At 46.3% G+C, this 131082-nt stretch overlaps 2 protein-coding genes across 3 annotated transcripts; both read left to right on the top strand.

The window, feature by feature from the left end:
- Positions 1-221: 221 nt before the first annotated feature.
- Positions 222-94429, top strand: XPO6 (exportin 6). Of its 2 annotated transcripts, none has more exons than XM_090023235.1 (24): positions 222-975; positions 27371-27461; positions 28961-29073; positions 33210-33407; positions 42174-42333; positions 42925-43002; positions 48649-49102; positions 54290-54416; positions 55124-55233; positions 62169-62277; positions 63338-63427; positions 66633-66702; positions 69538-69697; positions 70447-70539; positions 73189-73333; positions 74656-74802; positions 75602-75791; positions 76999-77154; positions 78847-78961; positions 80090-80261; positions 81951-82112; positions 87148-87246; positions 92273-92503; positions 93708-94429. In XM_090023235.1, exons 1-24 carry the CDS (start codon positions 973-975, stop codon positions 93807-93809), a joined length of 3375 nt encoding a protein of 1124 aa, XP_089879361.1. In that variant the 5' UTR covers positions 222-972; the 3' UTR covers positions 93810-94429. The 2 variants fall into 2 exon arrangements, with proteins under 2 accessions (XP_089879361.1, XP_089879360.1); XM_090023234.1 differs by having other exon boundaries at positions 223-975; positions 63335-63427.
- Positions 94430-104965: 10536 nt separating this feature from the next.
- On the top strand, positions 104966-120142 carry NME4 (NME/NM23 nucleoside diphosphate kinase 4). The gene is made up of 5 exons (XM_090024138.1): positions 104966-105183; positions 117361-117491; positions 118582-118683; positions 119485-119597; positions 119736-120142. Exons 1-5 carry the CDS (start codon positions 105096-105098, stop codon positions 119854-119856), a joined length of 555 nt encoding a protein of 184 aa, XP_089880264.1. The 5' UTR covers positions 104966-105095; the 3' UTR covers positions 119857-120142.
- Positions 120143-131082: the final 10940 nt, after the last annotated feature.

Genomic DNA, 131082 nt, shown 5'->3' on the forward strand with positions numbered 1-131082 from the left:
GGGCAGAGGGGCGGGGCCAGACTGGTCAGACTCCGCCCCCGCGCACTCCGCGCCTGCGCACTCCAGAGCAGCGCCCTCCCCTCTCCCCCCTTTTTCCCAAGCTCGCGGCCGTGGCCCGAAGCGTCATTTGCATACGCGTTGCGTTATGTGGCAGGTGGCCGCCTCTCGGCTTCTTGGATTGGCCCGCCTCCTCGCGGCTCCGGCACCGCCCTGTCGTGGGCGGGGCCGGCAGAGGTTGCTTCCGGCGGGAGGGGCGGTTGGAGGGGAGGGGTGGTGTCGCTCCCCTCCCCCATCGCGCGGAGCCCGAGAGGAAGCGGCGGGGAAGGATGCGTCCGTGGGGCCGGCGTTGACGGCGTGGGGCGAGGCGAGGGCAACCGCTCGTAGGGCAGGGCAGGGCAGGGCGCTGAGGGGGAAGCGCGGGCCGCCAGCGAGGGGCGCTGAGCCCCGCCGCGCAGTGTAGGCCTCTCCCCAGGTATATGCAGTGCTCTTTCGGGCCTCCCTTTCTCGCACCGCATTGCAGCCCCAGCCCCAGGGGCGCACAAGAGTTTCCCCCGCCCCCCCACACACAATAGAGGGCTCGGACACCAGGCTCCCCCACGACTCGGGCTCCCAACGCTTCCCCACCCCTGTCCCCTGGAGAGGGTGGCGTCTCTGGCCTGCTCTTTTGTCCCCCCTACCCCCCCAGCTCGTCCCCATTCCTCCCAGGGTCTGGGCACCATCTCTGGCCTTCCCCTCTTGCAGCCTTTGCAGGTGGTGCACTGTTAAGACTTGTCAAAGCTGAGGCAGAGCCGATGGGGTCCTTGAGGCTGGGCCTGGGAGGAGGCAGGACAGTTGTTCATAGAGGGGACCGATGGCAGGTTTTCTAGCTGGATGGGTGGGGAAGTCCCAGTAAAGCTGCCTCCGCCCATGATGTGAGCTGGGTGAGACGCCAGACCCAGGAAGGAAATCAGCGGAGACCCCTCCTAAGCCACCATGGTAAGCAACAGCCACACTGGCCTGTAGGCACCAGGGGAGGGTGTGACTGTTTCTCACCTTGTGAGTTGTGGGTGGGTTTGGTGGTGCTGCACAGTTTGCTGCATGTGGTAGTCGATATGGGCCATGTGGAGGATGGTATGTGTCTTTCTGTGGGGATGTACATTTGTCTGCCTGGGATATAACTGATGATTTGCTAGTAGATTGCTCGTTTTGCAAAGGGTGAGTATTAATATAACACACTTTCATTAAGGATGTTCTAGATATACAAAGTTGTGTGTTTAAAAAAAAATGCTTTTGATAACGTAGGGGTTTGTAATGGAAATCTAATGCAACCAAAGTGGTAACCTGTAACAAAGAGTGTTAAAGCAGTGACTGCTTTATACAGGAATGCCCCTCTTGTTACCGATCAGCTGGTGCTAATACATGTCAGTCCATGTCTGTGGAATGATGCTTCTTGAGTGATTGTGCCCTTAGATAAAAAATAATACTAGTTTCTCAAGTTCACCCACCAAAGAATTGGAATATACTGATTCCCAAATAAAAATCACTTCCTAAGCACAGAATATTTGGCTAGAATGTGCAGTGACATCCATGTTGGTGAATTAACATGACCTCCCAGAGGCTGGTTCTAGGAGTCCATCCATGAAGATCTTGTTGTAGGATGACGGCCTACAAAGTTTGCCTCCAGTTGTTTACAAAATTTAAAGCGTAGCTTTTACTTTCAAAAGCAATTCCGTAAAAATGGATTCTTCTTACTCAGCATATTTTCTTGTGTGTATGCAGAATCATGCACTTCCTCTAGTGACAACAGTGAATTTTCCCCATTCTTTGTACCAGTTAGCTCTAGAGTGTCAATAGAGCTCCTGAAGAATGATTGGATCCTGTTCTTTCTGAACATCATGACATTAACTAGTCTTCAATTAGTCTCTCTAGTCTTTGAGATTTGTTGTTGTTGTTGTTACATATATATAATTCAATACTGCTGCAAAGAGGTGATTTAATGTGGTCTATAGAACCTTTGTCCCTGGTGACAATGGACAAAAAGATGATAATCCAGATGGATTCTCAGTCCTCAATAGATTTGCAGGGCTTGCTGGGAAAAATAATGTATTCAAGTTTTAACATGACATCTGTCATTGTGATATTGGAATGTATTCCAAGAGTACATTAAATAGCATGACTATCAGCTCATGGGGTATAGGTTGTAGCCGTGTTGGTCTAATGACCTAGGCAGACAAGGTTCTTTAGGTAAATCTGATAACTTTTATTAGACCAACTTAAATAGCTGGATAAATTCTCCTTGGCAAGCTTTTGGGTATAAATACCCTTTGTCAGGCTGATGATTCCTTCTTCCTTCCTGTCCTTGAGGAAAAGTTACGTGTGGATTTTTTAAATACATGGCAAGGAAAAATTTCAGGTAGCCAGCTTAGATCAGCTCAGGACAGAAAGGAGGTTGTTAGTGTAACAGGGTTTGTTGAATCATCATAGTATTGTATTCTGTAATTTATGGGGGCTGATTTGCTCCATGCCCATGTGGATTGAATTCTGTAGATGAGTTGGGAAGTGGCCTTGCTAATATGTATCCTTTCTACTCATCCACAACCAGGGTGGAATGTAGTCTTCTAGTTGGCAATAAATAGATAGTAGTACCTTACATAGTTTGGTTAGAGCTTAGCATAAGTGAGGAAACCAGGAGCCCTTCTAAACTGCATATTGATTAGGCTAGTTGTGAGGGTGCATTTTCAGCCAACCACGCAATTCCAGGGCTGCACGCATCTGAGTTTTTTCCCGCCAGACACCACAATTTCAACTTTGATTGAGTTTAACTTCACTCAGCTAAACTCCACGCATGACCTGAACCTCAGCCAAACACAGGGTTAGCTGTATGACAATAACAAAATTATAGGGGTAGCACTTTCATATGCCTTGGACAGTGTAGCAGGGCACCAGGGTGCCTGCTACTAGCAGGAGAAATAGGGCTGCTGAAGCGCCCTGGAAACACAGATGGGGGTTGCTAGGGCAACCAGGCAGGTCATGTGGCCAGGAGGGGGCAGGGCTGGGCCCTTATAAACAGAGAGGACAAAGCCTAGCTAGCAGTTCCCTTCTGGCAGGAGCAGGAGTTCTGTGGCTGAGCTGAGCGGCCAGAGTTGGTGGTCGCAGCCGTAGCTTGCTGACCGGCCGCAATGATGCGAGGGAGGAGTGAACCCTGAAGAGAGGTAGGGTTGGGAGCCCTAGAGGGGACTCGGAGTTTGCATTACAAGCGGGTAGGCTCTTTGTTGGTTTTGTTACAGCTGTTTGGGCTTGGCTTGTGTTACAGTTACACCGGAGGACCGGGTGAGGCTGTAGGGGTGTGAGGAGGCCTCACGGGAGCTCCCCAATAATTTGGGGGGCCCCGCATGCCTAGTAGTGGCACACTGAGCGGTTCCAGCGGGGCACTGCTGTTTGCGCCGGAGAGGCGCGGTGTACAGGGTTTGGACCCCAGCCCACGAGGGCGGCAGTTTGCCCAGTGGGGCAAACGACCCAAGAAAGGGTCAAGGGGCCAGGCACAGCTACGGCCACCTGAGCCCCAAGCACGGGAAACGCGCGGCGCGAGGGGCGCGGTATAGGCCCCAGAGTGGGCGAAGCGCGAGGGGCGCGGTATAGGCCCCAGAGTGGGCGAAGCGCGAGGGGCGCGGTATAGGCCCCAGAGTGGGCGAAGCGCGAGGGGCGCGGTATAGGCCCCAGAGTGGGCGAAGCGCGAGGGGCGCGGTATAGGCCCCAGAGTGGGCGAAGCGCGAGGGGCGCGGTATAGGCCCCAGAGCGGGCGAAGACCCGGAGAGGGGCGGCAGGCGCTAGAGGCGCGGCAGAGACCCGGAGAGGGGCGAGAAAGCCCAGAGGTGGGCGAAAGGCCCTGAGGAGGCGAGGCATGGAAAGAGTACCTGGGCGAGGCAAGCCCAGGGGCGCCAGGCTAGGGGCGCTGGTGGGGAGACAGGCCCAGAGGCACCAGACAGGGCATAGGGACACAAGGACCGGATATCGTCCACAAACAACTGCGAGGCTTAGGCGTGCTAAAGGGGAGGTTTGGAGGCACGCATTGGCCCATAAGGCTGGGGTGAGAGTACCCCACTTTGGAACGGAGGTGATACCAGCAAGGTGTCATAGGTGTAAGTAGGCAGCCTCCCATTCTGAACCTCAACATCAAAGATGTGGCGGGCGAGTAGGGGGTGCCAGATCACCCTAATTGGCATGGCAAGGGGGCGCTAGCGAGCTCACGGCCCCCACCCCGTGACAGACAGTATTTCTCAACCAGGGTGATGCATCGCTCTGGGGTGTCTTGATCTCCTTTCAAGGGTGCCACAGGATGTCATGCTATGTCATGCACGTGAAAACAGTTTAACATGCAACACATGCAGTTTATGGCACTGGAAAGAGGTTTGTGGTGCCACAACGTGCCTGTATATCTGGATCCAGCATCTGTGTTTCCAGGAGGACTTATTCTGTTGCACGATTGGTCATAACTGGAAAAAACTTTTTCTTTACAGTCTCCCTTCCAAAAACAAGGTGTTTTATTTGGGGGGGGGGGGTTATATATGAGCAGATGCATGGGCGCAAAGATATTCTCCATTAAATTAGTAGCTAAATTAATCTAGAACAAAAAGTGACATTTCCTACTGTGGGTCCTTAACCTGATAGAATCACTGTTTCAGAAAGCCAAAGACGTATAGCTATATTTGAAAAGTTGTTTGACTTATGAATATTAGCAAACAGTCGAGAGAAATACTTGGGCTTTGTGCTCCTGGATATAAATTGATCACCCCAGATGCCAGGAATTTCCCCTTCCACATAGGTGTTATATGTAGTACAGATGTAGTACAACTTTTGTCTTCCTCCTTCTGAAGCCTCAAATGTTTGCTTTTGTTAGTAGCCAGAATACTGGCTGTAAGAGTCAAGGCACATCATACAATGGTAAATCCTATTTATAACAATAGACTCATTTCTTTCTTTGAATAACTTGAATAAAACTCCTGATTACAAGAAAAATCTTAATGGCTTCTGTGGTGACCCTTCAATTACTTGTGTGTCATCTCCCTCCTTCAGAAGATGTACTTGGGAGGAGCATGGGCAAGAGGATCTCTACAGTATGATAGAAATACAAATCGTATGATTCGACTTGTGAGAGCAAGCATTACTTAACTGGGTTTGAAACCAAAGAGGTTAAGCAACCGGGCCAGCAGTGGTCATTCTAGATCAGGTTTGGGAACACAAGTTTTTTTTTAAAAATTGGGAAGAATAATACTAGGTTTTAGTGCAAGTTTCTTTGTGTTGTTGCCTCTGAAGGATACTAAGGGAAACCATGCTCTTATGCAGTCTGTTCAGAAATGTCTTATCCAATCTCATGAAACAGACTTGGATGCAACCTACCTCAATTTTGTTTTTGTCTCTAATAATTAATAGTATCAATTTTAAAATTATTCTGCTGTTTCATAGTTAACTAAAGGCAGGAAATAGCCACACTGTCCTGTTTTGAGCTGCAAGCGATGTTCGAGCTTTCAATAGAGCTAGTTCTAAGGAAAAACAAGGTCAGCTCTTTCAGTCATAAGCATGCGTTTCTTTTTGTGAATTTGTCACATGATAAATAGCTAATATAAATCATACAACTAGTAAATAAGTCTTATCCTGTATCCATATCCCATGTTCTCCTCCCTGTATCTGAAGGGGCATGATGAAAATTGATAGAATTTTGATGTCTTTCAGAGATAGATACCATTCACCATATAAAATAAGTTAATTTGCCAGGGTCTAGAAAAATCTCTTAAGCACAGGGAAGCTCTCTTTCTTCCTACATGTTTAGATGGCAGTATCAAGCATTCTTCTTCTAGCACAGGCCTCAAAATATAGTGTAACATGTTAATGATACTTCAGTATCCTTCACTGATCTTGGGCAGAAGCTTTATATCTGTTTGGTTCAACCTATATAGGTTCAGTTCTTGAATGTTGAAAATGTTTCAGATCCTCTGCCATTCACACACAACTCTTTGATGCTGCCAGTTGATTGTGATAGTCTTTCCAGTTATGCTGGCACAGGGGCTGGCAAATATTTTGGGTGGAGGTCCACTTACTGAGTTTGGCAAGTCATTAAGCCCTGTACCTTGACAGGTGCCCTGCCCCTGGTTGCCATCTTGGGACCAGAAGTCCCGTCCCCAACCTCTGAGATTTGCCACCCATAAGTACTCCTTTCAGCAAGGGGGTTTGCCATCTTGGAACCAGAAAAACACCAAATTATATTCTAAAAATCAAACGTACTACAACATTCATTAATTTCATTTAAAAAAAAATGTTGTCCTGATTTACATGTCTTTGTGCTGTGTACATAGAGGTGATAGTATAGTACCTTAAAATGACTCTTGTATATTGTGGGAGTGTTGGTATAGGTATTTGGGGTGTGGGTGTCTGTGTAGGATTTGTGGGAGGTGGATAGGGATGTGGGTGTGTGGATTTTGTAGGGGGCTGTGAGTGTGCGGAGAGCCAGCTGGGGAGGCTTGTGGCTTTTATGGAGAGGGGAGGATTTGCCCACAGCCCACCCCCCACAGCAGGCAGAGCCCCCACCAAGTGTGCCTACAAGCCCAGGCTCCACATTCTTGCTGTTCCTGGTTCCAGGGCACCAGTGCAGGCCCTGTGTTCCTGCTTGCTGCCCCTTTCCCCCTGTTTGCCACCACTGCCCTTCTACCACTTCTACATCTGCCAGTGCCACAGCATCTGCACTGGACAGCTCACAAGCAGCAGTGAAGGAGCCACACTGCAGGCTAGCCTGGTGCGGGCTCCCGGGGGCTGCAGCAAAACCTGCCCAGCGACAGTAAGGGAGAGGGGCCACTTCCCCCCAGACTGAGCAGCAGTTTCCACCCAGCTGCTCCTGCTCAGCCCAGGTGGGTGAGCCCAGTACCAACGCGGGGCCCAGGCTCAGCAGTGGCAGCACGGGACAAACGAGGGCAGGCAGGAAAGCAGCAGTGGGGGTAGGGGAGGTGGAAGCGAGCAGCGTGTGGGAGTCCAGAGCCCACACTGGAGTCCTAGGGCCAGTGCCAGCAGGAGCGCAAGCTGGCAGGGGTGTATGGAGCCAGGCTGGGCTGCACCAGCAGGGAGAGGAGGTAGCTGGTCCAATTCTATAGATCCTCTCTCCCCCTCCCACTGCCACACTCACTGGTTCAGGTGCTCAGAGCCCACATGGGGTTGCCTGTGCCTGCTCTGTACTGCCACTGCTGCATTGCAGGGCAGCCCAGAGGCAATGGAGATGCAGGAAAGCCCCACATGGGCTCCAGGAGGCTGCATCAGGAAGCACTGGCCACAGCGGGGAGGAAGGGGAGCGCTTTTTGCCCATGCTGAACATCGGTTTGTTCCCTGCCATTACTGCTCAGCCTAGACGGGCGAGTATGGCATCGGGGCTGTGCACGCTGGTCCACACCTGTACCGGGGGGGTGGAGACTGGGAGCGAGCGGGAGCACAGGAGTCAGTGATAGCTGGACAGGCACACAGGGTTTGCATCAGTGTCCTGGAGCCAGTGCCAGTGGGGCCAAGGGTGGGGCAGCAGGAGTGCGGGGTCCCAGCTGGCAGGGGCTCTATGGAACTGGACCTGCTACCCCCTCTCCCTGCTGGTGCAGCCCAGCTTGGCTCCACACACCCCTGCCAGCCTGCACTCCTGCCAGCACTGGCCCTGGGACTCCAGCATAGGCCCTGCACTCCCACACTGCTTGCTTCCACCTCCCCTACCCCCACTGCCGCTTTCCTGCCTGCCCTCCAGCCGCTCTGTACCACGTGGCTCCTGGCTGCATGGCCAGAGCGCAGGACTCAGCCCCAAGGACCAGGGTAATCACCTACTTACCTGAATTTCCTGCTCCACTGTAAGCAGGCATAGACAGCCTCGTGGTCCCTGGCCAAAAGCCCCTGCTGGGAATGCGCTTCTGGCTGGGGTGTTGGTCCGGGCAGGCCTTGCTGTTCAGGTTCCTGCCGTGGCTTCCCTTGGGTGCTACTGCCCCTGGCTCTTGTCGTCTTTGACAGGCAACCTAGGTAGATAAAAAAAAATTGAGAAAATAAATATTTAGGGGCCCCACGGACTGGATAGAATGGCTTGGCGGGCCAAATCCAACCCTTGGGCCATGTTTTTGCTTACTCCTGTGCTAGCAGAATTAATTTGTCACTAAAACAACAGTTAAAGATCAGCTACATCAAAAGTGACTTGTATTCAACATTACACAACAGCCAGCTGAACTGAGACTAAAACCAGAATTAGATAATTTTTGACCCTGGATAATATAGCTTTAGCTCCCACAGAAGATTAGATTTGGCACAAGCTCTAAGTATACTTCTCTTAGTAAATATGCAAATGTTTTTGTAGGATTTATATATCTATCACTGTAGCACTTCACTGTGTTTCAGTATATTCTACTTGATTGGCTAAATGGTCTGGGCTAGTTACTATCCCAGAAAGTACTTAAGTCCCCTTCTTGGACCTCTATCTGTTTGTGTACAAGTGCAGAGCTGAAAGCAACTTTATGGTATAACTAGTGTTCCGTATTTTCATTTTTTTTTTTACTGAATTTCACCACTAAATTACCTGATTTTTTTTTTTTTTTTTTAAATTGAAGTTATTCGGGCTTTACTAACTTACATCCATTTTTCACATGCCCCCCATACCGCTGCCTCTAGGGCCCTCAGGTGGTGTGGGCTGGGGTCAGGGCTAGTGCAGGGAGGCAGCTGGGGCCAAGCTGCGGGATGGTGGGTTCCCCTCCCTGCAGACTTCTCTGCCCGGGGGGGCGTATGCATGCTCAGCTGCCGCGCCCCCTCCCCCCCCCCCTTTATTATTTTCTCTGATTTAAACCAATTTTCTTTCTTTTCTTCCTTTTATGCCAGTTTCAACCCGGTTTTTGTTTGGAAGATAAACCCTGAAAAATTCCCGGAACTTTGTAAAAATAAAAACTGAAAATGCGAAACACTAGGTATAACAGGGCGCTGACAGAAGTTACATTTTTATTGCATAATCGCCTCCCTGAACTCTACAGCCATGCCCTGGTAGAAGTGTACGTGCAGAATGCTTTAAAAGTGCCTGATTGCACAACATTAAATGAAGTTTCAGATAAAGGCCCTCCAAAGTGGAACACCTTCATTACATTCTGCCAGTCCCTGCTGGGAGCAGAGCAGGGCTGGGCTGATACAGCTAAGCCCTGACCCTGGGGCTGTCTTTGGGATGGGAGAGGAGGGAGCTAGCGCTGGGGTTTTCCCAGCCTGCACTGGAAGGTGGGGCAGGACACACTACACATTGGCTGGACAAACCCCAGCCTGAGCTCCCTCCCTTCTCTTCTCCCCCTTCTCATTCTGAAGACAGCACTGGAGCTGGGAGGGGAGAGTGACTGCAGACACGCAGCCGCTCCAAACTGGAGCAGGGTCCCTCAACCCCCTAGACCCAACAGTGAATGTGCTTTGGGTATAGGGGATTGCTGTAACTCGTGGCACTTCCTGTAAAGCACCCTGAATTACAGCAGGGAGCTGCACATCTGTTGGTACCCACACTGTCTTCTGTCCAAGAAGCAGTATAATTGAAATAAATGTTTTGAGAACAATACGGGGAAGGGGGTTTCCCTTAGGAAGGTTAATTTTTTCTTGCATCACCTCTTCCTTGAAAGACCGGCCTCTTCAGTCAAAGAGGGTGGGAAGCAGACTGTTCACAAATTCATTGGTGGAGACCTAGTTGGCCTGCCAGGCCATTCTATCTGGCCTGCGGGAGCCCCCCAAAATTAAGAAAATTAATATTTATCTGCCCCTGCCTGCCTGTCATGTGGCCCTCAATGGCTTGCCAAAACTCAGTAAGCGGCCCTCTGCCCAAAATAATTGCCCACCCCTGCTTTAGAGGGACAGGTGGTGCACCTTCCTCTGAGGAGAGAACTGGGTTCTAAACAAGGGGTCAACAACCTATGGCCTGCAGAGCCATTTGGTCCAGCTAGTACACATGAGACTTCTGTGGCATTTGCCAGAGGGGAGTCTCAGCTAGTGGCACTTTTCCTTCCCACTGCAGGGAAGATTGCTGGCAGTGCCAGGGTCCTAGTAACCATCCATCCACCATTGACCCAAACTGGGTCAGTCTGGTCCATGGCCCTAAAAGGCTGCCTACTGCAGCACTTTACAGTAACTAGGCCCCATCCAGTTAAGGAAGGTATACAATGCAAGTAGCAACTCTGTGCAGATTAACAAAAAAAGCCTGTTCATGCCTGTTTTATGTAGGCAAATATACCAGAGCTTGCAAAAATGGAATTAGAATAGTATTTGCATGTGGCGTTATGGATCTTTTTTTCCTAAGCTTTTTAAAACCGGATCAGTTCTTTTAGTAGTGGGAACTTAGAATCAGTCAAACTATTTTTGCAATGATAAAAAAGGGAAATGATAGCATTTAAGTGAAAAGCTTCCTGTGAAGAAATTGACTGGCTTAAGTCTGTCTCTCTTGACAACTGCCGAGGAAACAGATTGTTTCACTGTTGAGGTAGCATACAACTCTTACATAAGCAAAAGGGTTTGACTTTCTTACATTATTTCCTTAACTTTAGATGGTTTAAGACACTTTGACAAAAAAGATCTTTTGTAAAATCTTTCTGAAACTGCGGCCTAGTAGGTTGTGCAAGTAAAGACCTAAGAAGTTTACAGTTCTGGTGCAGTCCAAAATTTGGCTTCCTTTTTTCTTCTAACAAGTCATTTAACTTTTTCTCCCTCCATGGAATATCATCCTTGTTCTAACAGATTAGGAAGTGAAGATTGAGGTTTAATGGTTGTAAAGTTTTCTATAGGCAAGTGGAATTTGTAGAACTCTTATAATGCCAATTCAGTGCTGCAATAAGGTTTACTTGTAGTTGTGTCCCAGAATGCATCATTCTATGATGTTAGTAGAGCTGGCTAGCCTGGCTGTTTGCTATAAAACAGGCTTTGTCAAAATTCAACCCCGTAATAGGATAAGGCGCATAAATTTACTGGCTTACAAGTAAATTTTGGCAACATTTAAGGAAAAAGAGGATCAAAATTGATCTTACAGTAGAAAATAAGTTTCAGCCGTAACTACTGAGAAATTAGCATCTCTGATAAAGCCCAGGTTTCCAAAATAGGTGGCCATTTCTTCACCACGTATGCCTGTGGCACTGTTTTGCAGAATTTATATAAACATATACTCCATGTCTCTAAGAACCCAAATTAAACTTGTTATTTGTTTTCATCTGCTCCAAAAAGCCATTTTAGTGCAATTAAGTTGCCATTTAAGTTGCCTGTGTGCCAGTAAATTAGTGAACAGTGTTGAAAGTGGGTAAGGACTTTTCAAGATCGGGGTCCTTAGCTGATAGAGAACTTGGTTTATGTAGCTGGAAAACTTTGAGAGGCATCAAACTACTGTAGATAGAATCAATTTCAGTTCGCATGGAAGTTAAGGTTTGGTACACAGAGAAGGTGACATGGGCAAAAATTTGGGGGAAAATACTCTAAACTGAGAGTACATAATAAGGTGCTTAATGATCAAAGCCAATATGCTTTATAAACAAAATCCTTCAAGTCTTAATTTTTCATGTTAATTCATGAAAACTTATTTAAGCTTGGCATATTAGGGAGAAAGAAAGGTACACTTATTACATAATTAAAACAAAACATTCCTTATATTGAAAGAAACTTCAATTTTTACCTAAGAGTAATATCAAATTAAATTTCTTAAAGTCTCTGTCCTTGCTCAGCCAATAGATACCTTGTAATATCAGCACTGATCCCTGCAAATTAACCTAAACTTGATTCCTGGCCCTCTTGGGGCACCTGTACACGTTCCAACATGTCCTGAGTAGGACACGTTGGAGCAGATTCAATTAATCAGACTCTAATCAGAACGCTCCAGCATGTTGCAGGGTCTTGTGTATTCAGCATCCCCATGTTTCAAAATGGTGGCAGGGGCTCTTTAACTAAAGCTTATCAAATAATACATGAGAGTGCTGCCGGCATTTTAATTAGAGTGGCTCTTGAGAGCTGCTCTAATTAAAATGCCTCCCATCCCACCCCAGAGTATGTGTAAATATGCCCATGGTCTCTAATATATTTTGGGTGTTAATTCAGCATTGTTCTACTTTAGCAACATTAGTTCAACTGTTTATTATGTCATCCACTGACCTCATCTGCTGAACAAACTGAAATGTCAATTGCAGGTCTTGTGCTAAGGATTTTTTGCTTTATATGTTTTTATTAAACATTCAAGTTGATCAGTCCAACTACTGATATGTTTGGAGTTGGCAGTTGGACTAACGAGGGGGGTGGGGAAAAGAAACTGTCCTACAGGTGATATCATCGAAGAACTAACTTGATCTACTGAGCATTCTTTTATGTTTTTCTGGAACCTTGTAGTCAATGTGAGCAGTTCCTTCTGACAGGAGGCTCTGCCCTGTGAAAATAAATGCAGGGATGCAGATACTCTCCCCTTGGTTAGATAAACATGTTACATATCTTATGAAACTGGAGCCTACTTGTATGGCAGATTTATTTCCAACTATTTTCTCTTTCAGGTGCTGAGAAAGTAGCAGTGTTTTTCTTCCTTTTATTGCTTTATTAAATATGCAGGTTTGAATCCTGTTACCCATCCGTAAGAGACAGTGAGGAAGATTTTTTTTTTTCTTTTTTTCTTCTCTTCCCTGAACCAAGTCTCATTTATAACCAGTCTGAACAGATTCACCACACATCCGCGACTCTTTCCTGGGGTCATAGTAGACTTTTATTTTGGCCTCCGTTTCCAGCAGCTTTCCATGGCATCCAGTTAGTTGTCTTCCGTTTGTTTCTGCCTCTGTTTTATGACTGGGCAGATATAGCCACAAAGGCTGCAGGCATTCATTTTTTGGTAAGTTAATCAGCTATTTCTTTTTTAAGGATATTGGCTTTCGTGGCTTTCAGTTGAAGACCAACTTCTTTTGTGTTCTTTGTAATGGAAAGGACCTGCCTATGTGTGTTTCTGTTTTATATTTTTATTTTTGCCAGGGAACTGTATTCAATATTATAGGTGACTTCTGCCTTTTTAAAGGAAAAAGCTTTCAATGTTTTTGTCTTTAAGTAGTACTTGTTTTTAAGTCTTTCTCAAAATAATAGTTTAAACTGTAAAACAGAGGAAGCTTGTATTCATTGTTTTATGTCTTGTTACTTGTAGACTGAAGGCAATTCAAGACAAAATTCAGAGGAAATGGACTTTAAGTATTGGGCTCTGAGAAGGGACTTTAGATTAGCCTTTCCAGACCTTTAGAGTAGCTTCCTCCATAGTGGAAGTTTCTTTTCTTTTCTTTATTCAGCTTTACCCAAAGGCACTGGTTATGATTGTTGCATGGTTTGGAAAGGACCAGGTCGGGATGACCCTGGTCTAGTTATGTTGGCTCCTTTCATTCCTTCAGTTCCTGCAAGAGGTCAACCGTCTGCTGTTCACTGTAGTATACACATATGGGGTCCCATTTGTAGCTGCAAGATGGGAGGAACAAAGAGGCTTACTTGCATCCTGAAATGTGTGATGCCTTGACACTTCAAGGTGCATTCAAATGATAGCTTTTTTTCCCCACTCCCCATCCTCTGTAGATGAGGTATTTTATTCATAGTTTGCTGTTCCGTAAATTTTTGAAAAAGAGGAAAGGTTATTCATTTTCCTTGGTAGAATTCTTCATGTAAGTTTGAGGCTGTCTTTGGGTTTGGGAATAACCCTCTGGCACCCACATCTAGTTGTTGTATTTGGGTCAGGAGTTAAACAAAACAGTCCTCTGATGCTTTGTTTCCAACACCATTTTTTTTTCCCTCGCTTTTCCTGAACTAGCCACTGTAGAAAAAAATTACGTTCAGTCAGTGCATTTGCTCTACAACAGGGGTTTTCAACCTTTAATACCCCTTTGGACTCAGAGTTTCAGATCCTGTTCCCCATTATATTGTTTTCAAGGGTGGGGGGCAGATTGAGTCTCCCCTGGTGTGGGGGAGAGTGGGGCTGGGTCAGATACTGCACAGCAGGTGCGGGACAGAGCTGTGAGTGGTTCGTCTGGGGTGGGGGTGGTGGCTCCCACTGCTGCATGCACCCCAGGAGGGCATGGGGGCGGTTCTATGCAGGGTAGGGTGGACTGGGCTGCCCCAGTGGTGAGGGAGGCAGTAGGGCTGGGGCAGGGGTTACCCAGCCAGGCCAGGGCACAGGACTGAGCTGCAGGGGAGGGGCTCCTGCTGATGCACCCAACCCTGGGAGGGCATAGAGCAGGGGTGGGCAAAATGCGGCACAGGGGCCATATGCAACCCACCAGGCCATTCTATCTGGCCCATGGGACCCTTAAAAAATTTAGAAAATTACTATTTATCTGCCCCTGGCTGCCTAGCATGCGGCCCTCAATGGCTTGCCAAAACCCAAAATAATTGCCCGCCCCTGGCATAGGGGCATGTGCCCCTGGATCTGTGTGGGGAGGGCAGGCTGCTGCCAAGCTGGCACTGGGCTCTTCCCAGCAGGGGCTGGGCCGGGCTGCACTCAGGGTGGGTGGCAGCAGTGCTGGGCAGGGGGATGGGGGAGCAACAGTGAATTCTGGAGTGGCTGCAGCCCCCCCACCCCACCCCACAGCCCCGCTCCCGCGGTAAGGCGGGGAGTGGGACAGGGGTAGGTTCTATGCAGCTGGGCAGAGCCTGGGACTGAGCTGCTCGCACCCTGAGAGGGCATGGCGAGTATGTGCCCCTGGATCTGTGCACAGGGTGGGTTGAGGTTGGGGCAATGCTGGGCTCTTCCTAGTGGTGGGGTTTGGTGGGGCTGTGCTTGGGGAGGGTGATGGCGGCAGTGCTGGGAGAGGGCTACGGGTGGGCTGCAACCACTGTTGAATTTGCCCTGGCCCCCACAGTCCCTCTCCCAGCACCGCCACAGGCCGGCCCAGCCCCCTGTGGGGAAGAGCCTGGCACAGCCCCAGCCCTCCCCGCAAACAGATCTGAGGGCACGCACCCCACATGCCCTCCCAGGGTACGCGTAGCGGTGGTGCTGGGAGAGTGGGCCAAACAGGGAGAGAGCTTGCAAGCGGCAGAAGCTGCCGCCAGCGGCTATTGGCTGAGGGCAGCGACCCAGCTGCCAAACAGGAAAGCAAGCTGGGGTGGGGGGTTAGAGCGTGGGGAGGCGCTGCAATGTGTCATGTGGGCCTGGCGGTGCCCAGCGCTCCCCTCCCCCAGGTAAGAGGTGAATGCACCCTGTCCCTCCATCAACCGCCTGGGTATACCTCTGAAGAACTTTTTAAGTACCCCTAGGGGTACACATACTCCTGGTTGACAACCCCTGCTCTACAAGATACAGAGCTTGCAGTTTTTACCCTAAAGCTCTTTCAGTGTAAACGTTCCTGTGCTGATTAGTGTTTTACTAGGACAGTGTGGGAAGAACTTCTGCTCAAGACAGATGTGATTGTTAACAGGAGTGGATGCCAGAGAACTACCTAGAAAACCTGACACTGGGATTTCCCCAATGCAATTGCAGCTCCAGCATTGGCAGTCTCTGGCAGACAGTTAAGATACTAGATTATGCTTACAATAGCAGTTCTCTGGAGGGAAATATGCTGCACAGTCAGTTTTCTTCCATTCAGTTTCTTATTTAAATTAATGGTGAGTGTTATGATTAGCAAATAAGTGTATTTTTAGGGCTCCCTAGATTAGGATTACAATCTAATGCAAAATAGATGCTTGTTTGCATGTTACTTTGAGGACTGTTTATACAATTTGGATGATTTGCTTTCATCTGTAGCTCTGTTTTGTGTGTTTGCAGAACTGTAATCAGTAAAAGATTTTTCAAGAGCATGAGCTTCTTAAATACACTAAGGCAGATTGTACAGTTTGGCAGAGGTAGGTAAATATGACAGTTTTAGAGCTCTTCTGCCACCTCCAGATTATGACTGAGGGATGCAGCTACAACAGAGCACTGCATTAGGGAGTCATCTCCAAAGTACTTTCAAATACCATGCCTTTGTCCTAGGGAGCAAGAGGAGCACTGTTTTGTTTTGAAAGGTAAGTCAAAATCTCTCCACAAAAATCTCACTCCTAGTAAAAAGATGGAAGAGTTTAACCACTAATTCCTTTCTTAATTCATGTTGCATACTGCCACGAAACATTCTTCATGTCTTCTGTACCAGGTGAATACGGCTTCTACAAAATTGCATTTATATTGTGAGCTCAGGCTTCAAAATCCTAACACTTCTGTTGAAGTGTTTGAACAATTTCCACCGCTTTCTTTTAAACATGTTTTTCTTCCCTGATAACATTCCTTTATTCACCCAGAATGCCAGTGGAACTGGCAGCAAGAAATGGGGCACCAGGCTATGCACCTGTTCCCATGATCTTATTTGTGCAAGTTTTAGATGTGCTTATCTAGATAAAAGGCAAACAATTTTATGCTTTGGCTTCTGTATTGACGTGGTTTTACAAGACAAAGAGCCTTTTCTCAAAGGACAGTTGCTCAAAGGAAGTTTCTTGTGATTGAGTTAAGACCACAGTTCTAACCTTGGACATAACTACCTGTCTATAAAATGTTATGATGCAGTTTCTCATGTTCTTTGACTGTAGAAAGCATCTAAATACATTGTTTGGTTTTCTTTCTTTCACATTTGTGATTGCATAAAACCTGGTGATAGCTATCACATTTACTTCCCTGGATTTTTAATTCAGGTTGGCAGCTGGATTCAAGTCGATATCATTTGACAGCCAGCACCCCCGGATTGCCAGCAGCCTACAAATCAGTTTGAGAATGGCTGGTATAACATTCACTTAAGTGAGGAACTGCTTAGTGTTTGCAAGATGCTGTGGAAAAAGCTTATTCAGCTCATGTTGTAGCCATCTTCATTTGTCATTTCATTTGACTGTCTTCTGGAAGAGAATAGATGTGGGTTGTATCCACTAGGTTCAGGTGAAGGTGGAACATACACTACCTGCAAGCTGTCTGGGTTGGTTGTATTTGCTGCTTATCAGCTGAGATGGCTCCAGTGTTCATGGTCCAATTCTTGTTTATTAAAATACATCCTTAAGTTTAATTAGCCTTTCAAATTCTGCCTTTATGGGAACATTTGAAAAATTTGATTACTTAAGTATTCTAAAAACTTACCATCCTTGCCGATGTGTATCAGAGTACTTACGGGTTGGATGACTTTTTTTCTCATAAGTGACAACCTGATTTCTTGCATGTAAGTTGTTTCCTTTGCACATTCCACTCCAGTAGTGTCTAACCAGGAGTCATTCTTAGCCCTTGGGTGACTGCTAAGAAAAGTATATTTAATATTGTATAGGAAATATGCTCCCTGAGCTGCACTCTGGGAATCTTTAAACTGAAGAGCCATTTATAGGCAGAAGGTAGGAAATACAGCCTCTTACTGTTTTGCCTGCAGTTTTAAGTGCAGTTCTGATGTGATCTGGGAGCACTCTGAGCAACTGCTGGCCCTTCTCTTGTTTAACTGCTCAGTAGCCTACAGGCCTAACCATCTGTTGTATCACAGGGCAGGGAAGGATGAGAAAGTAGCTCTAGTTGCTTCATTACCTGCTTCTGGTCCTCACTTGATACATTTATGATCTCTGTTACTTTGAGACCTACAGTGAGTTTTGGCTTATTAGCAGGGCAGTAGATAAGGCAGTTAACAATTCACTGAGGTCTTATAAATTCACGTCTTATAAATCCATGGCTTTAACATGGGAATGAAGCAGATCACTTGATTTTTTTTTTTTTTTTTTTTTTTTTTTGCATTCAGGCAAAAACTCTTGAAATGGCACCAAGAAAATGATCTGTTTCTGAATGCAGAATGAAACGGCATCCAGTTTCATTTCATTAAACCACAAACTACGTGTTTTACGTGCAATAAGGAGATTGAGTGTGAAGCTTGAACTCCCTTGATTTGCCAGTAGTATATCAATATGTATAATATAGGGATTATTTGCTTCTTGGTGTGTGCACAGTTGCAGATACAGATTTTACCTTGAGCACTGCAGATAAGGAGATCCTTTAGTGCCAGATGTGCCAGCAGGAATCCCTCGATTCAAGGATGATCTCTGCCACAGCTCTTAATGGGCCTTAAGGTGACTTAGGAATGCAATCCTAGAGCCACAGATCCATCTGCAGAAGTTGCAGTTCTTTTTGTAGGGGAGAGTAGGCTGCGGGTTGGAACTGCTTTCCTTTTTCTTCCTTCTCTCTCTTCTCTGCTTCAAAGGAAAGATGCTTTACCTTTTAACAGGCTACTGCTTGCTTGAGGTTAGCAGTGGAGTTGGTTGGCAGCCAGTTTCTCCCAATTCTACATGTTGGCATCCATTTACTTGAAGTATGCCTTCAATGTGTCCTTGTTGCATTCCTGTGGCTGCCATGATATCTTATGCCATTACTAAGCGAGGAGCAGACCACTTGTTTTGGGAGTCAGCAGTTGAGCATCCACATACAGTGTCTAGTCCAGTAAAGTTGATGTTCGAGGATCACCAACTCAATGCTGGCAACACTGGCATCAGCAAGGATGATGGTGTTTATGTGGGGTTGCATAATAACTTTGCAGCATTTGGGGGGGAGGTTAATTAAAAGGACTAAAAGGTAGTGACTTAGATGGTTCTAATACTGGCCTGTGTCCTTTACAAATGCAGGTTGGCCTGCCTTTATTTCTCTAAGGCAGTGGTCACCAACCAGTCGATCTTGATCAACTGGTCGATTTGTGGAGCCTCTATCAGTCAGTCAGTCTGTCACTCTCCACGATTGGGAGTGGCAGGATGCATATGGCTGGGCTGAGCCACGTCCCCTGCTGCCTGGGCCGGGCTGGGTGAGTGGGATCAGACCCCGGGTGCCTTGTCTGGAATGCAGGAGGGAGACAGGGTGGAGGGGTGGCGGAGGCAGTAGATCCTGGGGTACCCTTTGCTTACAAAAAGTGATCTTCACCATAAAAAAAAGTTGGAGACCACTGCTCTAGGGGAGTGCTAATTAGGTGCTGTAGCATCTTGCATTTTTAGTTTCACAGCCCTACCTTAAATCATCAAATGGTGCATGGGTGAATGCTGTGCCACAACTGCTTCACAAGTTGCTCTTAAAATTACTACCATCAACCTCTATATATTGTGCATCTAAAAACAAAACTCTCTTGTAAGAGTTTAGATGGATTGATAACAAATCCTGACACTGTTGAAAGTCACCTGAGGAAAGTTTTTTTTTTTTTTCAAAAGACTTGCTTGAAATTATTATTTGCTCATTTTAATAATGTCTTTAGTTCATATCTTTGTGTTGCCTTCTGGTTCTGAAGAGTCCTTTTGAAGATTTGCTACAGATTCTTAGTATTAAACTGTTGTAAATAATTAATTTTCATAATATTTGAATAAATTCATACATTGTAATTTTTCCTTCAGCTGCATGTTCTAAATAATGATCTGCAAGGTTTAAAAGACCCTTAAGATTTGATAAAGAGAAACAAATGGGGCTGTTAATCTGGTAGTAATTACTCCCTAAAGCCCGGAGAGATCTGAGCTGGTCGTCTTTTTTTGGCCACTAGGTTGTGAGAGTGGAACTAGTATATCTACCTAAGAAGTCTACCCTATCTTCTACCCAAGAAGTTTTTTTAAGACTTGCAGCACCTGAATAGGTTTTGTTTCTAGAGAACAAAAGGAGTAACAGCATCCTAGATAAAGCAAGTTTCTCTAGCTGCTTTGCAAAGGATTTTGAGGGACATAGCTAGCATTTGAAGGAATACATTTCCACAGAAAGCAGAGACCAGCTCCTTAGACCCAGGGTTTAAAAAACTTAGAGCGGCCTGCAGTGGAAAAGAGCTTGGGCAGGAGAGGATAAAAGTTTCCTTGTAGCAGAGGTCCTTTTTTACCTGTAGGACTAGCAAGAAGAGGAGGAAACTCCCTACACTGGAGAGGGAGAGACTTCGGTATTCAGAGAAGCCATGTGCAGGAAGTGGCATACTGGACTTCATAGTGAACTCTTACTTGAGAAGTCAAGGAAAGCATATTGGATCCTGCTGTGACTTGGGATGCTTAATACACCCAGTGCTCAGAGGCCCATTGGATGAGGTCCAGGCACAACAGCCTAGCAAGCGTGTTTACTGGGTCTGTGACACACAAGCTTGGAATATATTGTTTGATAGTTCTGAGTAACTTTTAAAATATTGGCCATTCTTATTGGCAACTTTTCTTGTCTGCTGGCATTGCAGAAGTAGCTGTTGAAGGGATTTTGAAGAGGGGAGAGGGTAGTGGTTTACCAAACTGTTTTATAGAAAATCTATTTTATATACTTGAATGCATACGTAGCAGAAGAGCAGACGGACAGGCTGTTTCTGTTTGTCTGCAGAAACTGAAGAGGGGACATACCACAGTGGGCTTCTGGCCCATGACAGAGGCTTAAAAGTCCCTTCATTGGTATTATACTACTCCCCACTAGATGGTTGCCTTATATTTAGCATGTGTACAACTTGTGGGATATAGAAGCTATTCTTAAATGTCAGAGGAAACTGTTCTTGTGCTCTCTGAGGTACAGATGAGGTCACAGTTGGTGACTGCAGCTGCAGACAACATTTCATAAAAGCCTTTAGCTTTTAGTGGATTTATCTGTATTTTGTCTTAATAGGGGATGTGCATGTCTGCAAATGTATAACTTAAAGCATCAGGAGAAGCTAGCTCCCTCTTAAATGTTTTGGCATCAGCTTGTAGGCACCATATTTAGAGCATAGTTCTTGTTATGATCAATATTCTGTACTGAGCTGTTAATAGCAAACATTAAAAGGTTAACAGCTTGTGTTTGCATGGAAAATCAGTAGAGAAAAGCTTTTAAAGATCTTTCTTCCTTTTAGAAACATTTAATCTTAAGAGCAAAATTTAAATTATTCAATTAGTCGTATAGGAATTGCTGTTTTATAGGGAAAATTTGACAGTTCTAATATTTTGATTTAGGTAAGCTTTTTAGAATATGGAAGTAAAAAAGGTGATGTTGCACAAAGCAGCAGCAGTAACAACAACAAAAAATCCACAACTTTTAAAATGAGACTTCCCAGAAAGACATGAAGTATGCCCTATCTGAATTTTTTTCTGACCTGTTGTATATTCTCTGCTTGGGGAAATAGAAAAGGAAGCATCTGGGAAAGGGGTGTGGTTTGGTTTCTTTCTTTAAAAGTCCCCTTGCCCAAAAATGTATCTTACTATAAACATTTTAACTGATTCCTAATCCAGAATCAGGTGAGTTAGTCCATGCTAAGTAGCTTTTGTTTTAGCCTATAGTCGTTTATTTTATTATTAAAACTGTATTATAGGGCAACATGGAATTTTGCTTTTGCTAGTAAGAAAATACAAGGAACTTGCTCATTATAAGGTACAGTAAATAATAATTTATTTAAAAACACCCCAAAACCTAAGATAACAGCAGTATTGAAAACTTAATCTTCTTTTGATCTCAGAAATTGTTTAAACAATTACTTAGTGCTGTTTCTTTAAAGTATACAGTTCAAAGAATGAGAAGTCTGAAATCAGCCTACAGACTTGATTTATTTGGATGTATCCTGTTCTCTTGCAGACATTTTTATGGCAAGCCAGTATCTTAGAATGCACTTCTAGGTTGCTGCCAAGCACCTTTTGTATTTCTAAGTGATCAAGGGAGCTGTGCTATCATAACTGAAACGGTTATTTTCCAGTCACCTGTATGAGGGTTGAAGGTTTTTGATTAGCAGATCACTAAGAGTAAGTGTCTGCAAACTTTTTATTTTGAAAAGTCCCACATAAAAATGTCTAAGATCAGTAATTAAACAAATGGATTATAGTTGAGTTGTTGCTCGAATCTGGAGTCCGATTTTACTAACCCCTCCCAAAAGAAATCAGGACTATCTTGTGGTGGGCTAGATGTGATCCTTGCCAGGGGTCAGGGATCCTGATGGATGAGAACATTCTTATAGATGATAGGGCTGGATGTCCTGGTGGAACACACCACTGTCCATTACCAGCAGTACTCCAGTTCCTGCATACTTTTGCATCTATTAGCCTCATTTAACTGGTCAGCTTCCCTTTGTGGAGCAAGTGCAGGTGTTTTGGGTAAGAGGAATAGTGTCTTTGATAAAAAGTTTAGTGCTGAATCAGACTGCCTTGTATACATGACCAGATTAACCCCTGAGTGGGCCCTAGGCAAACAAACTTGTGGGCCCCTACTTAATACTGTATATTTATATTACTTTTTTCACTCAATTATATGTAAAATAATTACATCTGGGCCTCTTCTTCACTTAGGGCCCTAGGCATGTGCCTAGTTTGCCTGTGCGTTAATCCAGCCCTCCTTGTATAGAACTTTTATGATCTTATAATGTGTTGACTCACTCTGGTCACAGTGTCTGGGAAGTGTCAGTCAGTGAAACTACTCTCAGTTGTAGCATGTCAGCTTCACTGGGTTGCACAGTTGCATATTTATCAATGTAGAAAGATCTCTTTGCATCGGAAACACAATTGGTTTGAATTTTGACCCCCTTTTTCTGGAGTTGTGTTGGCAGGAGAGAGCAAAGAGTCTTTCCTGAAAGTTCTCACCAGCCTTTCAATTTGAAGTCTGTAAGTGGTCACTTGTCCAGCCTCCTTACTGAAGCGAGTCAGCTCCTTGGTCAGGTTTACAGGCTGGTTATTTTGACATGGCAACTTTGTTCCCACAATAAAAGAAAAGCAACAGAACAAGCAAGTAAGTGAACAGCAAACACATGAACAAACAGAACCCAAAACCCGTGGTCTTTTCTCAGACTCTGGGAGGAATAACCTGGGCTCAGTACTTCTCCCCAAGTACCACACCACCACTCCTCTGTTTCTACTCTGCTCTGCTTTTAAGCCTCTTTGTGGCGTGGCCTCAATTTCATCATCAGTTACAGCTGCTGTCGGCCTTCCAGTCAGGCAGACTGTTAGCTGCTGACTACCTGCAGCTGGATCTCAGGATAAACACCTCCTTACAAGGTCCTTCTTGTAGAGCTTTTGTACCTTTTGAGTTAGTGAAGATAATGGGAGTACTTTACACTTTTACTGATTAGAAATTTTTCATGCTACTCCCAGGACAGGGCACACTTCCATCCCGTGTTCAGTATATGTATAGTCTTGCCAAGCAGAGCCCAGTCTTAAATATTTGTAAGGAATGTCATAATAATGATGGCGTCTCATAGTTAGAGGTCTGTTGTTAAGGTCAAGAAAATACTAGTTTAAGCAGTCAGTCTCCTTTGGGCAATGCTCCAAATTCCATGTGAAATGACCAGAACAATCATCAGCTTTCTATACCATGTATAGGTCAAGAATCAGAGTGGTGGGCAGAATTGTTCCTGAAAGAGACTGCTGCTCGTCTCTGGACAGAGCAAGGGGTTGTTGGTTAAGCTTTGACATTTCCCAGGATTTACTCTTATCATTCTTCTTGTCTCTTTGTGAGGTCCTTTCTGAGACGGAGAGGCACTAAAAGCCTGTCATTTAATGTGTCATGGTGATGGGCACTTTAGAAACGTACTAATGTTAATACTTTCTTGTTCTGCTGACACCAGCTGTACTCCTTCTCTATCTCCACTTTACCACAATGTCTGAGAAGGGCTCTAAAAGGGAAAAAATATTACTTATTAATCAGATAACTAGAAGATAATGCTGGTTGACATCAGTAAGTGTGCATAACTGTCAGTCCAGGGTGTATTTTGGAAATATTTTGTGGTCTTGCTATGTTCATTTCTTCTCAAAGACCTCAATAGTCTGGAGTAACCTTTTACATAATGCTAATCATGTATGTACATCTGTTTCTCTGACATAGCGATCTAGCTGTGGGAATCTTACTGTTAATACACTCCCTTTGGAATTAACTTGGAGAATCTAAGAAGCATGAAGAATGCTTCTGCGCATCTTTTGAGTGAAGCTGATGGGCTACAAAGTAACTTTTTATTGTTTGCTGACTGACAATTTACCTTTTGGAGTAAACAGAGGAGGTTCTTTTCTGTCTCTAAAGACTGAACTAGAGTAGGTCAGGAGTGCTCAAGCTTTTGGCCCTGTGGGTCAGATGAATGGTATAGGGCCAGTCTACGGGCCAGATCAAGCCCTATTCACCATGGTTGGACTTGGGCTGAACACCATCCCACATGCCAGGATTGGACCCTGGGAGCCTGGCGTTTACCCTTCTGGGGATGTGGCACTGCCTATTCCTAACCCCCAACATCGAGATGGGGTCCTGGGGCTCAGCACTGCCCCTGCATACCCAGATGGGACCCAGGGGCCAAGTGCTGTCCTCACCCAGCCCTATGCACTGGGATCAGGTGCTTAATCCAATGTGCAGTGCCCAGGACTCCCCATGGGTCTAGAAATTTGGCAGCAAGGAAATGGTACCATCACTCCTTCAATGGACCTGTGGGGATCCCTGTAGGCCAGATGACACAGTGCTGCAGGTCAGATCTAGCCTGTGGGTTGAGTACCTCTGCTCTAGGTTCTAGTTAGTTCGGGCAATTTCTCCCCTGCCATCTTCATTTGGTACCAGCTATTGAGTTCTCTACATCTTGAAATGTGGGGAATATGATATTGTAGGGGTAGTATTTTGCTATTGCTCCCAATCTAACTTAGTTGAAGCCTAGCCAACTTCAGTGTGTACTTTCAAATGCATCTTTTAAGGTTTTTCCATTGGGTTTTCATGTCTCTGGCATTTGCAGGAAGGGAAGCTAAATGAGGATGTTGCAGTTCCCAACTTTAAAAAAAAGTTTTAAAAGCTTTATCTATGTTCTTGATCCATATCTATTTAATAATTGGCTGTGTGATCAGGACATAATAGCAATTTCTATTTTCTTTTTTTTCTATGTATTTTTTCAACTTAGGAGTCGAATCTTTGTTTGTGGTTGGTTGAGTTGGATTAGAAAAAGCAGGTTCGTGAAGAGAGTAAGTGACCTGGTTTTCAAAAATTTTAAACAGTGACTCCTGTGAAAGTTGTATGAGGAGCTGTCAAGGGCCTAACACTTCAGAAATTGGATCACTTATTAGTTCTATCATTTTGTCTTCTCCCCTCCCCCTTTTGTACTTTAACAGTTCTTTAGATAGGAAAAACATGGAAGCAGTTTTGAGAAGGGTAGAATTAGGGTTGGGTATTTGACTAATTAAATAAAGTTCAGTCAAATGACTGGTCAAAAATTGTATTTAAGAAAACAAAGAAAAAGGCATTGAGTCCAAATAATCCACAGGAAAAGCACAAATTTTCATTAAGAAATGTGTCAAAAGCAATGTAAAATCATACTTATGCCAAGAAAACGCCTATAAAGTTTTAGTAAAATTGCTATAATCTTGATCAAAAAATATCTGGTCAAAAAAATGCAAGTTCTAGTGCTACTGGATGAATAATATTTTTTTGTCAATGAATTATCATTTTTGTGAGGCCTTCCTTAGTCACATAAAGAATGGGGTTGAAAGAAAATGCTTTTATTACAGATTAAACTGGCTACTTTCCGAAGTTTGGCTACTTGCAATTCATTCTTCCGTTTCTGGCACCTGAAGCCAATGTTATGATTTAAAGTTTGCCCTTTGGCAGCGAGAGTATACACTAAAATGTTAGATTTGTACATTCAGGTCTAATTGGGTAGCTAATATTGTAGGAAAGAATTTGAAATGGTATGCATGCCACACTACAGAAAGGAGTGTGTGGATATATCATAATGGCTGTGTTATAGGTTTGGAAGTGATACGCTGAATTTTTTTAAAAGTTCTCAAAAATAACTGTATAATACTGCCGTCATCCAGGAAGGGGTGAACAAATTGGAAGAAATAGGCAGTAGTTGGGAGGAACAACTTGAGAACAAACTTTATTAGGCATGTGGCTACTTGTTTGCAAAGAAGTAGATCTATATCGATTTTAAAAAAAACTATAATAGACTTCTGGCAGTTCTTTAAGACAAAAGATGATCTAGGCCTCTATTGACTGTGGCTTTTTTTTAAATCCATTTTTAACTTCTATGGTGACATTCTCCAGAATTTCTCTTCTTCTTTCTTTCAAAAAAAAAAAAAAGCATGATGAAAATGGTGCATTCTCCTGCTAAGTAGCAGAAAATGCACCCAATCCTGTCAAGCATCCTCTTGGTTACTAGGAGAGCAGAGCTCTACTTATCTTCTCCCTCTCTGATGTTAAGATCTTGGTTCTCCTCAGGTATAAAATCGAAGTCCAAGTTAATTGGAGGAAGATAAAAATATCCTTCCTCAGTTGGCTCTGCAGCAGAGCTCTGGAAAACCTGGATACCAGTTTTTTTGGGATTAGTAGTAGTGGAGCTCATGCTGCTTCTGTGGGCAAGAAGAGCCTCATTTTCCAAAAAGGCTACCTGTTAATTCTAGTGTGCTTCATTTTAGATTTTTCTTTTTATGTCCAAGAGGACTGAGACTCCAGCCTTCCTATACAAATGCCTCCTTAGTGCAGAGGAAGGTCTGGGCTTCAAAGCTTAATGCACTTTATTCCTGAAAGAGCAATGCATTAGCTCAAAATACTGGAGGAATGACTAATGGCATATCTCTTCCATAACAAAGCCATTAATAATAAACAGACTAAAGGTATCCGTTACAGGCGTTAGATGAGAAAGGCAAGGACAATGCAGCCATAATAGTTGATTGGGTAGCATCCTAGCTGTAGCTCTACAAAATCATTCCATCTCCAGACAATAAAATGAAGGCATTAGTCTGATTTGCCATAAGCAGCAAAAATACTTTGGGGAGATATAAAACTGTTACTGTCTTGCAGCTGCTTCTTGCAGATCCTTGCTTTTTAAGGGCTTCTAAACCCCAAGTGACAGCTGATTTATGCTTGCAAAAAATTGAACTATTTTCAAAAGAATTAAATTACTAAGCATTTATTTAGCACTCTGTCATAGCTCCATACAGAAATTAATCCTTCAAACTACCCTCCCACCCTGAACCAAATGGTGTTGCTGATTGCTTTACAATACAGATAGCCACTCAGTGTATTAGAGGGAGGAATAGGTGCCAGGATTTGGGGCTTCCAGTCTTGTGCTCAATCTGCTATGCCTTGTTTCCTCTGAATTTCTGAGGTTTGTTAATCTTAATTCTCACACAAGACCAAGTTATTTCAAATGGAGGAACTAATTTGTATTGAGTACAAGTGTCTGTAACTGAAAGGGGATGAAACTTGCTTTATAAAGTGTTTGCTCCTATTATTTAAGGAGGCCGAACAAATTAGATTCTAAAACAACATTTGAAGCTTTTTCCTTGTTGTGGGCAAACTCTGTGTGTCTGTATCTGACTTTGTTCTGCAGTGTATAAACTCATGCTGCTCTTCTGTTATAGTGAGAGTGCATATCCAGTATGCAGTCTATTGACCTCTGAGCCTTTTGTCTTACGTGGAAATCAGTTCTACTTGCTGCTAAATGAGCCAGAGCTAAAGATGCAGTTCCTTACTGTTTTTCTTTTTAAATGTCATTGTCAGGCATCTGAAGAGGCCTCGCTGCGAGCTTTGGAGAGTCTAATGACAGAGTTTTTCCATAACTGCACAACCAACGAACGGAAGCGCGAGATAGGTAAGGAAAAGTCTTGTTTACTTTCCTGCTGTCTACAGTCATACATTATTGGTTAAACATAGGACCTCCAAACAGCAAGAACAAATTCCATAATTCAGTTGTTTTATCTGTGTGTGATGCGGGTATAACCTTTCAGTCCCAGAGAAAAACTAGAATAGCTTGCACACTTTGTATCTGTGGCTTCAAAGATCTTTGTACAGAAAGGGTGTTAAACTTGCTGGGCTTCTCAGGAGCCATGGACTAGGCCACATTAGGGAGAGGCAGGGGGTTTATGTTGCCATTGCTTACCTTACTGCTGGCTTTACGCATCCCTGGTGGGGCTTTATACTCTGGATTTTGGTGGTGGGCTCGACTCCTGAATTCCCAGCCCCTCTAGGAGCCCTGTGGGCCTGATGACACTGCTTCACAGGCTATGTGGTTGAAACTCCTGCTGTATAAAAATAATGCCTTGGGTTTTGCTGCAGCCCAGTGTAGCAGATGTGAGAATCAACTGGTTTCAAGGCTGGTGGAAAATTGGTCGTTTTTTAAGAAAATGCCCTCTTCCATACCTATGAACTGCTGTACTTGATAGAGAACCACTGTGCCAAGTGTCTCATGCCCCATGCTTACTTAGTACTAAGAAATAAAAGGGAAATGATATGGCCATGCAAATCCAAAAGAAGAGCTATTGCTGTACAGTCTGACTCATCTGGAGTATCTTGCTGTATCTGCGATTACAAGCAAACTTCAGTGTTCTGTACTTGTGCATCTGAGTAAAAAGACCAGTGGAGATCACTTGCAAGATATAAGTTGGTTCCCAGAATAATGGTTGATAGGCCTGACTAGGCAAAGAACTTGACAGGCCGCCTCTGATTTCTATTCTCTCTCTTTTCTTGTAGTAAGACACTTATTTAATATAGAAGGTCAAAGTTTGTTTCTTCAGTAAATCTTAAATTATACCCTCCTTAAATGGAAAATTGTCAAGTACTGTGCATTAGGTATGTTGCTAACTTCTATGCCCTGGTGCCACCAGCAGGAAATTTTAAGTTGGGAGGCAACAGGAAGTTTAAATAGAATCTGACTCTTGGTCCCTTTCTGCTGTGATAGTACTGGAACTTTAACCTTGAAACCTACCAAGCTGTTTCGTAGAATCATAAAACAGTAAGGCTGAAATGTACCTCAGGAGGTCACTTACTTCAACCACCTGCTCAAGTCAGGATCCTCCATGCCTAAAATTTCCCAGTCACGTGTTCACCTCTGCTGTAGAGCATCAGTATTAAAACTGTGCATGTTTCAATACTAAGTACCTTACATTGAAGGCTGTAGAGGGTAGGTTTTGTAGTTGCTTTTGAAATAACTTGGTTGTGTGAACATTATTAAGCTGTGCTACTTTAACTCAGATTTGATAATGAATGTATTAATTTCTATTCACATTTCTAATGCCATGGGAATATTATGGTGGTGGTATACCATGCTGCTGTGCTGTGTAATGCACATGTTTTTTGCTGATATTTTTCCAGAGGAGCTTCTGAATAACTTTGCCCAGCAGATAGGAGCCTGGAGGTTTTGCCTGTATTTCCTGTCAAGCACAAGAAATGACTATGTAATGATGTACAGTTTGACTGTGTTTGAGGTAAGTTGGAAAATTAAGGTAACTTTTCTGGAACCTTATTTCTGCCTGACTAGTGGATTTTTCTGTGATAACTCTTGTTTAGCACAATTTCTAAAGGTTTAATTTTAACTATAAAGGTTGTAAGTCTAAAGTGCATCATGGACACAGCTTCTGTAGTGCTCTCATGAAGGGATATTTTTAAAAAATAGTTTTAGAAAAGAACAAAGAATGTGAAGCCTCACATGCAAAGATTTGAAGGAATTGCTAGTTGCTTACAAGGTATGAAAGGATTGCCTGAACTTCTGTGGAATCGTTAATGCAATGGACCTATTAAATGTAATAGGTAGCAAGCTTTGCTATACGTCTGTGTCACTCTCTTAGCTGTGTTTATCGCCTGGAAGCTGCTACTCATTTCAGAGATGCACTTCTCACTTTTGGGAATTTGAGATGCAGCTGAGAGTAAGGCAAAGCTGCTTCTCAGCTGGTAAATAGAGAGTGCCCTTCTGGCCTCTACTCTGCCATAAGTAGCATGTGCATAACGTTGGCTTGCAACTTGACTGTAAATAAAAAGAAATTTCCTTGTAACTCTACATAGTGGTGTGTGTTGTTCTTTTTTTGTTTTTTTAACTAACATTCATGGTAGAAGAATGGTGGTAGAGGAACAAATATTTTGTGCTACATTAAAAATTCATTTTTGTGCTTCTCTCAGATATTACCAAATGTTGTCAAAATGTAGGCAAGGCATGAAAATCAGAGGGGTAGTAAGCTACACCCTGACTTGATGATATTTACTGAGGCTACATGTCTGTCAGTAATCTGGATGACTCTTCAGATTAGCATGATTAACACACCTGATTAGCACACTAATGGCATGTAAGGCAGCGATGTGGCTATGATCACATTTGGCCTCCCCTGACTACAGGGCTAAATATGAAGCAAATTGGCTTATAAATATGATTTAGTGCTGACTCCTTGACTGACAAACTCACTCAGGGCTGTCTTATGTATATATAATACCTCCATTGCTGTAGTGTCCCGAGTACCTCAATTCTGTATGTGTCTGTGTATTATATATATATAAAAAAAAAAAAAAAGGGGGGGGGGGTTTAGTCTGTGCATCTGTCCATAACACTCTTGGGGGGGTTGTGGCTCCCAGCAGGGCATGGCTTCCAGCCAGTGTTGTGTTAAGAATGACAGGTGGGTTGTGGCTCCAGCAGAGCGGGCCAGGCGAGTGCAGAATGAGGGCGGGGAGGGTGGTGTGGGGCCAGATGCGAAGCGGGGAAGGAGGGTGTGGCATGGGGCCAGATGCGGAGCAGTGGGGGGGGGCACAGTGCTGGATGTGGAGCAGCGGCAATGTTGAATGGTGGGTGGCAGCGGCCACCCACTGCCCCGCACTGGGCGGGGGGGCACACAGGACCAGATGTTCAGGGCGGGGCACTGTGCGTGGCCGGATGCGGAGCGGTGGCAGCAGCCACACACTGCATACAAGCTCCCCCCCCCCCCCCAGGAGGCAGCAGCAGTGTGGGGTGGTGGGTGGTGGTGCTGCGTCCCCCCCCCCCCACCGCCTGTCATTCTTGACAGGCAGTTCACAAGTATCTAATACATTTGTCCTCATATTTTGGGTACGGCAGTGCTCTTTATTACCGTTATACAGATGACAAATTAAAACAGATTGCCAGAAGAAAGCATAGGGTCTGTAGTGGAGCTGGGAACTGAATCTGGTTTCTGAAGTCACAGGCTGGCTAGCACCTTAAGCACTAGACTATCATTCCTATTAGATGGCTAACTAGAACAGAAATAAGAGACCATACTGTTGTCGAAGAAAAGATTTTAAAGCTACATGCTCCAGTTGGACTGATTTTCATGAGGCAGGAAAAACAAGTTTGATTCCTGTCTCTTTCTGTCTTTCTGAAAAATTTAGCTCTTAAAAATGATTGTGCCCAGAAACTAGCAGAATAAAGAAATTACTGTCCTGTATATAAACTCTGAAGAAATAACTCAGCAGCTCAGAGATTAGAATCCATCTCAGTTTTTAGTTCTTGGAATTCCTGAAATGGATTCCAACTATTCTAATGCTGTCTGATCAGCTATATGTCAACAGTGAATTTATCAGTAAAAGAAGGTCAGTAAATTCAAGAAGTTCTTCAGTGCTTATTTTTTGGGATAGCTGGAAAGAGAACAGCAGAAATTTAATGAATTGTTTTTTCATTTGCTCCCTCCAAACCAGAACCGCCAGTTGCCTTTAGTGAAGAGGAGCTTGTAATCCAAAGCAGTAAGCAGGTGGATGAGGGCTACCACTTAAAAAGCTCAAAAATAAGTGTGAAAATTCAGTTATACTAGCCTTGTAAGATGGAATTCTTAAAAAGTGTTTCCCATATTTTACTGGCACAGGAAAAAATCTGAAATTACTTTAAAAACCGTTTATTAGAAGGGTATTCGTGTACTGTTTTGTTTGTTTTTGCTTATGCCCCATATTTTTCCTGTAAGAAAATTCTTGTTAGAGGTATACCTCTGGTATTAGCTTCCCTGCCATAACATGCTGACCTCTTTGAGAGACTTCATGGTAGTTTTTTTGTGTAAATAGCAATGGAGCCCAAGTACTATGCTTGCTTTCCATCTTCTATGATGATTTTCCTGATGGTGTTAGCCAGTGGCCCCTGGGCTTCCAGCTGCATGAATCCAGATGAGTGGCACAGGGTTAGCCTGTGGCATCAGTCCATGGACTTAGCCTACCGTGCCCAGATCCAGCTGCACGCTGGCCCAGCCCTACGTGCGTGGATTGAGCCACACAGTGGCATGTAGGACCACTATCTAGCTCGCAGGGCTACCTGTGGGTCAGAACATATGGCAGCAGGACAGCAACAATTAATTTTGCCACTGCTTTCCTACCACCAAATTTCCAGGCCCTTGGGAAGCCCTGTGGGTCAGATGTCATGGCTCTCTGAGCTGAATCTGGCCTAGGGACTAGGCTTTTAGTCTTTAATTGCTCCTTGTTATGTGCCCAAGGCTGGGTAAAACTATTATCTCAAAAGCAGGCCTCCTGAATCTTTTATCCGCTGACCTATTAAAGAGGCTCTGCCACTGAAGCTCCAGAGTCTTTAAATGGGTTATAGTATTGCAGAAAAAGTCATTTGCAACTCTGCCACCTCATGGATTTTTCTCATTATTAAGGGGACTAAAAGCTCTTCTCTTAAAGTAGCACTCTTTCTCTAGAAGCCTGTTGCCTTGAAACATGACTTTCTGGATTCAGACTTTAGAAGGCCTGTACTTCACCAGTTTCAGCTAAAGCACAGCTTGAAAGAAAAGCAAAACTTAAAAAGCAAAAGGGGAAATCTGTCTGTCCCAAGGTTAAAGAAGATGGCTGTATGTATGTATGTATTTACAGATACAGAAATCGGCTCTGCTCCAGTCTGAATTGTTTTATGTTGTGACTTGTCAGTCGATGACATTTTTACAAAAATTCTAGTTCATTCAAGCCATGTTGCTGAAAAGGGTCATTGGATAAGTGGAGAGCATTTAGATCTATGCTGTCATATAGCAACACGTGTAGAAGTAAAGGAGGGAAAAAAAAGGAAGAACTTCAGAAATTTGAGATTTGGGTTTTATTTTTGGGATATGTTCAATTAACATGCTTATCTTTAACCACACATACTATATAAATGCTCTGCTGCTTATGTTCAAAGCATTTTATGAACAGGAAGCAGTACATCCTCCTGTTGTGTGTGGACCTATTTCTCAAACATCTTCCTCTGTTTCTTCCTTTATAAATCTCTCGAGGACCACAAAGAGAATAGCTGTCAGGCCTAGATTAAATAGTATGTTCAGCCATGGTTTTTCTCCTAACACCTATCTAATAATTACCTATTTTGGCAATAAATTAAAGTGGCTACATTTGGAATGCGCCCCCCTTCCTGAACTAGGTGTAGTCTGTCACCCATGCACTAGTTGAGGATAAATGTGTTTTGTGGTTGTAAAACTCTCAAAAAGAATATATTCAAATGCTAAATATGTTTCCTAGGACTGTGCATCTGGTAATGCCTATTCATCCAGGGCTTCAAACATCATGTCTAATTACTAACCATAATGATGTACTAAAACCAGTCCTTTTTCTTCTTACAGTCCGCTAAGTTTCAGTGTGCCTTTTTCTTTTCTTTCAGAACCTGATCAATAAGATGTGGCTCGGGGTCCCATCTCAAGATAAAATGGAAATCCGTAGCTGCTTGCCCAAGCTCCTTCTAGCCCATCACAAAACTCTGCCTTACTTCATCAGGAACAAGCTCTGCAAAGTCATTGTAGACATTGGCCGACAAGATTGGCCTATGTTCTACCATGACTTCTTCACAAATATCTTACAGGTAAGAACAAGTCTTTGGAAAACTTCTTTTAAATTGAAAAACAAAGCCAAAGTAAAACTCTTAATGGGGACACCTTTTTTTGGCTGAACATTCTCTAATGAATAGGAAAGAGTGGAGGAAAACAAAAAAAAATTTCCTTGATCATTTTTCTCTGATCAGAAAAGCTAAAGAGGAAGTAGAATTTTCCCCTTTCCCTCTCCCCTCCCTCCCACCCCAAGCGTGCACACACTTCCTTTGCTCTCAGAAATAGTTATTAGCCATCAAACTCAATTTGACTTTTAGAGACCATTCCTATTGCCTTATTGACTGTCTTGGGAAAATTAGGGAGGATAATATTGTCAACAGGGTCATTAGGAGTAGAAATGCACTGACATATTGGTACATATTGGATCAGCACAGATTAAAAGGAAAATTGACGTTATTGGGAATCCAGCTTTTTTTGGCCAGTGCAACAGATGATGTTGCCAATAAATGCCACATGTATGCAGCCAGGAATGCAGCCTGGCAGCGCGGGGAGCAGCTTCCAATGAGTAAATCTGTTGGGGGAAGGAGGGGAGTGGAGGGGGAGGAGCAGATCGAGGTTCCCATGGTGAGGGAGGGAGTGGGTAGATGCAGGGGAGGCACTGCCCAGCTGGGGGGGCCCCTCAATCTGCCCGTCCCCCTATGTCCCATCCCCCCTACAGACTTACTGGCCAGACACTGCTCTCCAAGCTTTGGGGCTGTATATTGGCTATCAGATCAGTAGTGGCTGATTATGGCTGGTTGATAATCAGCCATCCATATCTGCCAAAAATAATAAATAATCTTTATCCATGCACCCGTGATTAGCCGGTGTCTTTGTTTTCTATGTTTAAAATATCAACATCTCTGTTTAAAAATTTTTGGCAAATTCTCTGTTTTAAAAACTCCCAAATCCAAGTTTTTCCATGATTAAAATGAAATGCTACATACATGGATGTATCAGTTGGACACTATTTTATTGATGTATTTACAATTTTAAATCAATTTGGAAGCCTGCCAGTGCCTCAACTGTTATAATAAAATAAGTGTTAAATACCTATAAATTTTGGCATTTGGGTTTTTTATCGTGGAAAATCAGAGCTCTCCCTGCCTCCTTCGCTCACCAGGACGCAGATCCAACTGCAACTGTCATTTTCAGCACGCCCCCCCCCACTTTGTGGCACTGAGCAGCCCTGATATGCTATTGCCCCTCACTCCCCATCCCCCTGCCCCCCCCCCCCCCCCGCAACAGTGCCCAAACCCCAGCTGCCACCTGTAGGGGGTGGTAGCTGCGGCAAAGCAAAGTGCAGAGCCCAATTCCTCTCTCTCTCTCTCTCATGGGTGACAGGGCAGGAATGAAGCCTGTTGGGTGTGGTGGGAAGCAAATGCCAGCTATGGGCTTGAGGCTCCCTGCCCTGCTGTCCCCCCCCCCCCAAGACCTCCGCAGCCCAGTGGGCAGGACCCAGCGCAACAGGGCAGAGCAGGGCCAGGTGGAAAAGACTGCCACTGGGAGCTCTGCATCACCATGGTGAGGTGCCCCCTGCTCACTGGGTAGCAGCAAGTGGCACAACTCCTCACTGCCACCACTGCTACTGGTAGGCAAGTAGGGAGGTGCCTTGCCATGGTGGTGCAGGGTTTGTGGTGAGCTTCCCCACCCCACTTTGCCCTGCCTTGCTGAGTCCCACACTCTGGGCTGCAGAGGCCCAGGGGACTGCAGCAAGGCAAGAAGCCCTGAGCCCACATCAGGCAGCCTGCATCCATCCTCACCATGCACACAAGTCTTAGGGGCATGCTCCCCTCCCCCCCTCGCCTCTCCAGAGCGCATGCAGCAGTGAGAAGCTAGTTCCCAGCCCCCACATGAGCCATGCAAGTGTGAATTTTTTTTTAGTGACAAACAAATGCAGAAGTCAAGACATGAAAATTTCTGATTTCAGTTATCGTAAATAGATCGTCTAGCCTTGGGGTCCCCAGTATTTTTGGGCAGTGCGCCAAAAACACCTGTAACCTTAACTTGAAAAATGTCGGTGTGCCAGGGATGGATGGTGGGGGAGCTGTGAGGGACATGATCCTTGCTGTGGCAGTTTTAGTCCCAGCTTCTTTCCCACTCCCCCCACTGAACAACATGTGCCAAACAAAATGCCTTTGCATGCCATGCTGTGGCACCCATGCCAGGGGTTGTCTACCCTGACCTACCCCCAGCTGGTAGCCAAAGGAAAGCTGGATTCATTCAGACTTCTACAAGGGTCTCCAAGGTTTTTAACACCTGAAGCATTGTAGACTCCATAAAACTAATACAGTAGGTATTAGTAAAATTTAATGCAGTAAGATCTACAAAACCCTGGATGGTTGGGCTTTTATCACTAGTATTGAAGAACCTGTTGTTAATGGACTGTCTGGTTATCTTAAGAGACATCAGGGTTCATACAGGAAGGCTGGGATACCTATAAAAATATAATGATTTAGGTCACTGGTGCTTAACCTGTTTCCCTGGCAGGCCAGATGAGCAGTGTCTGGTCCCTCCACAGGCTGGATCCACCCCATGGCCCCAATCTGGTGCCCTAGGACAAGTGCGTTGGGGCCCCATCTGGTCACATGGGGTAGGGAGTAGCCTGGCTATAAATTCAGCCACACTGGGGGAAGGGAGTATGGCCCAGCCCTGTGTGGGGAGAGGATGTGGCACAGCTCTAACCCAGTCCCATGGGCAATGGAGGGCCCCAATTCAGCTGTGCAGGGAGGAGAGAATGTGGCCTTCCCTATCTAGCTGGGGGCGGGAGTGGCATGGGAATTTGGCAGCAGGAGAGAATAGTCATATTAACAGTCACTGTTCCCCTGCTGCCAAATTTCCTGACCCATGGGCCAAATGCTGTGGCTCTGCAGGCTGCATTTGGCCCACAGGCTGGAGGTTGAGCACCCTGTTTAGATTGTCAGAAGTTGCTTGTCTTTGCTCCAGTGTTTGAGCACTTTTATACAGTCAGATTCACTGGCAAGCATTAAGTCTAAGTGTATTACATAACTTTGGAGTAAATGTTTCTTTTTTTTAAGTTAATCCTTGTGTTACTTAGGTTCTGTATCTTTCCTGAATCCAAATTTGTACTCTTACAATGATTGTAATAAAGGACTGGTAAAGCATGTTGTCAGGAAGCAGCAGCATTATAATGGGACTAGTTATACTTGTTTCAGTGCAAGAAACTTCTGAAAGGTGATATGTACAAACTAACGCAATATCTTTGGATGCTCTTTTTCATTTGATTTTTCATCTGATTCATTTGATTAGATTATTTCCTGTACTCCAGAAGCTTTACCTGGGTTTGCACTTAAAATGCATTCTAAGCTGTTAGGCAGACAAAACTCTTGGGGTAGAGGCGATATCTTTTATTAGACCAACTAGACAATTGCACAAAAAAATTTAGTTGCAAGCTTTTGAGCTCAACACCCTTTGTCAGGCCAAGGGGAATTCAAAGATTGTAAAATTTCTCCCAGGTAGAAACAAAACTTCATATTGCACAGGAGAACTAAAAGATGGTATGGTTCTCCTGGGTAGGAAAGTTCATGTGCAAAAAAAAGGCTGCTCTGCAAGTATGCAAATTAGGCTCAGACAGAGGCTGGAGGGTGCCCATGGCATGCAGGTTGCTAAACATTGCTTCTTTCTTGTTACATTGTTCATGTTGCACAGGAGAACTGAAAGATGATGTGGTTCTCCTCAGTGGTCAAGTTCATTGCTAAGCTGTTATGGACTCTTGCAGTAGATGGTGGGGCAGCTTATTGCCCCTTTGATATTATGTGTTGCTCAGGTTTTTCCTTTTTGGCTTTTTGGGAAATGAGTGAACAATGGCTTCCATTGTTTTGTTTATGACAGAATACCTCCAAAAGGCTGCTCAAAAAGAAGCAGCGCAGTCATAGCCTTACGAAAGGGGATCTTATCTTGGTCATCACTGTCCCTAGCTTTATTTGCTATTTGAGCATCTGACAAAAACTATCTTATCGACTCATTTCTCATCTGAGATCACTCGTGCCAATTTCTTGTGCTATTCAAGCATTCAGAATACATTTAGATGCTCTAAACAGATTGAGAGAACTACTTCAGAAAAGATGGACTTTTTGGAGTGGAGGAGGAGGGATTGAATAGAAAGAAAAGTAATAGTTACCTTTGCTTTAGGGACAGTACAATTCTTTGTTGAATAACTGACACTTGTGAAAATATAAATTTATGCTGTAATAGGATGTTGGGTCTTGGCAGTTGCATGCCATTGCTTTTCAGTAAGCTGCTTCAGATTGTCTGAAACCATTCAGGGAGAAATTTTAAGCCTTTGAGGCATTCTGTATTTCATTTAAACTTTTCTGTTCTAGTTTCTGAGCTAAATATTTTCTTCAGATGATGCATTAATATGGGGTCATATCTTAAATATGGAGAAATAAAGTGTATTTCTTTGTCTAAACAAAAAGGTGTCCCTGCTCTGACTAATTACCCAGTTATATAGAAACTGATGCTTTAATATTATTTTTTGATTGGTTATCTATATTAATACACCTATAAAACAGGTTATCTAGAAGGAAGAATTTCACTTTTTATCTTGATTATTTAGTAATAATCTAGAAAAGATTTAATGTGAGCTACGAAAAGAATGAGGGCTTATTTTTAGGTTTTTCTAAAAACTGTAAATAAGAGTTTTTGATGTGCAGTTATAGTTTAAACCTTACGGGTGCATCCAGATGAGTGTGCACGTGCCTTTTGCCCCACCTCAAACCCCTTCGAGGCGGGGCAACAGGCACATGTGGGAATGAAAAAATGTTCCCTGTGCTACAAACTTGCAGCGTGGGCAGAAAATTAGACCCCTGGATTTCCAAGGGTCTAAAAAATCAAAATTTAAAAAAGCAGAGCAGGGCATGGTCTGGGACTGTGCCCTGAGGCAACCGGACGCTGGGTCCTCCACAGAGATGCTCTGGCTGCTAGAGCATCTCTGTAGTTGGCTCCCGCCCTGGTGCTGAAACACGCGGCCAGCCAGGCCACCTATTCAGCTCCAGGGCTGGTGATTTTAAGGGGTTGGGTGGGGGGGGGACGGGGACTGGAGGGGACCCCCGATGGCCCTGCCCACTCCCCCAGCCCCCCTAAACTCTGCCCTGGCTGGCCCCTCCCCCTACTAGCCCCCAGGAGGTCCCTGATCCCTGCCCTGGCCAGCCCCCCCAATCCCTGACCCCCCACCCCATAGTTTAACCCCCACCCCCAGCAGTCTGGCTGACTGGGGCCTCGCCCACACAGTGCGGGGCAGGGTGACAGCCCCAACAGCCCAGCCCAGGCCCTGCTGCCACCCCCCTTCCCCCTGTCCTATGCTGCCCGGGGGGCTCTACCAGGAAGCCCCGGAGCCCCCCTGCTCCTGCTTCTAAGGTAAGTAGAGGCTTTTTTTCCTGGATATTTTTTTTAAGTGACGGTGCCTGGGGTTGTAGGGGTAGCCATGGGGGCCTCAGGGTGCAAGTTGGGGGTGAGGCTGGGTGGGACAGCCATTGGGGGGGTCTAGGGGAGTGGGAGGTAGGGCTGGATGGGGCAGCCATGGGGGGGTGCTGGAGCAGCTGGTAGGGGATGGGGGCAGCAATCGGGCATGGGGCTGGGGGGGGTTCATGTGGGCCTTGAGGGGAGGGGTGGTCCCTGCAGGGGCTGTTTGACCTCCTGGGGGCTGGTAGGGGGAGGGGCCAGCCAGGGCAGAGTTTAGGGGGGCTGGGGGAGTGGGCAGGGCCATCGGGGGTCCCCTCCCCCCTCCTCCAGTCCCCCCCTTCCCCCCCCGACCCCTTAATCACCTGCCCTGGAGCCCTGGTGCCGAACAGGCAGCCTAACTGGCCACGTGTTTCAGCACCAGGGCGGGGGCCAACCATAGAGATGCTCTAGCAGCCAGAGCGTCTCCGTGGAGGACCCAGCCTCCGGTTGCCTCAGGGCACAGTCCCAGACCATGCCCTGCTCCACTTTTTTAAATTTTGATTTTTTAGACCCCTGGAAATCTAGGGGTCTAATTTTCTGATCACTGTCTCTGTCTTGCTGTCTTTCTGTATAGTGGTCTTTTGTTTTACGTGTGCAAGAACATGGATTTCGGGGTAGTTTAAAGAGTGACTTTGAGATTTTTATCAGGGATTTTTCAGTTTTCCAATAGGGAACACCAGAATTCCTGCTAGGGAGGCCAGTGGCAGGACCCTACCTGCTCAGAGCTGGCACCTGGCACCCAGCTGGCCGTGGCTGACCTCCTGGCCATATGGGACCAGGAGGACATGCTTTGACCGTTCAAAGCAGGCTATTGCACCCGGACCATCTTCCGGGCGATAGCTGCTGAGATGGCCAGGTAGGGGGCTCAAGTGGCAGTAGTCCCGCACAGAGGCCACTGGCAGCTGGCCCAGAGGGGCAGATGCCTCTACTGGCTGTGCAGTCCCCATCCAGGTTTGGCAGGTGTGCAGCAACTCACAGCCAGACAGCAATTCCCACTGCCAGACTGCTGAGTAGAGGGTGCAGGGAACTCTCAGGGCTGCTTCAGCAGTCCATCTGGCACAAGGGGTAGTGTCCCCAGGTACCAATTGGCTGGGCCTCAGAAGCTCCTGAGAGCTAAGGAGCCCTGAGCTACTTGCCAGGGTGGCTTTTTCTGTTGCTGGGGCCAGGACAGGTGCTGGCCCTGGGCTCTAGCTCTCTCTGGCTGCAGATCCGGGAGGAGCCAGGCAGGGTTATTTTGCCCCAAGTGGCACAATTTGCTCCACACCAAAGTGCATGTCCAAGCACATGCGCTGAAGCAAAAAGCCCCAGCTCAAATTTACACAGTTTCTATTTGAGCTCCTGCAAGTGTACGTGCTTGCATATGTGGATGTGCCCTATAGGGGACAGGTGGGGGGGAGAGACAGAGAGAGATGCTGCTCTAACCCATGAGTAAAATGGAGTTGCTGTGATGCATTTTATGGATATTTGGCAAGTGATCCTCACCCCCAACTAGAACTTAAATGTGCAAAGTAGCCAGTCGCACAATTATATTCACCCATGTTACCACAATGCTTGTACCCAGTTCCTGAAAACCAAATTTTGGTGCAGCTGAACTAGTTTCATGTATGGTGACTCCCTTTTGCTTTTTTAAACTGTTGAATTGCTTTAACATGGTTCAGGATAAACCAGTTCCTATCAGGTCAGGCAGGTCGATATGAATAGAACTAAAACTTCAGAAAGCAGATTATAATTTCAAGCGTTACCCTATAATTAGGCTTGTCTTCAGGTGTTCCTTGAAAAGACAGGAGTTTATAAATTGCATCTGATATTTAGACTAGGAAAAAAGGTTTCTTCAAGATTTTGGAAAGGCTTTGGGGTTAAAAATATTGTTCCTAGTATTTCACATCCAGCATTTTTAAACAAGATTTTAAATCAAAGGAAAATATAAGATTCTTAACCCAGCCTCTAGACACCCTGAAACCATTGCTTTCCCTGGATCTGCTCTTATTACTTCTAAACATAGGGAGATGGGAACTCCTTTTCCTTAAATATGATTTAAAATAACAAAAGTGTATTTGCAAGGAGATACTAGAACCCCCAGTTACTCTTCCTGATTTTTGACAGTTGGTATAGTGCTAAAATTGTGGAGAGCTACATTCTCAATGGTGTTGCTGTTTGGCTGGTGAAAACTTGCTACAGGAGCAGCCTATCCATTTAAGGGAGTTACTTAGAATACTAGAAAAACAGAGCTGGAAGGAACCTTAGGAAGTTATATAGTCCAGCCTCCTGATCAAGGCAGGATCCATCCCTGTCTCAACTATCTTAGGCAAGAGTTTGTCTAACCTGCTCTTAACTTACAGTGTTCGAAATTCACAGCCTATCTAGGTCTTCTGTTCCAATGCTTAACCACCCTCATAGTTCTTAATACTCAAACTAAATTTTGCTTCTTGCAGTGTAAGACCATTTACTACTTGTTCTATCCTTTGTGGTCCCAGAGAATAGTCTATCCCTATCCTCTTTTATAACCACCCTTCAGGTATTTGAAGACAGTTACCAAATCTCTCTCCTTCCCCACCCTCCCATCTTCTCCTCCTCAGACTAAATAATCCCAGTTCTTTCACATTTTGTTGTAAGTCATGTTTTCTAGACCCAAACCTTTGTTGCTCTCTGAGCCCTTTCTAGTTGGTCAGTGTGTTGCATCTGTGATGGTCCAGGAAATATCTGAGGGACAAAGATTTTTGTGGTATTTTTTTTGGACCAACTATATAGTTGGGACACATGTTGGACAAATTGTCAGGCATTGTGTCCTTCAGCTCTGAGAGAGAAGCAGATGCAGTGTTGGGCCAATAAAATGCATCACAAATCCTTACCTCTGCCTCTTTCCGGTGTTCAAAACTGAACACAGTACTCCAGATTCTCCTTAAATTCTGAAACAGTACTAATGACTAGCAACCTCTGCAGAAGGGATAGTAAATGAAGAAGTAATAGATTATTTATAAATATGGAGCACAAAACATGTATAGCAACTTAATAAAAACACTCTTGAAATCCCAAGGTTCTTATATTGGAATTTTACAAAATGATAAACTGGTGCTTCAGGAAAGCAAGAATCCAGATCCTTTTATCTCCAAGTACACTGAAAAACAAGCCAACAAATAATCTGTAGTCAAAGATGCTTCCCGAAATGTATTAATGCTGATCTTTTTTCATTGATCTTTTTGGTTTACAAACCTCTATAACATTGTATTTGTTTATTTGTTACATTATAGAAACCCACAAAGTGCTAATGCGTAATGTTCACATCTTGTTTTTGTTTTCAGTTGATTCAGTCTCCTGTGACCACTCCTCTTGGGCTGATCATGCTAAAGACTACATCAGAAGAGCTGGCCTGCCCACGGGAGGATCTCAGTGTGGCACGGAAAGAAGAGTTACGCAAATTGCTCCTGGATCAGGTGCAAACTGTGCTTGGGCTTCTCACAGGTGAATATAACTGCGCTTGCAGGGCTGGAACAAGTATCAGCCTGGCTTAAGCAACAGTGTTCCAGCATCTCGGATGCTAGTAGAGTTGGACCTTCACTTTTTAAAAACAAGATACCCTCTAGCTATGAAGTACTACTTTCTGCTAACTAAGCTGTTAACCTTGCTGCCCAAATAGCTTATGGGATAACTTGTAAAACACTGACTGACACTAGATTGTACAGTATAGCTGTGTTTTATAGATGATTTATACTCAAGGACTGGGATCAAGCAGATAAGCCTGTATGCATGAGCATTTACTGTCATTCTTTTTAACCTTCAATAAAGTTTTTAGCACTCTTCAACTTCAAAGTGCTGTACAAATTGTAATCCCCTAGCTTTTTTAAGTCATCTTTGTTGGTTTTATGCTGTCATTGCAATAAAAAAATAGAATAAAGATCTGAGGTAAACATCTGAAAGTTTCTGGCCCAGATTTACTTAGATTTGTCAGATCAGTTTAATGTACCATATGAGTTTATTATTCTAAATTAAGATGGCATTTTTTAAGAACTCTTTTCTACATGACTTGACCTAAGTCTTCCTCTTTCTTGTTAGGTATCTTAGAGAGCATCTGGGACAAACACAGTGTTACTGCTGCCACTCCACCACCATCCCCAACTTCAGGAGAAAGTGGTATGGGTTCACTAGAATTCAGTTCTTGAATCTTTAACTATTTTATGCCTCACACAGTTTCTAGATTGGCAATACCTAGCATAAATTCCTTCCCATTTTATCTGATTTGCCATAATGTCCACTTACCAAATGGTAAGCCACAGTTAACCAAATTACAACCAGAAAGATGTCTTGTTGTGTCCTATGAATACTATAGTATTTTCCTTCTACTAGTGATTTCACTGGTCTCCCTCGCATGGTATTCTCTGCTGAAAACATGAATCCTCCAGTCAAGACTGCACATGTAGCATATTAACTGTAAATATCTTACCTCTTGAATTAATGCAGGCTGTCTGAAGTAGTTGGTTCAAAACAACAAGGTGTCAGTATTGACATTCATTGATGAATTGTGAACAGAAAGGTGGGGGGCAGCCAGGCTTTGCGAAGATTGTGGCATCTTTGGTAATAATATAAGTGTGGCTCCATTTCATATCCATAATTTAACCAAAAGAAAAAATTGTTTTCTCTACCCATTTCTATTGGCCTCTTGCTTGGTTGTACATCTTATTGTCTCCTTCCAGTTTCAGGTAAGTGTTTTAGGAAGAAAAGAGAGAGAGAGAAGATATATCACTAAAAAGGTTTAAAATTACAATAGTACTGAAGATATCAAAACTCATGGCAGAGGTGTGATATTAGACCAACTAGGTCTTTGCACAAAAATTTCTTTATTGCAGGCTTTCGGACACAAGCACCCTTCGTCAGGCATAGGAGATTGCAAAGATTTTAAAAATTCTCCTAGGTAGAAATGAAAATTCATATTTCAAAGGAATTCTGAAGGTGTAGTAAAGTCTCCTGTTTGGAACACTTCAGTTCATTTTGTGAAGATTAGACTACAAAGAAAAGATGGGAAAGTCTTTTTACCTCAGTTATCTGGTGGTAACCAGGATGTAAAATCATGTTTCCTTCTGGTTATGATGTTTCATATTTCACTGAAGAGTGGAAAGATGGAATGTGTTTCTGGGCAAGAATCTCTTCTGTGGAGAGGTATCTCCGTGTTCTGTTACAATGCAAATTAGCTCGAGCAGGGTCTCAGGTTTCAGGTGGTAAATTTTGCTTCCTTCTTGTAAAATGATGAAGTTTTCAGTTTAAAAAAAAAAAAAAAAAAAAAAAACCAGCTGAAATTTGGTATCTTCTAGGCCCGTGTGAAAAAGCTAGTATTTGCTTCAGATTTGGCCGATTTTGGGGGACAATGATTCAATTCACAACAGTGATTTGAATCACCAAATCAATTCGGCCAAATCTGATTCAGAGATTCAGCCATTGCCAAGTCTCTGAATTAAACAGGCCCCATGTTCCACGCACTCCCCCAGGCCCGTCAGTGACAGCCCTGCCTGGTCCCATCATCCACTTTAAAAAAAAAAAAAAAAAAAAAGAAAAAGGTCCTGCACTCTCCAGCTCCTGCCAGGCAGGAGGGGCGATCCCCACTGCCCTGCGCACGTGAGGGGAGGAGGGGTGCTCTACCACAAGCTCCCAGAAACCCTGACAGCCGCTGCAGGAGCTGGTGAGAACGGGGCTTTTTTTTTTTTTTAAATGTTGGGATGCTGGGGCCGGGCAAGGCAGCCATTGGTGTGGCTGGGAGAGTGGGCTGGGGTCGGGGGGCGCTCAGGAGGGGCTGAGGGAACAGGCAGGGGATGGGGCATGGTGGGGTTCCCCGCCCCCTCCTTACCATCATGGAGCCTGGGTCCAGTTCTCTGCAGCGGCAAGCAGGGACTGCCCGAGTCTCCAAATCATCTCCGAATCTTTTCCAAATTTGATTTGGAGGCTTCAAATCGACTCGGACCTTTTTAATTGGTCTCCTGACTTTGATTCAGATTCAGAGATTCGGCCACCGAATCAGGCCAAATCTCCTCTGAATGAATTGGCAACCAAAGCTTTGCACAGCCCTAGTACCATGTGTCAGGTATCCAGGTTGTAGCCGTATTGGTCTAAAGATAAAAGAATATGATACAGTAGATGTTCTTTTTTTTTTTTTTTTAGTGTGGGTTCAGGGAACCTTACAGGTCCATAGGATAAAACAGGGGACAAATCTCACCCATCCTTCTTTGTTGTCAATATAATCAGTGATCTTTGTGACATCAAGTTCACTTAGGTGGACTTCTGTCTCCACCAACTCAAGCTGCCTCAGCCCTTTTACTTCCCATTTCTTGTTTCTCAGAATAAGCGCACCTTCTGTGATGCAATGAAGTTAATATATACAACTGAATGTGAAATATAATGGAGCGTCACTTGAAACAGATAATTGCATTTAAAACCTTTCTGTGTTTGGCTCCACTCAAAAAAAAAAAAAAAAAAAAAAAAAAAAATTCACAAACTTGTGCTAATTAGACTTTTCTCTATGCAAGGTTGGAATTTCTTTTACTTCACATAGAGGGAATTTCCTCTTTTGACTGTGGTGTTTCTCCATGCTAATGCTTGATGCTCAGTTACAATAAAAGCTTCTAAATTATACTGTCCTGTAAATTAACACGCTTACTGAAAAGTAAAGTTAGCAATCTCTGCTGGGGCATATTTCATTTCTTCCTTGTTTGACTTCAAACATTAGCTTTGGTTGAAGTGCTGTAGATTTCTCCTTTGTATTCAAACTGCTCTAGTTGTCATAATTTTTTAATTATTCAACCTACATAGGTTAACTTGCAACCAGAATTTTGGAGGCAATGCATCTTAAATCCAAAACTGCTTTAGAAAAATAATTTGTTTTGTTTTTTTTTTAAATGTTCCCTGTAGAAAATTGAAATTTAGCAGGAATAGTGGTACCATTTACAAGGGAAGAGCTCTAACTGTGGTCAATAATAATGCAAATAATTTGATTTAATAACAAAATAAAACACTGTGAAATGGTGTTTTGCAACAGTGAACTGTTGTTTTGGTCCATATATATATATATATGGTCCTATATATATATATATATATATATATATATATATATATATATATATATATATATATATATATATATATATATATATATATATATATATATATATAGCTTGATCAGAAGATACCTCTTACTAGCCTGTTCAGCTAGTGTGTTTTGTAATACAGTATGTATTTACCAAGATCAGTGTAATCAGAAGAACACTTAATTAGTACTAGTTCCTGAGTGTTTGGCATTACTTGTTGCAAAATAATCATTGGTAAATAACAAGGTATTTATATAAAGTAATCTGAATTACTTTGCAAGCTGAGCCTATTTGAACAATTTTTTTGATAAAATGCAATTCAAGGCCTGGGCCCTAGGCAAAGGACTTCTAGGAACAAAAAATGCTATCTGTTCCCAGGAAAGTGGGGGGCTGTATACTGAATGACAGTGCAGAAAATAATTTAGGCATCGCAGCAGACCAGCAATTTGGCAAGAGCTTTCAGTGTGGAGCTGTGGGGGGGAAAAAGTAATCCTTCGATATAGACAGAGGAGTAGTGAGTATTGAGGTAACTTTATATGATTCTGAGATTTAATTCTGGTGTAAACATTTTCAAAAGGATGTTGCAAAACTAAGGATCCCATGACAGAACCATGGCAATATTTTATGGCAAAAGACTTATTTCTGTGACTTGTCGGGTTTTTTTATATGCTATAGAGCAGGAATGGGACCTCAAGGTCATCTAGTTTATCTGCCTCTTCTGAGATGGAGAAAATATTTAGGCTTCTAACAGATGTTTATCTAACTTTTTCTTAAGTACCTCCTTTACTGGGAGGTTTTTCTTTGAACCCTTCTTTATCCTCTGAGACTTCTCCCCTCCCTGCCCCCAAGAAAAAACAAAAGAAACAAACAAAAGAAAAGCAGCCTTCCTGAGCTCTCGGGTACTATCTCCACTGGTTTGGAGATTGATTTAGATATACAAACTCAAGGCTCAATTTTATCAGTCCCTACCAAATAAATTCTATCTAACTTGGCTGAAGGAAAAAGTTTAAAGAATATTTATCTGGTCACAAAGTTTTTGTGAAGTCTGCTGGGAGGAAGGCATTGAATATCTTTTTCTGTCTTCCATTATTTGTTCTGTTTCTCTGCTGAGTAACAGACCTGTATTTTTCCTTTTGTCTTCCTCTTACTTAGTGTCTTGCCATATTGCCTGCATGTCCATTGCTTGAAAACTGAGAGGTGACTGGATTAGTGTTTAAAAATATTAATAGCAATAAAATACTAGGTAGTAAGGAGCACTTTACATGAGCCTTGGGAGTTTTAGATTAAAAAACAAAAGCCATTAGATCATCTAGTCTTAGCTTCTGTTTAACACAAGCCATAGAATTTCACCCCTTATCCCTATACTAAGCCAAATAATGTGGTGACACAAATAATGCGACACCTCTGCTGGAGAGATGAAATATGAATGCTAGTCCTCAAATCAAGACTTGGAGAATCAACTTCACTTGGTAATTTCAATGGTTAAAATCACCCACACTGATAAAAAAATTCTAATCTCAATTTGCCTGGCTTCCATTGACAGCCATTGGTTCCAATTAGGCTTTTCTTTACTAGATTAAAAGTCTGGTCACATCTAGTTCACAGAACAGAGCATTTGCCTTTACCAGTGAGACATTAAAATGAACTGTGCCCTTCTTGGCGTTGGATGGCCTGTGGCACATGTCACATGTGGCATGGGCAGCCTTTAGAGGTGTACTGGTACATTGGTTGCATATCAGATTGACACCAATAACAAGAAAATTACCATTGCTAGCAATTGAGGGTTTTTTGGCCAATTTTAATGTCACCAATAAATGCATGTGGCAGCTGGGAACACAGCCTGGCAGCTTGGAGAGCACCCTCCCCTGCCCCACTCCCTCCTCACCTTGGGGCACTTGATCTGCCCCCCCCCGCCCATGGCATGCCTGCTAGAAAGGTCAGGCCCGACTGGTGTAAAAGATGTTTTTCAAGCAGCACTTTATATGTAAGATTACCATCCTTGTAAATGTCACTATGTCATATCCATCTGTAAGTTTGAAGCCTTAAGAGAAGCCTTAAGAGAATTTTTGGATTTTTGTATGTATGTGAATAGTCTGCAAGTGTTACCAGATGCTGGTGTGGTATGATCTCATCCACCTAATGGACTAAGTTCCTGTAAATGTTGTGTTTTTGTTTTTAAAGTACACATCTAATTTCAAATACAATCCACAAGCTCTATGATATGCCAAAAATATCTATACTGGGTTAAACTTTGTACAAGTTGCAATAAAACCCTTTCCTAAACTTGACTCTGGCATGCTAGTTTTCATTTTGTGAGTAAATTTTGGAGTAGACTTGTGAGTCCTGCATAAGTGTGTAGTTGAAAAGCTGATACACCTATATTTAAAACAGTGTGCCCCTCTTCAGTAAAGCCTTCAGTCCCTCCTGCTGTGGGATCCTTTAGTTAAACTAATGTTTTGCTCAGTCTGAAATTTTTAGAACTCTGAAAGTTGCTGAGGTGAGAAGGACTTTCCTTTGCATGCTTTGATACAACATGATGTTAATGGTTTGTACAAAGATTTGTTTTGACATTCATTACCTGCTGCATAAAGAACAGCAGTCAGTTGCAAAAGTGTTTTTCGGTCTGTGGTAATTTTATGCAGAGGCAATCAAAAAGCATTGTTCCATGTGAAGTATTATTTAGCTGTCCAAATGCTTTATTTCCTAGGTGACTTATTAAGTAGCCTGTTGCAGAGTCCCAGTGTGGCCAAATTATTGAACCAGCCAATCCCTATCCTTGACACTGAGAGTGAATATATTTGTTCTCTGGCACTGGAATGCCTGGCCCACCTCTTCAGCTGGATCCCACTGTCTACCAGTATCACCCCTTCACTCCTTACCACCATATTCCATTTTGCCCGCTTTGGCTGTGATACCCGAACCAGGAAGATGACCGCTGTCAATGGCAGCAGCCAGAACTCTGTATTGGGCCAGGAACGTGGCAGGCTTGGAGTCTTGGCTATGTCTTGCATCAATGAACTGATGTCAAAAAACTGTGTGCCTATGGAGTTTGAAGAGTATTTGCTGCGGATGTTCCAGCAGACTTTCTACCTCCTGCAGAAGATTACTAAGGAGAATAATGCCCACACAGTGAAGAGCCGGCTGGAGGAACTGGATGAAAGGTAAGAGAAGGCATGCAGCTTAAGAGCTGTGGTAAGGTGATTTACTTGCTAAAAGACTTGTCTTAATTTGCTGTCATGCATGGTGTGTCTAATCACCTTTTTTTCAGAGCTCTGTGCTGCTGATGGAGAACAGGAAGGTAGGTGTTCTCAGGTAAGTTTTGGTGTTAAGGGGGTGTTTGCTGAGTGACTGTATGGTGGTGCAGGCTTGTGTTCTTTCCTGTCCTCTTCCTCCCTATTCCCCCAGTTCGTTACTGTTTGACTGCAGGTCTGAGGTGGCACAAGAGCTGAACCTGCCCTTCATTCAGTTGTAACAGAGCAACAGAAGAGGCACAGTGAGGTAAAGGAGTTGCAACCTTCCCTTCTGGTTGGTATCTGCCATTTGTGTATTTCAAGTCCAGGTTCAAAGGAGTAGGTGGCATGCTTCCAAGTCATGGCCCTGAAGGGAATGAAAGCTGCTTAGTTCAGTACCTGGCACTGATATGGGAAAGTCACCTTTTATTTTTCATTTTTCTTTTGTGATCAGTCTCTTAAGATTTTTGGAAAGCTATGATAGCAACCTTGGAAAAAGAGTCCTGGATGCAAAGCTAGCAAATGAATTAAGTAGCAATACCTTGTATCCCTTAAGGGCGAGGCACAAGCAGCAATACCTTGGGATGCTTTTAATACTTTTATCACTGCCAGAAGGATACCAGTACATTTGGTACCTGAGCTAATTTATGAATCTCTTGACATTGGATACAGGAGGAAAAGTCAGAAATTCTCACCTGTCACGCTGAATGGTTGAACCTTCAATGTGTTGTGTGCTAGACCGTGCTATGTGAACTATTGATGTTGCTTTCCATTACAGCCCTGCTGTATGTGTTAGCTTTGAGAATCAGGCTTTCAACCAACACTGATGTTGGCAAGATACATTTTCTGATTATGTAAGTCTGGTTATGTGGATGTGCCCAAAGACTTGCTATGAATGAGTGTTAATAGAAATGAATGAGCACAGCAGTGCACTTTATAACTTCTGGTAAATCTTTGTTCTTATTCCAAGGCATGGCATCCAATTTTTGTATAATAGAAATACTTCGACTTTATAATATCAATATGATTTAAGTCTTATTTAGCAACAAAATTTAGGTTGTTATATAAAAGAGGTCAATTGAATGTTTCTCGCTTCTCTGAAATCCTTAACTACTCTTTCCCCCCCCTCCCCCCATCTACTTTCTTTAGATGTGTGTGTAATTTATTGGTTTGGAAATTTAACTCCAGATTAATGGTAAATTCTAATTATGCATTTTTTTCTCAGCTAACTCTCACTGGCTTCAGTATTACCTGGATTTCTAAAATGAGGAATGCAGTAGCAATACTGAAATGTCAGTGCATCTGGGCAGGTGGATAGAGATCATAGTCCTCAAGAAAAGCTAAACCAAGTGTAATTAGAGTTGTAAGGGCAATTTTCTATTGATTGTTTTCTATGTATTGTCTAGTAATGGAACAGACTCCAGTGCACAGAAATTTTTTCTTTCAGGTTATCAAAACTCTGCTAAACTAAGTGTTTTGCTGTTTTTTATAGAAATATTACATTTGTCCTGTTTATGTTATCCTTTTATGTAAATAACTTTTAAAAAATATATTATCTTGCATTTACTGTTGCAGTCTTGAGTTTGTCTTACAGTTGCTCCCTCTGCTTTAAGGAATCTGTTCCATAGTGGTTGTTCCTTTGTTTTATAAAGGATCGCTCCCTTTTCATTTCCAGGAACTTAGAATTGTAAAATCAGGCTTTGTTCTTAACCTTTTAGCTTTGCATGCTGCTGAACGACGCTGGAATTATTGCAGAGTTGTGTAAAACTAGCTAACTACACTGTATCTGCTGCCTCTAAATCAAGTTACCTTTACTTTCTTTAAGCTTTTTCATTTGTCTTCAGGTGACTGACTACTAGATATACTGTGTCTTTCATTTTAGTGAGGTTTTAAACTTTCTTAATCTTGTATAGGTTGCACTTGTAAACTTAACCAGAAAAATCATTTAAAATTTTATTTGCATTTAACTTGAAGCTTCCCTATCTTATGAGAAACAAAATTATGTCTAGTAAAGAAATCTGAATGATGATTCTGAAGTTAATGATTGGGTTCAGTGGCTCCTAGAGATCTCAGACTTTCAAATAATCTTGCCTTAGAACTTGTTCGATGGTTTAAAGAAAGGGTGGTCAACCTGTTGCACAGGCAGGCTGTGTGGCATGTGACAAATCGGAGAGAGGACAAGGACAGAGTAGGGAGCAGAAAACAGTAGCAGACCAAGCTAGGAGCATGGGACAGGGAGCAGAAAGCAGAGCAGGAAATGGAGTTTGGAATGGCATTCTGGGAAGATACGGGACTATTTGCAGAATGCCTGCCAAAAAGGTTGGCCCCCAGTGTTTAAAGGAAGGACAGAGCTCAAAATCCCTTTGCACACTAGGCCAAATTAGTTTTAGTTTTGAAGCATTTGACTAATGACCTGTACATACATAATACACAGGGGCAGATCCAGAATTTCCTAAAATGGGGTGCAGAAGCAGCAACCTGCACTGCAGGGGTGGCTAGGCCACTCCGCCCAGCCTCCTCTCCCCCACCAGTGTGGGCAGACTTTTTCTTAAGTTTCTAAAACAGGTGAAAATCTTGCCTCCCTTCCCCTTCCTGCCCAGAGGCTCACTCTTTCTTCCCTTCCCTTCCTCCTCACCCTCTTCTGCCTGCAGCTGCTGCTTTCTCTAGTGCTTCTGGTCTGGAAGCTGAAGAGCCAACTGGGCTGAGTGGGGGCTGGGCTCAGCTGGAGAGGGAAGAGTGGCAACAGCAGGAAGGGGAACCTTGCATCCATCCATCCGTGCTGCTGTTGTTTCAGTCCCCAGCTGAGCTCACCCCTATGCAGCTCTGGTGTTTCCCCACCTCACAACAGAGGGAGATGGAAGAGTGGGTGGAAGGGGCAAGGGACATGCCTTTGAGCAGGAATGGGTAGGGAGAGTGAATTTTCACTTGCTTTAGAGACATTAAGAAGTACCCAGAGGCTCCTCTGGTGCAGTGCAATCTGAAAGGGGAGTGTGGCCATGCCACTGCACGGCCTCTGGATCTACCCTGGTGATACAAATCTAGTGGTACTCTTACCATAAAACCTGGTGCCAAATAAAGTACAAATAATAATTTTACTGCCTAATACATTCCAACTGTGTGTTCATGTAACAAGTAGGCCTGTGCAAGTCGGCAGTGATCTGATCCGGCCGCTTTGGATGGCCACAGTCCGATCCAGAGCACCAGGCTGGGTCTCTGCCTCGATCCAGCCGAAGCAGCTCTGAAGCTTTGGAGCCGCCTCAGAGATCCAGCCATAGGGTATAATGGGGAATCAATTAAATATCTATAACTTTGTTGTTTCTTGTCCAATTTGGATGAAACGTTCAGGGATGGTAGTCTCTGCTGAGAACATGAAACCTGCTAAGTTTCAAGAATATTGGTGCAGGGGTTTGGGGGGGAACTGCACCTCAAGCTGCAGACAAGCAAAACTCATGCCGTGGGTGATCTGGCGTGTGTTAAGGCGCAGCAGGGTGGCAGCTATAGGGATGGTGGCCCCTGCTGTGACGCCTGCCAGCTGTCAAGGAGATTGGTGCAGGGGGGCTCTGGGGCCCTGCACCTCTAGCTGCTGACAGACAAAACTCATGTGAAGACTGTCTGTCTTGGGGCAGTTAATTGTCTGTATTGAGTCTTTCCTCTCCTTAGCCTGGTTTTGTAGGTGCTAATTGATGCTGGTTAAGTCATTATGTAATAGCTAGGTCCTGTGTATTGAGCTGGTCCCCAAGTCCCTGGTCCCTGAGTGAATTGTGACTGATTGATTGGTAACTGGGAACACAGCAGTTTAGCAGCCAGGCCTGCAGCAGTGTCTCCCCTCTGTGCCCCAAGATGGACACAGTCAGTCACACAAGCACCCATGGCACCCAGTTTTGCTTGTCTGCACTTCTCCCCCGAAACCCCTGCACTGATCTTGAAACTTAGCAGGCTTTGTGGCCTCAGCAAGAGCTACCACCTCTGCAGTTTTGACCCCCCTGTGTTGTAACACAGAGATGTGACAGGAGTTTTGCTTTCAAGAATTTGGGATACAGTTTCCCCAAAACCCCTGCACCGATCTTTTTGAAACTTGGCAGGCTTCATCCTCTCTGTAGAGTCTACCACCACTGAAAATTTCATCCAAATCGGACAGCAAACAACAAAGTTATAGATATTTTGTTTCCCCGTTATACCCTATGGCTGGATCTCCGAGGCGGCTCCCAAGTTCTTCAGAAGCTCCGAACTGCTTTGGGAAGCCGAACGAGGCCAGCACTTCGACCCTGACATACTGCTTTGGACCCTGAAGCATCCAAAGCTTCTCCAGATCCGAAGCTCTGTCAGAAGCCTCTCACAGCCCTAGTAACAAGTACATGGTAGCCAATCTAAGAAATATGCACCTTGTTTCTGCCGCCACATAGCAACTCTTTCAACTTGGATAGTCCTTGGCAGGAACAATTTTTTTTTTTTCTCAAAGGAAGGTGAGCACTACCTTGGCACTGCCAAAATTAGGTCTGGTCACAGTCCGTGCTGAGTATTAAAAGTTTGCCACCAAAATTACCTTGCTGCATCTTCAGCTGCATCATGTCTCTCTTTAAAAAATTACCCTGCTGTTCTAAGAACCCTAAAGCATTGTGTGGGGTGAGATGTATTTTTTCACATGCAGTCGCATAAATAAATCAGTAGGACTTTTGATATTAAAATGGTGTTATGATTCTGTTCACTTTTGATCTAAGTCTGTTCTAAACCATTGATCTTTGAATATAGGTATTACTGGATGATTGCACCCTTTAGTACCCTTTACTGAGCCTTGCTGCCAAGTACCTATTTCTCTAAGGGTGTGGGGTGGCTTATTTGAAGGCCTTATTGAATTCATATTGTTTTATCTGAACTTTAAAGTTGCTTTTGACTAGATTGTCTTTTCTGCTATGTTTCAGGTGTTAATGGAATGAAGGGTTGCCCATCCTGTAGGTAATTTTTGCAGGGCTTTATATTTTAATTGTACTACTGGCCATTAAATGTAGTTTTCTTTTAATGAAAGGGTTTTGAAATGAATTTATCAGTGTTTCAATGAAACCATTTCCCTTGTGGCACTGTTCATGTTTTGCTCAGTTGTTCTCTCTCTTTCTTCTATAGCTACATTGAGAAGTTTACAGACTTTCTGCGTCTCTTTGTGAGTGTTCATCTACGGAGGATAGAATCCTACTCTCAGTTCCCTGTGGTTGAATTTTTGGCGCTATTATTCAAATATACTTTTCATCAGGTATGGCGTTAAATGCTGCTTTTCTTATTTTAGCCTTTAATACCCTACCCGTGTATGATGCGAGGACATCGTAAGAGTGACTTATTTCCCCAGTAGGGCTAATAACTCAAAGGGTAGCATGGTAAAACACTTCAGTCTTTATCAAATTAATATGTGTGCTGACACTGCATAGCTCTTTTTTTTTCTTTGAGCTTTAGGACTCTTTACTCACTTCAGAGCTCTTACTCTGAGGCTTCATGGGCAAATTGTTCCCTTGTATATACCATGTTCTTGGTTTGTTTGTTTTTTTTTCTCCTTTTAAGTTCAGCCACAGTTTGCGGGGAAGTGGTTGCCCTGCCTCTGCAGTGAGATTCACTGCTGCAACACCATTTACGAGTGTTATAAACCTGTTATTCGTGTGAATGTGAATATTCAAATATTATGTTAGGTTAGGAAAGCTGAGACTGGAAGGCCTCACTGCCGCAAAGGGAGTCAGTCACTGCTGGGACTAGACTTGGGAATTTTTTGGATCCCGGTTCTGGGTGCAGACCTGGCTCCTCTTTTGATAGTTAAGCAAGTAGAGTTTCTCCGTTGGCAGGGGAAGTTCATCACTGAAGCAAACCTGCACCACTGAATAGCTCTGTGCATGGTAACTCAGACTGTGGTTACACATGACCTAAGTCGTGCTGCATTTTGTCATATTTAATGTTGAATTTTGTGTATTTCAGCCTACCCACGAAGGCTACTTTTCTTGCCTAGATATCTGGACACTCTTCTTGGACTATCTCACTAATAAAATTAAAAGTCGCTTGGCAGACAAAGAAGCAGTACTCAACAGGTATGCCAGTCATTCTCAACTTCGTTAGACTCAAGGCACCCCTCTGAAAATACCAGCTCTTAGCTTTTTCCTTCTTGGTTGACTATAGTAACATATAACAATTCTTCTGTTGCAAAGAACTCAGAAAGATCACAATGGGTTGGAATGTTTTTGACATTATGGAGACCTATTTGAAACCTGGGTTTATCTTGAAAATTGTATAGGTATTTGTATACCCAATAGTGGTTGTCACCCTGCATCACCCTTAAAAGAATCTCTGGGCATCCCAGGATGCTACAGCACCCTGGTTGAGAATAATCAAGGTAAGCAAGACCAGCCTCTGTTGAGACACAAGAGCCTTAAAGACTGTGAGAATAACTTGGTCTATGTTGAGCACTTGTTTGTTGGGTCTGTCCCAATTGTTATACCAAAATAGCATTTGTTACAGGGAGTCTCTTGTATTTTCTAGAATTAGGTTAAAAATTGCATTTCTTGCCCCTCCCCCCCAAGCAATTGTAACATGCAGTTTGGCTGGTGATCAGTTACATGTGCCTGTGAAATCAACAGACCATTACTGATACTTGAGAATTAAATCCTACTTTACCACGGTAAAGTTTCATAGATTTCATAGACATTAGGGCTGGAAGGGACCTCAGAAGATCATCAAGTCCAGCCCCCTGCCCAAAAGGCAGGAAGTCAGCTAGGGTCATAGGATCCCAGCTAGATAAGCATCCAATTTGCTCTTGAAGCTGTTCAATGTAGGTGCTTGAACCACATCCGATGGTAGGCTGTTCCAGACCTTGGGGGCCCGGACAGTAAAGAAATTCTTCCTTATGTCCAGCGTGAAACGGTCTTGTAGTAGTTTATGACTGTTCAACCTCATCATCCTTTGGGGCACTCTGGTGAACAAACGTTCCCCCAGATCCTGGTGGTCACCCCGATAAACTTGTAGGTGGCCAGCTGATCACCCCTGAGCCTGCGCTTTTCCAGGCTAAAGAGCCTCATGGCTCTCAGCCTGTCATCATACGGTCTGTTTTCCTGACCTCTGATCATGCACGTGGCTCTCCTGGACTCTCTCAAGCTTCTCCACATCCTTTTTGAATTGTGGAGCCCAAAACTGGACACAGTACTCCAGCTGTGGCCTCACCAAGGCCGAGTACGGGGGAGAAGGATGTCCCAGGATTTGCTTGAGAAGCATCTGTGGATGTAAGCTAGCGTTTTGGTCACTTTACTAGCCACAGTATCCCATTGCAGGCTCATGTTCATCTTGTGGTCGATGATGACCCCCAAGTCTTTCTTCCGTAGTGCTAGCCAGCATAGCACTGCTGAGTGTATAAGGATGCTGCAGGGTTTTTTTTCCCCCAAGGTGAAGAACCTTGCATTTTTCATTGTTAAACACCATCAGGTTCTCATCCTCCCACTTGCTGAGCCTGTCCAGGTCAGCCTGGATCACCCACCTGTCTTCTGGTGTGGATGCTTTGCCCCAAAGTTTGGTGTCATCAGCATACTTAGCCAGTTCGCTCCTGACTCCAATGTCCACATCTTTGACGAAGAAGTTGAACAATATGGGTCCAAGGACAGAGCCTTGGGGGACCCCACTGGTCACAGGACACCATGATGAGTGACTGCCATCAATTACTACCCTCTGGGTCCAACCATGGAGCCAGTTTTCCAGCCAGCAGATCATGGTGGACTCAAGGGCACAATTGGCCAGTTTTGCCAAGAGGTGATCATGGGATACCAGATCAAAGGCTTTTGTGAAGTCGAGATATGACATCAATCTCTTCTCCCTTGTCGAGGTGGTAGGTCACCTGGTCGCAGAAGGAAATGAGATTGGTCAAGCAAGACCTACCTGCAACAAACCCGTGCTGGCTATCCCTTAGGATGTTGGCATCGACCAGTCTGTTAAGGATGGCGTCTTTAATAAACTTTTTCTAAGATCTTTCCTGGGATAGAAGTCAGGCTGATGGGCCTATAGTTAGCTGGATCTACTTTCCTCCCTTTCTTGAAGATAGTCACCACATTGGCCTTCTTCCAGTATTCAGGCACTACACCAGAGCGCCAGGAGTTTTCAAAGATTCGTGCCAGGGGCTGGGCTATGATGCTCGTCAGCTCCTTGAGTACCCTGGGGTGTAGATTGTCAGGGCCGGCTGACTTGAAGGTATCCAGCTTCTCAAGATGTTTCTTCATGAGGTCAGCATTTATGGAGAGCAGGGGATCTCCCTCACCCGGACCTCCCTGTCCTGTAGTGGGCATGGGTGTCCCATGGGACTGATGAAAGACCGACACAAAGTACCCATTTAATAGGCTGGCTTTTTCCTGGGTGTCAGTTGACCCATCTGGTTCAGCAGGGGTCCAATGTTGCCCTTGCTTTTCCTCTGTCTCCCCACTTATCTGAAAAAGGACTTCTTCCTTTTATTGTCCTTCATGCTTGAAGCTAGTTGGAGTTCAGTTGCAGCCTTGGCTTTCCTGGTTTGCTCCCTGCAGGATCAGACCAGTGCAGAATAATCCTCCTTGGAGATGAATCCCATCCTTTGTAGGCCTTTCTTTTTAGCCTCAGGAGGTCTGCTAGGTCCCTGGAGAGCCAGGGGGGTTGCTGTGCCCTCTTGGTGCCTTTCCTCCAAGATGGAATAGACTTAGCCTGTGCATTGAAGATCACTCCCTTGAGGAGCAACCACTGTTCTTGAACTCCCCTCTCCCTGGGGTCATGGTCCCCTCTCCCTGGGGTCATGGTCCCTGAGCTCCTGAGCTTGTCAATCAGCTTTTCTGAAGTCAAGGACTTCTGTGTTGCTGACTGACTTGTCAGCTTTATGGCAGATGGTGAAGGTGATCAGCTCATGGTCACTGTCACCCAGCTTCCCATCGATCACTAGGTCACCGATTTTAGGTCATCCCCAGTAGCCAGTACCAGGTCGAGCAGCGCTTTGCCTCTTGTTGGCCCATAGACTTCTTGAGTCAGGTAGAGGTCATCCACACATGAGGAAGCTTTGCAACAGCTCGGATTTTGCTGAGTGATCCTCCCACAAGATGTCTGGGTAATTGAAGTCACCCATGACAACCATGGTCCGGGAACATGCGGTCTCACCCAGTTTCTGGGCAAACTCCTGGTCAAGCTCTTGACTTCGGGTGGGAGATCTGTAGTAGACTCCCACTGTTGTGTCCCCTGTGCCGTGTTCCACAGATTTTAACCCAGAGGGTCTCCAGTCATCCACCCTGGTCACCAATATCAGCTTGCAGGGACATGTAGCTTTCCTTAACATAGAGAGTTACACCCCACCCCTTTTTTACCTACACGATCCTTCCTGTACAGGGTATAGCTATCTATACCTGAGGTCCAGTCATGGGTGGAGTCCCACCAGGTTTCTGTTATCCCTGTGACATCATAATTATTTGCATTGAGCAGGGGGACGAGCTCCTCCTGCTTATTCCCCAAACTCCTGGCATTTGTGTACAGACAGGCAAGTGTCCCCTTGGGAGCTGTTGCCTTGCCCACAGATTGTACCAGGGCTGGGGTAAGGGTGGGCTCCCTTAAGTGCCTTGGCCCGCTGGCTTTGCAAGGGTTGCTCAGCAGGCCAGCAGTGGCGGTAGTCCCCCCACCTCCAACGGGCTTAGTTTAAAGCCTGGTGAAGCAGGTCAGCCAGTCTGGCTGAGAAGAGCCTCCTCCCCAGGGGAGAGAGTTGGAGGCCATCCCTTTCCAGCAGCTCACTGCCTCTCTCGCCAAAAAGCGGGCTTTGGTCATGGAAGCCAAAGCCTTCCCGATGACACCAGCGCTGCAGTCTTTGGTTGACTACAAGGATCCTCCTCTCCCTCCTCAGCCCATAGCCCAAGACTGGGAGGATCAACGAGAACACCACCTGTGCCCCCGGACCCTTTAGCCCCGCTCCCGAATCCCTGTAGCGCCTCATGACCCGGCTGGGAGCACTCCAAGCCGTGTCATCGGTGCCCACGTGAATAAGGAGCATAGAATGGTGGTCTGTGGGCTGGAGGAGCTTTGGGATCGTCTCCGCAATGTCCTGGATGCAGGCCCCCAGGAAGCAGCAGACTTCCCGGACTAAGGGGTCAGGGCAGCAGATTGCTACCTCGTTGCCCCTCAGGATGGAGTCTCCCACAACAAACACCTTACGTTTTGTCTTGGGGAGAGCGGGAGCAGTAGCTGCAGTTAAGCCTGTGTTGCCTGCAGGAGCTGGCAACTCGGCAGGCTCTGCTGGAGCAGCAAGAGGTGTGTACCTGTTGCTAAGCTCCGGCAGTGCAGGGACCTTGGTGCAGTGGGCCTTAGGGCCCTTGACCACCTTGGTCCATGCCCCTGACTGGACAGAGTGGGAGATCCCAGAGTCCTCCTTTGTCCTGGAGGGAGATGGTGGTCTACCCTCTGGCTCCCGGTGGAGAAGGGCCTGGCAGTAGGAGTTATGCTGCAGACTGCCAGACTGAGTGAGGCGTGTGCATTCTTAGGTAAATGACACTGATGTGTTTAAACTTTTGCTTAAGCTGATAATAAATAAAGCTTTAAAAATCCTGATTTACTCACTATGACAAACATGTTGGTGCCTGAGCATTAAAGCAAAAAATTAGGAAAAAGTAACTGGTATTTTTTAAAAATGTTCTAAAACAAAAATGCCAAGGAAATCAAATGTTCAGCTATTAAAGAATGTAATAAAAGAATAACACTATTAATGAAAAAGCAGATTTTCTGCTTCCCTAACGGTATTAATATTGTTCATCGCCCCACATCACCCTTAAAATAATCTCAGGGCACACCTAGTTGGTTTAATTGCAACTAGGATTTTAAAATCACCTTGATGACAAACGTTGTTTGGGTTTTTTTGAGAGAGAGGGAGAGGTTTATCACTGTAATTTCAAAATATAGTACCATCACAACTGAGCAGAACCTTAGATTCAGTATTAATATAAACCAAATTTTGACAACTCTTCCTCCTTTTGAAGGCTTGTCTGCTTACCATTTTAATATAGTCAGCCCCATTGCAGATAGTTTTGCTGCCATCATTTTGTAAGTACCAAGGGGCATGTCTAGTACCAGCTTAACTGTTTAGCGTGGAGAAAGTAGAGCAGGGCTTGAAACTCTTCCTCTTCTGTCATGTTTTGTTCTGGACTAAGAACAGGAAGAAACTTTTTTTTTTTTTTCAGTGAGCCTGCCAAATACAAATAAATTGCTTACCAAAGGGCATCCTGGCATCAAAAGTGCCAAGAACAAGTGCAGAACCAGCTTCCAGCCAACTTTATTTCTTTCAGTGTGCGAATTGCTTTCTTGCGTTTAAATTTAGGTTCAGCCAATGCATGATTCTGCCTAACAATGCTGAGCTGAGGCATGCTGCTCAATTTTCCTACCCTATACATAACCATATGACTAAAAAATAGAAGTGGATAAAGATATCAGTGTAGTGAAAGAAATCAGCTCATGCAGTATTAGTTGGTCTTTGGAAAGTATCATATCTGTCTTTGACCATAAAAAAATAGAATAATTCCCCTATACGTGGAGTGCTATTTTTGCAGAAGTACCTGTTTTTAGCTATAGTTTCTGAAGCCACAACAAATATGCATGAAATTGTGAAGTGTTTACATGTTTTAATATGATAATGTACGTGTGGTTACACCACAGGAACAGTAGATGAAATTTCCTGTTCCCTGTGGCTTGCAAATTCTGAGTCTTGTCCAATAGTGTAACATGTACAAATTACCAAATCCAGACTTGCATCATCTTTTTTCAGTAACCAACCAGTAGTATAGTAGCCCTTCACTGGAAGTTTCTAGCTGTTGCAGTTATGGGAACAGCTGATTATGGTGCAATTTATATTGCACAATGCTCTTATTTTCTGTATTATTAATAGAGATTGCCAGCTTTCCAATCTGATCTTTCCTAGAGAAATGCATAATTGGAACTTGCTTCACAGTAGTTGTTTTCTAAAGGAAGAGAAGGGAACTTTTTGGATCTCAAGTAAATTGACATCCCTGTATGTCACCAGTGATGTCTGCATTCCAGCCTTGGGTTGCTCCATGCTGATTTTGCAATTTAGTGTTACTCATGGATGATCATGGGGGGGAAAAGTGTTTTGACTTTTGTGTGCTACATTGCTGCTTCTGGAAACAAATTAAATCTTTTAAGTGGGTGGCTGAAATGTGATAGTGATGATGAAAAAATTCTGACTTCCTTCCTGTGAGCAAGGACTGTATTCAAAACTACAGAACACAAATGACTCCCATTGCAGCTGAACCTACAAATAGCCTTTATGCAAATAACCTATTAGAAACCCTGCCTCTTATTTAGGTGCTTCTCTTTTAGAAATCTTATTAATTGCCCTTTTCTATCGTTTAAGCTAAGATGTAAGTGGTTTATGGGTGGCTTTTTAGTCTAACCTGTTGTGACTGGTGGTGAAGTTTAACTAGCTCTATTATAATATTTTTGTATTAATAACCATAGTCAGCACCTCTTGCTTTAATGGCAAGATTCAGATCTTGATCTTGACCAGTCTTGGCAGCATTTGAGAGAGCACTGTAACTACTCCTCTAAAAAGGAGTAGGCATGTAAGTTCTATTTAGTGAGGGGGAGCTGAGTCCTTTCACTAGAGAGTGTTCGTTTTAAATCTGCCCTGGTAGTGCTTCGTTATTCATTCCAGTTGCTCTTCTTGTAACACCTGCTGCCTCTTTCCACTGGCAGTGGAGCTTTTTACTGCTGTTTCCTATCCAACTTTCACAGTTGAGGGAATGGGTGACCAGTTCATCATATGGAGTAGTCTAGAATGGCTTTCAGTTGCAGTTGTAAGACAAAAGCAGCTGTCTAATCTCTTCCTGGCAAACATGTCTGCAAGGCAGTGTTGCAGGCTCTTTCTGTGCTAACCTTTACGTTTATGCTCCTTCAGCTGTAGGTACTCTTCACTGAAAGGGGTCAATATTCTAGTAGAGTACTTTTCTTAGTCTTTGGTTTTCTTTTTACTGTGTCTCAGGTACGAAGATGCCCTCGTTTTGCTGCTGACAGAGGTATTGAAACGAATACAATTCAGGTACAACCAGGCACAGTTGGAGGAGCTGGATGACGAGACTTTAGATGATGATGTAAGAATGGGGGTTGGTAGGAAAACTGCAAGTCTTCATACTAAACTGCTGTGTCGTACTGAAAAACCAGGAACCTTCCTACCAGGGTCTAGACTGTTTTCCAGCATAGAGACTGGACAACTATTTCATTTCAATGCTTTCATTTCTTGCTGCTGTTATCTCCTGTATCTCAACAGTTCCAGTACTCCACTAATAATATGTGTGCCTAAACAATACATTGGCATTCCCTTCCTTCCAGATCAAGAGCATTAGAGAGCAGCAGTGCTGTGGTGTAAGTGCAGTGCAGAAGTATACACTATTTAGGCAGCTCTTGTGTGCATAAAGTGAGAGAGAGTTTGGTGTGAGTTTTGAGGTTAAAAGGAGTACAGCATGCTGGGTGTTTTAAAAAAAAAAAAAAAGATTGCTCTATGAAAGAGTAAAGCAGAAATGAGGCTTTTTGATGTCTGATTCTGTGATCTCATGACAAATGCAGATATGTAGACCCAGATTGCCAGAGGTGTTAATGTGTCTGAACTCTGTTAAAATATCTAACTTTCATTAATTTGATTTTATTGCCTAAATACTGCTTGAGGATCTGGCTCTTTATGCCTTTGTTGATATCGGTGCTTCCATATAAAGTTGCTGCCCTTTAAGACCTGTTAATCATATTCTCAAATTTTAACATGATGTACTTACAAACAGGAGTGTGTCCATGTTCAGAAACTATACGCTATTCAAAAGGCCAGTATAAAAGAGACCACAGTCTACTCAAAAGGCCAGGAAGTGCCATGTGACATGGTTGTCCAGTTACTTTATACCATTAACAGACATTGAAAATGAAAGCTTGATCCAATATGAAGCCAGTTAGTTGTTCCTTCTCAGATTGCTTTCAAAGTGGGAGAATCTAAAAACAGTAATGTTTGAGTTCTTGGATGTCTAGCAAGTACCCAGCTCTGGCAGATGCACTTCAGTCAGTTTTCCAGTCCCTAACTCAGACTAACTTAACATAGGACTAGCTCTTTCCAGGTTGAGTAGAGGGAAGCACAGGTCACGCTTATCCTGGCATTTCTTCCCATAGCAGCAGACTGAATGGCAGCGGTACTTGCGCCAGAGCTTGGAAGTAGTGGCAAAAGTCATGGAGCTCCTGCCAACTCATGCCTTCTCTACACTGGTAAGTAGCTCTTCTGCTGATAAGCTGATGCAGAGGTACTTAATCTTATGTCAGCTCCATCCATTAGGTTTTGTTGCACATTGCCTCTAGAAGACTGTCAAAAAAGAAGTACGGGGATGTGCTTTTACATCCAAAACAGAGATCAAAACTATAAGTAAAATTTAGTGTAGGGGTGCACCAATTAAAGATTTTTTGGGCCAAGACTGCTGGCTGATTTATTAACAGGCCATATCGGCTGATACCAATCCAACTGCTGATGTGCATCCCGGCAGCTTGGAGAGCAGCATCAAGCTGGTAAGTCTGTTGGGGGACAAGGGGTGGGGGAGGGGAGGGAAGAGGCATGGGAGGGGGGCAGATCAAGACCCCTGTGGTAATGGAGGAGTGGGGTTGGAGTTAGGCGCTGCCCAGCCAGGGCATGACGGAGTCGCAAGCAATTCGTCCAGGGGGCACGGGGTGGGAGGTGGCTCCCACTGCTGTGCATACCCCTGGGAGAGACATGGGGTATGTATGCCCCCGGATCTCTGCTCGGGGCAGGGGTGGGCTGCTGCTGTGAGCTGGGGCCAGGGGCAGCGCTGGGCTCTTCTCAGCAGGGACAGGGTTAAGTCAGGGCTGCCAGAGCTGTCCACCCCGAGCATAGCCCCAGCCCAACCCCTGCCAGGAAGAATCCGGTGCCACCCTGACCCAGGGGCACATGCCCCACCATACCTCCCCCAGGGGTGCATGTAACAGCAGGAGCCACCCCCACCTCCCCATGCCCCCTGGACAAACTGCTCTTGGCTCCATCCTACACTCTGCCCCAGCCTCAGCCCCACTCTTCCCTCACTGCAGGGGCCTCAATCTATCCCTTCCCTCCCCCCACCCCTTCCCGCAACAGACTTACCAGGTAGATGCTGCTCTCCAAGCTGCCAGACTGGCTGTGTACATGCTGCAGCTATGCACATGCACATGGCATTTATCAGCAACGTTATCAGCCACATCAGCCAAAGAAAGCTGATTGCTGATAACCTCAATTTTCCTTTTATCAGTATTGGTACGTTATGGACTGATGTATCAGTGAACCTCTAATTTAGTGGTTCTCAGTCTTGGCCATGAAACTATGGCATTCAAAAAACATAAGAACAGTGTCCAGGATTTTTTTTCACCATCTGGAAGAAGTATCTGAATTCATTAGGATCAGCTGCAGCCATAGCAACTGCATTTGCTTAGAGATCACATGTGTACATGCCTGGACGCTGTTCCCTGAAAACTCCAATGATTGAAAAGAGAGAAAACAGCTCATTTTTTTTATAAAGTATTATCATTATGCTTACTGAGATTTCATTTGAAAGGAGATTGCTGGGCTAATACAAGCCCAAGATCTGTTTGTCCATGAACATCTTTAAGGCTTGTGAAAATTATAGAACCATTTCTAATTCTGCTGAAAATTGTGCTGTATGAATCCATGTATTGCAGTGTAGTAATAGTGAATGAATCAGCACCTTTCAGTTTGGTTTGCTGGCTTATCTCTTCATTGTCAACACAGAGTGAATTCAGGAAGTAAATGGGTGACTTGGTGAAACACATGACTTCAGATCAAGGGGAGATGGTTGAACAAATTCTAACCCTCGAATAAACTATTAGGTTTATCTATGTGAACTGCCATCTCAGTACAGAATACCTTTCCAGCGAGCCTTGCTTAATGAATACTTGGACATTAAATAATCCAAGAAAAACTTAATGAGTCTCATGCATGTTACAGTAGTTTGTAAAATGCTTCTGAAACATGCAGTGGGTCTATTGACTACTACTTGATAAATGAAATTGGCTCCAGAATACATTGAACCACTGTACTACTTGTCTTTAATCTGCTTAGTTCTGCATATCATGCCTGGTGCTGTGTGGAGTGAATGGCCACACTATTAGAGTGGCTCTTAGGCCTGCAAAGAGTAGCGATATGGGGCCAAACGCCCATAAAATTCAAAGGCTGTGATGGCTTAGAGATGATCCTGCCTCATGAGGTCCCTTCCAGCCTTACATTCCTGTGATTCTAAGTCAAAACTATTGCTTCAGCCCCAAGGGCCATGACAGAATCTATAGCAGGAAAAAGATTTTTGCTTGTAAACACATGTCCTTGCAAGTAAAAGTTGGAATAGAAGGGGGAGAAAGTATACTTCTTTTGCTGGCTAAAGTAGTGTTGGTCTAATAAAAGGTATTCTATTTACCCAAAGAACCTTGTCTACCTATGTCCTTAGACCAACATGGCTACAACCTATACCCCTTCTTTTGCTGGTAGATGTGTTAGAGGAAAAATAAATACGCAGTCCTAACTGAATGGATTAGGTTTGACTTAGATGCCTGTAGTGTACATAACCCTATAATATTACTGTTAGAGTACCATGGTCTTCTGGGAAGCCAGCCAAGGTATTTCCTATACTTTGGTGTTTGAGTTGGCGTTCTCCTTCATGTTAGCATGTCCTGTTGCCAGGCTGAAGTGTTCCTAGTAATTAGCAATAGTTTGCCACAGATTGTGCGCTGTGAGGTTAATTTAATGCTCTGAGGGAAAGCAGCCTCTTAAGTCATTCATTCCCTCAAACCTTTTATCTGTGAGGATCCAGCCCACTCCTGTTACAGAGCAGCTGCAAGACTTCTTCAGTCCTTTTGCAATATAGTAACAGCAGGACTGGCAACCTTTTTTTTTCCTTTGACTTGTATATTAGGAGTGTCATTTAATCTTAATGAGGAGAAACTGATTTTGATGGGGTAAAAAGGTGCAATGAAAGTCTCTCACCCCCACAGCTGTGTACCCAACTTGATCCTGATCTGTAGCCCCACCTTCTATTCTTTTTTGGGCCCCACACAGCTCTGGTCATTCATCTTATAAGGACTGACAGCATCCCAGGCTACATTGCTACTGCAGCATCTGGTGGCCATTCATGTCAGGATTGGGTACTGCTGGTAACATGAAAAGGACGGTTGTCACTGAAGGAATTTCTTTAACAAAATGACCTTTATAAGTTTGATGTGAGCTGTCTAGGAATGAAAATCTAGGGCCCCAAATCACTCCAGAACATACAAAGCTATCCTTTCTCCAAATAGGTCTTGCAAGACTTATTAGGAAGGAAAAACAGGAAGTAGTTATTCTCTGGCTCAGACTAATTGCAGTTGGAAAGCATTAAGTGTTTCTGTCTGCACACTGAATTCCCTAATGTATTTCTTTATTTTTCAGTTTCCTGTTCTACAAGACAACTTGGAAGTATACCTAGGACTACAACAGTTTGTTGTCACTTCGGGGACAGGTAATTCCACTATCTAGTGTGTCCTTTCTCAGGTCCTTATTTAGTGGGGGGGGCGGGGAGGAAGGATATGCCTTAAGCTTCTGCTTGCTTTTGAAAATGTTATTACTTTTACATTAATATCATAGGTTTGACCTTTTAGGATCTGAAATTCTTGGTGCTAAGCCCCTTTATCTTGCTTGAGGATGTAGCATTAGGAAATCTGAATTTAATGTGTATGCTTTAAGTAATTGACTTTCCCCTTAAAAATGATTTAGCCTGATGTGTTTTCTTGTTAATTCTGGTACTTGAACAAACCTGAGGTGTTAAGAGCTGAAATGCAGCACCAAGATATAGAAGTAAGGTCACTCAATTGACAGTTAACTGTTTTCCCTTAAAAACTGCATTCAGGAAGTGCTTGTTTTTGATCTCATATGGAGTCTTGGGAGCTGCTCTAATTAAAATGTCCACAGCGTCTCATGTATTCAATGTCCTATGCTTCAAAATGGCGGTGAGGGTGTTTCAACTAAAGCTCATTGAGTAAGCTTTACTTAAAAGTGCCCCTGCCACCATTTCAAAATGTGGGGACACAGAATACATGCAACACTATGGACATTTTATTCAATCAAGTTTGCTCCGATGCATTTGAATTAGAACATGTCAGAGCAGGTGTTGGGCACATATATAGGTGCCCTATGTGCCTAAATGCCATTCAAGAGCCTCTCTGTCCCAGACTGGAGCAGGTATTGAACTATTTCCATCCAACCAGTCATTTAATCCAGTGGTTTCCAGACTTTTTAACCAACGGGCCAGTGCCAACCCTTTAAACTTCTTACTAACCTTTATCAAAATGTTTAAATTGAAAGTGCTGTAAAGGCGTGCAGGAACTAGTGTGATCCCCAAAACACATTTTGGGAAGCATTAGTTTAATGCAAAAATGAAAAAAAATGACAGTGCTTCACTACTGGTGCTTAGTAACTGTTTCTAATAACTGAGGAAAAGGGAGAAATATTGAATTTTATAGAGACTTAGAGTATACAGCATACACAAGCATGGGATACAAGTTTTTAACTCCTTAGGCCCAGAGTATCAAACTCATTTTGCCTTGCAGACTGGATCCAGGACATGGGCCTTCTAGCTGCAGCTGTTAGACCTGCAGTGTCAGCCTGGCCAGCAGCCAGGGGGTGAGTGCTGCTGAATTTAGTTGCCAGCAGCGACTGAAAACATGAAATTACGCAGCAGCATTCAGCCCCCCTGGCAGCTGCGCCCACTGATGCTGCTGCTCCAGCAGCCATGGCAACAGTATTGAGCAGTGACAGTATTAACTGCTGGCGGCTGAGGCTAAAATTCCAGTGGGTCAGATCTGGTCACTGTGGGGTGTATGGTTGGCTGGCACACTTGCTTTAGTAAATACCAGAAGTTTTAATTGGCATATTAAGACTGGTAGTAGAATCTGTTGTCTCTCAAATATCACCATAGGTATATGTTAAGACATCACGTAAGTTGCAACAACCTAAAATACAAAATATACAGACTACAGATTCTCTGAATCTGTGTTGCATGCTGACAGCAAACCTCTTTATTTTCAAGCTGTTTTATTTGTTGAATGCCTGGCCCCCTTCTCAGGTATTTGGGTGCGTTTTCAGGCAGCTCTGGCCACCCTAATGGGTCAGCAGAGTAGGGTCATGCATTGCGTAGACAGGTTTCAGCCAAAATATTTGCCATTTCAGGCTTGTGTTCTACTCCCTGTTTATGATCACAGTTTACCTTTAAACTAATGCACACCTGCTAGCAGATGGCTATAGTCAGTGATGTGTAATGATAAGTTTTTCTGGAACTGGTTTTCTAGCTGTTGGGGGTGGTTGGGAATGGACACTTTAGATTTGAGTACAATTTCAGGATTATACAATGTGGTGCTGGCTTAAAGGTTTTGCATCTTGAAATGTTGTAAAATCGATGCTAATTATTTAATTCAGTCCTGAGACATGAATAAAATGATTACATGAAAAGCAAGGAGCTTCTTTTCTATCATTGTCCTCGGTCTACATGTGCAGCATGCATTTATTATGTAATAGAGGGCTCTGATGTGGGAGGGATACACTGCACTGCTGAGAAGTGCGTAGATAATGTATATATTTACACAAACTAATAGGCAGTTGAGCATCAGAGAAGATGCACATAACTTTCTGAATTTTAAATTATCTGGAAGATGTAAAGTCAGCCACACATTGAATTAATTCAGAAGCAAATGCACTCAAGTTACGAATGTGTCTGTCACTATTTTTCTAAGAATTTTTGACTCTTGCTCTGCAGTGAACCAGCAGAGGGAGCTTGAATTAATTGCCTTTTACTCCCAGAACTGAGATCATCCTTTTTTCTATGTCAACATTAACCAGAAAAGGCCTTTGAATTTCAGCTTAATTCCAAGCAAAGCAAAATATATATGCAAAAGGCTAAAATGGGTGGGAAAGATTGTCAGCCTTTTTAAAAAGGGCCTTACAAATGAGTGGGCATCTGCTGAACCCTTTAAATAGCTTTATTCAGTTTCAGCCCTGAGCACCATCCAAATGATAGAAGAATTGAATTGAGATCCACTGGAAAGAATGGTAAATTTAAAGAGAATGTGTGTAATGTAATTAGAGTAAACTCTGCATTTCCTGTAGCTCCGTAATTAGGTTTCTCATCTCAAAGAGCGTATTTATTACAGATATAAGGCTACACGTTTTGTATTTTAAAACTTGTGAGAAAAAGGACTCCATGCTGCCTGCATTATAATCGATGATTAACAGCACAGCAAAACAATATCTATACTCAACTTTTTACTTGCTTCACCACTAATGGACCACAATGTCATTTCAGGTCATAGACTGAATATCACTGCAGAAAATGACTGCCGGCGTTTACACTGCTCTTTGAGAGACCTTAGCTCCTTGCTGCAGGCTGTTGGCCGTTTAGCTGAGTACTTTATTGGGGATGTGTTTGCTGCCAGATTCAATGATGCCCTTACAGTAGTGGAGAGGTAGGCAAAAGGCCATTGCATTGGGAAAGAACTTTATGATCCCTCCACAAATACCCAGGAAATGCTAAAAGGCATTTCAAAGCATGCCACTGCTCCAGGAGCAAACTTATTTCTGCCTAAAGTCATATACCATTAAAACCATGGCACAGGTAACTCAAAGCCAATTTGCCCAGCATTATTGGCTATTTCTTTTACCAGTTTAGAATCCTTGAGTAGATCTCCCATCTTGTATACCTTGAAGTTTCTAATGTTTGAGTTAAGCAAAAATCAGTTCAGAACACTTTAGCAGTCACCAGGAATTCCAGGATTCCACTTCTCTGGTGTAGCTACAGTTATGTTTCTCATATGAGACGAGACAGTCAGATCTGTACATTTCTCAAAACAAAATTTCTGGGAGACTCCTTATTCAGATAGAGATATCTGGAACAGCCAAAAATCAGTCTTTCATTTGATTATTCTTTCCAAATTCTAAATAAGCTCATGTATAACCAGTGATCATTTGTATACATTTTTCAAATTCTACAATTAAAAAGTCCTGCATCTGTTTGTAAAAATACACTGTGTATGGTTTCTTGCACCACAAACAAATGGCCCTTTTGCGTTTAATGTAGGTCTTGCATGTCTGCATCAATACTTGGTCAGTGTGCAGTCTTGCCAAACGCCATATTCAGATAAACTGCAGACATGTACAACAAGAATATATTTTACAGTCCTTTTGTGTGCCCACTGATGTGCTGCTTCTTTGGCAGGTTGGTCAAGGTAACGCTGTATGGGTCCCAGATAAAACTGTACAACATTGAAACAGCTGTGCCATCTGTATTGAAACCTGACCTTATTGATGTGTAAGTATGAGACCTACTACAAAACCCAAAACAAAATTGCAGGCTTTTGAAAGGTTCTACATATATTGCTCCTAGTAGTGTCAAAACTCATGAGTGCAAGTAAGATAGTATCTAAATTCAGGTCCCTTATGTCTTTCCTCTGGGAGAAGGTCCTCAAGTAGCTAGGATTTGTGTTTTGTCTCCACACATTTCACATATGGTCTAGAAATTGCCTACCAGTGGCTAAATGCAAAGAAGTTTTCTTGAAATTGGCCCAAGGTCAAAGCTAACTTGCCTACCTCAAATTTATGCTCTTAATCTTGCTGCCAGTGCCATTCACATAATGAGATTTTAGTTTAAGAAAAAGATAATTAAAGTTGGAGAAAAGAAGTCATCCTAGTCTTTGCTGTAAGCCATCCTGAGCCTTTGTTGGAGAGGGTTGCATATGAATCAAATAAAAATTACGGGCCACAGCACCTTCTATACTGACCACCTGGAAGCTCAAGGCTCTTAGTCAGCAAAATGGTGGCATCTTATTGAATATACCAGCTTTGTACCTGCTGTCTATATTGAGTGACACAGCAGTCAGGTACTAAAACATTCTCTACAAAGCCTGTGTGTACCTATGTGAAAATGAGCTGGGTTCTTGGGAATAGTAACAAACTTTACATCAGAACTTTTAACCTGTTAGAATTCCAGAGGTAAATTTTGCAGTCCCACAGAAGGTAATGCACTTGCATTTCATATTACATAGGATGGAATTTTAGCCCTCAGTCACTTACTGGTTGCCATACAAAAGCCAAAACATGGCTTTACTGAGTCACAAAGTATGTGCCTTTAAGCTGCAAGCCTATTTTAAGTTACAGAATGAAACAGTTTGATGCCAGAGTTGATGTTAAATGTAGAGCTTTAGTGCCATTTTAAAGTAGCATTCCACTTTGGCCTGTAAAGGTTTCTATCCAGAATAGCCTTGTGTTGGACAAGGCTTTATTTCCTGCAAGCTGGCATTTTGTGAGCAGGGTTTAAGCATGGTCTTAAAAGTGCTTAAGATGAGGCCTTTGCTTTGTGGTTCCATATGCACATCAAACTCCTGAAAATCCCTATTGGTAATTCATTTCATCATTACGGTTCCTTGAATCTCTTTGCAAATATTATTCACATTGGAATAATAGTATCACTTTCAATTTGAGCCTACCTCTTACCTTAAATACGCCTTTTATCCCTTTCCATGGCACCTTTGGCAGACTAGAATTCTTCTGAGCTGTTGGTTGGTTTGCATTTTAATTCTGTTGCTGTCCATTGTCTAATCCTCCTGAAGGTCCAAACAAATACATAATGCCGTAGTCTGACATCAGTTGAAGATGGATACTTTTACTACTTCAGTAACAGAGGGAAATAACTTGCATCTCAGCCTTCTTTCCTTTTACTGTTATTGGTGAGACCCATGGCTCTTTCTGTGGCATTGAGACAAATAATAAAAAATCAGTATCAATCCAGTAGATGATTTTACCTGACCTTGCTGACTTCAGGGTCATCCTGATCTATTGCATTTGAGGAGTAGCCAAAGGGTCCACTTATACCAATTCATTTTGACACACCTGGAGTTTAAAGTAATCAAGACAAAAGCAGCATTTTATTCCTAGTTTCCATTGACTGAATTGTTAATCCATGGGTGTGATAATCCTGTGAGCAGTGATAGAGAGTAGAGTTGAGATAGACAGAACCTGCAGACAAGTATTTCTGTTCATTCACATGTTTTAAGTATAGCCTCTGTTTTGAATTTCTGGGTTCGCTAATGCTTGGCTGAGAAGTGTTGAATGAACATGAATGTTCCTGAAGGGCTCCCATCCCTGCAAGTAACACTTACCTAAGGAAATCAAAGATGAAAATCCCTTTCTTGAGAATTTCCCTGGCTTTTTCTAAAATGTGTTGTTCAGTTATGAAAGCCCTGAAGAGTTTGCAGTCTGTGTAAGACCAAGCTATAGTCAGCCACCCAGCGTGCTTCTCCCTCTTCTTTCCCCACATCCAACAGATAGCTATGTGGGCATGGGCCATTTACATTGGAACTGGCTGATTTGAGAGTGACATGCAGACTGCAAGAGCAAGTTCCTGTTGCTATTCTCCCATCTTAAAAAACAAAACAAAAAAAGATTGCTTGTTTGTTCTCACCTCCCTGCCTGACTGGTGATAGCCACAGCAGGAGGAAGTACTCCAGAATTTCAAATGTTAGCTTAAGCTGCATGTAATATTAATGTGCACTCTGAAAATAAAACAAAAACAACTTTTTCCAAATATCTGCAGGGATCCCAGTTAAGTAGATATAGCAATGCACAATTTTAATGACGTAAACTCTCAACTTGATTTAATGTCAAAGAAGTTAGCGGAAATCTTTTAAAGGTGTAGCCTCCCAACTTGTCTACATTTAGTGTAGTCCAGTTTGCTTCAAACTTTTTAGAAAAAGCTCCTGTGTATGTGTGAAACTTCCAACTTGACAGAGGTAGGTTGTCTTATAATGGGAAACCTAGTGACAGCTTTCAATGCAGGTGAGCAATCCCTTCCCCAGTACCCCCTCAGGGATATATGCTGTATTTAGGACTTCTGCAATCATATTGTTGTATTACTGGAATGCTCTTTATCATCTGTATGTTATATTTTGGTTCCTCTTCCTAGCCATGCTCAGTCGCTGGCAGCATTGCAAGCTTACTCTCATTGGCTAGCACAGTTCTACAGTGAAATCCATCGACAGAATTCTGAGCAGTTCATCTCTCTAGTCTCCACTGCCCTGGAAGCAATTATTCCACTCATCAGCTCGAAGGTATCTTCATCAGAATGGCTTAATGATGCTGTAAGAAACTAAATACACCCTAAAACTAACATCCAGGGTTCTATGTGAGTGGGCATGTGGCATTCTCAAAAGACCTCACTCTTCCTCTGTGGATTTTGCAGGCTAGTCCTCAGGATGGATGAATCTGGGAAGGAGATTAAATTTGTCAATACAGTACATTTGTCTACCTCTCAGGGCCATGGTGACATCTTATGTGAGGTGTAGTGGAAGTTTGTCATCAGTTTAAAAAAAAAAAAATATCATTCATTAGCATGATAGAGATAAAGGGCAGCCAGTTGCTGCAAGAGCAGCCTGTTAGGAAAGGCATAGTAACAGAAGTCTAATTATATTTTGGCTCCTTTAATCTGAGATCCTGGACAGACCTTGAAGTTCTTCAAGGGATGAATGAACAGACAGACACACCCTTTGAAATGCTCCAAAAAATAACCCTGTATAAAGCAACTAATTTTTGCAAGTGCTTTAAAATTTGTGCTCCCTGTTATGTATGCAAGCTCCACAGAGCATGGCAGAAGAAGGGCTTGGTCCTCCACAGTGATTCCCTGCTCCACGGGCCCTTTGGTCTCCTGGTTCCAGGGTCTCTAAGGCCTCATGCTGCTCCTGGGTCTGGGGAGAGGAGTGTGTTTTTGGGAGAGCAGATCTGAATACCTAAGAGAGTGTTTGCTGACTGTTGGCTCCAAGGAAGAGAGGGGCAGAGCACAGCAGCCCTTGGGAAATGGGTGCAGAGTTGTTCTGACACTGTGCCTCTAAAACTACGAAAAGTATGGAGGGGCACTCTGGGAGAGTGCACAAGACAGCATGTTCATTCACAGTGCTGTACTCACTCCCCCTGCCCCCCTTGGATGGGACAGGGGATGTAGCAGATCCACAGGATGTAGAACCTCTTTATTATGCCCCCTGACTGGAGAGAGCATGCCACTATATGCACTATGGCAATTTTGAAATGCTCCTGTTAAGAGGCATGGCAGGGGGGGCTGTAAATCTAGATGAAACACTTCGATTTTGGAGCACTTCAAAGTTCATATGCATTTTAAAGCACTTCAGATGTCATGTCTGTCTCCATGCAAAGAGTGGGGAAGTCTCTGTTATCTGTATTAAAGGGTTGATCTGCATGCTGATTTTTAGGCTACCAAGTGCTGAATTGTGCAAGTTTCTGTACGTGTTTATTGTAGTGACTTGTTTCTGTCATGAAGGATCTGTACATTTGAAAACTAGTCCTGTGTCCTAGAGAATCTGTTCTTTTGTCTTGGCATTAAGTTATGGTAGATCCTGGACATGTGCATGTTCTATTTCAGGTGCAGGAGAAGTTGCTGCTGTCTTCATGCCACTTGTTAGTTTCTTTAGCCACCACAGTGCGGCCTGTGTTCTTGATTAGTATTCCAGCAGTCCAGAAGGTGTTCAACCGGATCACAGACACCTCTGCTCAGCGGCTTCCTGATAAGGTGATGTTTGATGCTTAATGCAAATATGGGATTTGGGTGACTGGGGAAACAAGTGCCACAGCTCTTACTATTGGGGTACAGTAGTTTCAGGGAAAGATCATTGTTACTCCTGGATTCCTTAATCATTGTGCACAGAAATCCAAGTGATTTGGCTGTCAGTGGCCTTTTGTTTTCAATGTTAAATGGGGAGAGGAATGGATTTTTGAATCTCATGTAATTTCATCTTAATTTCCTGTAATGTGACTCCTGCCTTCTCTAAGCTGGCCAGAGCTTGAAATTGTATAGCCCAGTGCTACCTCTGACATACGGGATGGATACTTCAACATAGATTCTTCTTGAGGCCTTTTGTATTTGCAGCTTAAGTGCTACTGTAATACAAAGTGAATATTTAAAGACTTTTTAGAGACCAGGATCTTGTCAGGACTGGACAAGCATGGTGTACATCAGTCCTTAAGAGCTAATGGCATAAACAAGATGGGGTGGCAGAAAAGTAATGTTATCCTTATTTTACAAATACAGTACTAAAGCACAGATTGAATTGCTGAGGGTCTTGCAGAAGATATGTAGTAGAGCCGAGACCGAAACTCAGTTCTCAGCTGGAGGCTGAAGCCTTATCTAATTGTACTTTTCTAGTTTGCAGGATAGTTATATTTCAGTTGAGTTCAACTTCTCTGGTTAAAACTTTTTCTTATTTGACAACTGTAAGATCTCCTAGGGTAGAGTTGCACTCCAGCATAAAGTGAGCAACAGGTCCCTTACAGCTCTGTTGTACCAAAGCTTAGTGTCTCTTTGCTTCCAGGCTCAGGTACTGGTCTGCAGAGCACTTTCAAATGTGTTGTTGCTGCCATGGCCAAATCTCCCAGAGTGTGAACAGCAGTGGGCAGTTCGTTCAACCAACCACACCAGCCTAATCTCTGCCCTCACGAGGGAATACCGCCAACTAAAATCCAACACCATTCTACCACAGAGGAAAGTGCAGCTGGAGGACAGTAAGTGCTTATGTCTCTAATATAGCGCTTCTGTCTCTTTAGCAATTGATGCAGCCAGTGATGAGAAGGCCTTATTAAACATTTGTTCCAATAACTGTACTTCCTGGTAAGCTTGTGTTTGGTGACTTTTTTGAGAAACAAGGATAGCAGCAGTTATACCAACTGTGGCATGCAGCCATTCCCATCTCTGCCGCTGCTGCCAGCCACACAGCTCCAATCATGGCGGCAGCGGGAGGTTTTGTACACAGGGCAGTCACTACTGGCACAAGCAGTCCCACAGGCAAGCGGCAACGTGGCTACAGCCAACACCCTGTGTCCTTATGCTATTATGTTAAATATCTAGATTGGAAGCAGTGTTGTCAAAGATTATACCTATAAAAGTGACAGTATCTTGAAGAAACTTTTGTTTTCTCTTAAGCCTCAATCTCAAATATCCCTGAAGAGCAAGTTTGAGACATCCTGGTCCCTCCCTGCTAGCTAAAAAGTTCCTATGCAAGTTTTCATGGCTTCTGGTTTGAGGATTGTTCTACTAAGAAATATCTGAAACTCCTTCATCACTTACAGCTGCAGTAGCAACAGGGGCTCCAACATAGCTCATTCTGATGATATGGGTTTATTTAAGAGATGAGAGGGGTGTATTGAAGGGTGGGCTAAAGATCCTTAAGGATAAAGGGTATCATTAGAAAATTTGCTCTATAGTTTCAGGTAGCTTACTTATGGCACTCTCCTCACTGTGGCATTTACATAGTGCTTCTTTGCAAGTCTTATTCCTGATGTTTTCATGAACTCAAAATTAACCCCAGATATCACACTGCTCCCCAATATGTTTGTTCAGTTCCCTTGTCTGGCCTTATTTTAACTAGCAATGCATCTAAAAGGATCACTTCCCCCACTCCCAGTCCTTGCCTCTTAACAGAAGCCAGTATCCATTTGAGAACTGATTTGGAAAAAAGATGTTTAAACATACTAAGCTAAGCATGTGAGTAGTGACTTCAGTGAGAGTGTGTGTGTGTGTGTGTTTAAATGAGGCACCCGAGCATCTTCTTGAATTGGGAACTTGATTTATAATGTAGTTCTCTCATCTCTGAAAAGTATTCTATGGCTTAGCCACTATTAATACAAATGAATAACTTTTGCCTCATTCCCCCCGACTTTAAAAGATGAAGTCCTGAGAAATGTCATAATTTTTCTCCATCTTGATTTGCAGCCAAAGTGATCATCCATCAGACACTAAGTGTCTTGGAAGATATTGTGGAGAGTATTTCTGGAGAGTCTACCAAGTCACGACAGATCTGTTATCAGTCACTGCAGGAATCTGTCCAGGTCTCGCTAGCCCTCTTCCCAGCTTTCATTCATCAGTCAGGTATAACCATAGGGCAGGCTTTAATACTGTGAGTAGCTTTTATGATGTACTGGTAAATTCCAAGGTCCATCAACACACAATCTGTGTGCATGAAGTGCTTGGATTTGCTTTGCTTAAGTGGAACACAAATCCATATTGCTTGTATCTCTTCATTTGGAAAGTTGTAGGTTTAGCCGTATCCTGGATCAGAAAAGGATTGGAGAACATTCAGCAGGAAATGTTCTTTGCTTAAATGGCTGTTCTGCCATCTGTTCAGGACATAGCTGTAGAGGTCTGCAGTATACCAAATCTACAACATTCCAGTGACTTTCATTTTTGCTGTCCCTTAACAGATGCACTGTAGTCATGAAGGGCATTTCAGACTAGCTGAGGTGTTCATGAGTGAAAAATGTTTTCTGATTTCAAATGTGCTGTCTGGCTGTAAAATATTTTGTCTGGCATATACCATTGTCTTCAGAATGTTAAAGGCATAGTCCTACTAAGACTGCAAGATTTGGGCCTGTTTTAAGGGCACCTTGAAGAACCTTGTTTGCCTGTCTGGTCTTCAGCTGGACCCCAGTTGATCTTAATTAGCTTGGTTTATATTACACTAAGGTAGCTGAAAGGTCAAGGGGTGCCAGAGTATAAGGGCATCAAGAAAAGCCATTGAAGGCTGTGTTGCAAAAGACAGGTGGCAGCTTCTGCAACAAAGCAGGAGCATATGAAATGGTACCCTAGACACAGCCAAGAGCCATGCACATATAGAGAAGTAGGAAACTGGGTGAGGGAAAAGATTAAATGAAGGGAAAATTTTTAATACGAACAGCATCCAGTTGGGTAAGCTAGTGTCCTTAATCCAGGCCATTGCTATATGGTGAACAGCTAGCTGACAGTGCAAAGGCACCTTTGGTGTGAGCAAGCACATAGACTGACATAATCTGTAGAGTCATATGCAATGAAGGAATTGAAAAGCAACAGCCGTAAAATAGATACCCAATCAATTGCGTTGGTACTAGCACTAAACTGTTCAACTTTGCAGTGCTAATCATTTAAGCACACAACCATGTGCTGGAAATTACCTCTGAAGTCAGCAGGCTGTCTTTAATTTTTACAAGAAACAAATTAGATTGTCTCTTCTTCCCTACCTCCAACCCATTTAACTCCTGATCTCATGTTACTTCCTGTTTACCTTTGAACTACCAGGGCTTGGTCTAAGCCAGTGATGGCCAACTTTTTTGGCAGGCTGGCCACAGATTAAGCCCTATCCCCAGAGGCATACTTGATCATTTACTCCTGGGTGTCAGAATGGAGACAAAAGGATCAAGCCTCAGAGTAAGACAGGGGCAGATTTGCTGCAAGAGGAGGTGCTAGGAGACGGGTTAACAGTTCCCTGGGCCTGCAACTGCCACTTTTTTATAGTGAGCAAGGGTATAAACTGTTGTTAGTGCTGTCTTCTTCGGTGGTGCTGGCTGAATGTATAATGGCTATTCCAACTTACCTCTCTGCCACAGGTGTTGGACCCAGTGGGATAGTCTTTTTAAATCTTTGGCACCAGCTGTAAGTCTTATTTGTGCTGGGAACCGTCCTGGTAAATCCCAGCATCAAGTGATAAAAGAGAATCCAGCATTAGGGGAGCAAATCACTAGTGAAATGAGCATTTTTATAGTGCCTTAATGCTATGCTTCTTAACACCTTCTCTTGACCTTGTTGTAGATGTTACTGATGAGATGCTGAGCTTCTTCCTGACTCTGTTTCAAGGATTGAGGGTACAGATGGGAGTGCCTTTCACTGAGCAGATCATACAGACCTTCCTAAACATGTTCACCAGGTACTTTGTCACACCTATCAATTCATCTGTCTCCTGTTGATGTTAAGTTTTTTCTTCTGGTCCCTGACAGACAGCTGTTCTATTTCAGTAAGCTGCTCATGCAGTAAAAATTCTCAATTGTCTAGTGTCCAAGTGTGTTTGTTAATTTTCAACCTTCTCAAAATACTGCAATTTTTTTCCTTGTGCAGAGACTAAATCAGTTGCGGGGAGAGGGGAAAAATATGTGAAATCCAATGTAATTTTAAGTAAACTGCTCAAATAGCCATTGTGTATCAAAAGTTCATGCTCCTTGTAAATAGGTGGTAGCAGCATTTATTGTCTGAAATTCAGAGAGGTAAGACATGTTCAGGAATGACTTTCCTCCCTGGACCTCTCCAGATTGGGAAGTTCTGTTTCTTTGAAGGAATGCCCCTTTCTAAGCAGCTTGTGTATTGCACCTGCCCTACGACCATTAAGTAGCTCTGGTGCCTGGTTCAGAGAAGGATAGGTTTCCCAGTGTTGGATGGGTGCAAAATGATTGCCCACTATTTATTACCATGAAGTCTGGAATCTGATGGTTTGAACTGCATTAAGTAAATGCCAAAGCTCTTGTCTAAGGAACCCATCAAACATGATGCAGCGTACTGCAGGTGTGCATGCCTCCTCTTTATGGTTATTTAAGGTCTGGATTAGCAGATGGTTTTGTGCCCAAAGTGTGTGAAGTCTATGGAAGCTTGGGGTGTTTTATTTTGCTCCTTGGTTATAGACCCTCCTCTCCTGAGACTTAGTACAGTGGTACCCAACCCCCGGGCCGCGAAGGGTTGGCTGTTGGTCCACACAAGAGCTGACTGCCACGGACTGGAAGTGACCATAGACTGGCAAACTGCGCACCAGCAAGCTACAGACTGGAAGAGACTGGCACACTGGGGACCCACAGTATGCCTGTCACTTCTGGTCCACGGTCCCTTCCAGTGTGCAGTTTGCTGGTCCTCAGCATAAAAAGATTGGGAACCCCTGACTTATTGCACTCATCTAGCTATATTCAGATGTTTTAAATTCAGTTCAGGTAAACTTTGTCTCCTTCCGACTGACTTCCAAGAAGGCCTGTATGCAAATGACTCTTTTCCCACCCCCCCTTTTTTTTAATAGAGAGCAGTTAGCAGAGAGCATTCTCCATGAAGGCAGTACTGGCTGTCGAGTGGTTGAGAAGTTTCTGAAGATACTACAAGTAGTAGTTCAAGAGCCAGGCCAAGTGTTCAAGCCTTTCTTACCCAGCATCATCTCACTGTGCATGGAGCAGGTCTATCCCATCATCGCAGAGGTAGGACAACTCCTACGCGAAGTGTGGTACTTTGAGTGGGAAGAGAACAGAAATTCCTTCTTTTCATGTGACCTCAGTTGAAGTCACCAGGTTAGATGCTGACTGTATGGGCAGAGGCTGAGGTTATTGCCAAGTAGCTGTAACAGCTAAATTTGTGGATATGTTCAAAGCAGAACTTCAGGAACCATAATTTTTGTGGTAGTTTTTTTTTTTTTTCATGGCCCATGTGGATATTGGGTTCCACAGGCTTGTAACTGGTGGCATATTAAGAAACAACCAGCATGGCTTTGTCAAGGGAAGGTCATGCCTAACAAACCTGGTGTTCTTCTGTGACCAGGTAACTAACCAGCTGGATATGGGATGTGATTTACATCATCTACATAGACTTCAGCAAAGCCTTTAATACTGTTTCCCTTGAGTTTCTCTCAAGTTGGAGGGTACTGGCATAAACCAGTGTGCAGCGAGGTGGGTTGGCAACTGGCTCAGAGGCCAATCCCAGCGAGTTGTAATCAATGGGATGGTCTCATCCTGGAGGGCTGTGTCGAGCAGTGTCCCCCAGGGATCAGTGCTTGGGCCCATACTCTTTAACATCTTTATCAATGACTTGCATGAAGGAGTGGAAAGCACAATGATTATGTCTGCAGATGACTCCAAGCTGTGGGGAAATGCAGGAACATCTGAGGGATAGGGAAGGATCCAGAATGGCCTGGACAGACTTGGTCCTATGGGCTGAATGGAATCGGATGAGGTTCAGTAAGGATAAGTGCTAGGTCCTTCATCTTGGTAGGAAGAACCCTTATCATAACTGTATGATGAGGGGTGGTCCCCTGGTTGACACTGCATCTGAAAGGGACCTAGGGGTGACAAATGACCAGGGGATGAATATGAGCCATCAGTGTGATGAAATTGCTAGCAGGGCAAATAGAGCTCTGGCATGTATCAGCTGATGCATTGCAAATATATTCAGAGGGGTGCTTCTTCCCCTCTTTGGCATTGGTGAGGCTACAGCTGGAGTACTGTGTCCAGTTCTGGGCACTGCACTTCAAGGATGTGGATAGGCTTGAAAGGGTACAGAGAAGGGCCACCCATATGATCAGGGGCCTGGAAGACAGGCCTTATGAGGAGAGACTCCAGGAACTGGGTTTGTTCGGTCTGAGTAAGAGAAGACTGAGAGGTGACTAAATAGCCATCTACAAGTACATTGGGGTGAGCACCAAGATCTAGAGGAGCAACTCTTCAGAAAGGCACCCCTTGGGAGGACAAGGTCCAGTGGGCACAAGCTAGTTAAGGAAAAATTTAGGCTGGATAGAAGGAAAAACTTCGTTTCCATAAGGGTATCTAGAATCTGGAACACACTCCCAGCAGAGGTGGCAGTAGTCACCATCCCTGGAGGTGTTCAAGAGGAGGGGAACAAGCATCTCATTGAGCTCATTTGAGCCCAACTACCTCCTGCCCATGGCAGAGACCTGGACTTGATCTTACAGGTCCCTTCCGGTCCTACTATTCTATGATTCTATGCACTAGAGGAAAATACTGTAATGCTATCTAATGGCACCTCTTGCCTCAAGTTCTGCCCTGAACAGCCACCTGCCACGTTACATGGAAGAGTTCTTGGCAGTGGAGACCATTGAAATAGTTTTCATGTCAGCCAGGAATCTGTTGTAAATTTTTTTTTCTTCTCCCCTCTAGCGCTCATCTCCTGATGTGAAAGCTGAACTTTTTGAGTTGCTTTTTCGGGTCCTGCATCATAATTGGCGGTACTTCTTCAAATCTAATGTTTTGGCCAGTGTTCAGAGAGGAATAGCAGAGGAACAAATGGAGAATGAAGCACAGTTCAGTGCCATTATGCAGGTAACTCAACAGCTGTTTGCTAAATAAGAATTTCTGCTTTCTGTGGTCACTGCAACAGGCAGGTAAATACTGAGGGTTGACTCAAACTAAATTTAACATGAATGAGTTCCTGATATTAAATGTGAACTGAGGAAATGTCAGTTAACACATGGCACTTGTGGCTTTGAAGGCATAAGATGCAGACTACCTTAGTATTTGGAAAATAAAGGACAGTAAACACTTTAGTCGGGGGAGGGGTCAATTCGCTGCATCAATTTATACTATATAATAATAAATTAGACCCAGCCTTCAGAACTTAAAACATCACTGATGTGGTAGTACAGAGCAGTAACAAGTCTTTCAGATTTGCAGTAAGACAAGCTGTCGGTTGAGAAAAGTTTGTAGAGTCCCAAACTGTCCCCTCGGTTTATATTAACTTGTTATTGTAGGGTGTTCCACTATATGCATTTCACTGGTAATTCTGTAGAATAGAGAAAAGGAAAGTTATTGTACTTCAATCAAATACCATCTCCATTGGTCAGCCTAAAGACTTCTTTGTTCTGGGTTTTCACTTTGACACTTGTCAGAAGTGGTAGAACCTGGGGCTGTGCTTCCCCTTTAGTAACAGAATTAGGTCTCCAAAACAATGATCCCAAGTCCAGCAAAACTTAAACCATCCTCTTAATCAGTAGCTGATAGAGTTAGTGATTGGAAGGTCTATGCCCTTCACCTTCAGCCCACTTTAGAGTAAACAGAGGCCTTGCAGCATGCCCTGAAAGTCCATAATCCCTGGGTTACTGAGAACTGCTAGGGCTCAGAGTTAGTTTGTGCACTTCTGGTTGAATTACGCAGAGCTGCCCAAGCATTTGTTCTTGTACTGTTCTGGCCAGGTAACTCATGTTGTACCCTTTCATGTTAGGTGGCATACACTCAGTAATCAAAGTGTTAGCTGCCTGTTGGTTACCAGTTTCAGATTAGCTGGCTCCTGTTCATTTTGATACAAAGATTTTATTTAGTATTTTGCAAATGTTCTACATCATAAGAACAGCCTATCTTATCACCAGTCTCTTCACTACCTTCCATGCGAGATCAATGCATGGGACTATAACTGGGTTTCGAAAAGGGCTAAGCCATGTTTGAACTTTAACTGTAAGCTTCATAGCTAACCACATGATAGCCTGATGACAGGACTGGTGTCTCCCCACCTCCATTGTACAATATTCTGAGCAGTTCAGTAGGTGAAACTTACTCCAGAACCCTCTAGTCTTGGTGTGTGCCAGGGACAATATACCAGACTGGTCCAGTCTGATTTAGCTAATTCTGTTGCTACCTTCCCTTTAGTTTTCCCCAGTTCAGTCCCTCTTCCTGCTTTTTTCACTTCCAGTATGTAGTATGAGATTTTATTTGCTTCAGCAGTACATTGGACCTGTCTGCCCATTGTCCCAGTCTCAAGATCCATACATGTATTCAAAATAACTTAAACATGTTCTGTCTTCTCCTACATTCCACTGCTGATCAGCTAGAAATACCTGCATTTTTCCATCAAATTCTTAGCTAAGAAGTTGAGATTTCACTCTCCATGTACAATCAGCAAACTTGGGCTATAGCAGAAAAACAAAGGGCAGTTTTATTGCTAGTCATTCCTCTAGCTTGAGTGTGCTGCCAGGTCATGAGAGACTCAATTTATGGACTGTTCACTGTGTCTCAGATGTCAGTTCAGCTCTTCCTTCTTTCTGGTCTGGCATTGGTGCAACTTATTAAACAGCCACTTCTTTGTCCTGCAAATTAATGAGTTAAAACATTTGCAGTTCTTATAACTCCTTGGTAGTTTATGCTTCTGGGATATGGAAACTGAACTGCTTTTTGCATTGCAATACATTACACATTAGATACAGCAGGGTCTCCCAGATCATTCAAGGCTTGCCCAATTAAAGCTGAGTGAGTCCTGTTTGACAAGAAGTGTTACCTCCAAGGAGGAATATTCTGTAATGGTCTGGTCCTGCAGGGAGCGAACCAGGAAAGCCAAGGCTGCAACTGAACTCCAACTAGCTTCGAGCATCAAGGACAATAAAAAGTCCTTTTTCAGATATGTGGGGAGCCGGAGGAAAAGCAAGGGCAACATTAGACCCCTGCTGAACCAGATGGGACAGCTGATGCCCAGGAAAAAAACAACCTATTAAGTGGGTACTTTGCGCCAGTCTTTCAACAGTCCCATGGGACACCCGTGCCCACCACGGGACAGGGAGGTCCAGGTGAGGGAGATCCCCTGCCTTCCATTAATGCTGACCTCGTGAAAGAACACCTTGAGAGGCTGGATACCTTCAAGTCAGCCAGCCCTGACAATCTACACCCCAGGGTACTCAAGGAGCTGACGAGCATCATAGCGCAGCCCCTGGCACGGATCTTTGAAAACTCCTGGCGCTCCGGTGTAGTGCCCAAAGACTGGAAGAAGGCCACTGTGGTGCCTATCTTCAAGAAAGGGAGGAAAGTGGATCCGGCTAACTATAGGCCCATCAGCCTGACTTCTATCCCGGGAAAGATCTTAGAAAAGTTTATTAAAGAGGCCATCCTTAATGGACTGGCAGATGCCAACATCCTGAGGGATAGCCAGCATGGGTTTGTTGCAGGTAGGTCTTGCTTGACTGATCTCATTTCCTTCTACGACCAGGTGACCTATCACCTGGACAAGGGAGAAGAGATTGAGGTCATATATCTTGACTTCAAAAAAGCCTTTAATCTGGTATCCCATGATCACCTCTTGGCGAAACTGACCAGTTGTGGCCTTGGGCCCACCACGATCCGCTGGCTGGAGAACTGGTTCCATGGTCAGACCCAGAAGGTGGTGGTTGACAGAAGTCAATCGTCATGGTGCCCTGTGACCAGTGGGGTCCCCCAAGGCTCTGTCCTTGGACCCATATTATTCAATATCTTCATTATTGATGTGAAAATTGGAGTCAGAAGCGGACTGGCCAAGTATGCCGATGACACCAAACTCTGGGGCAAAGCATCCACACCTGAAGGCAGGCGGGTGATCCAGGCTGACCTGGACAGGCTCAGCAAATGGGCGGATGAGAACCTGATGGAGAACCTTGCATTTTTCATTGTTAAACACCACCTTGAGAGGAAAAACCTGCAGTATGCTTATAGGCTCAGCAGTGCTATGCTGGCTAGCACTACGGAAAAAAGAGACTTAGGGGTCATCATTGATCACAAGATGAACATGAGCCTGCAATGCAATGCTGTGGCTAGTAAAGTGACCAGAATGCTGGCTTGCATCCACAGATGCTTGTCAAGCAAATCCTGGGATGTCATTCTCCCCTTGTACTCGGCCTTGATGAGGCTGCAGCTGGAGTACTGCATCCAGTTTTGGGCTCCACAATTCAAAAAGGATGTGGAGAAGCTTGAGAGAGTCCAGAGAAGAGCCACGCACGTGATCAGAGGTCATTAAAACAGACCTTATGCCAACAGGCTGAGAGCCATGGGGCTCTTTAGCCTGGAAAAGTGCAGGCTCAGGGGTGATCTGATGGCCACCTATAAGTTTATCAGGGGTGACCACCAGGATCTGGGGGGGAACGTTTGTTCACCAGAGCGCCCCAAGGCATAAAGTAGTTTATGATGAGGTCGAACGATTATAAACTAGTGCAAAATCATTTCAGGCTGGACATAAAGAAGAATTTCTTGACTGTCCGAGCCCCCACGGTCTGGAACAGCGTACACTGAACACCTTCAACAGCATATTGGATGCTTATCTTGCTGGGTTCGTATGACCCCACCTGACTTCCTGCCCTTTGGGCAGGGGGGCTGGACTCAATGATCTTCCAAGGTCCCTTCCAGCCCTAATGTCTATGAAATCTGTGAAAGTGAGGCAAGGGGTGACAAAGATGCACTTCCAGCCTGGGTCCCTATGCAGGCAGCTTCATAGTTCACAGTGAAGGCAACCCCTTGGGGAAGGGGGAAGTAGGGTTGGCCTAACAAAAAACACTGTAAATGGTGGTGGCTATGCTTGGCAGCTGGCAGTGCATGAAGTCTTGAAAAGGAACCCCAGATCCTTCCAATAGCCTTGAGGCATGGGGAGCAGATGGGTAGTTGAGCTTTCCAGGCAGCTGAGCTAAAGTGACAGCTTTTTAGTCTGACCTGACTTTTGGAAGCGTAGCTTTCATCAAAAGCAACTCACTTAACAGACTGGGCACTGGTGAGAGTGCAGATTTAGGGGACAGTGGTGCTTAAACTAACTAATGCAAGGCTGGGGGAACCTGAAAAGCTCTGACCTCACCGTCATCTGGACCGAAGGGCTTTGCCAAGTGATGTACCCTCTGGTGCCAGAAAGGTCCAGTTGGACCTGCTTTTTGTCTAGTCTGCTTTTTGTTCAGGGCTTTGTCCAGGCAGTGGAATAGACTGCCTAGGGAAGTTGTGGACTCCCCATCACTGGAAGTATTCAGGAAGAGATTGGCCAGCCACTGGTTGGGGATGATCTAGCCATAGTTATGTCTATTCTACTATGAGTATTTCCCATGGTTCTGGGATTTGGTTGCTTCCTGTCCTACCCCACCCCCCTTTTCTGCTATATATGTTAGGGTGTTTTTAAGCCTCTCCAGAGGCATTGGATATTGGCTACAGCTAAGGTTGGGGAGATCAGCTACGGTGTGCCCATTTCTCCTGCTAGGAGCAGAGTGCTACAGGATCTTCCCTTCCACTCAGGGTCAGACCGATCTCCATATTTGGGGTCGGGAAGGAATTTTATCCCATGGTCAGATTGGTATGGACTGTGTGGGTCTTTGCTTTCCTCTTTAGCAGGGGGCATGGCCCTCTACCTTGAATATATATTGGCAACATTTTATAGACACAGGACATTGGCTGTCATGGTTTCCCTATGGCAAGTTAGGGTGTTAGGCTTGTGTTTTGTCAGGGTTGAGGGTAGTTGTATGCAGAGTTTACATTCTGGTTGTATGGGATGATTAGGACAGGGCAAACCATGCAAGTCTAGCATGGTATGTAGCATGGACTTGCATGCTGACTGTTAGGCACACTTCATCTTTTAGTCTGTCTTGTTCCACAGGCATTTGGCCAGTCCTTCCTGCAGCCTGACATTCATCTATTTAAGCAGAATCTATTCTACTTGGAGACACTGAATACTAAGCAGAAGCTTTACCATAAGGTAAGTCCCAATATGTGAGTTGAGTTTACCAGATGGAGCGCACTATTCTGGGTCTTACTGTATATGAAATCCTGAGCCACTGCTAAGAAAGCTTTGCTCAGCTGAGCACAGTTAAGGTCTGGTATCTCATGAACCTGGGAAGACTAGAAATCACTGGTTTCTGCTACTGGAAGATGGTGACCTGAGCTTTCTAATAGGTTAAATAATCCTATTTTTTACAAAGGCAGTAACCCCAAGGATTGGCTTCAGAGAAAGGTGGGCAGGCATGTATAAAGCAGATCTCAACTGACTGTTCTGTGGTGTGTGGGTTCTGGCAGAACTGGGGCTTGGTACTAATAAAGCCAGCAGTCCCTTCCACGTGTTACACTGGTATCGGGTACAGCAGTAGTCCAGCCTGCTTGTGGTGGACATGAGGGGAATCTGCCTCGTGCCTGTAGTTCTTTGGATATAGAATGCAAGGTCCAAACGATTTAAAACCCTGTGGGGGTGGGTTTGGGGGGTTTACATGGTAGAAGGTTAAAAATCCCTGTATATGAAAATCACGGTCTGCTGGCTGCAAGGGTGTTGGACCTTTTAATAGCAAGTCATTCTAATCTGCCAACCTGCCTGCCATCATTTCAACTCTCACACTTCAGCTACTCTACTGAAAGACTAGAACTAGGATAAGGGAACATAGTCTCCTGGTTACCATATAAAAGCCAAGACTCCAGATTTGTGCCACTCATCGCAGACGAACTCCCCGATTTTGTCTTTTGAGTAGCTGGACGTCACCAGGCTGTTGTGGAGGAAGCAGTTCCTAATCTGTAGGCACTTAAAGCAGATACCTTGGAACCTCTAGGTCAATGATTCCCTATCACCTGGACAAGGGAGAAGAGATTGATGTCATATATCTTGACTTCAAAAAAGCTTTTGATCTGGTATCCCATGATCGCCTCTTGGCCAAACTGCCCAGTTGTGGCCTTGGCTCCACCACGATCCGCTGGCTGGGAAATTGGCTTCGTGGTCGGACCCAGAGGGTTGTAATTGATGGCAGTCACTCGTCATGGTGCCCTGTGACCAGTGGGGTCCCTCAAGGCTCTGTCCTGGGACCCATACTGTTCAACATCTTCATTAACGATGTGGACATTGGAGTCAGGAGTGGACTGGCCAAGTTCACCGATGACACCAAACTTTGGGGCAAAGCATCCACGCCAAAAGATAGGCGGGTGATCCAGGCTGACCTGGACAAGCTCAGCAAACGGGCAGACGAGAACCTCATGGTGTTTAACACCGAAAAATGCAAGGTTCTCCACCTTGGGAGGAAAAACCTGCAGCACCCTTATAGGCTCGGCAGTGCTACGTTGGTTAGCACTACAGAAGAAAAAGACTTGGGGGTCATCATTGACCACAAGATGAGCATGAGCCTCCAATGCGATGCTGTGGCTAGTAAAGCGACCAAAATGCTGGCGTGCATCCATTGATGCTTCTCGAGCAAATCCCAGGACGTCATTCTCCCCTTGTACTCGGCCTTGGTGGGGCCGCAGCTGGAGTACTGCGTCCAGTTTTGGGCTCCACAATTCAAAAAGGATGTGGAGAAGCTTGAGAGAGTCCAGAGGAGAGCCACGCGTATGATCAGAGATCAGGAAAACAGATCTTACGATGACAGGCTGAGAGCCATGGGACTCTTTTGCCTGGAAAAGCGCAGGCTCAGGGGTGATCTGATGGCCACCTATAAGTTTATCAGGGGTGACCACCAGGATCTGGGGGAACGTCTGTTCACCAGAGCGCCCCAAGGGATGACGAGGTCAAACGGTCACAAACTCCTGCAAGACCGTTTCAGGCTGGACATAAGGAAGAATTTCTTTACTGTCCGAGCCCCCAAGGTCTGGAACAGCCTGCCAGCGGAGGTGGTTCAAGCACCTACATTGAACACCTTCAAGAGCAAATTGGATGCTTATCTTGCTGGGATCCTATGACCCCAGCTGACTTCCTGCCCTTTGGGCAGGGGGCTGGACTCGGTGATCTCCCGAGGTCCCTTCCAGCCCTAATGTCTATGAAAATCCCTGGCACCCTGGGGTGATATACAATATCACCACCAGTAGGTGTGCAGATACCTACATGTAATTCACAAGATAAACCCAGAGATTTCAACTAAGAATCCATAGTGTTAAAAACATCAAACTATTGTGGGGGTTTTGTTCTTTGCAACAGAAAAGTGCATAGTCAAAAAACAAGTGAAAGCTAAGAGCTGCCACTTTCAGAGGGGTGCCTTGAGTCTAAAAAGATTGAGAACCACTGCTATAGGTGCTTTAATAAATGAAAAGCACTGCTGTAGATGTAGCACCTACAATGGTGCTTTTCATTTTTTCATTTCATTTCATTTTTTTTTCCAACTGTTTAAGTTGGTGTAATAAAAGAGATCAGATTCACCCAAAGAATCTTGTCTGCCTATATCCTTAGATCAACACAGCTACAAGGGTCAAAGGGAGCAGGAGGGCACATAAACCCCCATGGCTCACTAAGAGCATCCGGGAATGTCTCCTTGCTAAAAGGGAGGCATATACCCAATGGAGAGATGGGGTCATCGCCAAGAAGGACTATGTTATAGTCGCCCGAGGATGTAGGGGGGCAGTCAGGAGGGCCAAGGCAGAGTTGGAGATAGGACTAGCTTCCCGGATTAAGGACAATAAGAAGTCCTTCTTCAAATACATAGGGGGTAAAAAGAGGGTCCTGGGTAATGTGGGGCCCCTGCAGGACACGATGGGCAACTTAGTCATCACGCCAGATGACAAAGCTAACATATTTAACGATTTCTTTGCCTCTGTCTTCCTAAGTAGGGACCAGTTCAGCCACCTCCCTGCTGGGCCCCCCTCGGGCCCCGAGAGAGACACGCCTGGGCCAAGGGTTAGCGAGGAGTTAGTTAGGGTACTTCTGGAGAGGCTGGACGTGTTCAAGTCCGCTGGTCCGGACGATCTTCACCCTAGGGTTCTACAGGAACTGGCTGAGGTCATTGCGGGACCCCTGGCACGGCTCTATGAGCACTCGTGGTGCTCTGGCGAGGTGCCGGAGGACTGGAAGAGGGCCAATGTGGTCCCTATCTTCAAAAAGGGAAAAAAAGAGGACCCGGGAAATTACAGGCCAGTTAGTCTGACCTCAATCCCGGGTAAGCTCTTTGAAAAAATTATCCTGGCACACATCCAGGAGGGCCTTGCAGGGGAATGCATGCTCAGGGGCAACCAACATGGGTTTATCAGTGGCAGGTCTTGTCAGACCAACCTGGTGGCCTTTTACGATCAGGTCACCAAATCATTAGACGCAGGGGTTGCTGTGGATGTAGTCTTTTTGGACTTCCGGAAGGCTTTCGACACTGTCTCTCACCCTGTCCTCATCAAAAAGCTGGGAGACTGTGGTGTCGATGCCCACACGGTCAAATGGGTCGCCAACTGGTTGGAGGGCCGCACCCAGAGGGTGGTAGTGGATGGGTTCTTCTCGACCTGGAAGGACGTGGGCAGTGGGGTTCCGCAGGGCTCGGTCCTCGGGCCTGCACTGTTCAACATCTTCATCAGTGACTTGGATGAGGGGGTAGAAAGCACCCTGTTTAAGTTTGCTGATGACACTAAGATGTGGGGGGATGTGGGTGCACTAGAAGGGTGCAATAGGCTACAAGCTGACCTTGACAGGTTGCAACGGTGGGCGGATGAGAATAGGATGGGGTTTAACACTGATAAGTGCAAGGTGTTGCACATGGGGAGGAAGAACCGGCACCACACTTACAGGTTGGGGAACTCCCCTCTTGCCAGCACGGAGACGGAAAAGGATCTTGGAGTCGTCATTGACTCCACGATGAACATGGGCCGGCAGTGTGGGGAGGCAGTCAAGAAGGCCAATCGTACCCTGTCATGCATCCACAGATGCATCTCGAGCAGGTCCAAGGAGGTGATCCTCCCCCTCTATGCGGCACTGGTCAGGCCGCAGCTGGAGTACTGCGTCCAGTTCTGGGCGCCACACTTCAAGAGGGACGTGGATGATATGGAAAGAGTTCAGAGGAGGGCCACTCGTATGATCAGGGGTCAGCAGGGCAGGCCTTATGAGGATAGGCTACGGGACCTGAACCTGTTTAGCCTCCACAAGAGAAGGCTAAGGGGGGACCTTGTGGCCTGCTACAAACTGGTCAGGGGGGATCAGCAGGTATTGGGGGAGTCCCTGTTCCCCCGTGCGCTGCCAGGAGTGACCAGGAATAACGGTCACAAACTGGCGGAGGGTAAGTTTAGATTAGATATTAGGAGGCGCTACTTCACAGTCAGGGCGGCTAGGGCCTGGAACCAGCTTCCAGGGGAAGTGGTGCAGGCTCCTAGCCTGGGGATTTTTAAAAGGAAGTTAGATGAGCACCTTGCCGGGGTCATCTGACCCCGGTGCTCTTTCCTGCTAAGGCAGGGGGTCGGACTAGATGATCTACCTAGGTCCCTTCCGACTCTAGCTACTATGAAACTATGAAACCTATACCCCTTCATAAGCATCTGGCATGTGGCAGAAGTTAAACTGGCTGGAGTGAAATGGGATTTACTGCTACAACACTTGAGTAGCTAACATTTAAACTTTCATTAACTTGCAGAGACCTGAAGATCACATCAAAATCTTGTTTAAATTTTATCCCAACCAAGCAGTTGGTTTAATAAACCAAAGAAATCCTTGCCTCACATTAATCTGCAGTCAGTATATAGAGTTAAATGGAGCCAGGGATTAATTTGGCCCCTTGTTTCACTTGTTAGATACAGCATGGCACTAATTCACACTTGGAATGTATCCTGTACTACCATAAGCCTTAGTGGCTACTGTTCAGAAGTAAAAAGATACATTCTAGAAAAACCATGATCACTAGCAAAGCAATGGCCAAATGTAGTTCTTCTTATTTGCTCATTGTGAACTTGAATGGCTACTATCTTCTGAGGCTGTGCACTGATATAATCCTGTATACTGGCTGTCTGATGCTTCAGTGGAGAGTTGGTAGTCTGTAGGAATATGACCAAGTGTTCTTCTCACTCTGCAGAAGATCTTCAGGACAACAATGCTGTTCCAGTTTGTGAATGTGCTGCTTCAGGTCCTGGTCCACAAATCGCATGACCTGTTGCAGGAGGAGATTGGCATTGCCATTTACAACATGGCCTCAGTGGACTTTGATAGTTTCTATTCAGCATTTCTCCCAGAGTTCTTAGCCAGTTGTGATGGCGTGGACTCCAACCAGAAAAACGTTCTGGGAAGGAACTTCAAAATGGACAGGGTAAGCAGCGAGCAATGCCAAAAAAGGGTGTGAGCTTCTGGGTCAGGTAAAAGCATGTTACTGTGCTTGTGGTCTCAGGTTGGTTCTGAGAGGCATTCATAACCTGCTGGAAACTTTGTCAACTGCAAAATCCCTGCCAGAAAGAAAGGTCTCCTCACAATGGTCATTCAAGGTGGGTAGCATTCCTGTTGTCTTCTGCACCTGGGATTAGATGTTCCAAAAGGTCTAAGACATCCCATCAGGCATTTCATCTCTCTGGTAAGCTATGCATGAAACCCATTTGAGTGAATTTCTTCTGTGGAATTATGCGGCTGGAGATGAGACCAAACCTTTCCAGAGCAAGGACAGTCGAGCTTTTCCCACCCAAGAGCTCTGTATAGCTGATGTTCTGTACTGCTTTGCTGCCATCCATAAATAGTGTAGCTGCCACCTGCTCCATCTCTCTAAATCCTCCTGGATCAGGAATGAAGCAAATGGGGGCCTGTAACCTCTCTAGTCTGCCCATCTCTGAAATTTAAAGATGATGCTACAAGCCATGCTTCTCAATTCCCAGGAGCATGGGTGGTATTTGAGTGCCCCTAATCCAGAAAGATTGTGTAGCAAGGATATAGGAAACCTGGAACTAATCATGGCTACATTTTTGGTTTCTAAAATAGTCAAATGCAGTTAAAAATAAGAGGCAAAAAGATGCAAGCCGCCTGATACTAGGAAATGGAAAGCACACTGTATGACTTTCCCTACAAGAGTCAGCACAGGCACTTTGTCCAGCAAGGAGTCATGTGTTGGTAATTGCTTTGCACAGTAAGAACTCAGTGCAGTAAATAAAATACAGGATTTTCAAAGTGTGTTGCAGGGATCCCAGTTCTCTATCTAAACATTAGAGAGACTAGTCCAAGCAGGGAAATGGTTCTTCTCCCACTCTGAGATTTTATGTATGTATTTATTTATTTATTTATGTATTTATTTTTATATCTAAAAAGTGGGAGGCAGGGGTTGTGTGGGAGAGGAATGGCTGTTGCATCAAGCCCTGACACTGGATCCTACTGTGGGAAAAAAAGCTCTGAGGTGTTTTCTGGGGTCTATTGGAGAACTGATTTAGAGGTGAGAAAGTATGAACACTTGTTCATTGTACTTACTGATCTCTCTGGTAAGCCAGGATCTTGTAGGTACAGCTCCATTATCAATATCCTTGAACTTTTTCCAGGATCTTCCATCGTTCACCCAGAATGTGCACAGACTGGTGAATGATTTGCGCTACTACAGACTCTGCAATGACAGTTTGCCCCCTGGAACTGTGAAGCTATAGTTTCTGCACTGGGCTCCTGGTTTGATCACTGTAATGAATGGATCTGTATTTCTCTTGCCTCCACCACCACCACCACCACCACCCCCTCCCTGACCTCGGCAGTACTGCAGGACACAGTGTCTTGCACATGGGCACATTACCGGATTTACGCAACACGCTTCCTTCTTTCCTGAGCCAAGATCCTCCACCTGAGTTGGCAGCACTGCCTGCAGGATATCTTAATGCCAACCCCAGGGCATTTCAACCATACAGCAAGTCATGTTGCTAGGTTTTTGTTTTGCTGACCTAGTACTGTGCGTCCAGAGATTTCAGTGAGTTGTCTTGAGAGATCTTGTGTGTATCAATTGTGAGGCAGAAACGCCAAAGACTACTTCAGACATTTGCACCTTCGCATCATTCCGCCTTCCACCCAGCCCTGCTCTCAGAGGAGGAGAATCGTCATGTCAGGATTGTTCCGGCACTCCTGTCACTCCCTTTGGTTTTAAAATTGCCTTGAAGCCTCCCTGCTGTTTGTGGGGATTTAGATACTTTGGGGGTTTTTTAAATGTTTTCTCATCATTCCATTGTGATACTAAAACAACATGCTTAATGGAAATAAAGTGCTTACTTTGTTGTTTTAAGTAGCTTCTCAATCTTCTTGTCTCCTTCAGAGGCCTGTTTGCTATCAAGCTGCTTTGCTAGAGAGAAATGCATTCACTGTGGGAAGAGGCATTGAAGTGATTCTTGCCCTTGTCCCTACTTCCGAATTAAGAATAGGAAGAAACTCTGAAGACTGCAGTGCAATACAACATAGGATACCTGCATTAAAAATTAGTCTAGAGCTGGATGATGGCTACTGAACAGAAGTGGGTTCAGTCTCTCAACCTTCATTCAGAATGGAATACATTTTCCTGAGGGTTCCTGTAGCACAATGTCTTCAAACTGTTCTGTGAAACCTGGGGGTTGTGCAAAGTGCCCCACATTTGCTGGGTAGGGCTTCCGCAGCAGAAGTAATACAAAAGGATTCTATGAGTTTAGAAAGTTTGAAAATGCTGTTATGGAATATTTATACTATGATTAAGAGACGGGGGCGGTCTTTGCATGTCTTCCTCTAGCAGTCCCAAATCTGGTATCAGATCAGTCTCTGATCTCCATTTTTTTTCTTTCAAGCATGGTGAAAGCACTCGGTTCAGGTTAAATGTGTTCAACAGCCATTATCAGTGAGGAAACATTCAGCATATTGGAAGCTGAATAGTTGTTCTTCAAATATGTAGCTGTATGGATGCCAATATGGGCAGTCATGCATATAAAATTCTGTTGTTTTTTTTTTAATAGCAGTCTTCATTGTGTTAAGCACATAGAAGAGTACTAACGCATAAGTATAGAGGCCAGAGCAGTGGTTCTCAACCTCTTTAGACTTGGCACCCCTTTGTAACTTGGGAATTGAGTGGTACCCCATTTCAAACACCAATTTATTTATTACAGGGCTTACCTCCTTGCAGAGGGGTGAGACAGTGGGGCTGGGGAAACAGCTAGGCAGGGAGAGCCTAAGCCTGCACGTACCTGCTTACCTCCTCACATTTCCTGCAGCACCCTTCCAAGCATCATGTAGCAGCCCAGAGTGCCTCGGCTTCCTGCTTGAGACTTGCCCCAAAGGAGAGAGCAGCTGCTAAACTTTCTCTGTTCTCTATCACACATGGCAAGAAGATGGAACATAGTGAGCCTCTGACCTGCTATTTCTTGGCTTTGGCTAAATGCTTTCATCCTTCGTAAGACTTTCAAAACTCATCTGAGGCTCTGATTCATGATTCCTGGAAACCAATCTAGATGGATAGAATATTTACAGTTAGACCCCATAATAAAGGCCTTCTAGTGTGTATAGGATTTAAATCCCATCTGTCCTGCAGTGAACTCCTTCCATTGAAAGGCAGAAAACAGCATATGCCTTTTCTGCTTTAAACTTCCATCTCCATCTCCCAAGCAGAAGCTTAATGCACTGGATCTCCAGAATGTCTAAGTCATGAGATGTACAGTTGAAACTCCATCTCTCAAATCAACCTATGTAGGTCTCCTCAAATCCTGAAGTGATGAACTGTAGGGCCCAGTAACATACAAACCACATTCATTTTCTACACAGTATCAAGCAAGTAACTGGACCAGTTTTGAAGGTGTTGAGAGATTTACTATAGACTGCACAGAGAGATGCCCCTGTGAATAGAGGTGGACATCCTAGGCTTAGCTCCATCTTCTCCAGGAAGACTTTCAGATAACGCCATGAGGGACATAATGGCTTTAAGGTCAGGTAGATAAAAAAAAAAAAAAAATCAGCTTGTTACACACAGTAAGCTTTCTTCAGAATTGGGTGGCTGCAATCACGTACCCCACAGCATTGACCAACTACAGAAAAGAAAGAAATCTCTGCTGGTTCCACCTCATTCTGCAGGGCAGCAAACCCCTAAAACGAAGCACTGTATTCCTCAGCACCACCCTTAGAAAAGTTTTATTTCCCCTGTCCATCACTGCACTACGTTCCCAGATGTATGTTCTTACCACCTTCAAGAGACAATTCTGTCTTCTGTGATCTATGGTCAATATCCCGAGGGAAAAAAACAGCCAACTCTCCTTACAGGGGCTGAACTGCCCTCATGGCAAGAATTGCACTCAAGTGACTGCTATCAAATAAGTTAGCAAGAATCCAGTGGCAGGATGGTGTGAAACTGTTGTGCCCTACTGTCATCTGCCTTCACAGACTGCTAGCATCTGCTGCATGGAAGAGGAAGATCATACCAGGAAGACTCAGATCAAAGGACAGAAACAATAGCTGTTTTGCCATCAAAAGATCTGTCATCAGTAGTTTGTCTTTTGACAAAACTCTAAACCCAGTATCAGATAATTGAGTCAATTCCAAGAATACCTTAAGAAAATTGCTGGATTTTTGGCAATAAACACTGTGATCATATCAAATCTCATGTATTCAGCATTCAAAACACTCATGACCCAGGACATTCAAGCTCTTGGGCTGTGGCTGACAGCAGCCATATTATCAATAATTGCAAAACATGATGAGAAATAATACCATGTCCCTCAACACATACTCAAGCCTTAATGTTTTGACTTAGTAGGGTATTGACCTGTATCTTGAAACTTTTCAATAGAGAGGAACTCTGGGAAATCAGAGGCAGCTAGTGATAGCTAAGACTGCTTTTACAGGCTGCAGAAAATGTCTTGACACCATGACTAGTTCAACGACTCTAGTAGTGATTTTGTGCAGTGTGCCTGCCCAAACTCCAAGAACTGGACACTCCTAGGGAAGACCTAGCATGAAGTTATCTGAGCAAACTGACCATTCTCTGTGCTGTCCAAAACACTTGTTTGCATACCAGTGCAAAACCATAAACCATCCTGCTGAAACAGCAGGCATTCTGTTGCTTCAAGCAATAAGTATACCCATAACAGGAGAGACCCAAGTAGCATAGGAGCTAGGTACTCTCCATATTTTTTCCAGTTACAGCTCTCTGCAGCCTTTAACAAGTTGTCTCACACCATTGTAGATAATAGAGCTAGTAAGAATGGTGATACACTGTTAGCAAAGGCCTACCTGCCAGAAGACTGAATTCCATTCCCTTCAGTCACTGGCCCAAGATCAAACCCAACCACAGTAGTGCATGTGTCAGGTTCCTGGATAACACGTGTGCATACAGGCACAGAGCAATGTTTGCCAGATTCAATTTTGACTCATACAACTATGGTAACTCCTATCCAGGCATCATATGACCACAGCAGAGTTCTACTCTAGGTCCTACAAGAACTTTCTTAATGGCTGAGCCTTGAAAATATACAAAATGGGATTCTTTTTTTCTGCCTGTTTCCTAATGATGTTGCTTGTCAGATACCTTGGAAATAGGCCAGGGTATCTACCTGGTGTATCTACAGATGCTGGAAAGATGGTCCTTATGTGATTTGAAGCTGCATGTGAAGACCTTGGACAACACATGCTCAGTGCACTTTTTCAACAGGCAGAGGAAAGTCCTAGTCATCCTTGATTTGATAAATACAAGCAAATACCCAGAAACCTTTCATGAACTGTTGCTGTAGATATCAGGCAGAGGTGCAATATTTTGCTATTGGGAATCCTTCCAGGATAGACTTCTTCACCAAAGAAGAAAAGACCAAGTGTCTTTAAACTTTCAATGTAGCATGAGTCTGAGCTTCTTCTATGCCTTCTTATTAGGGTAGTCTTCAAGACTTGGATGCTTTTCTTTTTATTCCCTTCATCCCGTAGGTGATAACCTTGCCTGTTTGACTTTTGGATATGAAAGCATTTGGACAATCTGTCCAGAATGCTTGAATGTGTCCATTTGGCTATCCATACATCTCCTGATCTTCCTTGTGTTGATATCCAAGGACCATACCCATCGCTCAGTTGTATCATAAAGCCTGGATATCAGCTGGCTTGAGCACCACTAAAAAATTGCTAATGGTTATTACTTGAGGTCCAAGAGTTGGTAAGCCTCCACCCCTTATAGCCAGATCTCCTTGTACCTTATTTCATAGGATGAATGTGGTTCTGATTACACCCCAAGTTCATCATGAAGATGGACTCCATTTTATCTTCCTACTTGTCTTTTCTAAAGCCACAACTGATACCAGGAAGAGCTACATTCTATGGACATTTCCAAAGCCTCGCTATATCAGGGCAGGACCAAACCTTTTAGACTGTCAATCTGGCTCATCCAAAGGCCAGAAAAAAATTAAAATTTAAGTGCGCTATAATATGCACCTGTTAATTGCTGAGCCTTTCCCTCCAGACGTACCGGTGTGTAAGATCTGTCAATGCCTCCTGACACCTGTCCAGCATTATGCTCTTGACATGGCAGCTAGGTGTGATGCCAAGTTTAGAAGAGTAGTACTTCATTATTTGAAACATCCAAAGAGGGAAACAAAATTGCTGGTCACATGCGGTGAGATTCACACTTGAAAAATTTCTTGATTATTTACAACTCTAGTTCTTCAAGATGTGGTTGTCAGCACAGATCCAATGTAGAATCTGTCCTCTCTTCCAGCCTTTCAGAGTTCCCCAGGAAATGGTTTTGAGGGAACTGGGAGAGTGTCATGGCTGGCCACCCTGCCCTTTATGCCCTTCTAGTGGGATATAAGAAAGCACAGAGTTTCTGTATGGTCCTGGTTCACCCAGCTTTTCAAAGAAAAATGAGCTCATGTCCATGAGTTATATACAGATGGCTTTCTCCTTTCTCCAATGTTACTGTAGGGTAAGGAACCATTGCTGTCAGTGCATCTTGAAGCTACTAGTTAACTGACTCTCAGAAAGATATCACATACTAGGTAGTGTCTTTGAAAGCCCTTTAAGGTGAGAGAGATGTAAGCTGACCTTGCACTGCTTGACTGAAATATTCTGGAGCAGTGCTAGTTTGGAGCTCTTCTACAAGGAAGCCGGCAATAAAAAAAATGCTAGTATAGAGTTCCTAAAGCAGACAAGTTTGTGGGGTAAAAGAGGGAGGTCTATTCTGGTACCTAAATGGGAGGGCTCAGTCTTATCCTTGTTTTCTAAGAACCCAGTTTCCATCTCTTAGTCTTAGGAGCACACTTGTCTTCTTCCTTAAGGTGATGCCAGCTGGCTGTCCTGGACCTTGGGGCTGCATATATATATACTGAATATGTGGGCTTGTGTCAAGATGGGTCCTTGACTTCTGCCCTTCCAGGCTGGCATTGGCATTGTGTGTCTTTGTGAAATACTTAGTAATCTTGTCAGTATATCGATATGGGATGAAAGTTCATGTTTTTCCCTGTCTGGACAATTGATCAAGGTCAGTGTTCTGGAAGGGATCCAAGCATGAATGAGGGTGTCACTGGAGCTTATTAAAAGTACCAAGCTTTATTCATCAGTCACCAGAGCTGAAAGGGCTAAAAGACCACCATTTACCCTTTGGCTGCCCACTTGGAAGGTAACTAGCTCCACATGCAAATGAAGTTGCCTTTATTGTGGGTAACAAGATTCCAGTACCTGTAATTGATGTAATTAAAGTCTAGTATCTCACCTAATATGCAGTTAGTGTCTCTTGGAATTCATCTCTTGTCAGGCAAAGCATCAGTATGTGTGAAATTAAGTCTCAACCTAGTTGATCTCCAGTTGTAAAAGTCTTGGCACATGTTTGTTACAAAGACCAGCTGTTACTTCTGCAGGTTCCACTTCCATTAGGATGGTCACACCAAGACACTGCCTGGGAGTTCTTGTACCTACCCCTCTCTTCTTTTAACTGGCAAGCAGCCCATGGGGAATATCGCTTAAGATGCATGTTTCTGCTGTTCCTCTCCATCACTGTATTGTATATTATAAGCCTGTGGTACAAGAGTGGGCAGAACTCAGTGCCTTCACCTAGGGCACCTGCTTCCAACCCATGCTAATTCGCATGTGTTGTGGAGGCTCAATTAATTGAGTCTGCTCCATCACATGTATTCAGCATCCGATGCTTCAAAATGACAGCGGGGGGGGGGGGGGGCAGCTTATCATCAATGAGCTTTAGTTAAAGTGCCCCCATCGCCATTTTGAAGCATGGGACACTGAATGCTCTTGGAGCTGTTTTAATTAAAGCACCCCTACCTTCACCCCCAGAGCACATGTAAAGATGCCCTTGGTTTCTAACCCTGCTGAATAAGAAAAGTGTCAGCACTGTGCCCACTATGCTATGATCTTCAACCTTGGTAAGTAGATAAGAGACCATTAAACATGGCTTCTTCTGTTCACCAAAAAGATTCTTGCCAGTCCTGTGCTCCTGTTCCTGCATTCTGTGCTACTATCACCAGATATCCTGTTCACTGAAGTACCAAAAAGTCAAAGTGCCCTAAGCAGCATCCATCAGTGAGTGAGACACAAACCACAATGAGGCCATACAGCAAAGGTAGGGGTGCTAACACAAGGCTTCCACAGCTAAAGTGATGTTGCTCCTCTAGGAGTGAACACTGTTCTCTGGAGAGTGGGGTGGCCCTATGCCACAGAGTAGGTGAGGGGACAGTCGGGCAGAACTAAGTGTATTGCCTTTGTGATATGTTAGCATTAGGACAGCATCCTTGATACTTTGTTTGTTTTCTCCATGTCACTATTCTGCAGGGCAGCAGCCTGCTGCATTGCAACAGGTGCTGTTTGCCCCTTGGAATGGAGCCACCCTAGCAATGGGGATCAATGACCAGGTGGCTCTTTTGAAGAGCACCTGTGGCTGCCTTCATGAGAAGTGGAGTCCAATGAGAACAGACTTAGGGAAATGAACAGCAACTTGGTGTTTGGCATTAACTGGCCTTGCTTTAGAGTCTTGTGTGAGACAGGGCAGGGGTATTAGAGGTCCCGTCCATTAGTGACAGAGCTATTGAAGAGCTGAATTCCTGGCCTGTTGCTTTTTTAAATTTTGGCTGTGAGAAACCTAGTGCAGCCAATCTCTTAACTACTAATGAGATTCAGCCTTCTTATAATGGAAGCTGCTTCCCTAACATGAAATGAAAAGCCTGGATACTAGATTTTAGAGTCAGAAGGGACCTATTAGATCATCAAGTCCAACCTCCTGCCATGGGCAGGAAAGAGTGCTGGGGTCAGATAACCCCAGCCAGCTGTTTGTCCAATCTCCTCTTAAATACCTCCAAGGAAGGGGACAGCACCACCTCCCTTGGATGCATATTCCATATTTTGGCAATTCTCACTGGAAATAATTTTTTTTCTGATGTCCAATCTAAATTTGCTCTCCCTCAGTTAGTGGCCATTGTTTCTAATTATCCTGATGGGCACCCTGGTAAACAGAGTATCCCCTATCCTGCTGTTCTCCTCCCCCCATGAGTTTGTAGACATCCACAAGATCAACTCTCAGCCTTCTCTTGTGGAGGCTAAAGAGGTTCAGGTCCCTCAATCAGTCCTCATAGGGTTTTTTCTGTAGGCCTTTAACCAGACAGGTGGCCCTCCTCTGAACCCTTTCCAGGTTATCTACATCGCTCCTGAAGTGCGGCACCCAAAACTGGACACAGTACTCCAACTGTGGCCTGACTGATGCCTCATAGAGGGGAAGTATCACTTCCCTAGACCTGTTTGCAATGCTACTTAATCAAGAAAGAGTGTGGTTGTACACTTGTTCCTCCTGTGCCATGAAACAATGTGTCCATCTGTAAGGAGTAAGAGATGGAGAAAAGTCATTCAACTCAAGTGTCCTTCATTTGAATAAAAAATAATCTGTAGCCAGAAGCCAATGGCTATTTGGTCTCTGCAGTTTTCTGATGACATGGCTTCCCTATAGGCAATCGCAGCAGAGAAGCTGAAAGTTAAATGGAGTCAAAGATTGAACTCACAGAGAATGGGCACCCCCACTAGCAGGCTGCAGTCTGGGAAGATGAGAATTTGACCACCCTGGATGCTTGTGCATCACAAATGTCTTCCAGTGCTCAGTTGGTTCATCTCTTCTCCCTTCCTACCTAGCAGTAGCCTTAAATATCAGTTTGTAGTTCCTGCCAACTAGGAAATGGAGGACAAAATCCATTGATCAAACTCAGCATAGTCTTGGTATACTCCTTTCTCTCAACTGCTAGAAGCATGAAGCCACGGTTACCTAAGTTCTGGCCCCACCGTGGCTACTTGTCCCTTTCCTTCTAGGAATGGGAAAGAATGAGAGAGACCTAAAAAGGGCAGTAGCAAGAAGCAAAATGTGTGAAGGGGATGGAGTCTCTCAAATCTATCTTAAAAATCTTTTCATTCTTCTGCTAGTGCTGAGTAAGGACATTTTTACTGGTGTCTCTCTTCAACAGTATCCTGAGAAGGTGGCCAGATGCCTACCTTGAATTCCAGTGAGCTGGATACCTGACATAAGAACAAGGCAAGGATACTGGTTTCCCCACATCTTTGGATGCAAGCCCCTGTGGGGAACGTACTTAGCTGGCCAACTATCAAGGGCTGAACCTTTTCCCTTGAATAGAAAGGAGATGCCAAGATTCAAAGGGGATGTGGGAAACAGACCCAAGTGCTGGAAAGTGTGGAAATGTGGGTAGAAGAGTTTGCTGTGTGCTGTGCAGCATCAGTGAGATCAGTGTGCATGTATCTCTTACCCAGACTAGGAGGAGGCAGGGCTGGGTGTTTTGAAGGAAGATTAGCACTGAGACCTTAAGTAAGGCCATTGGGTTACATGAAATAGGAAACTCTGAATGACAGTAATCTGCTGTATCTTCACAGCTGTGCCCCATGCTGTACACTTGTTCATTGACAGCAAGTGATAGCAGTCATGCAACTGTGTTAGTTGGATTCATGAGTAAAGATCCTGAGTGCAAGACTAGAGGTCTGCATGACTGAACCAAATCAGTTTGCTATTCTTTGCTACTTATGTGTAAAGCTACATCCTGCCTTTCCATAGGGCTGTTGGAAGACCAGTTCATTGTCTGTAAAGCACTTTGGGACCTTCAGGTAGTGACTGCCACTTAGATGCACCTTGGCATTAGCGTACAAATGTGCACAGAGCAGTCTGGAGCCAGAAGTTTAAATTACCTTTGATTTAAGTAATGCACAAAGTGACTACAATTTTCCATTAACTTGCAACTTTTAACAGACATATGAGTCAGTTGTCCTAAGGGGCTGGGGAGTTTTATGAACGTGGGAAATTGAATTCATCCAGTTAGAAAAGACATGCCGGAAGTTGCTCTGAGTGAAAGGTGCTAATAAAACTGTTTCTGTCAGGGTGTCCCTAGAGCCCGTTGGCTGGGCTCAGTCATCATCACCAGCTATCCTAGTGGATGGGACATGGAGGTGTCAGAAGAGGTAGGGCAGAGCTGGGAACTGAACCCTGTCAGCTTAACCCTAAGGCATGATAACATGGACAGGAGTCTCATCCATTCTTCCATTAACCAAGCTGTGGACAGATCTACAAGTTCAGATTCTACAGGACTGAAACATTTCTTGGAGTTTGAATTTCTAGATACTTCATTCCCTGCTTTGTTCTAAAAAAATCTGGCTTTTCTACTTCTGGGCTTATTGGTGAGATTTATTAGGAGACCTTGTCTAACACACCAAGGCCAGTTTTCCTGATTCCTACCCAATGAAATACTGTTGATTAGGAAAGGCTTCCAGCTGTGCTTCTAATTCTCTGGGGATACAGGAACTATGCAGACAGCAGTGTGTCCAGCTGCTTGTACAGGAAATGGCTATTCCCACGGGCTGTCATCTCCTAGTACTAGATGTCCATACAATGGCAATGCTGCGTAAGGAGGGAGCTGGAGTAAAACAGCAGATCAGGACTAAACTACAATGATGATGCTACCTGTGGAGCTGCCCACTATGGTGCTGAACCAGCACCCAGTTGACTGCAGTTGCTATAATGTGCCTGACCATGCTCAGATCCCATGAAAGAGTTTAAAACTTTTGTGGGCTCTGCCTGCAGCATCTTCAGTGCAAACTTTGGTCCAGAAGAACTGGAAAAGATGGGCAATGGACAGTCTCTGATGAAGTTGGGTCAGGAATGTAGTTCCCAAATGCTGGAGGAAACTGCAGGGAAGGGGGCAAGTGCATCACCAGGGGCCCACTTGGCTTTATCCTGCCTCTGGCTTGTGCCCCTAGCCCTGGCAGGGTTTAAATCCTGGCATGCCCCTCTCACACCTGTGTGGCCTCCTTATTGCCCCTCAAGTCCAGCCCTAGGAGCAGGGAAGAGTGCCCTGACAGAGTAGTTGAAGGCTTGTCTAACTTGACTGAACCAGCTGTGTACATGGGAGAAAAGATGCCCTCAGGAATCCTTGCCTCGGGCATAAGTTCTGGACCCTTGTGGCTACTCCATCGCCCTTGCTCGACAGCGAAGGAAAAGCAGGCCAGGAGGAGTTGCCCAGCTCAAGGAGGGGGTGACCCAGCTGCAGGACTTTGCCAGGCGCACAGGTGCAGGGTGAGCTGGAGGCTGGATGCTGCCCGCTGAGCTTCAGGCCAGCTGAGTCCGGGGGCCAGTCAGGGTGGCATGCAGAGGTGTCCCCTCGCCCCCAGGCAGAGTGGCAGGGCGGGGTGCAGGCCCCAGGCAGGGGGGTCCAGCTCCCAGCCGCAGCCCAGGAAAGACCCAGCAGTCGCCTTCCCTGCCCTCGAGAAGCCTCCCGTGCCGCTCGGCGGGGGTCTTTCGTCGGCCCCCCCGCTGCCTCAGCGGCGGTGCAGCGCGGGGCCCGGGACGGGTGGCGCCGGCGGGGCTGGGCCGGAAACGTGACCCTGGCCCGGGCCGCCCCGCTATAAAGGCTGGGCCGGGAGGCCGCGGCAGCGGCTGCCCGGGCCGCGGGAGGGCAGCCGGGCCGGGCCGGGCCATGGGGCTGCTCCCGCGCTGCGTGGCCAGGAGCCTCCTGCAGGGGCGGCCGAGCCTGCGCGGGGGCCCGGGGCCGCGCTACAGCACCGGTGAGTGCCCGCGGGCCGGGCCGGGCCGGGCGCGCTTTGTCTCCGCGGCGCGATGCTGGCTCCCGGCGGCTCCGGGCTCCGCAGCCCCGACGTGGGGGAGGGATGGAGCCGCCGCTGCCGCTGCCGCTGCCGCCGCCGGGGGGAAGTAGCCGGGGCCCGGGGCAGGGCCCCCGGTCAGGCAGAGCGCCGGGTCCTCCCTGCTCGGGCGGCCCGGCTTCCCGGCGGCCAGTGGCGGGCCGGGCCGGGCCGGGCGGGGCGGGCAGCAGAGGCCCGCACGGACCCCGCGGCCGCTGCCCTGGCTCGGGGCGCCGGCGCCGGCGCCGGCCCCGGCCCCGCGCTGTCTGCCCGCCGCCGCCCGCACAGCGGCGCTCGCCTGTCTCGCTGCCCCACGTGCCAGAGCGGTGCCCTGGCCCCCGCCCGAGCTGGAGAGCGGGGCGGCCTCCGCGGGCGCCTCGTCGCTGTCTCCTCCGGCCCGAGGCCGGGCTGTGCTTCTCGGCCACGGGCTCAGGACCCCGGAGGTGGCACAGACGCACCCCAGCTGGCAGAGAGGCAATATGACGGAAGCTTTAGACTAAGCAGGAAAGGCCTCACCTGGCACATCCTCTCTCTGCCCCCAGCACACCTGCCTCTTGGGCACATTTCTATTCACCAAGGAAAACTTATTCCTGTCACCATCCTTATTGTCTGGCCCACAGTTTCTTTCCTGCAGCTCCCTGCCAGGGTCAGGTGGAAGGTGAGGGGTGGTGAGGGCCGAGGACACTGGGGTGCTACAGGGGACTTCAGGGTTGGTCCGGCTGTGGGGCTGTCCCCTCTGCTTGGCTGGGTGATGCTGGCAAGATGCTAGGCATGTTGGGGAAAGTAGTGGCTGAGCTGTGGGCCAGGAGGAGAGTGGGTCTGCCGTGGGGAAGGGGCAGTGCTGGGTCAGGACTGTCGAGGACCCCGGCTGCCAGTGTTCTACCTGGTCTGTGGGGAAGCGATGTGGCTAAGAGCAGGGGTGGGCACCCCCCGGCACGGGTGCGAGAGTGTGGCATGTGAAGGCACTTTTTGCTTGGCATGCACACCTTGGGGTGGGCAGCAGGGAAGGGGCAATTTGAAGTTGAGGGTGTTTTTGGTACTCTGCTCAAAAGGGTTGCCAGCCCCTGGCCTAGAGGATACAGTACAGGAATGGGCCTCAGGAGGCAGGGGGGCCTGTTCCTGGGGTTGTCTCCCTGGCCTGTTGGGTAAGCCTAGGCAAAGCACTTTGTCTCAGTTCATCTACCTGTAGCAAGAGGATCATGGCTGTCTTCTATAGAGGGCTTGGAGATGTCTACACAGACATCATAGAGAAGCAAGACTGGAAAGGACCTCCACAGGTCATCTAGTGCACCCCCTGCCTGAAACAATCATCCCTATCCAAACCATCCCATACAATCCATTGCCTTTCCTCTTTAGTGAAATTACCAGCAACCTTGACAAAACACAAGCCCTAACACCCTAACATGCCACAGGTAAAGCAAGGGGCCCTGGGATCGGCGCTCTGTGCTGTTGTGGCTCATGCAGCTGGTTCTGGAGGTGCAGCCAAGGGTGGGCTTTGGAGCTCAATGACTGGGCACAAGGAGCAGTGGGTACAGAGGGCAGGGGCAGCAGCAGCCACCCTCCCTCCCTCAGAATATGGAGCTGCTGCTCCATTAGCACCTGGACGAAGATCACCACCAGCTGGAGTGGCAGTGGTCTCCAGGCTCTCCTCTGGCTGTCTAAATGCAGCCAGGCACAGGGCAGGCCTGTGGGGCTCCCTGGTTAGTGCCCAACATAGTTCTGTTGGTGCCCCTGGCTTCAAGCTTTGTTTTCTTCAGTAACTACTGGAAAGCAGGTGGGTCCAGTCAACCCCAGCCTGGGTTTTGGCAGAAGCTTCTAGTACCCACCTGCTGCGTCTTCCAGCTACCTAACAGAGCAGGGACTGAGCCACTGGTCTGTAATGCTTCCAAGCTGGACGGGTAACAGGGAGCAAGCACAAAGCTTGTTCCTTAGCTGAGACTCAGAGGACTTCTGCCAGACCCATCAGCTTCCTACATGTGCCTCTTCCCTCCCTGTGGAGGGAAACACTATAGATTTTTAACCAGTGGCCATTTGTAAATCTCTCCTGGTGTCTGTCTTGTCCCCCAGGTGCTACCTGGATCATCTCAGACCTGGGTCCCCTCAGCAGGACAGTCTCTCCTGGGGTGCTGTGGGCTCTTACTGGCTGGCAGCCTCTGGTCTGAGCCACTTGGATAAGAAAAGGAGTTTTACACACTGAGCCCCATGGCTTGTGCCTCAGGCCTTTTTCCCCCTTTCAGAATCGGAGCTTCTACGTGCGTGCCCCCAGGGCTCTAGTCCAGAGGTTCCCAAACTTTGTCTTACTGTGTAGCTCCTTCCAGATTTACCAGCTGCCTGTGTACGCCAGCCAGCATACAGTTTATATTTTAACCCTTAAATGTCAATTATTATAACAAAAAATAAATCTGCCATTACACAATTTCTTCTGCTCCCAAGAGATATCTTGCATACCCTCAGGGGGATGTATACCGCACTTTGGGAACTCTGATCTAGTCCATCAGATGGGCTCCCAGCCTGCCAACCCCTTTCTATGCCCCCAAACCACCCAGAGTTGTTTCTCTACCTTCTCCCACCCCACCCTAGCAAAATCTCCTTCCTGATAGGGCCAGGTGCATCTGCCAGGTGTTGGGGCCCCTGGTCAGCTGTTTCCCAAGGCTGTGAAGAGCTGCACCAACAAGGGGATACTGAGCTCCCAGCTTCCCTCCACACCTCACCCCCCCATCTTGGTTGTGCCCTTACAGCTGCTCCAGTAGCCACAGGAGGTAAAATTACCCCCATCCTGCACTGAGGTGCATCAGGGCTTCTGGTGCTGTCTCTCTAGCCTTGGCATAGGAATGAGCTGTGGTGGTGAGCTGCTGGAGATGCTGCTTCTAGTGCCATCATATCCCTTTGCCTAACCCGCCTCACAGGAGAAGCAGGAGAGTGAGTTGGACAGTTCTCCGCACCAGGGATGTCAGACTCACTTGGCCGTGTAAGCCAGATGAGTGCTGTGGGGCTGGTCTGTGGGCTGGGTGAACATTGCATGGCCAGCCCCACAAGCCAGATTGGTCCCACAGACCCTACCCCCTCCCCCACACATGCCAAATCCAGCACATGCACTTGCTGCAGCTGGTCTGGGACTGCACCACACATGGCACCCACTCTGACTCATCTGGGACCCATGCTGCACACAGTGCCTACTCTGGCTAACCAGAGCAGGCGCTACCTGCAGCGTAGGGCTGGTCCAGCACACGCCACGTGCAGTGCATGGGTCAACTCCAGGCCCAGGGTCAGCACTGGAAGCAGGATGACGGGACTGTGGGCCATATCTTTGACACTCCTGTTTGGCATGGGCCCTGGTCCCAGCAGTGACTTAATAGGAGCATGGCGCTGTTGAGAGTTTGTATTTATTGAGCTTACCACAAGAGAGCAGCAGCTCTGAGGCTGCAGGGGGCACCTAGTGCTGCTGTAACCTGAGTCCAGCCTGTCCTCTGGCTGCAGCTTGAGCAATGCAGAACTGAGTGCACCTCAGATCCAGGGATGATGGCATGTGGAGGGGGGCTTTATCTCCAAAACTAACTGTCTTCACAAACTTGCAGCCATTCTAAAGCCCCATTCCCCTCCCCACCCAGCCTGCCCCACAGGAGAAAAGGGAATGGGGACTGAACAGTAAAAGGTGAGGGAGGGGGGGCTCTGCTGGGTAGGCAGGGCACTTTTCTGGCACCTGCTGACTGATTAACATAAATCACTTCCAGGCATTGAGGAACTCCCAGCCTGGTGGGTCAGTGTTATCATCGTTCTGGTGCATGTGGGGGAACTGAAACATGGAGCAGCAACAGGTTCCCTAGGGAACCAGGGAAATGCAGTGACTCCTAGGCAAGGTCCCAGCACAGGCAGTGGGGACTGTGACTATGGGATGGTGGGTACAGTTCCATACACTGCAGAAGGCTGGAGTGGGGCCACGTAAATCTGACACGGGGCTTGGCAGTGCCTTCCACCAGCAAAAACCTGCTGCTCTGTCCCAGGTGTGCAATAGAGCGGGCGGGCAGGCCAGTAGACCTGTGCGAAGTGGCTCATATTCGCTTCAGATTCTGCCGATTGCGGGACAGTGATTCAATTTGGTGATTTGAATCAGTGCCCTGAATCAATTCGGCCACCACCGCCCGCTCTCCCAGCCCTGTCAGTGGCTGCCCCGCCCCGCCTGGCCCCAGCTCTTTGAAAAAAAAAAAAAGCCCTGCATTCACTGGCTGCTGCCAGGCAGGGGGGCAATCCCTGCTGCCCCCACTGCATGCTGAGCCCTGCCACAAGCTGGCCCTGCAGCAGCCAGTGAGTGCACGGCTTTTTCCCTTTTTTTTTGCAAGAGCTGGCGCGGGCAGGGCAGCCATTGATGGGTCTGGGAGAACAGGCAGGGGCCGGGGGGCTTGTGGCAGAGCCCCCCATGCAGCGTTGGGCAGTGGGGGGCAGCAGGGATTGCCCCCCCCTCCTGGCAGCAGCCAGTGACTGGGGGCTTTTTTTTTAAAGAGCTGAGAGCTGGGCTGGGCAGGGCAGCCATGGGGTGGGGGTGTGCTCAGGGGTCTGGAAGAGCAGGCAGGGGATGGGGCCTGGCAGGGGTTCCCCCATGATACCCTGCCCCCTCCTCCAGCCCCCACTTCCCTGTCCCCTACTTATCAGCAGAATCAGGGTCTAGCTCCCTGTGGCAGCAAGCAGGGACTGCCCAAATCTCTGAAGCTCTCCAAATCTTTTCTGAATCGATTCAGAGAGCTTCAAATTGATTCGGACCTTTTACTTGGTCTCCTGATTCAATTGGGATTCAGAGATTCAGCCACCAAATCGGGCCAAGTCTCCTCCAAATTGAATCAGCACCCAAAGCTTTGCACAGCCCTATGGGCCAGGACCCACTTGGAGCTAGTTTGGTGACTCTTCTGGGCATGCTGCAGAGCCAGGGGCTGTGGTGTGAGAGAAGCCCAGGTTTGGCTGTGCAGAAAAGGTGTCCCAAGGGTGAGGAGCAAGGCACTGTCCTCTGTGCCATCCCTGCTGGTGCCTGGCTTCTCATGAGGAGTGACTGCACACGTGTTCCTCATCCCATGACAACACTTGCCTTGGGCTTTCAGGATAGGAAGACTACAAGGATCAGTGGGGTCTGGAGACTGCAGCAACCCTTGGAGTGTTACAACTTCACAGCAGTGGAAGGCTGTGCTCTCACGTGGGGGCCTGGGACTGTTCTTGTGCTGCTGTTCACAATCCTGTGGCAATCATAAACATTTGTCAAATGCTTGGAGGAACTTGGGTGACAAGTTGTAGACACGATGACCTATAGGAGTCTTGCGAACCTACTCTGCCCAGGCAGCAAAGCTGGTAGCTTTCTGAGGTACAGTTTGCAATTAGAATAAATAGCAAAAAAAGACCAGATTCATTTTAGCATCAAAATCTCTCTGAGACGCTTTCCTGCTTCCAGCACCACAGCATTTAAGAGCTTCACAGCCCTCGGGAGCACAGCCCCTTCCCCGTGCCAAGGGAGCTGAAAGGCAGAGAGTCTTGCCCAAGGTTTTAGAGGGACTCTGTGGCAGAGCAGAACATGGAGCCCTAAGTTGCCAAGTCCCACGCTTGTTCTTTAACCACTTGGTAGCCCTTCCCCTCTTTTTCCCTTGGGTGCTTCAGAGTAGCCAGAGGCTCCATCAGAGCTGAGTCAGGGCTTCAAAGAAGCGGACATGGGATCCCTGGAGTATCCAACTGGGAGAGCTGAGAAGACTAAACCAGCACAGGGATTCCCACATGTTTTCCAAAGCAAACCATGGCCAGTTTCATCTCCAAGCAGATGGAGACCGGGATGTTACCACCAGCCAGAAACATATAGGGCAGGGATGGGCAAAATACAGCCCTCAGGCTGGATCCAGCCCACCAGGCCATTCCATCCGGCCCGGGGGTCCCCCCCCAAAATTTAGAAAATTAATATTTATCTGTCCCAGCCATCTGTCAAAGATAACAGCAGCCAGGGGCAGTTGGACTCACCGGAAGCCCCAGTAGGTTCCTGCAATAGCAGGGCCTGCTTGGCCCTGCCCCCCAGCCAGAAGTCCCTGGCTAGCAGGGGGCTTCTGGCCTGGGACTGTGGGGCTGTTCACACCTCCCTGCCCCAAGTGCGAAATTCAGGTAAGAAGGGGATGGCAGGGCAGGCAGGAAGGTGGGGAAAGTGGTGGCGGGGGTAGGGGGAGTGGAAGCGGGTGCACATGCAGGAGTGCAAGGCCCACACCAGTGCCCTGGGGCCAGTGCTGGTGGGCCCAGAGTGGGGCGGCAGGAGCATGGGACATGGGCAACACTGCGCCAGCAGGGAGAGGGGGGAGTTGGCCCAGCTGCATAGAGCCCCAGCCAGCTGGCACTCTGCGCTCCTGCCACCCACTCTGGGCCGTCCTGTTGCTGGCCCCGGGGCACTGGCATGGGTCCTGCGCTTGCACCCAGCTGCCGCAGGCCCACTCACTCCTATCCCTACCTGTCCCAGCCCCACAGCACAGGCAGGGACAACTGCGAGCAGCCTTGACCCCGCACTCCCTGCACTCGCTCATCCGGGCTGAGCAGCAGCAGCAGTGGGGAGCAAGCTGCTGCTCAGTGCAGGGGAAAAGCAGCCCCCACCTCGCACTGCAGGCACTCCCTGCAGCAGCCACCCAGAGCCCACGCAGGGCTGTCCTGCCTCTCCGCCACATCCCCACCGCCCATGGGGCAGCAGTGGCAGAGAGTGGGCACAGGCAGCTCTGCGTGAGCTCCAGGTGGCTGCCACAGGTAGTGGTGGGAGAGGGACCAGCCTCTTTTCACCCACCCCAGCAGCAGTTCGTGCCCCACTGCTGCTGCTGCTTAGCCCGTCGGGTGAGCCCAAAGCCACTGTGGGGCCCAGGGTGGCAGTGACAAACTGCAGCTGAGCACAGGGGAAAAGCACCTCCCCTTCCACTGCCACTGGGCAGTCCACCAGCTCTGTGCTGGTGCTGCTGGCTCTGCTGCAGAGCTGGCAGCAAAGGAGCCACAGCAGAGTCTAGTGCGGTGTGGGCTCCCCGTGGGCAACTGTCACGTGCCACCCTGTCCATTGCCTAAACAGGAAGTGTGGCCTGACAGGGGGTGCACCCCTGTGCACCCTCTATGTGTCACTCCTGGTGTTCCTACAGCAAGCACTGCCCAGTGGTGGTGAGGAGGGGGTCACTTTCATCCACTCCAGCAACAGTTTGTGCCCCACTGATGCTCAGCCTGATGGGCAAGCCTGGAGCGCAGGGCCCAGGCTGGCAGCAGCAGCAAGGAACAAACTCCAGCTGAGCACTGGGGAAAGGCAGCCTCTCTCCTCCTGCCACTGGTGCTCCCTGCGGCATGTGCTTGGAGCCCACATGGGGCTGCCTGTGCCCGCTCTCTGTTGCCACCGCTGGCCCACGGGCGGCAGGCACACAGAGGAGAGGCAGGACAGCCCTGTATGGGCTCTGGGCAACTGCCGCAAGGAGTGCTGGTGCCGGGAGGGGGAGCAGCCACTTTCCCCCCGCGCTGAGCAGCAACATGTTCCCAACCGCAGCTGCTGCTCAGCCCAGACAGGCAAGTGCGGGGCATGTGGGGTCGGGGCTGCTCGCAGTCAACTCCGCCTGTGCTGTGGGCTGGGGCAGGTGGGGCTGGGAGCGAGCAGGTGCACAGCAGCCGGACAGGAGCCGTGGCTTCCATCACAAGTAGTTACATGTGGGTGGCAGGGCAGCCTCAAGAGAGAGGCAGCTGGCTCTGTGTGCCCCGTCCCATGGCCACTGTCATGGCTGAACCCAGTACAGTGCTGCCAGTGCACTGCGGCCTGTGCCAAGTCGGGCAGGACTCTCCACCCCGCCTGCAGCTGGGAGCAGGCGGATGTTGGCAGGGAAATACCCAGGGCGGAGGATGGGGAGGCACCTCTGCTGCTTGCTCTTAGAAAGGCAGCAAGCCCCTTCTTCCTGGGCAGCCCCAACTGTGTCCCCCTGGGCCACTGCCTGTGCAGCCCCCTCCCCTGCAAGGTCCCCCAGTGCCCCAACCCCATCCAATCTTCACAACCCCCCCCATAAAAATTAAATGTAAACATGTAAATTAAATTTAAATCTGTAAATTATACAGTTTGCGGGTCTGTAGTATAAAAAGGTTGGGAACACCCACCCTAGACCCTTGCCAGCCCACACCCCAAGCTCCTACCACCCCACTCTGGGCCCCGCAGTCCTAAATGCCTGCTCACTTCCACTTCTTCCCCCCCACCTTTCCTGCCCACTGGCCGGCCACTCGGCACCCCATGGCTCCCATACCTACCATACCATACCCACACACACATCCCCACACCCACCCCATACCCCCTGACACCCATGCACACCCTGCACAATATACAAGTAAGACTGCATTTTGAGTTATATGCAATGACTTCTTCATATACAGCACAAACACACACAAATCAGATCAAAAATATATTTAATTTTTTTAATTAAATTAAAACGTATTATGGGTGTTTGATATTTAGTATATAATTCGGGGGGGGTTCTTAAGATGGCAAACTCTCTTTCCCAAAGGAGTGCTTCCATGGGAAGAGCAAGTGACTTCTGGTGGCAAAGGTCAGAGGTTAAGGGGGTGGGACTTCCAGCCCCAAGATGGCTACCAGGGGGCAGGGCTCCTGTCAAAGGGCGGGGCTACCCATGCAGCCCTGGACAGCTGGCCAAAACTCAGTAAGCGGCCCCTCCACCTGAAATAATTGCCTGCCCCTGTATAGGGCAGGTTTGGTGAGCAGGCTCTGGTCACACAGAGGCACTGTGGACTTGAGTTGAGAGGCTCCTGGCTAGGAGGAAGGAGAGAAGTGTCCACTCTTCCCACCTGCATCTTTCCTGCCTTTGGAAACGTGCCCTGGGAGTTCTGACGCTCAGAGCCATCTCGGCTCCAGCCATGGAGACTTCCTTAGTTCGGACAGCTCTCGCTCTCCTGGGCTGCCCAAACCGCTGGCTGTCTGCCAGGGAGTTGGGGTGGAGGGGACTTGCCTATCTGAGCATCAGTCTTCTTGGGAACGGAGATGTATAACAGGCAGTAAGCTCTTCAAAGCAGCTTTTATTCTTATTACTGTCAGCAGCTTGTGCACCTAGGCTTTGGCTGTGACTGGGGGCCTTAGGAACTCACAGAATATAGATCAGTGTTTCCCAGGGGCTAGTCCAGGATTTTACAAAGAGGGGTGCAAGAGCAGCAATCAGTGCTGCAGGGATGACTGCACCCCCTACCTCCTCCCCTTTGTCCCCCCCATGGGCCTGGGCAGACCACTCACGGGAGCAGCAGTCAGGGACTTCTTTAAATCCCAAAGAGTAAGAATTCCCGCCCCTCCTCCTGTCCTTTCCTCTCCCTGCTGAGAGGTACATTCCCCACCCCCACCCTGCTGCTCCCAGTGTCCCTGCTGTCCCAGGGGTGAGGGGAGCTCATGCCCCACTCCAGTCGGCCTGCCCAGAGGCTGGTGGGCAGGTTCCTCCTCCCTGCCTGCTCCCCCCAAGTGTTCCTTGACAGTCTGGGAGCAGGTGCAAAGAGGAGAAACCTGCCTGCCCTTCCCCTACGCCCCCAACCCCCCACAAGCTCCCCTCCACCCTGGGATAGTGGAGACACCATCAGCAGCGGGTGAGGGATCAGAGACAGGGTGAGGCTGCACCACTTGGGATTCACCCCTGGTTTTTCTAGTTCAGGGCACCCTTTAGTAGAATCCAGGCATCACTCAGAAAATGCCAGTTTTTAGTTTCCACTCATTTTTCAACTATGGAAAAATAATAAAGCAATTATTTTATTGAAAGAACTCAGAAAGACCACAACTGGTCAGATTGGTTTTGACACTCTAAATTCCTACTGGGAATCTCTTTGTGTATCTTGTGCCTTGCTTAGGTGTTTGCACACCCAAAAGTGCTAATATTGTATTGCTCTCTGTGTCACCCTTAAAAAGATCTTGTGACACCCTAGTTGAGAGTCACTGGTACAGATACTAAGTGACAACCTCTGGTTCACACCCTAAGCTCTAGATTCCTGTGTATGTGTGCTCCCTGCGCCCCAGGCTTCATTTCAGAGTTCATTGCCTCAGCCAAAGGGCAGCAAATCACGTATCCTTCGCTCCGTGCCCTGATGCCATCTGGGCACTTCTGTTCTTTGGCCCTTCATCTTCATTGTCCTTATACTCCACTTAGGTATTGGAGTTATGCCCATTCCCATGGCATCTGGTTTCATCCATCTGCTACAGCCCCTGAAGGACTTTTGATGGGTATGTTACCTAAACTTAGTGTCAGAATTTAGGTGGTGTCACTGAAGTCATAAAAAATGGCTTGGACAAGAATAGTCTGTTCTCTGCAGAGAGCATTTATTGAGTAAAGCAGCTTACAATGTTAAGCATAAGACAAAGAAACAACAGAAAACTTTGCCTAAGTTAAGGCGCAACAAAAACTTTGCCTAAGTCTTACATAGTCCTGAGAACAAAGTGTCTCCCTGCAGCCAGGCATTCAGAAATCCTCTGGGTCTGCAGTTCTTTTTGGCAGGTGGGGGCAGAGGTCCATGATCCTCATTTTTGCTTGCTCTTGTAGGAGTGATCTGCCCCACTTCCCTTCCTTGATCACCTTGACAACAGCACATCGTTTGTCCCTCTCAGGGTGTTTGTCTGTTTGGTCTGGATTCCCCGGTTTTCAAAGGTTTTATCATGTTTATGGTGTGGGTGGCACTGTTTAGAGAGGGCCTATGGCTCACTTTGAATACTGATCTGTTGTAGCCCCCTGCTTCTTTAGATCACTTAGGTTATCTCAGGGGTAGGCAAAATATGGCCCGTGGGCTGGGTCCAGCACACCAGGTGATTCTAGCCAGCCCGCAGCAGGTCCCTCAGCCTTGTCCAGTCCAGACACGGGGGGCAGCCTGGGCCATGGTGTATGACTGGTCCCACTGTCCGTAGGTGCAGAGGTGCTGCTTGGCGTGGAGCACAGCCCACCCTATCTCCACACAAGGGTCTCAGGCATGCCAGGAGCTGTAGTCCATGGGGCTGGGTGGGGCGGAGGAGGCATGGCAGCTGGACTCAGCTTCCTAGCAGCCCTCGTAGGAGTGGTTCGCTCTGCCCTCACACTTCTGGCTGCTGCTGCCAGTGTCTTCACCACCACCGCCAGTCCCTTCTTGCTGACTGGACATCCCTGCCAGTCTGTCCCGCACCCACCGCTCCAGACAGAGCGAGTGGGTGGGGTCTCCAAGGAGAGCGGCCCAGGACCCCGACAGGTGGGACACGCTCAGCCTGCAGGGTCCATGAAAACCCTGCCTGCCTGCCCGCTCACACACTCTGTCCGGAGCCCCCGACAGTGGGTGCAGAGCCAGTAGGATCAAATGGGATCTCTCTGCCCCTCCCCCCCCCCAACTGGGTGGTATAAACAGCTGTGATAGGGGGCTGAGGCTGGGGCTGGGTCAGCACCCCCAACCTCTTCCCGGCCCTCAAGAGCTCACCAAAACGTAAGCGGCCCTCTAGCCCAAATAATTGCCCATCCCTTGGTTATCTCTTATCCACTGAAACAATCTGCCCCCCTGCTACCTTGGTTACACAGGTTATCTACTCAATATCTTTTCCCATCAGCTAGAGAATTAGTTAAATGGCCCAAAACTGTTGTGATGATGCCTTAAATTCCCCAACAGGCACAGATTTTTTTTTTTCATTCTTATTTTGTTGACCAGCTCAGTAGCCAGAGGGAGGCTAAGCCCAGCCCTCATTTGGTTTCTCTGGCTTGGTATTGGCCAAGCACTTAGCACAACTCCTTGGCTGTTATCTATGGCAGTGGTCTCCAAACTTTTTTGATCACGCATCCCTATCAGTAAAAAATTTTTGAGCACGCACCCCCAATATATGTATATTTATATTCGCGCATCCCTATCAGTAAATTTTTTTGAGCATACCCCCTAATATATGTATATTTATATTTATATAAATATAAATAAAAGTTCTAATATTTTCTTCCTGCACCCCAATGGATTGTCTTGCACACCCCCTGCGGTGTGCGCACCCCACTTTGGAGACTACTGATCTATGGTATCTAGGATTCCAAGGTAGGCTCCCATCCCAGCACCATCCAGCTTGTGTGTTAGCTAAACTGTCATCTACCCTTCTCCATTTCTCCCAACTAGGGATCCCTGGGATCCAGGAGCGGACGCTGGTGGCAGTGAAGCCAGATGGAGTGCAGAGGAGGCTGGTCGGTGACGTGATCAAGCGCTTTGAAAGGCGTGGGTTCAAGCTTGTGGGCATGAAGCTGCTCCAGGTACCTGCCTGCCCATGGGCAGTTGTTTTGTTCCATAGGACAGCCTGGTTCCCCACCCAGCTGGGGCCAGGGATGTGACTGGATAAAGCAATTCAAGACTCAGAGCATGGACTGGACTTTACTGCTGGGAGTGTAGTTCTAACAATGCTAGCCTGTGCCCAATGGTGTGGGCAGGGCATGTCTGTCTATCGTTCCCTAATGGGCCCAGCTCTGCCAACACCCCTCACACCTGACCTTCAGCATCTCCTCCTCCTCCCCTAGTGCTGAGCATCCAAACTGACCAGCATCCTTGTTATCCAGCCCTGTCCCTCCCTACATCCCCTCATTCTGGCAATGTACCGCTGTCCAGACCCTCAGTAGCCCACTATTCCAGTTCTGAGTCTCTCTTCCCCCATGCCAAATTTATGGCAACAACTTGCATCCTTTATTATTGAAATCTTGCAACCCCTATAATGCCCCTCAATCCCAGCCTTCAGTACTCACTACTGTTTCTGGCTTGGTTTCACCTCACAGCTTTGGCAATGCTCCACAGTCCCAAGCTGCACCCCTTGATATTATAGCCCTGGGCTCCCCCACATCTCTGGTGATGTCCCTTTTTCTTGGCTTGATGCATCCCTGCTAATCCACTCCAAAGCACTTAAAGCCTGAGCTGCTTGTTGCTGTGTGCGGCTGCTTTGTATCATGAACATGAGAGGTTATGCTGACTTCTGACTCCTCACACTGGTGATTTTACCCAAATGTAAACCTGTCTTTGCAGTGATGAGTCCTGTCTCCAGTAAAGTTAACTTTTCCCCAGTAAGTTCCAAGTGCCCGCTCCACCACTGGAGACTTGGGGATTGGTTAGCTGGGATGGACACAAGGACGTAAACAGGGAGACCATGTTCATGCGATGGGGTAGGAGAGAACTAGGTTGGAGCTTAATCTCCAGTGTAAGGCCAGATTCCTGTGGTGAGGGAGGCAGGAAAGAGTGAGACCCGGGACATAATGGCAGTTGCTGGATGCACACTCTTCCTTTTGGACCTGCTGGGTTCATTAGCTTCTGTTTGAGCACAGCCTTGTATCTCAAGACAGGGCTGTCCTTTCCTTCCAGGCCAATGAAGGGATCCTGTCTGAACATTACCACGAGCTGCGGAGGAAGCCCTTCTACCCTGCATTGATCCACTACATGACTTCAGGCCCAGTGGTTGCTATGGTATGGCTGTGTGTCTGGCTTGCCATCTCAGTGCATCCATGTGGAGAGCAGGGGAAGGGGTTGAGATGATGGCTGCGGGGAGGGGAGGTGTTAGAGATGGCTTAAGCTTCATTGTATCTCTCAATGAAAGGGAATCTTCCCATCCATTATTATTAGACCCTCTGTGGGTTTCGTTTTTAAAGTGGGTTGTACACACCAAGATCTGAATGGATAATGATCCTCACTGGGGCAGTAATGGGGAGAAGCAGGGCCCATCCCTTGCTTCACTTGGTAGAGCCAGGGGAGACTGGCCTTGTATGACTGCCCAGATGGACAAAACTGAAGTGTGGGCACCGTGCAGCCCTTTCACTGTAGTCATCTGAGGAGGCTGAGTGCCATGAGGCAGAGGAAAAGCTGGTGGATTTGTGCTGACAGCACTCCTCCAGTGCTTCCCGAGTCCCAGGCCTTGCTGTCTAGCTAGCTTTGCTCTCTGCTTTGACTTGCTCAGCCCCCATTGTTTTTTCCTTCCCACTTGTTCCATTTCCTCCATTTTTCTATTGGCTGGGTTCTCTGCTTCCAGTTGGGAAGAGGAGACATGCTACACTTGCAAATTCAGCATGAGTCCAGCTACAGTGGGAGAGAGTGTCTGCCTTCCCCAACAAATCCACACAACAGTGAATGCGGTTGACAGAGCAGGTGGAAGTGAGGGGAGTCAGAGCTCTCTCTTCCCCAGAGAAATTTCAGTGGGAGTTTGTGCTGCTGGCTGGAGTGACTCACTGCTTCTCTCCAAACACAGCCTCATGCAGCCCATTTGTGTTGCAGGTGTGGGAAGGTTTCAACGTGGTCAGGACTTCTAGAGCTATGGTAGGAGATACCAACTCCACTGAAGCCAAGCCTGGGACAATCCGGGGAGATTTCAGCGTCCATGTCAGCAGGTACAAACATTCAACACCAATCCAGCCATTATGCATCAGTGTGCTAGGCGGTGCCAGGTGTGAGGGCTCCAGCAGACCTACCAGGTCCTGATAGTGTGACTGTTTGCCATCCTTACCATGTGCTTCTCTTGACAACAGGAACGTTATTCATGCCAGTGACTCCGTGGAGACGGCCCAAAGGGAGATCAGCCTGTGGTTTCACAGCAGTGAGTTGGTGGACTGGGAATGCTGTGATCACAATATCACTTACCAGCTCTAAAGGCCTTCCCTTGCTCAGTCACTCGCCAGGATCTACCTCTGATAGCAAGTTGCCTTTCTGTAGCCCCTTTCAGCCCGGCAAGTACACCCCCAGGCCACACTTGCATCACATTGACTCTGCTGGAGGGGACAGATTTCCCCCTTCGTGTTGCCAACTACTGATTATGTTGGACTTGCCCTTCTTCTTACCATGGTGCCCATAAACTCTTGATGGTCAGATACATGTGAAGTAAGAAGGTGGCATTAAGGCCTGAAAAGATTCACATTAAAATTGAATTTGTTACAAATGTGTATTGCTGGTGTTTCTTATTCTTCTGTTTTCCTGCCTTTGTTGGTGGGGAGTAGAGTCTGGTGGGACAACCATCTCTGTGACTGATAACCTAAACAGAATAGCTCCTAATTCCTATCTGTAACTAAGAACATACAGTCAGCCTCCCTGAGACATCTTGTGGTTGGTCATAAATGGCAACACTGAGGAGGGACTCTGCAAGCGAGGGCCCTGGGTGAGGAGCAGCAGCTGTCCATCATGACTCTGGGGAGAACAAGCAGAAACTTTGGAGGAGGCTTTCTTGCACCTGGGTCAGAACAATGCCATGCACCAATACAGGTTGGAGACTGACTGGCTGGGCAGCAGCTCTGCAGAAAAGAACCTGGGGTCACCATGGGCAATAAGCTGAATCTGAGCTAGCAGTGTGCCCTTGTTGCCAGCAGATCCAGGGAAGTAATTCTTTCCTCTTTTCCGCACTAGTGAGGCCACATCTGTAATACTGTGTCTAGTTTTGGGGCCCCCGCTACAAAAGGATATGGACAAATTGGAGTCCAGTGGAGGGTAACAAAAATGGTTAGAGGGCTGGGGCACAGGACTAATAAGGAGAAGCTGAGGGAACTGGGCTTATTTATTTTAGAAAAGAGAAAGCTGAAAGGGGATTTAAGAGCAGCCTTCAACTATCTAAAGAGGGGTTCCAAAGAGAATGGAGTTAGACCCTTGGTGGGCAAAATGGTGGATCCAGCCAGCAGCAGGACTCATTTCCCAGCAGCCCCTGCCCACATCACTGCAGTTGGTTTCCATGAAGACCCTGGCTATGGCAGGGCCAAGGTTTCCATGAAGATCAGCCCCAGTAGCACGGGCAGGGCATATGGCTGGGTGGGGAGCTGCTCTAGGCTGGGATTGGGACCTTGCAGTTGTGACAGCATGGTCCAGAGCCAAGGTAGAACTGGGGTCCGCTGCCTGCACGCCTTGGCAGGAGCATGCAAGTAGTGGATTGCAGCTCTGCCCCAGCTCTGTGCTGGGGTGGAAACTGCAGTCACTCGCAGTTCCTTCCCACCTATCATGTCTCAATAGAGGCAGGACAGAAAGCAATGTCTTAACCAGGTACAAATTTAATATAGGTATATATAAAAAGGTAGTGAGCTAAAGTGAGTATTTACAGGTTATAAATGCATATAACTATAAACATATCCAAATGCAAATGGTAAGCGTAATGGTCCCAAATTATATGAACAGATACATACAACGATAAATGACACTCTAAAATACAAGGCATACAGTTAACAGTTAATAAACACTCCAAAATATGAAACGCAAGAGTTCTCTAGTGGTTCCCCTCCTCTAGGGCATCTCTTCCTCCTGCCTCTTTATTGAGGCTACCTTCCCCAAGTGTCACTCCCCGGTGGGAGACCCATTGCCCCACTGACCCACGTGCCCCAAGAAGCCGGGTCAGTGGGGCAGTGTTCATAAGCTCCCTGGCCTGCCTAATGTTTCTCTAGGGAGGGCTCAGTCCAGGCTTTGGGGGAGCGGCATGACTTGCTCATGCGTCCCAGTGGCTCAATCCTTCTCAGGGGGAGTTGCAGGCCTGGACTGCCTCATGCATACCCAGGGCCATGACACTCTGAATGCTGCTTCGTGTGCTCAGGAACTGCTCCGTGTGCAAGACCCTTGCAGACCCACTGCAGGGAATGGGTCCCAGACTGCCTGGCCCCTCCTTCTCCTGGGCGTTATGCCCTGCAGTGACTCACCCTCCGGTAGCGCTGACTCCCATGCCTGGCCTCACGCCAGGGCTGGAGACCTCAGCCACCTTGCTGCAGCTCCCAGGGTCCCGGTCCCTCGCAGACCCTCTGTGCAATGACCCCTGCACCCCAGCCCAGCCTCATGCCAGGGTTGGAGACCTGAGCTGCCTCGCTGTGGCTCCCAGGATCCAGGCCCTCATGGACTTCCGTGCAGCAACGCCTGCACTGCAGCCCGGCCTCATGTTGGGATTGGAGACCTGAGCAATCTCACTGCGGCTCCCAGGGTCCAGGTCCCTCATGGACCCTCCATGTAGTGACGCCTGCACCACCTACTGCTTCCATCCAGCAGCAGAATCTTTGGGGCTCGTCTGGGCAGCCGGATACGCCCACTGGGCAGCTCTTCTTGGCCCTGAGACCTCCTCCTTCTTCATCCCTCACTGACTGCACTGCATGCTCAGCATGCAGCTGCTTATATCCCCTCTTGGGGCTCCGCCCCCCCCCCCCCAGATTGAACATGAACCAATTAGGGGGCTGCAACTGCAGTTCCCAATTAAGTCCACTCTTGCCCCCACCCACTTTGGAGTAGACGGGGAGTGGACTCTCCTTCCCTGCCTGTCTCTGATTGGTGGGGTTTGCTCCACTAATTTGCTCCTAAGCCCAGAAAGCCTGGGGAAGCCCGGCAAGCCCGCCACTTTAGGAAACACTTTCTCACTAGGAGAGTAGCAAAGCACTGAACAGGTTACCCAGAGAGGTTGTGGAATCTGTATCCAGAGAGGTTTTTAAGACCTGGGTAGACAAAGCCTTGGCTGGGATGATGTAGTTAGGGATGGTTCTGCTTTGAGCAGAGCTGTAACAGGGAGCTGCTTCTCAGCCTCTCACAAACATGAGCCCATGTGCAGCCAGAGTCTCTGCTTTACTCACCCAGGAGCCATGCTGGGCTTCCACAGTTGGTGGTGGGCTCACCCAGATAGGGCTGGGAGCCAACTCCAACACCAGAGACATGAGGGACCCCAGGGGTGACAGGGCCCCCGTCTGGCTGAGCCAGAAGCTGCACCGGGATCCCACCACTGCGGCCAGCCTGTCCCGGAGAGAACCCAGAAGTGTTAGCAAACCCTGGCTTCTGACAGTCCCCAGCTGCTGGCATTCAAGTGACTGGAAAGCTGGAGATGATTGGATCCCTGGACATCCAGCAGATTTCAAAGCAAGAGGGCTGAGGCCCATAATCCCCCAGAGAGGCAAGTGCTTGGTCTCCTGGAGGAGAGTGGTAGGCATCTGTGTGGAGATACAGAATAGAACCAGGAACGCTACAAATCCAGGTCCCAGCCTCAGGCAAACCTTGGATGACTGGAGCGAGCCAGTGAGGATAACCGGTGGACAAGAGCAAGCACCCCTAATTTTCTATGATTCTAAGGAAGTTTTGCCCCTCCTGTTGCTGTAGACGTCAGGGTACTTTTTGACCTTTCTCAGAAGCATTTGGTGTTGGCTGCTGCTAAAGCTGGAGATTTTGACTGGAATGTACCAGTGTTCCTAGTGGGACTAAAACCTGGACATTTCTGCCTAGAGTCTTGCCCCCCTGCTCAGGGTCAGACCAAGTTGAGATCAGGAAGGAATTTAACCCACATTCAGATGGAGATGGACTGTGAGGGGTTATGTATTTGTAACAGGGGCATTGCCCTCTTCCTTAGATCTGTAGAGCACATTTTAATAACGTTTGCAGCAGCAGGATGCTGACAGCCCTTGTCCCCCTGTTTGTCTGTGACAGGTCAGGGTGCTTTTGGTGCCTTTGAGCAATTTGCCTTGTGCAGCAGGATTGATTGTGTAGTTTTAGGAGTAGGTTAAGGGATGGTTTGGATAGAGAGCAGGAGATTGGACTACATGATCTCTGGAGATCCCTTCCAGACCTACCTTTCTGTGATTCTGTGATGACAACTTTTAACACTGAGTGATACTTGACTTTGATGGGCCATAGTGTGCATTGGCTAGTTCTTTGACTACTGGTACCATTCTGCTAATAAGGATTTTTAAGTTGCTCTGGTAGAGGGGACAAAATTCTTCCTTGTTTTCTTTCACAATCCTGCAGGTGGTCTGGTCCTGATAGAAATTTTTGCTGCACATGGAGACCTTCCTGTCCTGTCAGGAGTCCCCATATTCACTAAGGATCACAGACCATCGTCCCACACTCTGTATTGTAAATACAAGAAACAGCCACCCATTACACCACAGGAATCAGAAACTGGTCCACTGACCATGGTCTCTCATACTACAGCACCACTGAAACCTTAAACTGTAGGCCTGTGCAAAGCAGCAGGTATTCACTTCAGATTTGGATTTGGCTGATTCAGAGGGACAATGATTCAATTTGGTGGTTCAAATCACTGTCCTGATTCGAGTCAGCCAATTCAGATACGGAGATTCAGAGATTTGGCCATAGACTATAATGGGGAATCACTAAAATACCTGTAACTTTGTCATTTTTTTAAAGATTTGGATGAAAACAGTAGATATGGTAGCTCCTTCGGAGGGCATGAAGCCTGCCAAGTTTCAAGGAGGTAGGTGCAGGGGTTTTTGTGAAAGTGTACCTCAAACTGTTGAAAGCAAAACTCATGTCACTTGCGTGTTAAGGCAGAGTGGGATGAGTGCAGCAGGGATGGTAGCCCCTCGTGCGGGCACAAGGCCTGCCAGGTTTCAGGCACAGTGGTGTGGGGGTTTCTGTGAAAGTGCATCTCAAGGTTCAGAAAGCAAATAAAAAAAGCAAATAGGTGGGGGATGAGGAGGGTGGCACTCGCATGCTTTCTGAGTGCCAATCCTTTCTTCTTTGGATTGAATGCGTTTATCCCCTGACCCCTGTACAAACTAGCCCAGTCCTGTTGACCTCCCAGACTTGCAGCCAGGCCTATCTACTGAGCAGTCACTGGGAGAAATTCTCAGTCAGTTAGGGTGGGACTTCTGTCTTAAAGAGCAAGATGAGATGTGGGAGGTGGAATCCGTTTGGGCCTGCTGACAGCTGACTAGTATGAGATGCATTTGGGGCTGGCGGGGAGGGGAAGGAGAAATGCTGCTGAATTTGGGGGTTATGATTTTATTCCCTTTTTGTTTTGCTTATCTCTGTCACAGGCACTTAGTGCCCTGGAATGGCCTTCTGTGGGGTGGAGTTTTTAAATAAAGAATCTGGCCCTGCATATGTAGGCCTGAGACCACATCTTCCTTCTTTCACCCCTAGCTAGAGAGTCCAGACTTCTTTTCCCAGCTTCCTCATACCTTTCATACTTACCCACATTTAATCTCTGGCCAGTGGGTGTGAATCCTCTATGGACAAAGATGTTCCAGAGACTTTCCTTTACCCCTTTCATATTATAAATATTGGCCACATGCCCAGGGACTTCCCATATGCTGAGAGCAGAGAAGCAGTGCGTGTAGAAGTCATTGTCAGTCCACACAGGTTAGGGTCGTCTCTCTTGGGGTACTCACATGACATACCCCAAAGTGTTTGAGATATACCAAAGTATCTCCTGGTCCTCTGCCCAGTCACTCTGGGACCTGCCTGTTGTACCAGCTAGCAGCATTCAACCATGTTCTGCCTCGTGACAGTTGCATGGTTTCTCCAAACTCTAGAAACCTTCAGTAGTACCAGCTGGAAGAATGGGTGCATGTACTGTTATACACCTAAATATTGTGCAGACAGCAATCATACACTTGACAGGGTAGAGTTAAGTTTTCCTCTGAAGACTGGGTGAGGATCTCAAGCCCACTAGTGGAGAGGAGGAGCGATGGTGGATGCCAGACTAGCAAATTTCCTGCCTTTCTCGGAAAGATTGGGCACATCTACATGAGATGCTTTACTGCACAGTAGACTAATTTATTGCTTAGTAAAGTGTCACCATCAACACATGCAGCTACTTACTGTGCAGTAAGTTAATTTATTGTTTGCAAATGCAGGTAGCAAATTAACCGTGTAGTAGTTGCTGCACAGTAGCACATGTGTAGATACTAATCAAGAGCAAATTTGCTCCCGGTCAGCCCCACCAACAGAAGGCCATCTGGGGCCCGAACCTTTTCCAACACCAGGGCTGAGGTAGCTCTTTGCCTGCCCCAGCTTGACCTTTAAAAGTCTGCAGTGATCTCAGAGCCTGTGCCACCTGCTGCCTGCCTCTGGCCACTGAGTCCCATAGCAGTGGCCCCATGCCAGGTGCAGCAGCCTGTACTGACCTGACATTGACCCCAGGGCCAGTCCCACCACCTGCCTGCCTGCTGTGCTCTGTACCCCTGTGCTGCAGGTACCTGCCCAGGCCTGGCAGCACCCACAGGGCCGCAGCACTTGAGGGCCATAGAGGCAGCGATCCTGTCATCATTCCCAATGCCACACACTGTGTTCTGGGGACCCAACTGGTCCCAGGATGAGACCATGGACTTTGTGGTGCTGTGGGGTGATGCTGAAGTCCAGACCCAGTTTGCCCAGGGCAGGTGCTCCAACATCCATATCTGTGAGGCCCTGGTGGGACACATGCAGGAGCAGGGGCATGACAAGTCAGTGTGGCAGTGCCACAAAAAGGTCAAGGCCCTGCAGGTGCAGTGGATCGGTATCACCAAACACAACCACCAGTTGGGGGGCTGTCCACAGGGCCATGCACTTTATGCAGCAGCTGGACTGCATTCTTGCACCCTGGGACCCTGGGTGGAGCTATGCTGTGTTCTCCAGCATGGGCAGCCTGCCAGGGCATCCGCCATGGCCTGGCAGTTGCAATGAGTCCTCAGCAGGGAAAGGACCCTCAGGGCCCCACCCCCAGCATCATCCAGCAGCTCCAGCAACCTGGGCCAGCTCCTGCCGCATAAGGTCTAGGTGCACAGCACTCCCCAGGAGGCCAGCCCAGAGATAGCACTACCCACCCAAGTTCCAGCTCCTTCCCAGAAGGGGCCAATGCCTGGTCAGCTAGGCACTGCGCCCTGGCACCCCAGGACACCAATGGAAGGTGCACATCATCACTGCAAGTGGGAACAGACTCGGGCCACCAGAGATGCCTGTCACACTCATCTGGTAAGCCCGGCACTAAGAGGAGGGCCCTCCCCTTCCCTTCCCTCCCCTCCCTGGCCCTGTCCACCCCCCCCGACCAGCCTGGCCAAGCTTCCCTCTGCCCCTCCAACAAGACACAGGGAGGTTGGAGGCAGTGCAAAACTTTACTGAGCAGCCAGTGCCCCCTCAGCTAGGCAGCCACAGACCTCACACACAGAGAAATGTGTCAATACCTGCAACAATGTCCTTGGCTGCGGTGGGGCAGGGATTTGTAGCATAGGCACAGGTACCCTTCCATGTGGTGGCAAACATTGTGGGGAAGCACAGGCTGGAGGAGGGGAAGCTGGCCATGTCAGCAGAGCAGCAGCCATTTTTGCCCCTGACCAAGCCCCCTACCCACCAGCCTTGCCACAGCATACACACCGATGGTGGTTTGGCCAGAGCCCAGGATGCTGGGCACCTGTCCCCAGGATCTGCCCTGTAGACAGCTCCAATCCACTGTCCCCTGCCCCGGGAGGGCACACAAAGCATAATGTATATAGTTTGCACAGAGAAGAGGGTGCTTTATTGGTGCTGGGTAGGGGAGGAGTCCGCATGAGGCAGGGTCCCTGATGGGGAGGGGTGGGATTCACCTTGCCCAGCTGGAGGTCTGGCATCCTTGGCACAAAACACCAGTTCTCCACCAGAGCTGGCAGGTTGGAGTTGAGGAAGATGCAGGCATCATGGGCACTGCCAGCCCAGCTCGCACTGACACTGGGGAAGGCACTGTGATGGTCAACAATGGCTTGCAGCATGAAGGAGTGAAAGCCCCGCTGGCTGTAGTATGGGCGGCTGCCATGGGGGTAAGCCAGTGACAGGGATGTGGGTCCCATCCAGGGCCCAGATGCACTGGGGGAATCCCAGGGCGTGGAACCCCACCGTCACCTCCAGGGGGTCGTGGACCCAGAACACAGTGCCACAGACCTCCAGGATGGCCTCCTCACCAGAGACCTCTAAAAAGCATTTTCAAGTGTGGTGCCGATGGTTTGCCAGTTTCCTTTCTTGACTCCTTGACAAATTAGGAGCTCACAGCCCCACCTGGTCCTCTAAGAAAAGTGAGGTTTTTTTCTCCCTCTCCGTCCTGTTATCAACACCCTACCTGAATTTGGCAGTCCTCTCTGAAAACTTGATCCCTGCCTTAGTTATAATCTCTTCCTTTCTCCTCTGCAGAGACCAAAGCAAAATAAGCATTTAGCAACTCTCATTCCTTATGCCTGTTACAGGGCAATGCATTAACTGATTTATGGTTCCTTTCAGCCTTTGAAGAAAGATTCCTCTGGGCTTATTGATGTATTTTCTGTAATTTGTCTTTCTTTACTTTTTACTCTGTTTTTCATCCCTTTCTTCTCTTTTCACTCTTATTTCCCCAGTGATTTATAATAAAAGGGACAGTTACCCCAGTTGGTTGTGCCTTAGTAGTGTGAACACGTGTACACTGCAATCTAGATCAAGACCTCCAGGTTACATTGCACAAGAGCATCAAATAGTAAATAAATTTCAGTCACTACTAATCTGGAAATAAAAAGTGTTCCCTCTTATTTGGTAGTTAGAGCATGAGAGAAGCAGAGATATTAAGGCTGGAAAGGGTCTTTATGAGTACCTAGATGAGGGAGTGAGTGTCATTATCTTGCTCTTAAATGTGCAGTTTGGGATTAGTCGATCACTTGTACCCTCTCTCTTTCTGTCTTGTTCTCTATCATGCAAGTGTCCCCATGGCCTTTATTTAAGAGGGGCCATGCAAACAAGAAGTTAATAAAAGCTATTCCAGAGTGTGGCTGATTTAAAGATAGCGGCTATTTTTCAAGTATTCTTCCAAATAACTCAAAATTTCCAGTAGAAACACCCACAATGCTGATCCCCATATGGTCCACGTGAGTGGGCATCATGAAGTGCCCTTGTAGCCTCTACTTTCCTTCAGGCTATGAACAAAAATAACCAGGTAGTTTCACTGTTAGGCATCCACAGGCTCCCTCCACTTGTTTGGGGGGCAGCAGGCACCAGCCAATGTTTTCTGCTTGGTGTCCTGTTCTGGACCCCTGTAACCCTTGCCCCTCCTCCCTGTTTTCTTTTTATTTCTCCCAAGCAATTAGTTGTGTTTCCATTGGCCTCCCTTTTTAAGAGAGGCTTATAGTTTGTCCTGGTGGGCCCTGGCCCACGATCTCTTTAATACAGCAAATAGGCCTAAATGTGGTATGGTAATCAAGTGAATAATGATGTCAAGAAAGATTAAATTATTTCCCAAAATGATCAAGATGACTTACTACAATTTCTTAGTTGGTCTAATAAAAGGTATCATCTCTGAACCAAGAGTTCTAGAGCTTTGCATTATTGCAATAGCAATAGGCACTGTACCTAACAGAAGCATAAAGGATGAATCTAAGTAATTGGGGTAATGTATAATACTGGCAACCATTCTGCATGTTTCCACAAATTTGGTGAGGCTGAGAGCTGGCATTACTATCATTGGCAACGCATAGGGGGTGCATGCGGGTGCACGTGCATCACCTGAGATTGGCTGTGCCCCCCTGAGAGAAGCGCCAGCAGCACTTCCACTGGAGGCAGAGATCAGCCACTGGGGGCAGTGGAAGGTGTGGGGCTAACAGGGCTCAGCCCCACTAAATGCCAGGGCAACCCGGCCACAGGCTGCTGCAGCAGGGGGGAGGGGCATGCCAGGCTCACAGCTGGCCCAGCAAAGCAGGCAGGTAGGTAAGATTTCTTCTTCCTTTAGTTTCTGGGCTAGGGAGGGTGGAAGAGGGGGCACAGCGCAGGAGGGAGCGGGGTAGAGACAGGGGCCCTGGCCATGCAGGATCATGGGGCAATTGAAGCCTGCTGGCTCCCACCGTTGTGCGCACTGAGAGGGAGCTGAGGGAAGGGTGGCATGTTCTCCCAACCCCTGGGCTCCAACACGGCGTGGCCCTGGACGAGCTGCTGGGCTCTGATTGCCTCATGACCTGCCCCAGCCGGGACCCCATTCACGGTGAATGGAGCTCCAGCCAGGCCAGGTCGTAAGGCAGTCAGAGCCTGGTGGCTTCTGCAGAATTGTGGCACCAGGGAGCCAGGGGGGACACATGTCCCCCCCAATCTTTGTATGGGGCAAGGGTGGGCTGCAATGCAAGGCAAGGTGGGCTCTGCCTGCTCCACGCCTTGCTGCAGCCTTTAAAAGCAATGCAGCACAGTGGCATGTGCCTCGCGACCCAGCCCACCCAATGGTGGGACACATGGCAGTATGCCACTTTGAAATGCTGCAGTGAGGCGCGAAGCAGGCAGAGCCCAGCTCACTTCACAGATGCAGTCCGCCCTTGTTCTCTGCAAAGATTGGGGGAGGCCACATGCCCTCCTTGGGTCTGCAGTGCCACAACTCTGCAGGAGCCGCCAGACTGTTCCCAGAGACAACTTAAATAGGGCGGGGTGAGGTGAGGTGAGGTTCCTGAGGGCACTGTCTCCTCTGGCCCGGTAGCAGAGCTGAGGCTGGCCCCACTCCAGCTCCAGGCCCCACCCTGGGTGGTGCAGGGCTGGGGCTGGACCAGGCCAGAGTAGGGAGGCAGCCAGGGCCAGTGCAGGACGATGGAATGTTAGAATTGAAAAAGGCAGGATATGAAGATACACCAGCAACTGAAGAAGAGTTCTCCACAGCTCTTAGGAAGGAAAGTGTACCAAGCCACATTGCTGCTATACGAATGTATCAGAAACAATAAGGACATCAGCAAGGACACACACAGATAGTTAAATACCTACCAAAGCCTCAGGGTCAGGGAATTAAGAATATTGGACTGATGCTAAAACAAGTCAGTAGATTGCATTACCTGCAACTATTAATGCCGAGTGCTGGCCGGCTGTTAAATAACCTAGCAACCTCTAAGATGCCAATGGCTTTGGGCAGAGGAGCACCTTAGATGAGGGTCCTAGTCTTACACCTGACAGAGGAAATGCCACCAAAAAATTGTGGTGCTGGAGCCCACTATATAATAGGGCTCTTTAACCCCAGTTGGCAGCCAGTCTAGGAGTGAAGCCCCAACTGATGGACAAACGGACGATCTCCTTTGCTCCTCCAGCTCCTGCAGCCAAACCAGTTCCAAACATACTGACACCTGCCTTTCCTTTAGATTAAGCAAGCAAGGCCGAGATGGGGGACACTGGTGTGTGGGCAACTCAGTGTCTCCATATGACACTGCC

Source organism: Crocodylus siamensis, chromosome 12, assembly GCF_052110815.1.
Source record: "Crocodylus siamensis isolate JL-2025a chromosome 12, ASM5211081v1, whole genome shotgun sequence".
In the NCBI taxonomy this organism is placed as follows: domain Eukaryota; kingdom Metazoa; phylum Chordata; order Crocodylia; family Crocodylidae; genus Crocodylus; species Crocodylus siamensis.

What these genes read in the sequence shown, in the direction of transcription:
- NME4 (XM_090024138.1), top strand. Translation starts at nt 105,096, where the DNA reads ATGGGGCTGCTCCCGCGCTGCGTGGCCAGGAGCCTCCTGCAGGGGCGG. An exon ending in CAGGCCCAGTGGTTGCTATG is followed by an intron (nt 118,684 to 119,484) that starts GTATGGCTGTGT and finishes TTTGTGTTGCAG; the next exon opens with GTGTGGGAAGGTTTCAACGT. An exon ending in TTCAGCGTCCATGTCAGCAG is followed by an intron (nt 119,598 to 119,735) that starts GTACAAACATTC and finishes TCTTGACAACAG; the next exon opens with GAACGTTATTCATGCCAGTG.
- XPO6 (XM_090023234.1), top strand. An exon ending in GCCCTTACAGTAGTGGAGAG is followed by an intron (nt 69,698 to 70,446) that starts GTAGGCAAAAGG and finishes CTTCTTTGGCAG; the next exon opens with GTTGGTCAAGGTAACGCTGT. An exon ending in GAAAGTGCAGCTGGAGGACA is followed by an intron (nt 75,792 to 76,998) that starts GTAAGTGCTTAT and finishes CTTGATTTGCAG; the next exon opens with CCAAAGTGATCATCCATCAG.